Here is a 125,375-nt window from a genome sequence, read left to right as displayed (position 1 = left end):
TCCACCACCACCGACACCACGCCGTCGTGCTTGTCGGATTCAAGAGGAGCTACTACTTCCGCTGCCCGCTGGAACGGGGAGGTGGACGTCGTCTTCATCAACAACCGAACGTGTGACCGAGTACGGAGGTGCTGCCCGTTCGTGGCGCCGGAACCGATCGTGATCAAGATCTTCTACGCGCTTTTGCAAGCGGCAAGTGAACGTCTACCGCAGCAACAAGAGCCTCATCTTGTAGGCTTTGGAATCTCTTCAAGGGTGAGACTCGATACCCCCTCGTTGCTACCGTCTTCTAGATTGCATCTTGGCTTGGATTGCGTGTTCGCGGTAGGAAAATTTTTGTTTTCTATGCTACGTTATCCTACACGTAAACGTTAAATACGAGCCTCGATCGGCTCTCAGGTTATCCTGTGAATCGGCTCAAAGAGCCGATCCACCCATGATTCAGACGAGGTGTCCGAATATATGGTGGTCCTGCTTGATCAAGGTAAAGCTAATGAGATCTACGACGATGTGGGGTTTTCACCGCATAATCGGATCGTCCTACTCCAGGTTGGGCCTCGCGGCCACGCACGGCGATCGTAAGCCGATCCTAAGCAAGGCCTAAAAACCAACACGAGGTTGATCCTCGGAACATCCTGCTTAGGGCCAACGAACGACACCCTACGTGCCGCTGGATCCTCCCCCCCTTTGTAAGGCCTAACTATTGCAGATATTAAACTAATCCTTGCAGAACAAGGAGCAATCGTAACGGATCAGATCTACTAAACTATGATCAAGCGGGGTGCCGCCCCTACGCCTAAGATAGGCGTAAGGGCGGCTAGACATGCAAGGGTTGCACTACGAAAGCATGCAGCATGAAGAACAATGCAAACCCTAACATGTCTAAGATAACTACGTTGCTCGCCATAAAAAAGGCTTCAGTACGAGCAACGCGTGAACAACGTAGGCAGGCTTGTGCTGCCTAGATCGCGAGATGCGATCTAGGCAGCATGATGCTTACCGGTAGAAACCCTCGAGACGAAGGAGTTGGCGATGCGCCGAGATTTGTTTGTGGTTGAACGTTGGTTGTTTATTCCATAAACCCTAGGTACATATTTATAGTCCAGCGGACTCTCTAATGTGGGCGTGCACCAAACCGTGCACGAGTAAGATTCTATCTCTAAACTAAGATGCGATCTAATATGTTACAGATAAACGGGCAATTAAGCCCAACTTGGTATAAAAGGCCGATTCACGTATTCCTTCTATATATATTTCTTCAAACCCATCTTGATCGCGGCCCACCTCTGACTCGGTCAAATTCTGGTGATAACATCACTTCAAGCCTCAGCCTTGGCCGCACCCCTTAGAGGGCCGGCGCCCAACCCCTCTCTCTCCCCAAACCCTAGCGGTCTCTCTCCTCCACCACATCCCGCACGCTTAAGCGAAGCTCCGCCGGATTTCTCCACCACCACCGACACCACGCCGTCGTGCTGTCGGATTCAAGAGGAGCTACTACTTCCGCTGCCCGCTGGAACAGGGAGGTGGACGTCGTCTTCATCAACGACCGAACGTGTGACCGAGTACGGAGGTGCTGCCCGTTCGTGGCGCTGGAAGCGATCGTGATCAAGATCTTCTACGCGCTTTTGCAAGCGGCAAGTGAACGTCTACCGCAGCAACAAGAGCCTCATCTTGTAGGCTTTGGAATCTCTTCAAGGGTGAGACTCGATACCCCCTCGTTGCTACCATCTTCTAGATTGCATCTTGGCTTGGATTGCGTGCTCGCGGTAGGAAAATTTTTGTTTTCTATGCAACGTTATCCTACATCAACCGCCAGGACATGCTGAACAGCACCACACCCTCGCCTAGCTCGCTAGCGCTCTGTAATGCCCGCGCCATGGTCAACCCTCTCCACAGCACACGGCCTCGCTCCGCCGCTATAAAAGGAGCACCTCCCCTCCTGATTCAAGCACACAGCCAGCTTCCCCTCCTCTCACTTGCTCTCCTCGCAGCTCTCCCCCTTCACATTAGCCACCACGCCACCCCAATTTCACCAGAGGCCGCCGGAGACGCTGAAGACCGAGCCCTCGAATTCGTCCACCTTAGGAGCCGCCGCGACCCTCCCTCGACTCGCCTTCGTCGCCTCGGTCGTTTGCCCGCCTCGCTGACCTCGCTGGACGCCGGTAAGGACCTCCCCTGCACCCCCCTGGCCGCCGGTAGGGTTTGGACCTCGCCGGAGCTCGTCGCCGACGAGGACGAATCGCAGCCGTCCGATCCACCTCTAATCGTGCGTGCCACGTTGAGAGATACCGATTCGGGTTTTAAGAGGGACTGACGAGTAGGCCCCACCATGTCAGGCGGCCCACGTGCAACGTGCGCATAGCTGGGCCGGCCCAACCCGTTTAACCCCTCCTGGCCCATTTTCTTTTCCCGCGTTGGCCCAAAAATTCAAATATGAGTATTCCAATTTAATTCAAATTGCTTACTGGTTTCATATTCAAATTTGAATAGAATCAAATCTACTCGGTCAAATTTAATAAATTTTATATATTTGGAAAGCTTAGAAAATTATCTAAACAACTACACTGGTCTCAATCCTAGATTCTTTGTAGAATTAATGTGATAAAAATAGCAAGGCAGAGCCTTTTTGAACTTCAAAAAATTATTAAAAATCAACCAAAAATGCTTTTGAGTTGATTCCAACTCTCAAAAATCACAATTCATATTGTCTATCTGAATATGTAAAAATATGACATAGTTAATTCATATGATCATGGTCTAGATTAAATAATAGCTATATGGCTATTTCTAGTCCATTTCAAATTATCCAAAACTATCTATTAAATCATATGAGACGTATTGCTCTCATTTAAATCTTTGTCTCAAGTAATTCAGCATGAGGTAGGGACCTTAGTCTAATAAATCTCATATCGTATTATTTTGGTGATATTAAATTATAATTATGTTAGTGTTAAATTGTATGAGGTGTGATACATCATTTAAATCATTTTCCCAAATGATGATTATAAAGTGTTGACCTTGGTCAACATGGGTTCATACATTATTATTTGAGGAACTTAAATCTTAACCGGCCTCAATGAGAGGAAATTATTTCTCCAAGGACTAAAGAGAAGCCCTAATCAATATTTGTAATGAGAGGAAATTATTTTTCTTAATAAGAAAACAAAGACAACCAACCTAATAATATTGTTGTGATGCTAGAATAGCTTGTGTGCATCATGGGTGTGTTTAGTCTAGCTCTTAAGAATTGTTTGGTGATTGTATACTTCGTATCCGTTTTTCGACGCTAGTACCGAGGAGTACCAGGAGGAGGAGGTCTACTTCCAGGAAGAAGAAGACCACTTTGATCAGTACACCAGCCAAGGCAAGCTAATATTCTTGCAAAGTGCAAAGCTCTATCAGAGAAAGTCACACTCACCTATTACTTTATGCTTCATGATCCAATCCTAAGTTTTATTCTTACGAGCTTTTCCTTTGATTATTAAAGCTTCCTTTTATAGTAAACTTTGGTCTAAATATAGAGTACTACAAGAGTATCAAATTTAGCCTCGAGCAATCAAAGCTAGTTAGCACCCCTCATGATTAGTTGCTAGTGCTAACAAATAAAAGTGACTACTCTAGATGGGAACATGTGAAATGGGATGACTTATGATATCAACTGTTATGTCTCGCAACAACAATCTTCCTGGGATTGCGACGTATGGCATAATAGGCATCTGAACTTAAAAATCCGGGTGTTGACAACAATCTCTGGCATATCTCCTCCTTCCAGAAATTTCCTAATAACATCACATACGCTCTCTTTCAACAAATCTCAATGCTTGATATTTAACCTAGCCGTGAAACCATCTAGGCCCGGGGACTTATTCGGGTGAATCATAAAAAGAGCTTTCTGAATCTCCCAGTCTGTAAAGAGAACAAATATTTTATCATTCATGTCTTGCATAACTTTCTATGCTACGTTGTTTGTGATTACCAATATTACGAATATGTTTGGTAATTGGTTAAATGGAGTAGATAAACAATCTAAGGTATTCATTCGAGTTGGGATTTCTGCTTTATGTTGGTCTATATGGAGGGTAAGAAATGATATCATCTTTAACAAAAAACAATCTTTTCATTTCTTGCAGGTTATCCATATGATGTCACATTGGGTTCTGCTAGGGGCCCTCCTTTCGTCGGAGGGACAGCGGGATACCATGGCTTCTGGATGCACACGGCTCCAGACGGTCGCTCAGGATATCTTGTGCCAGGCTGGCTGACGACATACTAGGCGGTTACAGTGATGTGTAGTGATACTATGTTTTATCTGTTTCGCTGGTTGATTCTTGTATCAATTTTAGGTGATGCTTGAGTTGTAAGAACAAATGATTGAGATTTTTTAATAAAAGACCGTGTGCATCATCATGATGCAGAAGCCGGGGTTTTATCCCCATTTCGAAGAAAAAAAACTCCATGGAGGTATGATTCTATGATGTGAGAAGACTAGTATAGAAATTAGAAGCTAAGTTTTCTAATTCAGATTGAGTAGAAATATGTGTACTCTTTTTGTAGTGAGACAATTTTATTTGATCTTGTCCTCTGGTATTCCCCAATTTTTTATATTTTGAATAAAACGGCAGGATGATCTTTTTTTTTTAAAGACACCAATTATCCGCCCATATGGTGATCTCACAGCAAGAGAAGCTTGCCAGGCCTAGCCTAGCTAGAAAAAAGACGTGAATAATCCACCAATATGGTTATCCATCCTACTGGTCAAAGTATAATATGCTGATCTTCCTTTGTGATCTAGGAGAGGAATTTTTTAGCTTCTTGGTGGTGTGCAATTTGAGGTGACTGGTTCAGGCGAAATTTACTAAAGGCAGAAGATAGTAAGATACCAAGAAGAGAACCGCTTTAACTTGTGACAAGAACAAAAACACATTATTTTCAATATTCAGAATCCGCAGCATTCCTCTTTCTCGTCGATCGAACCTTCAACCCCGGTCGATTCAGAATCCGCAATCCCCGCGTCGTTGTCGTCATGTACGGGAGCTTTGGCTTCGGCCACCTCCTCTTTCTTCCGCGAGAGACTAAGTATCTGTTCAGCAACGAGACCGAGCTCACTCCCAGAGCTCTTCTTCTTCCCCGCCATGCCAGGCGCGCCGCTCCCCGTGGCCGTGCTCTTGGCCGGAGCGACAGAATCTCCTTCCGCCGCCATCATCACCTGTGCGTTCCTTCTCGCCTGGAGCTCCACCAGCAGCTCGTTCCGCTTCATGTACGCGTCGTCCCTCTCCTGCTTTACCCTGCACGCGAGCACAGCGAGCCTGCAGATTGTCTCGTCAGCGTAGGCAGACAGGGCCAGTGTTTTCTGCAGCTCCAGCCTGGTGCAATAGAGTTTCGCCTGTAAAACGTCGTGATCCTGCAAGACAAAATTAAGGTTTGTTAAGTTTGCGACAACATGCATAGATGATAGATGTAGTAGTTCCAAACTGTACTCCCCGCGACTGTAAACGTGTCTAATTAATAAGTACTGTAGTTTATGTGCATGCATGATGCATGTATTCTTCTTGTCTATGGCGCCGGCCAGTGTGAATGGATCGTGAAAAAGTAGTACGTACTCCGAGTCTCCGATCCTTCCCTTCACTATCGTAAAACCTTTTGCCTTTAATGTAGATTTATTTATTTTGGTGTGTATCTAGACACGTATTGATCCAAGGTCGGATACCGTCCGATCGATGTGTATGTACTATATCTAGTATGGAGTAGTGATACGTCAATCATAAGAACTTGTATGATAAGAGACAAGGTAACATGCCGGAGCAAAACGAATAAGAACATGCAAACCTCATAAAGGCGGAATATTTTTTAGTGGGAGTCGACGTTTCCGTCGACAGCGAGACGTCTTTAGTGACTTTGTCAATTTCAAGATTCGATCCGCTGACTCAGTCTTCTGAAGGTGCTCATGAGGTAGGTTGTGCGTATGTGCGTTCATAGGGGTAAGTGTATGCGCGTGTATGTAAGCGTCTACGTTTATACTATATTTCTCAAAAAAAAAAAAAACGAAGGACATGCACACATGGAGGTATTAGGCACTGACCTCTTCTTCGTCGTCGGAGGGCGGTGCCGGAGAGGCTTTACCTTTCTCCGCCCAGCTCTTCCCCATAATGCGGCAGAAACTTCCTCTCGATCGCTCTTCCGGCCGTCCTCTGTTTCCTCGGACGCTCTATGACACTATGAGAAGCTGTCCGCGCCGGACGAAGAAGACCGGATTTGGGTAGACAACCGAGAAGGAAATGCGTATGTGGAAACCGCGAGTTAAACAAGGAATGCTTATTATCGGCCCTGATTTGTACCTCCTTCCATACTTGCAACGTTAGAGGACGCGACTTGCCTCTGGTCAGTGCTCCTGTCGACGTACGTGCGTGGCGCTACTCATAGTCTAGGTGCATGCCACCTCTCTACACCCAGAAATTAAGGGATGATATGGCAGATTTTTACCACATCGTAATTTTGGAGTTGCATGTAACGACAGAGTGGGAAGCTGGATAAGCTTACATCACAAGGTTAAAAGAGATTACATAGTACTCCCCCTCTGATCCACAATAAATGTCATGTTATTAGATTATTTTTAGATTTTAGACAAATTCAGATTTAAACCACGATAGGTATTATGGATCGGAAGAAGTAGGACAAATGAGGTTAAAGCGAAATAGCAACATTGGCAATACTTGAACATCGTCTCTGTAAGTTCACTATGGATTTACTTGCGTCAGCAACGCACAAAAAACCAACAAAAAGGAGAACTAGAAATGTATTCAGATGGAACTTCGACGGCATTATTTTTACAACTAAAAAATGCTGTCACAGGCTCATAACTTCCAAAGCATCATTCCCGTGCCAAAAGTGCCGCGACAATAGCAAATGAGCTGAAGCTCACTGCTTCTTCCCAATTCCATGAGACATGTTGTAGACTCCACGACCCTGTTAGCAAAACAAGACAGCGTCACTGACTGAACGGGAACACAGGCAGAAAATCACGCAACAGATATAACAGGTGCTGCAAACATACAATCATGATCAAGCTGGAGGCAGCAAGCGCGAGGGGGATGCCGACGGAGGTGATCGCGTCGTAACGCCCTTTCAGGTGAGTGTGCTTACTCAGATTCTGGAAATACTGTTGCTGCTTAAAAAGCCTCTCGCGTGGCAAAAATGGCGCTTCTGTCATCTGCATAAGTGCATTGCAATAGAAGGAAACTAAGTCAACTTGTAGCAAGATGAAAAATAAAACGCACATTTTCAGAGAGACCTCTGAGCAGTGAGCAGGCTAATGGGCGTTCTATTATAGTCACTTTTATCATGGTGCCGATGTTGCAAAGTGTAAACGTAACAGAAATCACCCCATCACTTCTTGATGTCGGTAACCCTTTTCAAATGTCCATAGGTATTTGGCACATATGCAAACACTTGTGTGGATCAAATTCGAGAATTGTACAGCATTGACAATCTGCAGTAATATTTAATCGACGTGGAGGGAGACCTGCGGCGTGCATGTCAGTTAGACTAGAGATGCGTCAATTTTTTGGGACCAGAGTCCAGAGGTAGTAGCTTGTAAGGGTATCACCAGACAGCAAGCATGCCAACATGCATATTACATAAACTGCCATTCCGGATGGAACAAAAACCGAAAAAAAAATCATCTGGATCATGGCTAGAACGTTTAACACTAAAATCGTCAAAAGAAAATAAATGTCTTATGTGTTCAATTAATCAGGAATACATTACAAAGAGGAATTAAATCGAAACAAAATAAAAAAGATTCAACTATCAACATTTATGTGATTCACGCACAGAGACACATTATATCATATAATAACAAAGTTATTCACAATCATAATGTGTTTTGTAAAAAAAATAAACAATCATAGTGTGTTGATCCATTCTAATTTTCCAAAGAGCTCCATGGATAATGCGCAGATGTATGGGAATCGAATCGCAGGCGATCAGATTCTCAACGCTCCTAGCGAGAGCCACACATATAGCGCGAGACAGAGATCCACCGAGATCGTATCCGACTATCCGTGCATACATCGCCTGAGAATCGACCCGGGGTTAACAAGGTACGGATCGGGGGACGGCACAGGCGAGCAGATGATCGAGACAAGCAAAACGGGAGGAGGAGGAGGAGGAGGAGGAGCGCGCACCTTGTCGAGGAGGAGGAGGCGGACGATCCTTTGCAAGTTGCGACGGCTTGGGGAAATGGATCAATGGAGTTTGAGCCAGAGAGGAATGGGGAGAAGAGGACGGTGCCGAACGGGTCCGTTTACATAGATGGATTTTGGGCCCATGCATGACTGCATGAGGACATTGCTTAGCATTTTAGGCCCGTGTGGAAAATGGGAATGGACATTCCCTCTTTTTATATTTGAAAAATGTTACATCTCCTTAACTTTCTCGGACGAAGACAAAAGGAAAATAGACACCTCCATTTTCCATACGTACATCAGTGCATCATTATAATTCACCTTGTTGTATCTAATTAAAGTGCAAATGAAAGAAGATTATATTTCTGTAATTTTCGTGAGGCGATTAGACTAATTAAACAAGTGAGAGAGAAAAGATACATAAGTCTCTCACATTTTCGGCCGATTAATCTCATGATAGCATGAATCGGTGCAAGGTACATGGCAAGCTCTGTTTATGTTCAACCATGTCTATCATCGTGATCAAACCGATTGAGCTTTATCACCGTCCTACTCCAATACTCTATGTGGCGACCACATCAAGTTTTCGCACATGTTTTAAATAGGTGGCCAAATGGATGAGTTGGTGTTGTCTATGCTAACGTTTTCCGATGATGTGGAGGCAGATAACATACATCATCTCAACCAATGCACATGCTCCTAGGTTGTTGTGGTTATCGTGGGATTTGGGAATGGCCAGTCCTCCTCCTCTTTGCCATTTTCACATTCAGTGACTTAACTCGACACACGACTGTGCGGCTTGATAGCATTTCTATTTTCTATCCCACTTACTCTCTACGAAAGACAGTTTTTTCTATCTCATCTCCAGGTCCACAAAACACAATACAGCGTGGTAAAGACCCATGAGGTCAACTGAAAATTGTCGAATAATACCATCAATTTGAGGGCCTCCGGACTCACAAATCTCACCGACCTCAGCCCAGCCAACCAGCAGTGCTGCAGAGGACAACAATAATCCTGACCGACATGTCGATGATTTCTCGCGGCAATCACACCGGTAATTGCATCGCGAGAGCATTAACAAAAGCAGCAACCCCCAACCCTCCGCCCCCAACCCTAACCCTTCCGTACCCCGCCCTCCGCCGCTGCCGCCGCCGGTAGCGCCGCCGGGGGCAGAGTCCCTTGGGGCGTGGCGGCGGCGGGGGCCCTTCCTCGTCGCCGCGTGCAGATCGGCGGCCGGATCCCCACCTCCTCGATGCTTGGCGGAGCAGACGCGCGTGGGATGGGCGACGGCGGCGGCAGCGGCGGCCCTCCTCCCGTCGGCAGTCCCCTGGCGGACCGATCGGCGCGGGTGGGATGGGCGGCGCCGCGGTCTCCCTCTTCTCGTCGGCTTCCCGCAGCACTCCGGCGGGGGTTGGTGGTGGGCGGCGGCCGGACCCTCGGTCTGCGCCATGCCATCCACCCCCGCCTCTCGTTGGTGCGTGGAGGCGATCTCGGGCATCTTCCGCGACACGAGGGCGCCCGGGGCAGCAGCCTTGGGTTTGACGGAGGAGGTGGCCTCTTCTTCGCCGGAGAGGGTCGGCTCGCGGTTGGTGGTGGTGGATTTTTGATCTATCATCGCCGGCCGGCGGTGAGATGGAGGTGCATGGAAGCCGGCGATGGTGTCGCCGGTGGAGGGTTGGGTTGGCCAGCCCGGGATGGTCGCCGACGTGGGGGTCCGGCCTGAATAAAGGCGGCGGTCCTAGGGCCTCTCTTGCGTGAAGAGGAGGACCTACCGGAGGCCTGGACTCGTGATCCGGCCGGAGGGTTGAGTTCCGGAAGGCTCCGCCGGCGAATGTAACAGTGCTTTGCCTGGAGTTTGCTGGATCAGAGGTATTCGGTCGTGCGCACCCATGCGTTTATTCCGACCGTTTGGTTCTGGAGGGAGCGGCGTGAAGCTCTTTTTTCTGTGTTGACATCAAGTGACTATGGATCCATGATGAAAGTCGGAAGAAGAGAATTTCATGAAGGCCGGAGGGGAGGACTAGCTAAGGGAGGTTCAAGTCTCCGCGCTGTTGAGGGGCTTGCTTGGTGTCCGGGCTTCACAGCAGCGGTATGAAAGTGGGGGCGACAACACATGTGAAGCGCGAGTCCTACCTTTCGGGGTGAAAATCCAAGGTCCGGCCTTAGCTGGTTGTGCCCGGCGGTGACCTTGGTGGAGGCATTGTTTTGAGAGTGGGGACTATCTTCGGGGTGAAAACCTAAGATCTTTGATCGGGCGACGACGGTGTTGGAGCAATGTTCCCTTCTTGGAGGCGTCGTTTTTGGAGAGTCTGCAATTCGGGTGTTGTCATGGTGGTGGATGTATTGCTTGTTGTTAGGTCCGTGATACTCGTAGCGGGACTTTTGTTTCTTAGTTTTCTTTTCGTTTTTTTGGCTGTGTGCATCCGTAGTGCCATTAGGGTGGTGCGTTGTTGCAGAGGCTGGATGTAATTGGTATCTCTCGATATTAATATATTCCCTTTATCGAAAAAATTCATAAAACTCAGACTGATACCGCCACCAAGTCTACATATGGCTTGCATCTGCTAAATAATGACCGGTAGAGCTATCAATTGTTCATGGTCAGGTTTGTGTTGTACTCCGTTTCAAGCAGTGATATATACCAGACATGAATGACACTTGACCACTCGCAAAAAAGTTGATGAATTTTTAACATGATGTTGCTAACATAGAAAAAATGCAAGCCAGGTGCATGCCTAGAAAAGGTTCCTTGATCCGTTGTTGTCGCGTTGGCGTGTTATTGACCATTCTACGGTATGTAGATCTCACTTATTTGCTCTTCCTTGCATTTCTTCTGAATCCACAACTTGGTCGAAATATAGCACTTTAATTGATATTTGTTCTGCTAGTTGTGAATTGTGATGGTTCGCTCATGATGCTACTAATCTGCATGGTCAATAAGTATAGTGGGTTCGAACACATCCGCCACAGAAGAATAAAAGAAACCTAATATTCATGACCTTTGCATCACTACGCACATTAGTACTACTATTAATAAAAAAATACAAGCTCGGTAAGCTTCTATAGGCTGACAGAGCAACTGGAGGAGAAGCCCATTGTTGTAGAAAATTTCAATGGTCTAGTCATCATCCTTGCTTGCAATTCTAATTAGAACACTAAGTCCGTATTGCCAATATTAAGTTATGGTTGCCTCAATCTTAAACAAATGGGAGTCTCGTAGCAAGCACTCCTGAGAAACACAAGAAGCAACTAAATTCGGTCTACGAAAGAACCAATTGCATTCATGTACCATGACAAATTAATTTACGCTTTTCTATTCAACTGCCAGTATGAAATCTCGAACACTCTTTCGATGTTAGATGGACTATACAAAGATGCAGTTACTTACTGTTGCTTGAGTTATCATGACTCAAATGTTTTCACAGTTTCTATATTTTTTAGGATATGCTCATGGCAGCTCCACAACTTGCTGCGCGATGTGAATTAAGGAGATGGAAAATCAGTAAATTACTATGCCAAGCAATCAATGATTTGGTCATCATCCTTGCTTGCGGTTCTAATTTCAAATCAAGGACTGTATTTTCATTCAAATACAAAGCTCTGGCTACCTTATTGTTCCAAACGAACCAACTTATAATATGCACAAGAGGGACACTTTGACACCAGAGGGACACTTTGCAACAATTCTTCTGTCTAGCACCGTGATCCGGTCACAGTTTTGGATCGTGCTGAGCCTGTGTGCCACCACCACACTTGTCCTGCCAACTATCACTCGCTCCCGTGCCTCCTACACGACCTTTTCGAACTGGCTGTCGAGTGCACATGTAGCCTCATCCAGTGGAAGATAGTAGGGGTTCTTCAGGATGACAGCTGAACACCTCTCTCACCACACCCTATGTCATATCCATCCCTGGGGTTGCTGATGAAGTCGTGTGCATTGGCAAACCTTGCTGCATTCTCAATTTCTGCATCACTAGCTGTTTCTGTGCCATAGACAATGTTTTCTTTGATTGTGCTTGCAAATAGAGTTGGCTCCTGGCTGACCGGTTATATGTTTGCATGTCCCTGCCATCAATCTTTATCACTCCCCGAAGTGGGTCATCGAACCGCTCTATAAGCCAAACGATGATGGTTGGCTTGCCGGAGCCACTTCGACCAAACAGACAGTTGACTTGCCTGGTTGGATGCTTAATGATATTCCTTTGAATATGAACGACGGAACAGGTTGGGGTGGCTGAACCCCACTAGGCCTAGTCGGACTGGCCGAACCCCGACTGGACTGGTTGGGCTGGCCTGACTCGACTTGAGGCGGTGCAAGCGGTCAATGCGCGCGGGAAGGGCGGCTACTTGCGGGCGCTCCTCTCCGCCGACCTAGTCGGCAGCACGCGGGGTGCTGCACACCCTTGCGTATGAGCGGCCCAATAGGTAATACTGTTTTTGTTTTTGTTTTTTCAACTTGTTTCTTTTATGTATTTTTTTGAAATATTTATTTTTCCAGAAATTTTTTTTGTAGCACTAATATTTTTTTTCAAAAATATGAACATTTTAGAAATGTTGTATATTTTAAAATTTGAACAAAATATGAAAATATCTTAATATTTTTTAATTTGAACAATTTAATTAAAAATTGAACAAAACTTAAATTTGAACAATCTTCAAGTCTAAACATTATTAAAGTATGATTTTTTTCGAATATGAACATTTTCAAAATCACTGATTTTTAAAATTTAAACATTATTGAAGTACTTTCTTAATTTGAACATTTTTAAAATTCATGCATTTTTAAATTTGAACAGTTTTCCAATTTGAAAAAAATTAAAATTTAATATTATTCAAATCTGAAAGTAAAAATAAACAAAAAATAAACGGAAAAGAAAAAGAAAAACTAATAAAGGGAAAAATACCTACCTAGGCAAGGCCCACACCTGCTTGGGGGGTGTGCGATGCCAACCTGGTCGGTATATAAGTTTTGCCGTTGCTTGATGCATTGTTGTGGCCAGATTGGATCTGCTCGATCGTACGGGCAAGATCAATGATCAAGGGTGGTGGTAGGTGGGCTAGGTGGCGATGTGGTCTAGTTGAGTTCGGCCAGACTGACCAAGCTAGTCTGGTTCGTCCAGCTTAACGCGTTCTATCATTGGGTAGAGCCTAAAGAATCTTGCCTTGTCGGGTTGGCCCAACCCAAAAGGTCCCTTTCGGATTCTCTAGCATGATGCCATAATAAATTTAAAAAATGCAAAACATTTATGGAATTAGAGAAAAATTTAAAAATATAGCCATCTTTTTCCAAAATTTCTAAAAAAATTCAGGTGGCGTTGATGAACCACAAACCTCGGTACACCCGATACATTCAGAGTCCACTTTACTTTTTTTTGCGAATAGCACACTGCCATTAAAAGAAACATCGAACAGTATAAAACAATTCAAGAAAAACAAACATTACAACGAGATCCTTGAGAAGCCCTTCATCTTCAAACTCTAGACCGTGTCGGCCTGGTGTTGTCGGTTGCGGACGGGAAGTCGCCGAACTGGTCGAAAAGACCCATATCCGTCCCGGAGACGAATAAGTAGGATGAACTGCCGATGAAGCTCCTTGACGATCCGAAGATCCACACAGCCAGACAAAATCCTCGAAGACCACACCATACCCACAAGCTTCTCGACATCACCATCGAGATGGGGTTGAAGCCGGGGAAATATTATTGCACGAGACACCACCACCACCACCTGAGCGCCACCTCTACAAACAAAAACCCTCAAGACGGGGAACGAAGCCCTCGGTATTGGGAAACGGAGCCCTTCCGCCGACGAGAGCCGCGGTCTGTCGCACCTCTATGGCCCGAAGACCACAGAGGCGGCTAGATCGGAGGCGGCCGCCGATGGGAGGCAGAGAAACCCTAATCACGTGAGGATCCCCTCACGAGCGAAGGGGTACATGGTCTTCTTCACTTAACAACAAAAAAATATCCGAGCCTCTGTGCGCATGATGTTGATCTAACCGACTGTGCTACGATGCCTTCAACCAATGGTTGGATTGGAGTCCATGCTTTTTAGGGCATGTACAAATCGTTATCGCCATTTAATCTAGATATAACAAGAACACATGGTGCATAATAAGGGCCTCTTTGACAAATAAGATTCGTATATGCATTGTGTAGGATTTAGATCCTACGAGAAGTTTTTTCCTACACTAGTTGTTTGTTTCATAGTAACAGATCCTATAGAAACTAATCCTATAGAAATATTGTAGTGATCTTATACAAATAAAATATTAGATCATAGCTGAAAATTTCCTTTGGCATAATAAAAAACAACTCATCTTCCTATAAAGATTAAACTACCCATGATATCTCAATCTTATGCTTTTCATATGTCTATGATTTTTTTATCCTATAAAAAATGAGCCCTAAGTTATATATTTTATAGTCTTTTGTAAAAGATATCCCAAAATATGTCGTGACAAAAATTGGTGTGCATGCCTTATTGATCGATGTTTTTTACCTTGTGTCGTAGCAATGTCGGACATAAAAGTGTCGTACGTGAAGAGCGGTCTAATTTGGATGGGATTTGATTTTGGATCCTGATTTCCGGACACATTGTGGCCGTTCCCGATCTAGGATTATCAAATTTTCAATGGATAGATACGTAGCCAAGAGGGGAAGAAGAAGCTAAAAGATCGGAAGAACGATGGATAGAGGGAAGAGGGCGGTGGACTGGCCGCCGACGGCCGACGAGAGGAAGACGAAGAAGCCATGCTGCGCCTGCGATCCTCCTACCACCGCCACTGTACCAGAGATCTCCTCCCTCCTCTCGTCGCTCTCCGTCGCCAAGCGGCACCGCTCTTCCGCCGCCGACGATGACCACCACGCGCTCAAGCGCCCGCGTCACCATCACCACGATGCCCTAGCCCAATTACTACACGACCGCATGCGAGGTACGCACGCACCAAATCAAATTCTCCACTCGTTTCAACCACTTTTCACATCAATCAGTCAATCCAATCATACCTCTCGACATTGCAGGATTGGAGATCTGTTCCGATGAAACGGGCATGGAAGACACTAGTAATAGCACTACCCTGCCGCCGCGCCGTGATTGGTCGAGCTTCACGCCGGACATGCTCCGGCTGATATGCGGCTGGCTCCCGCTGGCCGACGTCCCCCGGTTCGCCGCTGTGTGCAGGCACTGGAGCTCGTGCGCGTTCCCGGTCTACCCGGCCGACACCGCCCCCGTCCTTCTCAGCACCGTGGTCACCGGCAATGGCTTGTCGGTCCGGTGCTACCATCCCTGCCTGCACAAGATGTTCGTCATCGCCACTCCTCCCCAAACACGTCTGCCTCAAGGCAGCAGGGTCTTCTCGGCTGCCGCCGACGGATGTCTGATGCTCAGGACGACGAGGAAGACCGTCCTGTTCGCTCCTCTGCTGGATGATGGCGGCTCCGTGTTCGAGACTCCGCAAAGGGAGGACGACCAAGGTTTCATGTGCTGCGCGCCACCGCAACACGATGATGATGATGATAGTCACTGCAACAACCACAAGGTTTTCGCCGTCTACCCAGAATTGGACGCCATCAAGATTCAGAGCTGGGATGGGCGAAGCTGGAGGAGCTTTCACAATAGTGCAAATTTCTTTAAAACGTCCTTTAGCTGCAACCCGGTGATGCACAGGGGGAAGCTGTACTGCCTGGGCCAAGAGGGGAATTTAGGGGTGTATGATCCCGGTAAAATCAAATGGAGAGTGCTTCCTAAACCAGCCAGTTTCGGTTCAGAGTTTCAGTACAAGAATTGCTACCTCGTCGAGTCGCAGGGGGAGCTGCTCGCTGCTCTGACGGGCGGCAACAGCGGTATGCCTGCTATTCATGTGCTGAGGCTCAACGAGAAGAAGATGAAGTGGGAGAGGATGGAGTCATTGGGTGGCCGCTCCCTCTTCACCGGAACCACATCGTCGCTGTCGATGGCCAGGCCGCCCCAATCCATGGCAAACAAGGTGTTCCTTCCCAGGTTCTACGGGCGTCCTCAGGTGATACATGCAGAACTCGCAAGCTCTGGCGGTCGTCTCTTCTTCGTGGCCAAGGAGGCAATGCCCAAGAAGGATGAAGATGGCGGCGGTGGTGCCTGGTGCTATGACCTCGATTCAGACTTCCATAGACCATTTGCAGGGGCTTCGTGCAAGAATCTGCTGCAGCATGTGTGGGTTCATCTCGGCCGTGTTGCTTCGCCCAGGAATGATTTAATGGTTATAGGCTGACATTTGTGGACGAATGGTCAATCAAAATTAGTCATGTCATATCTCATGTAGTAGTACCAACGATGAAGATTACATTGTAAATATAGTATACCGTAGTTATTGACTAAGATTTAAATTCTAGCAGTACATAATAATATATCTATAATCGAGTTCTTCTGAAAATTGATCCTACTCTGATGTTGTTGGAGTGGAACTGATCTAAGATGATGACGCTGAAGTGTTGCGGTTGAGGTTGATGTTGAGTGGGACGCCGGGCGTGGGCTCCATGACCTGCACCTGTGGGAGTGCCTCCCGGAGCAGAGCCTTGAACGCCTCGATGGTGCCCTGCGTCGTGAGGACAGCGGTGAGGAGGCCCTTGGCATCGAACTCGCCGTTGCTCATGGGCACGACGTAGCTCGGCCGGAGCTGCTTGGCGAGGTCGACGGCGTCCTCCTGGCCGGAGACGAGGGTGAAGTTTGCCGGGAGGAGCTGCCTGACGACGGGCGTGATGAGCACGTCAGCGCGCAGGCCCCTGTCTCGCAGGAAGGCAGCGTCGTAGACGCAGTGAGGCTCGTAGTAGAGGCTATGCCCAGTTGTGGTGGTGATGATGATGTAGCCGTTCTCGGGGCGCTGCCAGGGCGGGCCGAGCACGGGGCCGGCGGTGGCGAGCACCTCGATGGTGCCACCGCCAACGGTGATGGACTCGCCTGGCTCGATGTAGGTGACGTTTGTGAAGGGGAGCGCGGAGACGATGGGCCGGGCGTTGGGCGTGGTGACGACCGGTAGGTTCGGCGTGGCGGCGGAGATGCGGGTGAGCGTGCGGAGGTGGCAGTGGTCGTCGAGGCTCTGGGTGATGAGGAGTAGGTCCACGCCGGCGAGGTCGAGGCCGTCCTTGTTCTTGAGTGTCTTCTTGGCGGCGTCGAAGAGCCAGGGGATGCCGAAGTCGAGGTTGCCGTCTAGGATGGGGTCGACGAGGATGCGGAAGCCGCCGTCCAGCTCCCACACCCACCCGTTGAACTCCAGGTACGTCAGCTTCACCGTCGTCGTCGCCTCACTTGGGGTGATGGTGGTGGAAGAGGACTCACTTGTGCTGGCGCTGCTTCTAATTCTTGGGGCGCGGTGGCAGATTGCTGCTGGCCGACGAGGTGACCACCATGATGGAGGAGGAGAGCAGTACTGTGGTGGGGAGAAGACGACGGAGGGAGGACAGAGGAGGCCGGCCATGGCTGCAATCCTTGTCGATCCCCTTTCCCTAGAGACTCCATCCAAAGGTAGAGGAGGTAGTAGTTGAGCGGTTTGGTGGGTGGAGCGACAGCCACTTGGCCGCCTCCTGCTCCAAGCCTCCAACTGCTTGAAATAACTTGTCCTGGTCTAGACTTTGGAGTATTTTCTTTTAATTCTTGCTCTTTATTACAGAAAAAAAAAACCATTTTTTTCCTTGTTACTGCCCACAAGTACAGCTGGGCAAATGGTAGTACTAGCACTCGACACACGTAGAGGATTCCCTCCAAAGAAGAAAATATAACACTAAAAATGGATTTCCAAAGCTGGAGATGTCTGCATTTCAGTACTCGCTCCGATCCATATTAATATGAATCGGAGGGAATATTACATCAGAATTGTCCATCCTTTTCTTCTTTCTTAAGATCAAACAAAAGCACCAACAAACTAGCCAGCAGCATCGTATCACATGCCAATGCCATCCCTTTTACTCACTCAGTCTGAATTCAGTATAAGGAAAAAAAAGGAAAGAAAGGAATTTTGTGAGATTAAGCGACGTTCTTCTCGAATTGCATACGAACAAGTTTGCATAGTCTGACTACTGACATCTGACTGAAATGCATACTTAGGTTTGTAGTGAATAATAGTGATATCAATCGGAGAAAAATCAAAAGAAATCATATAAACAGATACTGCAAAGATAAATTCCAGTGTCGCCATGACGATCAGCATCAGAGCACCGTCAACAATCTGGAACATGTGTGTAGCATGTGAAACTAAATTCTGGTGCCTTTGTTATTCATATGGAAAGCTCATGTGTGACGGTTCTTCCTAGTAATTCATGTTGAAATGCCGAGTAATTTTATTTCCTCACATTTTACAGTAGCGACTTTCTCACCGTAGTGAAATATTTCTCTAACCTTCATACAGCTTGCTTTATCTTAGTATTTCATTCAGCTATATTTTCAATCTTAAATTGCTAATACAACATATACCTAATGGCTTCCCCCATGCCGATTCACTGCAGCCATCGTCCATGGTAGTTAAGCTCCGATATGCACGACGACAGCGCTTCCCTGACCATCTTGTTGTTGCCCTCTACGTACAGGACGTCTTCAAACAAACTCTTTGCCTGCTCCAGAAGCCTGATCTTCTCCTTGTTGTTCCGAGAGCGCAACTGGGATCGCTGCTGTAGCGTGCTGCCCCATCGGTAGAGAGCTGCAACGCACACCAACTTAAACATTAGAGCACCATACACAACAAAAGGTAGGAAAATGAAAGATCGTGTTCAATATCGTAAGAAAATTCTGGTGTAAATAAAATAGAGCGGTATCTAACCTTCTGGAGCGTAGGTGTTGCTTTTAGATAACATGGCGTCAAACTTATCGATCGCAGCCAAGTACACCCGATCTGCATCAACTGCCGCTTCCTGCATCAGTTAATTTTTCCAGTAAGTGTAATTAGAATATAAGTTCCAAGTCAAATGCACATATAACAAAAACCATGAATCAAATTAAACACCTAGCAGCATGCTACTCTATCAGAATGTGTTGATGAATGCTTAGCTTTTGAGTTTCTAGGGTGTTCACATCACACTGAGTTAAATTATTGCAAGAAAACTAACATAGATGTTCATAATTTCGTTTTACCAACATCACAGAGAAACTATGCAACAGTTTTATAGGATTAAGCATAAACAGTTTGATGATCTTATGGCATGGATAGGTAGTCTCTAGTCTGCCATAGCTTAGCAGTGTACAGGCAATTCTTTTCACATTTCCCTTGTAAATGATGTAAATATTGTAACCTTTTTGTGAGTTCGAATAAGTTGGCTGTGGGACTGTTGCCTCACAGTTCATGGTAAACGAAAAACTATGAAACAGTGTTTGTGCCATAGCCACAATAGAAAGGTGCTTAATAGATGTTGATGTCCATACCGGTCCGATGTCGGCGAGCAGTTGGCCACGGAAGGTAAGCGCCAGTCCCCAATTGTACAACGCCTTGACATCACCCGAATCAATGGACACAGCCATTCTATAGCTTCTCCCGGCCTCAACAAGGAGGCTCTCACACTCCTCGCAAACATCAACTAGCGCGGACGAAATGTTGTCTCTATTCAGTATTCTTCTATCCAGCTTACCGGACCGCGCGACACGCTCTCTTCCACTGAGATAAGCTCCGCTGTTGGCCAACAGCGTCCTCAGCTCGCGGCTGATCTTGAGCTTGAGCTCTCCATGGAGGAGGTACGTGTTCCCCAGCTGACCCACCGCTGCCAAGCTCGTCGGCCTCAACGCTACAGCTGTGGACAAAAGGCTTGCTGACCTGTACAGCAGCGCGTCCGCGGCTTCTTCGTCATCCCTAGCCATCATGCACTCCCTCGCCTTCCTCAGGATCTCTGCAGCCTCCTTAACGTTGCGGCTGAACTCTTCAGCATCTGAACCCATGGCCCCATGGTCTGAAAGTGTAGTTTCATCAGCACTTACAGTGTTACTCACGGATTCATCAGCTGGTTTCTTCCGTGCTCCACTTGCTCGGCTCTCACCGCCGTTGCGGCGCTCAATCTTCAACCGGTAGGACCTGTCCCGGATCTCGAGCGTCCTCTCGAGCAAAGAGGACTCGGCGGATTCGGTTGCAAACCCATCGCCATCTTCAAATGCAAAGGGGTCGTCGGTCCGCACACCTCTGCCACCGCGCCTGTGCTTGAACACCAGCCTCTCCAATCGCTCGTCTCCCTGCCCACTCTCAGAACTGAACCCTGCATCGTCCGGCCCATCATCGGCATCCTGTCCATCGAACGGCAGCATGTCGAGCGGCCTCGCGGTACCGACGACCGCTGAACCCAACGGCTTGTCTTCACCAATGCCGGCGCGTTTCGTCCCTGCGCGGGCCGACGCCGTGCGTTTATCCCCATCCCCTTGCTGAGCATGAGCTACACCAGCAGCGCCTGGATCAACTTTGGAATCGGTCACGGCAGAAGCAGCAGGGGCGACGACCTTGGGGACGGCGGGTTTCTTCCGCCGCGAGGCGAAGCTGAGGTCCCGCAGGGCGTCCTTGGCCCAGGTCCCGAAGTAGCCGGCGACGTCCCTGGCCACATCGCGCAGCGCGTCGCCCTCCGGCGCGGCGCCGCTGGCGTTGGTACCTCCGGCCTGGCCGTACGCGGCGGCCGCGCACTCCCGGACCGCATCCCGCGCGCGGTCGAGGGATTGGAGGACGAGGCCTTCGTCGGAGGAGGAGGAGGAGAGGAGGCGGTCCTTGAAGGAGAGGAGGCGGGCGTCGAGATCCGCGAGGAGGGCGGCGAGGCGCTGGTGGTGGTGGGAGGAGGGGGCGGGGGCGAGGTGCCTGGCGGTGGCGAAGCCGGCGGCGAAGGTGGCGGCGAGGAGCGGGATGGGCGGGAGGCGGGAGAGGGAGAGGGCGGCGGCGGCGGGGAGGAGGAGGAGGAGGAGGAGCGGGGCGTTGGGGCCGGCGGCGATGCGGAAGAACGCGGGGTCCGGGTCGGCGGCGGGGAGGTCGGCCCAGCCGTTGTAGGACGTGCTGGTGGAATGGATAGGTCGCCGGCGGGAGCGGATGGAGAGGGGGAGATGCGGGTGGCGGAGGCGGAGGCTGGAGGGCCTCGGGAGGAGGAGGAGGAAGAGAGGGCGCGAGGAAGAAGAAGGGAGAGTAGTGATGGAGCAGCACGGCGAGGAGACCGCTGCTGCCATCTTCTTCCTCCCACTCCCCTCCCCGGTTTTTCCGTCTCTCTGTACCAATGATCGGATGATGTACACACACACATGCTTCATATTTATGAAATCCTTTTACACATTCGTGCAATCGTGCGACGAGTTTTCACTGAAAATCATGCAAATTTTAGCAAGATCCGGCAGGCGCTACGATACTCAACATCATGTAACAATTCAGTTCTTCGGAACTCTTCGTTCCCCCTCTCCGGCTCCTTTCATTGAGAAGTCAGCTAGTAACTCCAAAGCATTATAGTATATGTTGGTACATGGTACAGGGATATAAATACAGGTGTAACACCCGTTTGTTACAAACCAAATTGTATACAGCTACAATTGGTAATCTACCTATAATACATAGTTTATCACCCTCCCTCAATCTCATTTCATCCGAGGTTGAGATTGTAGCGGCTTGGAACAATGGCATAGGTAGCGGTTTAGTAAATATATCTGCTAGTTGATCCTTGGAGAAAATGAACCTGATTTGAAGCAACCTCTACGCAAACCATTCACGAATAAAAGTGAAAATCAACTACAGATATGATTTGTATGAGCATGTAAGACTGACTTTGAAGAAAGATATGTTGCTCTAATATTATCACGCCACGAAATAGGTGGATTATCTTCAGAAACTCCAAGTTCACCTAGAAGAGCATGTACCCGAATAAGTTTAGATGTTGCATTGGCAAGTACCTTGGTAACATAAGAGAGATGTTAATCATACCAACGATCACCCCGGGCGGAACGGGGTTGTCTACTTGTCTCTAACCAAGGAGCAAGAGGTGATGATGACTCCGAATTTATAAACCAGCATGAAGACACCAATGTCTGTCACCTGATATGAATTTACTTCTCCGATCAAAGACCTCTCCATGAATTATTAACCAGCAATACTCGAATGTAAAATCAGGTGCGCAAAAATTCAGCATTTAGTGACATAAAAATGCACGGAGCTTCAAATTTACAATACTCCATGCATTTAGTGACATAAAAGTTCAGCTCTAACCGGTATTGCGACAAGAGCATGAAGGTTGCCTCAGTCCAAGCACTACTAGGAAAGTAGCTATAACTAGAAAAACTTTATGTGGTGCATATAAAAGTGCAGGGAAATACAATTGTACACACAAGCATGGGTATGGTAGCTATCTTCACCATCCATTGCTTTGAGATCCGGAGAACATGTTGTGCTATTTTTTCCATTTCATCTTTTTCCTGCATTTTCATAGGTAACAAAAGAGCAGAGCACACTGTAGCGATAAGACATAAAGGCGTAAGATTCCTTTCCCAACAGGGCTACACAGTAACGCTCACGTAGACTCTGAGCTATGTCTGTAGCCTTTTTTCTGCCCTAGCGTGCTTCGTCTTCCTCTCCATCGAGACCCTGCTCCTATTGCTGCTCTCAACCTCGCCTCTTCATCTGCTACTCTTGACCTTCCGCTCACCGTGAGTGGCATCGGTAAGAACCGGAACCAGAGCCAAGCTCTCATGTCTCCTCGGCGGCAGTCGCAACCACCGCCTTGACCTTCTGCGCGGCCTGGGTGGGCTTTCTCCTGCACGCTTCCTAATAGAGTCCTCTTGCTCAACCTCATTCTCCAGACTCCGCCTCGCCTGTCTCGCGTTCCTTGGCGAAACACCCACGAGCGCCACAGCGCGACGCATACGCCTCGGAGGCGTCCCCTCCATCTCCGTGCTCGCGCCAGCGACACGACAGAGTGGATGGGTGGCGGAGTAACTGCATCCCAAAGCAGCCGCGCCGGCGGCACGGCAGAGAGGACGGGTGGAGAAGTAGCTGCACGGCGGAGCACAAGCAGCATAGAAGTAGCTGCACGACGGAGCAAGGTCAGGGGCGGACAGAAAAGCTGGCTCTTTGCCGGTGGCCAGAGGGGAGGATTTCGTTGGAGGAAACTCTGTGCCGGCCCTCTGATTTGGATAGGTACAGAATCTCTACCCAGCAGTAGGGTCCTAGCATGGACCGGTGGCTGCAGGTCACGCCGAGCAAAGAACGGAGAAAAGAAAAAATGACGTTACATATAAAATAGGCGCCGGAACAGAATGGAAAAACAAAAAACCAAACTGTCATAAGTGTTAGAAATAGGATTAGCTTAAGTCTTAAGCTAACTAGGCAGTTACTTTTGTCCAACAGCCGTGTCTCTTCGAAGGGACACAACCTTGTAAACCGCCTTTATTGGTGCCTGTTCGCTGGGTATATATACCCCCCAATCATCAATGAAATCAATAGTTCATCTCTCAATACTTTTACTCTAAACACATTATCACGCACTTTGTCTCTACCGAGAGCACAAGGCCAAGAAGACGATGGAAAAAAAACGGGAAAAAGCAGCACCGCACGAGCGGTCCGGCGAGCGACAGCAAACTCTCCGGCATGACGCGTCGCCCGGCCGCTCCTGACGGAGGCCATCAGCCCCGACGCGACCACGGCCTCTTCGCCGCGGCTCCTCCCTGCAGCGCGAGGAACGGCCAAAACGCCGCGCGGCTGCGGCCCCGGCACGCGCCATGAACGGCGTGGCCCACAGCAGGCACGCGTAGCCGCGTCCTACGACGCGCGGCGCGCGGCGCGCTCGTTCCTACGAGGCGACGCCCCTGACGGTGCTCCTCCGAGCATGTAGCATCGGCCCCCGGCGGAAGCCAGTCCCCGACGCTTTCTCCTCCCAGCCGGTGGCCGCCTACGCGCGACGAAGACGACCTTCAACCACGGCGCGCCATGTAGCCTTCGGCTCGGCCCTCACGGCGCAGCAGCGCCCGCGGACACGGCCCTCGGCCTGGTTCCTCCAAGCACGGAGGGTTCTTCAATCTATGGCCTCGCCGCACGCACTACGCCCTTCAGTCCTCTGGACTCCGGAGCAAGGCGATGCCCTTGTGAAGGAGGCTGAGCGCCTGCGTCGAATAATGGGGAATTTTATTTTTTGCCCCACTTTACTTGGTAACTCTACAATTTGCCCTCATTTACTTTGACCTCTATTTTTTGCCACTCTTTACTTTGGTAACTTGATTATTTGCCCTTTTGATTTATTTTCATTTCTTTGGAAGATTTAAGACAAAACTCAGTGACACAAATGCCCCTGGCTGCATAGAACCAGATTGGTAGCCCTTTTCTCCTCTGTTTAGAACGGGGAAGGGAAGAACCCTAGTTGGCTAATGGTGCAGCTGCCGCCAGCGCCGCCGCTCGCCGCTGCACCTTGGCCGACGTCGCCGCACCTCCTCCGCTAGCCGTTTCCCCCTTGCGCACCTCTGCAGCTTGTCCCGCGGCCACATAAATTCACCCAAACTCGTCATCTGCATCCAAATCGAAAGCGACCATCGACGATTAGAGGAGCAGGAACGGACGTCGAATTAGAATGGGAGAAGTACAGGCGACCAGCCAACTCATCGCTGACGACCGGAGCCGGCACAGGTGGAGAGCGAATCGAGGCGGTCCTTCGCGGGGAGATGTCACCGTACTCCTCATATTCCCGCCGCCAACCGCCTTTTGCACCTCCAGCCGTCGTGGGAATTTGCCGCCGCTGCCACCGAACTGCTCCGCTCGGGGCTCGAAGGGAGCAGCGCGAGCTCAATGACTTGATCCAACAGATACGTGTGTCTTTTGGTCTTTAGCCATGGGCCAGGCCTGTAATGGGGCAAATAATTGATTGTCAAAGTAAAGAATGGCAAAACGTAAATGTCAAAGTAAATGAGGGCAAATAGTAGAGGTACCAAGTAAAGTGGGGCAAAAAATAAAATTCCCCTCGAATAATTGATTCGTACAGAGCACAAAGGAAGCGATAGGGAAACCTTATCTCTTTCGCCAAATTTGCAATTTAGTCTGTCTAGTTTGTTAAATTGCACATATATAACTTACAAATGGACCTGCATACTCGCTGGTTTATGCAGATTAACAATCTGTTTTGTATTGGACTTGCCATCAGGCAAAATACTATCTTTTAGTTCAGCTCTCTGCCTTGCTGCATATTATAAATAAAGAATCACATGGTATATACATATGCCTCTAGCATTTTATAACATACAAAAAAAAGAGGATAACACACAATTTTGGTACACCAAACTTTATTTGTAATTGAAATTATTATTTTCTTACAAGAAAAATCACATTAAAATTTTATGAGATAAAATTGCCAGTAAATATGCGACTATCTAAAGTTCATTGCAAATAGCAAGGTGATGGCATAAACTATATAAATTGCAGATTATTCATTATTGTGATATGAACATATTTGCCTACTCGACGGCATTTTTTTTTCTCCAAATGTGCTTTTCTAAATATATTAATATCAAAGTATAACCAATGTAGTAGGATAAGGCATCTACTATGCTTCCTACTACTAAGAGATGTACTCCATAAATATGGAGAAAATCTATGTGTTAACTTACTATTTGAGATCAACACACACATATGGCATGGAAGCACTAGCTTAACATTCAATTGTTTCTCTAGAGCATACTTGTTGTTTACCAAAGGAAATTTTGCTATCAAAGTAAAATTAAATTTTGGCATCATCACTGCATGCTTCTATTACATTGGTATAAAGAAAATTGTGGAACCTATATCAGTTGTTTTATGTCTATCAAGACAAAGTCCATCATACATAGCAGTGTTTTTGCTCTTGACAAAACTACTATAGGTTATCCATTATAGGGTGATAATTATATTCACCACAAATAACCAATGTCAAAATACATATCTATGTTTTGGCATTAAATTTAAGATCTCCCATCATTTTGGGTAAGAATTCCAAAGAATTGATAGAAGTATCATTTAATATCTCAATATTGAATGTCTACCCGATGGTCATTAAGGAATTACCTCGACCATTAATATGCTCAATCGAAGAATTTTTCATAAAAATTATTTACTATCATAATAAATGAGTTGCATGATCATCTCATGCGGGGCTAGAATCTCCATCAAAGGAATTCACTTAACTCAATTAGATGAGAGAAATTGGATAAATATCTATACCTCTTTAAATCTCCACCAACAAGATATTTGTTGTATAAACACAATGCCAATAGGTTCTCATTCACTTTTGAGGATTTCTAATCCACTGTAGTTATTCATTTCTGTTGTCTATAAAATCAGCTCCAAGTTTATATTTTGTAGTTTCAAATATAAGTCTGATTCAAATACCTCAATGAACTTTACATCCTACTTTGATGGTAATGTAAAAACATTATCGTCTTTATTTCAGGCTATATGATGTCTTCTTATATAGAATCATTAGATACACCCTACGGGTGATATATAGCACTACCTGAAATTCAACTATTACTCATAATACTAAGAATCTCAATGGTATTGCAAAGAATTACGAGAAATCAATGTAAAGTGGAGGTAAAATGACAAGCAGAAACATAGTGGATCTATCAAAGGGATAAGATAACTCTCAAGTTTATCAAAGATGTTATTGTATGAATCATTATACATATGAAATCCCAAATTCCCAAGCCTTTTGGTAGGGTTATTCCACAATTTGATCATCTACGAGTTAAACGGGGTAATTTTGAAGCTCACTTCAAGAAACACCGTACTATAATCTTGTTACGGATTGTACTTATAATCTTCATCATGAAGAAACATAAGCCTAGTCCGGTTGGAGATACACTCCCTTGCAATAATAGTTTTCTTGTGGAATGAAATTCCCAAGACATTTTGGAGACCTTGTTTAGTCTCATACCTATCCCCATCAGCCCATATTTATGCTACCATATGTGGTATGTTTTCCATTAATATCATGTTTCTCATACATGACATTTCATTGTATGAACTAAATTCATACTAAACTTTGTTGTGTACAAACTAATATTTTGGATCTTCATGAATTTAAGATTTGTCATAATCGCCTTGGTCACCCATTATAGGGGTAATGCGGAAAAACAAATTAGTGAAAATTTCATTGTTCACAACTTAAAAGTTGCAAAATTCTCAAATCATCAGATGTTATGAGCACCTAATGTGTCATGAGAATTTTTTTATATATAAGTCTCTCACACTCCGCTAAAATTTCTTGAACTTATTCAAGAAGATACATGTAAACTATTCCACAAATATCTGGGTCATATAATTATTTCATGGTATTCATAGACACTAATGGATGGTCTTATGTGGGTCTCTAATCTCCACAAATCCATGATTTTGCTAAATTAATTGCTCAAATTCTCAAATTAAGAGCAAAATATCATAACATATTGGTTAAACCAATATAACTATCATTTTCACAAGCATTTGTGATTTTACTAAGTACCTCTTGTACATACCCAGAATGATGTATCTAAATTCTTTATCAAAAGAATCTAACTAACTAAAAGACCACTTTGACAGATTTTTAACATGCCAACATCTTGTTGGACACATACGGTATTACACGCCATAGATCTAATCCAGATCACAACAGTTGCTTATAATACTGCTTCCCCTTGCAATAAGTACGTGTAAATCAAACAAGTATTTCCCATCTGCGATAATTCGGTTATATACTGGTATCACCACCCCAACGTACATCAATTTGGGATCTATGTGATAAATAACTGAGGTGTAATTGTTTATCCGTCAAATACCTCAAGACCCTAACAAGGGAGTTATTGATAGCCCGTACGCTGATTGTATCTGCAATAACGACATTTTCGGCATTAGGGGGAGATTAGTACCACAAAGAATGCCGATAAATAAATAATAAATGTCATAGACTTTCAGTCATTATATTCACGTACTTGAAAATCTGAGCGATAAATTCAGTCATAAATTTGCAACACATTGCAAATCTGCCACATACATTTACTCGTGACAAATATGTCATAAAATCATATTATGCATGCAACAATGTGCCAAAAGAGTGAAGGTACCTAATATAATCACTTTCCTCCGAAATGAGAGCAAAAGGGGGAGAAAATTGGCCACATGAGATATAAATTCTCACATGCTTCCGCGGAACAGAGAAAATTATATCCTCAACAAGTAAATGTAGTTCAACCTCAAGTTGAATAACACATAGTGGATGCTCATCATCCAAACCCAACACAAATGTGCACATAATTTTAAGTGTTGGGACATCGAAACACCTTGACTCCATTGTTATGGGAAATCATGAGGAGTTCAAATATTTTAATCACATTTCCACAAATCTTATCGATTCAACAGAATCATACAACAAAGACTACATTTTGTCGACAAATATTTATTCTTAAATTGCTAAAACCTTTAGGGCCCTGAACCAAAGTCCATGGCAGAGTGCCTAATGCACTCATATATTGGTTCAACTAGAAGGATGCAATTGAATAAGAATAGCACTCGCTTAGCAAGAGAGGTATTTAACATCGAAATACCTACTCCTCATAAGCACCTTCCCTCTGGAAGACAAATAATTTTTTTGTTAACAACAAAAAAAATGAGGTGGTGAAAAAGCGAGGCTTGTAGCACAAGGGTTCACGCAGAGACCTGGCATCAATTATATATGATGTAACATACCCTGTTGGTATAAGTGGAATTAAGTTTCGATACTAATATTATTGGCAGTTATAAATAAACTATCCATGTAATTGATGGATGTAGTGATTACTAATCATATGGGTCACTCAATTTGGATATCTATATTAAAATCCTTAAGACTTATAAATCCAAATCCAAAATAAATAGCAACATATGTGTAATAATAGAAAAGTCACTCTATGACTTAAAATAGTCAAACACAAATTGTGTGGTACAATTGACTATAAGAGCTCCTTCTTATAAAGGATTACTCGTACAATAATGTTTGCTTATATGCAGTCAGAAAAAAATCCCTAATTGGATTCTACATGACCTTTGTATATATCGATACTTTTATCAACAAAGTCTATAATATACATGAAAGGTCCTTACAATCTTATCAAGACGGAGATTTGGATTGAACCAAGTATTAACCAAGTTTATAACTTGAGTATATTCCTTCGGAATACATATCTATCAGTCTTTACATGTCCATAAAATTTTGGAGAAATTAAATATGGATAAATAAAATCAAAGATACATATGGTCACAATGTCCCTAACATAGATACAAATTCATTCATACATTGTAGTAGTGATGAAGTGATATTGGACCTCTTGTTCCATATCTCAATACAAACTACATCACGAATGCGAATGTTTTGTTGTCAACTTCTTTTAAGTGCAAACCCCAACTAAAAGGTTGGTGTAAGTAATATCCTCTGATATATTTAAGGCACAACTGTTCTTGATTAATTCTCTTAGGAATATCAAGATTTGACCATCATGTAATCTACGTTGGCTATAATTACCCGATCCCGAAAATGCCATATCATAGACTGAATTCAATGAAAGAGTCTTCTAAAATAAGAATACAAAATAGACTCTAACGGCTTCATATAATAATTGAACACATTCAAGATCATGTGGTTAAGATTCAACAGAATCACCCACCATTATCTATCAGATAATACCACTTGTATTGCACAAATGCATCAGGGTTAAATTAATATCTTTCAAAACTAGGGAGATAAACACTTTGCAAACATATCATGTGAAAATCTAACAGATTTATTCACAGTGTTTTACAGATTCTCGCGCTCATGAATTTAAGTTCATGGATTGGTGTGAGACAACTTTTAGATTTGCAAAGTTCAGGGGGAGTAAAACTCCCAAATTATAACCCGATGATGATCATTAGATCATATATATTGTACTCTTTTTCCCTTAATGAGTTTTCCCTAATGGTTTCTCATAAAAGTTTTTTAATGAGACGATATAAATATAAGTGTCTAGATATGTCACATTGCTTTCTCCTTATTTTTTCCCTATTGGGTTTTAAAGGAGTTTTCGGTGGCACTTCATATTGCACTTTTTGCAATATTTATATGTCGTACCTCCTATTTTCCCCGCTGGGGTTTTTAAAGGAAGTATATAAGGAATATTTATTGTTCTCCAAACTCATTCGTGAGGTTTTTTCCCTTCTCTAAGGTTTTCTCATATGAGTTCTCATGGAGACAACAATCTTTACATGTTGTACTATTTTCTTCTTATTTTTCCCAAAGGGTTCAAAGGAGTTTTAACAACATATCAAATACAACTCTCCTCATATTTTTCCCACAGGGTTTTTGGGGGAGACATTTTAAAGATGATGACTTTCAAGATGATGAATTTTTACAAAGAGCACCATTGTTTACAAGAACATCCTCATATATAAGTAAGAAGACTATGCGAGAAGATCTTGAAGATTACACATGAGATTTTCAAGAAATGGCGTTGTCCAAGGGGAAGTGTTAGAAATAGGATTAGCTTAAGTCTTAAGCTAACTAGGCAGTTACTTTTGTCCAACAGCCGTGTCTCTTCGAAGGGACACAACCTTGTAAACCGCCTTTATTGGTGCCTGTTCGCTGGGTATATATACCCCCCAATCATCAATGAAATCAATAGTTCATCTCTCAATACTTTTACTCTAAACAATAAGTAGTGCGGATCTCGAGTATGACGTGGACGATAACACTCAATAGATAATAGATGAAAGATAAAGGCCTTTCACTCTTTCTCCTTTGCTCATGGCTGAATATAGGCGGCAGCAGCAGCTCAAAGTAGCGAGCGAGGCGACAGTATTTTTTATCTCTTTCTCTGTTTTAGAAAAAAGAGGTCTGAAGTTGTTTTTGCAATACTTCAAAAATACTACCGTTTTAGGGATACTAAAGTATTAATACTGCAGTTTTTAGTTGTAGCCAAACACATCAAAGTATTTGAAACCGTGGTATTTTTAAAAACTGTGGTATGGCACAAATACTTCAAAAACACTTTGGTACCAAACGCAGCCTTAATTATTTACCAGATCCTGTGTAAATAAATATTATCTAAAAATAATGTTGCAAACTGTCAAATCCCGCGGCTAAGACCAGTTTGGCAATCCAAAACTTGGAAATGCTCTTCGAGATATCTAATCACGGCCTCATCCATCCTACTCGCTTGCGGCCGGAGGTCCCGCCGCCGAAATCCCCAACGAGACCCAAACTCTACCTCAACAAATGGCCGCCGCCGCCTTCCCCCTCTGCTCGCCGCTACTCGCCGCCGCCTCTACCCACCAGCCTTTCCCTTTCCCGGCCCCTCCGAATCCACCCAGAACCCACCGGCGGCGCTCCCGCTTCGCCGCCGCGGCCGCCTCCAGGTGGCTGAATCGCAGCAGGAACCCACCGGACAGTGCCGCGGCCAACTCCATATGGGTCAGCCCTACCGCCTCGGCCCGCCCCGGCCAGACGCTCCGCCGCCTCGTCCAGCTCGGGGACCTCGACGCCGCGCTCCGCCTCCTCGGCTCCATGCCCTCCTCGGAGCCGCCGCCCGTCATCGCCTGCAACATCCTCATCAAGAAGCTCTGCGCCGAGCGGCGCCTCGCCGACGCGGAGCGCGTGCTCGACGCGCTCAAGGCGTCTGGCGCGGCGGACGCGGTCTCCCACAACACCCTCGTCGCCGGGTACTGCCGCGAGGGCCGGCTAGCGGACGCGGAGCGCGTGCTCGAGGCGGCCAAGGCCTGCGGCGCCGCCAACGTCGTCACCTACACCGCGCTCATCAACGGGTACTGCCGCTCCGGCAGGCTCGCCGACGCCCTCGACCTCATCGCGTCCATGCCCGTGGCGCCCGATACCTACACCTACAACACCGTGTTGAAGGGCCTCTGTGGCGCTAAGCAGTGGGAGGACGCCGACGAGCTCATGGAGGAGATGATCAGGAACAATTGCCATCCCAATGAAGTCACATTTGCTACCCAGATCCGCTCCTTCTGCCAAAACGGGCTGCTTGACCGCGCCGTCCAGGTTCTCGAGCGAATGCCCAGGTACGGGTGCACGCCTGATGTTGTCATCTATAGCACACTAGTGAACGGGTTTTCGGAGCAAGGGCGCGTGGACGACGCCGTCGAGCTAGTAAAGACCATGCTATGCAGGCCCAACACCGTCTGCTACAATGCGGCAATGAAGGGTCTATGCATTGCTGAACGATGGGAGGATGTCGGGGACCTCATCGTCGAGATGGTTAGGAAAGATTGCCTGCCGAATGAAGCGACATTTAGTATGCTAACCAGCTGCTTGTGCCAAAACGGGCTGGTTGATTGTGCGGTGGAAGTTCTCGAGCAAATGCACAAGTACGGATGCAGACCTGATGCCGTCATTTACAACACGTTGATCTACTGCTATTCAGAGCAAGGCCGCGTGGATGATGCGCTCAAGTTACTGAACAGCATGCCGTGCAATCCTGATACCATTAGCTTTAACTCCGCTTTGAAGGGCTTGTGTAGAGCTGAGCGATGGTACGATGCGGAGGAGCTCATAGCTCAGATGCTTAGGGAGGACTGTCCTCTGATTGAAATGACTTTTAATATAATCATCGATTCGCTTTGCCAGAATGGTCAGGTAAACTACGCAATCGATTTGTTTGAGCTGATGCCAAAGTACGGATGTACACCTGATATTGTCACATACAGTAGCCTTATTAATGGATTTTCTGAACACGGGCTTGTGGAATCTGCCATTGAGTTGTTTCAAAGCATGCCATGTAAACCTGACATCTTTGGCTATAATGCCGTGCTCAAGGGTTTGTGTGGAGCTGCGCGCTGGGAGGATGCTGGGGAGCTTATATCTAACATGGCTACAAAGGATTGCCCCCCAAATGAAGTCACATTCAATATTCTAGTGAATTCCTTGTGCCGGAAAGGGCTTGTTGATCGTGCAATTGAGGTTTTTGAGCAAATGCCAAAGTACGGAAGTACACCAGACATTTTCACATACAATGCCCTTATCAATGGATTTTCGGAACAAGGCCGCCTGGATGATGCCCTCAAGTTATTAAGCACAATGTCATGCAAGCCTGATACCATTTCCTATAACTCTACATTGAAGGGTTTGTGTAAAGCTCAGCGATGGAGGGAAGCAGAGGAGATTGTAGCTGAAATGCTTAGAAACAAGTGTCCTCCAAATGAAGTGACATTCAAGTATGCTAATCAATTATTTATACCAAACAGGATAACTTGAGTGCCACATTATGAATTTATGCTTTGCCATCTACATCGGCCCTGTCAATGGCGCTATTGTATGCAACGATCCGAAGGATGCCCGAGTTATGAATCAGTATGGTTGTACAGTCCTGACACAGCTTACTAAGGGTGCGTCCATAAGAGGATTAGTGTAGAAATGAGCAAGAGGACAATGCCAGAGTTTATGGTTGAGACCAGCTCTGAGTAGGTGAACCAAAAGTGGTGACACTTGGTATTCTGATAGGGGTTGGTTGAGTTTGTAATCAAAATCCCTTAGGAAATGAATGGACAAGATTGTGTAAATGCCCACAGGATGGAGCTTTATATTCAAGGGTTTGTTTAACTCTGAGAGGTGATCAGAAGATGTGCATAATCTTGCACCCGAGATAGCTTGAAGAGATTGTAAAGGTAAAACTATTTTTTGAGCAAATGTTCAAACCACTAAAGGAATTCCACAAAATATTCTGCATGATGTTACTGAGTACTAAGTAGCCAACTTTCTATATTGTTGACCACCAATAGCCATGTTCTTTTTCGAAAATAGGGAGACGCCATATTTTGTATACACATTAATTGTAATATAATATGGTTTGTATACAAGCCAAAAGGGAAGTAGAATCTAGAAATCCGAACAGAACCAAAAAAAAACTGAATGATGGAGGGAAGGAGAGGAGATTGTAGCTGAAATGCTTAGAAACAAGTTCCCTCCAAATGAAGTGACATTCAAGTATGCTAATCAATTATTTGTACCAAACAGGATAACTTAAGTGCACCATGTATTTTCTTGGATTATGAATTTATGCTTTGCCATCTACACTGGTCCTGTCAATCGCGCTTTTGTAAGCAACAGCCTGAAGGATGCACTGAGTGATGAATCAGTTATCAATATGGTTGTGCAGGCCTGACAGAGTCTACTGATACGCTTCATCAAAGGATTAGTGTAGAAATGAGCACGAGCAAAATACAGAGTTTCTGGTTGAGACCAGCGCTGAGAAGGTCAACCAAATCAGCGCATGGACAAGATTGTGTAAATGCCCACAATATGGAGCTTTATATTCAAGGAGTTGTTTAACAGTGAGTGATGATGAGGTGATGTGGATAATCTTGCATCTGAGATAGCTTGAAAGGATTGTAAAGGTAAAACCATTTTTTCTGCAAATGTCAAATGACAAAAGGACTCCACAGATCATTCGGTATGATGTTACTGACTACTAATTAAGTAGCCAATTTTCTATTACCAATAGCCATGTTCTTTGAGGAAAATAGGTAGGAGGGATGCCATATTATGCATACAGATTAATTATAATGAAATATGGGAAAGATGGTCTTTATTATGATGACTCCAAATTGGTGGCAACTTCGACGCCATGTTCAGTCTGTGGGTTTAACTTGCATAGCTGGAGCACAATAGCCGGACCTTCGAGGGGTTGCTTCCTGATCTAGATAGTATCATTGAAATGGACAAGGAGCTGGAACTACAGTGGCGTCTGGCACTTTGGCTAGCGTGAAAATGTTGTTTGAGCCTCCATGAATAGTTGGGTTGAGAGTTGTGTTGTTGGAGTGCTGGTGTGTGTGATCTTGTAGCCACTTAATGGCAGACACTTGTAATTGCTGGACAAATCTCCAAGGTTTTTATTTTATCTTTCCTTCAGTTCGGGTTGGCAACATGTCATCTGAATGGATATCACTATTGGCTAGCAGAATTTGGATGAACTTTCACCTTAGATTTATGTTCCTGCATTCTGGTTCATATGCCTTAATGAGCTTGGACTTTCTCTTCATCAGTCTTCGTTTGTTAGTGCAAGTTGTCTGCTCAAATTTCCACCATGTTCACAGCTCGAGTTATCTTGAAGACCTTACCAAATTCCTATGTGGTTGCCCTTTCTACCAGTGACAGATTGGAGCGGGACACATGCTGCAGTCTTCAGAGCAATATCTAAAATTTATTGATGTGGTGATTGAATTGGATCTTTTCTCGAAATGCTTGATCTCTGATATTTTTATGGCGCAAGGTAATACTTGAAACATCTAAGAAGTCGTTTGGAAGCCAGGCTTTTATTTCGTTTGTAGCATTTTGAAATGAATACATGTATTTATTTTATTTACATTGTAATTGTAGAAATGGACAATTGCTTGGTTGCCACAGGAATTGCAAATGATAACATAATTTAATATTGAATTTGTAAATGGCTTCCATAGAGAAACGCAAATGACAGGTGTCAGTTTGGAATTGTGTTTACCCATGGCGTCATTTTGCTGGATTTTCTAAATAAAATGACGGTCAATTCTGTGACAACCAAACAGCCGACCTATGGAATTCTAAAATGAATCCAGGATTCCAAGTCCAAATGATGAATGCCAAACGACTTCTAACATTTAATGCTGGAGACTGTTGCACTGATTGTTTTTTCAGATCAGTATTGTTGCAAAACAAAAGGGTATAGTGATTGCACTGGAATAGAAAGAAATGAGACAACCGAGATAAAAATTTCTAATGATCTACACACATCCCAACTTTGTATTGTCTCATCACAGTTCTCTGCACACCCTCACAGCACACGAGCTCCAGTGATCCCTATAATTACAAGTTCACAAAAATACATTTCTAAGATTCGAAAAAATCAACAAAAAAGTATGGTAGCGTGAGAGTACATTGCAAAGGCACGCGAAATTTTTGGGAGAAAATACATTTTATTTTGGGCCACACAAAAAAGACAAATTTTTGACAGTTTTCTTTGTTATGTACCTCTATATACAGCTAAGAATTTATCTTTTTTCCGTAGCTCAAAACAGAACGAAATTTCTATTGAAATTTCACACGGGTGTTCAATACATGTATATCTATTCACGGAATAATTTCTGTGTTTTTTTGAAACAAAAAAGTGTAATTTACAAAAAAAAATAAAAAAAATAGGATCACTGGTGCTCGGGAGCACCAAATTCGTGTCCATATTCCTATTTTCTATTATCTCAATATAGTTACCTAAAGATATGTGGACACGATTATGGAAGTATGTGAGGTTCGTTTGAAGTGTACAATTCTTTACTCCACCTATTTTTTTTCTTCCTCAAAATATATGCTTCATATCATTCGAGCCATGTACTGATATCATTTCATAGGTGTGACCTAAGTTCTACCCATTACTGTCATGTATCTTATTAGTTTTCTTCCTCATTTCACCCATAAGAATTCGTACATTTATGTTTTTCTATGACAAAAACCCTTTTTGTCTGGGCAATCACAGTCAAAAACAATTTATTTCAAAAAATTCCAATTAATTGGGAGGATTCATGTACGCAATGAAATAATAATTTTAATATTTTTCTTGCAACAATGTGCGGGGTATCATCTAGTATGCTTAATTTTTGAGTTCTATTTAATTGAGCTACCTTTATGCTACTAAAGTTGTAATTGATATTACTATCATATCAACCCTCTTAACCCAAAAAAATTCAAAAAATCCAAAAAAATTAAAATTTCAGAAAAATGTAAAAAAATGAAATGATTTTATAAATTTTAAAATGTCGAGAAATTCTTCAAAAAAATTAAAAATAATTGTTTTCAAAAATATCAATAAAATCCTTAAAATTCAAAAATTAGAGAGAAATATAAAAAATTCTAAAATTTCAAACTAATCAATTTTTTTAAAATAAATCTAGAAAATACAAAATATTTAAAAACTATTTTTAGAAATTAAAAAATAAAAAATCCTAGAAGTTCAAAATTGGAAAAGATTCTAAACATTCTAAAAAATTAGAAACTATTTTTTGTAGAAAATCTAGAAATTAAAAATCCAAAAAATATGGCTCATATAGCAATATGCGCCACATAAAATGTGTATTTATGTGTATTACAGAATTGTGTATTTTTATGGTGCATATTAACATGCGCCACATAAATGTGTATTTTTGTGGCGCATATTATAATATGTGCCACAGGATGGTCTGGTTTGCATGCGCCACATAAATTAATCTGTGGAGCATGCACTTTTGAGTGTGGATTTTGTACATACAAGCATGGGTATGGATGCAATCTGTACCATCCACGTCATACTCGAGATCCGCGCTACTTATGATAGTTTGGTTTTTTGTTTTCCCATTCTGTTCCGGCGCCCATTTTATCTATCACGTCATTTTTGCTTTTCTCCGTTCTTGGCGTGACCTGCAGCCACCGGTCCATGCTAGGACCCTACTGCTAGATAGAGATTCTGTACCTATCCAAATCAGAGGGCCGGCACAGAGCTTCCTCCAACGAAATCCTTCCTCTGGCCGCCGGCAAAGAGCCAGCTTTTTTGTCCACCCCTGACCTTGCTCCGATGTGCAGCTACTTCTCCACCCGTCCTCTCTGTCGTGCCGCCGGCGCGGCTGCTTTGGGATGCAGTTACTCCACCACCCATCCACTCTGCCGTGCCGTCGGCGCGAGCACGGAGATGGAGGGGACACCTCCGAGGCGTATGCGTCGCGCAGTGGCGCTCGTGGGTGTTTCGCCAAGGAACGCGAGGCAGGCGAGGCGGAGTCTGGAGAATGATGTTGAGCCAGAGGACGCTATTAGGAAGCGTGCATGAGAAAGCCCACCCGGGCCGCGCAGAAGGTCAAGGCGGTGGTTGCGACTGCCGCCGAGGAGACATGAGAGCTTGGCTCTGGTTCCGGCTCTTACCGATGCCACTCACGGTGAGCGGAAGGTCAATGAGTAGCAGATGAAGAGGCAAGGTTGAGAGCAGCAATAGGAGCAGGGTCTCGATGGAGAGGAAGACGAAGCACGCCAGGGCAGAAAAAGGCTACATACATAGCTTAGAGTCTACGTGAGCGTTACTGTGTAGCCATGTTGGGAAAGGAATCTTATGCCTTTATGTCTTACCGCTACAGTGTGCTCTGCTCTTTTGTTACGTATGGAAATGCAGGAAAAAGATGAAATGGAAAAAATAGCACATCATATTCTCCGGATCTCAAAGCAATGGATGGTGAAGATAGCTACCATACCCATGCTTGTGTGTACAATTGTATTTCCCATTATCTATTTTCGTTGGTTTGGTCCGGCGGCCGGCCGGCTAGGGAGTTTGTGTAGAAGAGTTTGATCTCCTTGCATCCGACGTGTGCGGGACTTTGGTGGCGGCGCTCGTTGCCGCAGGCAGGACGGAGAAGTGGGACTTTTCCGTAACATTATCGGTCAAGGTGTCCATATAGGCATACATCGATCAAGGAGGCTGGCAGTCCACAGTATCTCCGTATGAACTGGCCTCTTGTTTTCATAGTTTTGTGCATGAATCCAGTGCAATCAGTGGTAGATCCCAACAACCATGCATGCAATAGCCATGCACGGTATCGATATGTCAACAACTTTTTTACATCCAACATGGTCAAAGGGATGGTAAAATAGCACTTTCTAAAGGCCTTGATGTTTTTGTCAAAACTGAAAAATACTATAGTATCAAGAAACTGCAGTATTTTCCACTATACGCAAAAATACTTCAGTTTTGTAATACTTTAGTTTCAGAAAAACTTTGTTTCCAAAGTAGGACTAAATTGCAAAAATAATGTGGCAAGTGATCAAATATCTCCGTTTTAGCAAATAAAAAATCCGTTTAGAGCGTCTCCAAGAGATGTTGTTGTTCTTTTTCCTATTTTTTCTCTCAAAAAGTTAGATGATGTAAAATAGTACAACATCTTTTCTCTGAAAGTACTCCAAGGAGACAATATATTTTACATCACCATCTAGGTATGGTGATGTATATTCCAGATTTGCAAACATATGGATGAATCTCATATCTAAATGATTTCAAATAAAATCCAAACAATAATAATATAACATTTCACAAATAGTTCGTAATTATTGCACAAATAGTTCGTAATTATTGCACAAATAGTTCGTAATTATTGCACAAATAGTTTATCAACTTGCACAAATCAACTCACAAATATACATAGTTATCACAAACACTCGAAGTTCATCCACAAATTCACATAGTTCATCACATAATTCAACGATGTCCCCCATTTCGGTGTTGCCCCACCATGTCCACCACTCTTCCATGAGATCCAATTTTCATGGGTATCTTCATCATGGATCGCATGGTAGCACTCAATGAAGTAGGCGATGTGGTGTCAGACCCGTCGCACCCGCACCGGATGCCCCACCAACTCCTAGTGTTGCCATCCACAACTCGTAATCAAATGGACCTGGGTTTTTTCAAGGGGGAAACGCTGCCATAATCTCCTACGGTGGACTCCACCCCCTTTAACGAGGTCATCATTAGTAGCATCTTCATCAACACCCTTAGCACCATCTTCATCTATCCTTTGAAATCTCTTGGTAAACATGATGTGTGATACAATCTATCTTTTTCCCATGAAGTATTGTACGTCTATGCCTTTGTTCGAGTAGTGACTTGTTTTTGGTAATTGTGAGATAATTTGTTGATGGTTGCATATACATATTTATTATCTTCTATGATGATCTATTGTACTGATATATGAGTGCACACATATATTGGGGAATGAAATGAAGTTGTGACCGTTGCATGATGATAGGAGGAGGGACGTATGAAGATTGACAGAAACCATGTCTCAAGTTTTTACATTATGTTATATTGATGCATGGTTAATCAACGCGTGTATAACTATGGGGACCTTTAAATTTACAGCGATGGTTGGACTTTTTATTTGTTAATAATTCCTTTGTTTGCTAATACCTATGACGTTAGGATTAATTACTAGTGGTGTATTTATTCATATATATTGCTCCTCTCTAGTAGAAACACTAAAAAGACTATCGACTTAGCTTCACTAATTGTTTTAACCACACAAAATTGCCTGAACAATATTCCCTTGAGTTACTTCACGTTACTCCACTTCACCTCACATATTTTACTTTATTTGCACTAGTTTTACTTCCTATAATTATTTTTAGTACTTTTCAGTTTTCAAGTTCCTAGTACAAACCACTTTACACAAACTCCAATCCATTGCTTTGCACGAAGGGCCATATAAGTGGGTTATATGACTTCAGAGAATAGATAATTTACCTTTAGCTACTCGTGGGTTCGACACTGAAATACTTATTGAATTATCCTGTAGTGATCCCCTACATCTAGTGATTTTATCACGTGTGGAACTGTTTTCGCAAATTGGACGGACACCGAGAAGAAGGAACGGTCCAACTCACCCTCACGGTCGCGATATCGCACCGCTTGGCACTCATCCCTTCTCCTCCCTAATACTGGTGGTTCCTTCTGTCGTTGCTCCCAGCCTCCGACAACCCCTCGGAGCTAGGGTCATCCATGTCCATTGTAGCCTCGGCGCCAGAGCATTGAGCCTCCGCTGAACGTTGTGTCCCCACCTACGTCGTGTCCTAGCAACGATCTGTGAGATACATATGTTCGATGGCTATTGGGTTTAGATGGTTAACAGAGGCAAATCCGGCACAAACCAGTTCTACGGCACGATCCGGTTTGGTCTGACAATTTTGATGGTTCTTTAGGGTCTTAGCACGACGATTTCTTATCCGTCTACTACACAAGCGCTACTACGACAACCTTTATGCATCTCCGGTAATGGAAGGACTAGAATGATGGCGCGCCTTCAGCTTTAGGTGGTTCAAAGGTCCATTTGTAATTTCTTTTGCTTGACAGCCATCGAAGGAAATTTCATCGCAAGAGAAATGTAAACAATTTCAAATCGTAGACTGAGTCGGCATTATTGATCCTTCTCGGATGCTCCGGATCCTTCCTTGGTGTAGTTCGCGAGGTGGAGACAATCAGACAAGCACGAGACGTACCCATCAAACAGACGGAACCGTCACGGCACGGTATTCCTTCCCCACCGTCCCGAGCCGCCATAAATAGCTGCCCCCTCCCCGCTTCCAACCCTCACCACAGCTCCAAGCAACGGACCGAAAAATTCCCCAACCAATCTCGTTCCCGATCGCCTCGACGCTCGGCGAATTCTCCTCCCCCGCCGCATCAAGGTACCGCGCCTCCTTCCCTGCCCAAGCCCCGTCCAGATCTACGTTTTTGATGCGCTTCCCGTCTCATCGTTGTGTAGTCGGAGATGTAGTGTTTTGCCTGTCGGATTTGATCGGGTTCTGCTCGTAGATGTTCGATCTAATGTCGCGGTGGCCGGGATTTGGCGTTCGATCTGTTCGTAGTCGTTAGATCTGTGAAGCTGTACCCGATTCGTAGGGATTTTACATGTAGATCTACTGCTGTTTCCTCGAATTCGTCGAGGGCGTATGTGTTGTGTAGATCTGTTCGTGTAGGTTGGCTTCATGATGCCGTGCTGTCTCGTAGGATGCACGTTCTAGAGGCCAATTCGATAATTCCTGCTTGTTTTGTTGTTATCCCATGAGCCGTCACTTGATATATTGCTCTTGATTGGATCGTTATCATTGTAGCATGGCTTCTTAAACCGGATGAGCTAGGTTTCTAGCTTGCAGGTGTGTAGCTTAGATGATACATGCGTGCTCGTCTTCTTGACATAGCAATATGCCTCCTTAAATCGGGTGAACTAGGTTTCTTAGATGATGATATGCATGCTCGTCAGCTTGACATAGATGATATCATATGTGAATAGAAACCTGTTGTATATGGACTTTTTTTTTATCAAATTTATCCTGCTCTTGTTTGATGATTCTCTATAGCTAGATGATATCTTAAGATTTTCTGTTAGATATACACATAGAAACCTGTTGTATGTGGACTGTCTTTTTAATCAAATTTATCCTGCTCTTATTTGTTGATTCTCTATAGCTTGATGCTTATTTACACATCAATATTTTGATGTTTGATTCTGTTCGTTGGCCTGCTTCTTGAGGCTTACCATTCTATTTGGTTATTATTCTCTGCAGATGCAGATCTTTGTGAAGACCCTCACCGGCAAGACCATCACCCTTGAGGTGGAGTCCTCTGATACCATTGACAACGTCAAGGCTAAAATCCAGGACAAGGAGGGCATCCCTCCGGACCAGCAGCGCCTCATCTTTGCTGGCAAGCAGCTAGAGGACGGCAGGACCCTTGCTGACTACAACATCCAGAAGGAGTCCACCCTTCACCTTGTCCTCCGTCTTCGTGGTGGCATGCAGATCTTCGTCAAGACCCTCACTGGCAAGACCATCACCCTGGAGGTGGAGTCCTCTGACACCATTGACAACGTCAAGGCCAAGATCCAGGACAAGGAGGGCATTCCTCCGGACCAGCAGCGCCTCATCTTTGCTGGCAAGCAGCTGGAGGACGGCAGGACCCTCGCTGACTACAACATCCAGAAGGAGTCCACCCTTCACCTTGTCCTCCGTCTTCGGGGTGGCATGCAGATCTTCGTCAAGACCCTCACTGGCAAGACCATCACCCTGGAGGTGGAGTCCTCTGACACCATTGACAACGTCAAGGCCAAGATCCAGGACAAGGAGGGCATTCCTCCGGACCAGCAGCGCCTCATCTTCGCGGGCAAGCAGCTGGAGGACGGCAGGACCCTTGCCGACTACAACATCCAGAAGGAGTCCACCCTCCACCTAGTCCTCCGCCTTCGGGGTGGCATGCAGATCTTTGTCAAGACCTTGACTGGCAAGACTATCACCCTGGAGGTGGAGTCCTCTGATACCATTGACAACGTGAAGGCCAAGATCCAGGACAAGGAGGGCATTCCCCCGGACCAGCAGCGCCTCATCTTCGCTGGCAAGCAGCTGGAGGATGGCCGTACCCTCGCCGACTACAACATCCAGAAGGAGTCCACCCTCCACCTGGTGCTCCGCCTGCGTGGTGGTATGCAGATCTTTGTCAAGACCCTGACTGGGAAGACCATCACTCTGGAGGTTGAGAGCTCGGATACCATTGACAACGTGAAGGCCAAGATCCAGGACAAGGAGGGGATCCCCCCGGACCAGCAGCGCCTGATCTTTGCTGGTAAGCAGCTGGAGGATGGCCGCACCCTCGCCGACTACAACATCCAGAAGGAGTCCACCCTCCACCTGGTGCTCCGCCTTCGCGGTGGTCAGTAAGTGTCTTGTGTTGTCCGGTGGGCTGTCCTTGTAGCCCTACAAGTGAAGTGTCTGTCCCGTACTCTCGTTTGTGTCAAGTCTATTGTGTCTGGTTTAATGGACCATGAGCTCCCTATGTGTTGGTTTCGTGACAACAGTTTGCTGGTACAGCAGTTCGTGGTAATGAATAAATGAACTTTGGAGTAATCTGCCATGATCAATTTACTGTCGATTTGATTTATTGTTTTACTTTGTGAATGGTCGTTTCTGCCTCTTCTGAAATTCATATTCCCTGTTTCTTTTCAGTATCATGGGAAAATCGTTTTGGAACTGAGCTCTTATTTTGTAAGAAATGTAGTGCTGACAGTGTAATGGGCACCTTTGTCAGAGCTTCACGGCAGAAGAAAAGAATTCGATCCTGATCAAAGTAGCGTTTGGATTAGGCTCCTTGTTTTTGTGTGGCAATGAAAAGAGGAATGTGTGTTAAAACTTCCGTTTAAAATGATGTGGTAGAAAGCAATGTGTGACTGAAGGACATGATGGATTTTGCTATCCATTTTTCATGTTGTAACGAAAATGCTTTTGGTTTGACAAAGTCGGTTCTATTCCTCTAGAACTCAATTTGCGTTGGGTGGTAGAAGCAATGTGCGACTTGAAAGACATGATAGATTGTGGATTTTGATGAAAATGCTCTTGGCTTAACATAGTCTGTTCTATTCCTCCTAAACTATTTGCGCTAGGTTGTTTGCTTTTACAGTATAAGATAGTACACGATGGAGCTGGAGAGGATATAGTTTCTTTTTTATCAAAAGAAAGAATCTAGGGTAGTGAAAACTAATAAATTAGGTCAACTTTGTTAGTCTATCAGGTATGTGCGTCTCAGACCTTCTGATGCACTCCATGGAAAATGGGACAACCTCGAAATATATATTTGTTTTTGTTTCTGTAATGGGAGTTAAATGTTGTTTTTGCTGTCATCTCCCTTTCATCTAAACAAAAAATTGAGGCTGCCTCTGAATATTTTTGCTGTGATAAGATCTATGAGATGTACACATGACAACACAAGGATCATAATACTATTAGTATCTACAAAGTACTTAGCTGTCTACTGCCTGGAATCAACAACATACACAATATCTGCTTACTTATTATTTCTGCACTCACACATTCACTACCAGAGTTAATCTAGCTTCCCTTATTCGCAAAAAAAGAGAGTTAATCTAGCTTCCAATAGTACATGACAACAGAATGATAATACTAGAAATATCTGGAAAGTTCAAGATGCATAACTTAGCTGTCTACGCCTAGAACCAACAACATACAGAACCTCTCCTGCTTACGACTCTTTCATTTCTGCACTCACACATTTACTACCAGAGTTAATCTAGCTTCTATAGTACACCTGCCCGTTTTCCCTCAAAAAAAAAATCTAGCTTCTATAGTACATGACAACAGAATGATAATACTTGCAATATCTGCAAAGTTCAAGATGTATAACCGAGCTGCTACTGCCAAAAACCAACAACATGCACAGGCTTTTCTCCTTACTGATCTCCTATTTCTGTACTAACACATTCACTACCAGAGTTAATCTAGCTTCTATAGTACAACAGATGCGAGAGCAGCGTTTTTGCTCTTGGTGCACATGCTTCTTTTATTTAGAATTTATTTTAAACAAATTTTAATGTCAATTTTTTTTCTTCAAAAAACGTCGAGTGAACATCTTCACAACTTATTTGAAACAATGCCCAACAAGTTGTTTCACGAAAAATCGAATTTTCCATGGTCTATAAAAAGATTAAATTTGATGCTAAAATAAGTATTTCAATTCTTTTTGTCGTATTACATAGAGCACAAAAATTGTCGGCTTTTCGTGAAACTTACGTATGCACATAGAATATGGATATGAACATGTGCGAACGAACTAATTTTTCACATTTTTAAATGTGTTTCTTAGCTTAAAGTAACACTTGCACCCATGATCAGAAGTGAACTTCCTTGCAGATGCATTCATCATTATCATATAATACTCCCTCCATTCCATATTACGCGGCAACACTTATATGGAAGGGGTGAAGTAGTAAGAACTTAATCCCAACACATCCCTTGTCTCGAGGTATTAAATTCTCCAATGTGCAATAAAACTACAACACCCACGAATAGGAAGAGATCAGCAGCTAAACAACAAACATGCACAACTTATTCAGCTTGCAGCATCACACGCACCCTGAACGCAAGAATTCAGTCAGGTGGTCCAAGTTCTCGCTCAATGACCTGCTTTCCCCCATGGCTCGCTACCTTCCACCCTCATCTCTCCACACTGTTGCGGATCTCCATCCCGATGCCCCACTCGGAGCACGAGTACCGGCAGTTCGTTCAGGTGTCCGTTACTTGTGTACAGTTTGCAGGCAATTGTACCCACTTTTTCTGTTTGGTTGAGTGGGTTGCGTAAGTGTTTAATATTTGTGTTTGGTTCTGAGGAATGAAATATGGCTAGGGTGATATGGTCACCTAGCCTGCGCAGAAGAGCTTCACTCAAACACGGGTTGCTCTAGAAGTCTGGAGTCAGGGCTCAGGATACATATATACAAACCAGGAGAGAAGCAGACCAGCAGAACAACAACTGGAGAAAGAGACAAATAGAACAGCGATACACCAGAGAGAAGAAAAAAAGCTACAACTCTCCTCCACCTGAGACACACAAAGGCTATAATAGTATAACACGTACCGCCAAGCACAAAACATGATGGCGGCACCAACCATCAGCCCATCCGCTCTCCACCAGAAGCACACAACAGCCAGGAAATACGCCCGTGGGACCACACAGCAGCCACCTAGAATCGAGCAGATGATCAGATGACCTCAATGCTGCTGAAGGAAGATATCAACTTGTAGAGGATCCCCGAGGTCGCAAGGTGCAGAAACAAAACCAGCTAATTGGGATAAGTCCTGTCAAAACAAGAGACTCCGTTATGCTTCGTTTGTATCCTTACATGTTGTGTCCATTTTTATTTAAGGAGCAAAACTATTTCACTATTGCACTTCTGTGTCTAGGTTGATATCTGATCTCCTCTTTATTTCTAGATTATATCGTGAGTACTTCGCATTCTTGTAGGTTTACCGCTACAAAGAAGGTCATTATGTTTAACAAAATCCAGCACCCGATCTGACACAAATTACTCTAGCTTATGTTATGGTGCCAACATATAATTCAGTTAGCTCTAAAACCAGGCATTGTTGTAATATTTCGATAAATTGATCCAGAGTCAAAAGATTTCGATGAATTGATCCTGAGTGATCTTCAAGTTGAGTGATTTTTAGAACATTTAGGTTTTCAGTATTGATGCACAGTATGTAAATGCTTTGATATGATAGTTAGAACATTCAAGTCGAGTGATTTTTAACATTCAGGTTTTCAAGGAGTTGTAGGCCTTGATTTTGCTTATGCAATGGATTGCTCTTTAGCAATAAGAACTTGTGATTTCAGTTTAGCACAATCACTAATAACCATGCAAAACAGAAAATAAATTCAGAGTTCTTGTTTAGAGAAAAGACATGGCAACTGAAAATAAACATATTCATGGATGGTACAGAAGATTTCAAAGATATCGTGCGTGGCTACTGGCTAGTCAGTAGTCACTATAGTGCGTAACTGCGTTGTTTCTTACAAGATAGAATGATCTATTAGAAACAATGCATTGTTTACATATATCTATTTTGTAAGACAAAACACTAACCTATGTTCTCTGTTCTAAGCTTTAATGTATATGCTTTACTGATATTGCAGTAACATTTTGTGAGTCGGCAGTTGTAGAAACTATTTGTGCAGTGCCATGATCCTGTTTGTTAAAAGAATTTATGTTATAATTCAGATAAGAATGACAGTATTAAGTTGTCTTTCAGAAGAAAAACAAACTAAACATGTTTGAATTTCGAGCTGTTCAAGACAAGACAAACAAACTAAACACCCTTTGAGGGATCTTTTCCAGGGTAAGTAGCTAGCCGGTTATAGTTTAGTCAAGTTTAACTCATTCAAATGAGTATACCAATATGCGAGACAGATGTCATACAAAGCTTAAACAGCATATGAGGGTCCCTTTGCTGTCCCCATATTGAACAAAGTAGCTGTCATTCTGTAAGTGACTTGTTTAAAAAGCCTTGTCTCCTGTAATTGGATTACCATGGGTCTTCTTATTCAGTCCACATCCTCTTATCAAAGATTCAATTTGTACTTCATCCCTCACTTAGTTCGCTTTACATTATATACTTTGTTGATGGGAGTAGTTTTGTTTCGCTGATGGGTGTTGTTTTGCCAGCATAAACATATAAATTTTGAGACAAGGCATGCATTCCTTTGTTTACATCTTTTGATATTATATACGTATATCCCATTTCTTCTTATTATTACTAATACTTCCTCCATCCATAAAAGGATGTCATAGATTTGTCTAAATTTGGATGTATGTTCTTTGGCCTACAAATCTAAGACACTACATAAAAAAGCTTGCTGACATGAAATTATTTGTCATATCGACCACCACGACAATGCAAAGCGCGTCTTACCTTCTAGTGTTAAGCCTAGTGAAGCAGTTAATCTTACGTCGATACCTGAAATGGGGACTCCTCGTAAATAGCATTGCATGCTTGACAGTTATTCGAACAAAAGCATATTACACAGGTAAAGATTCCTCCTTCAAAATTCCCCCCATTTCCATTCTCCATGAGCGGTCTACAAGTGGGTATAGTTCTCTGTAAAACGTTTTAGTTAGACATTTCAACAGCCTCAATTCAAGGACATGATTTAGAAGTTAAATAGTTTCAGCTGAATGCCCAAACGGAAGTATGGAACAACCAACATATAGCTCAATATAATATTCAGTAGTGAGTCCAATGGTACTGAGTTCTAAATTACCTTAGGTCATGACTTACAACCAGTATCGTGTGGTCTTTCTTTAGGGCCTTCAGGAGATTCACAACATCAGCCCGAGCTTTCCAATCTGACAGTGAAGATACAAACTTTGTAACCACCTCTAGGACAAGCATATAGTAATTTAATATACTATTTGGCACAACATAGTAAATCCTATCACGTCTGAGGTGTTGCCATCGATGATATGATGCACAAGCAGAATTACATTGAGTGGCTGCTCTCACTGATGAGCATCTAGATGGGCTCGGAAATGAACCAACACATAGGAAAGAAAATAATCTGCAAGTATTAGTTTATGAGCATTCAAGAACATACCAAGACCAGCAAGAGGCTCATCAAGCAACAATAAATCAGGAGTCTGAACCTAGAAGATTAGAAATAAGGCAAAAGATTATCCATTGTAACTTTTGAAAAAGCAAAACGATCAACTCGTGATAAATTTATGGAAATAATACCAGTTGAATTGCCAAAGCAAGTCGTCGCTTGAACCCACCACTGAGGGACTGTGGATTTTTATCCAATGAAATGGCACTCATACCAACCTAGCATAAAACAAAGTATCTTCAGGAAACAATTGTGTAGTGTCTCGAGCAACAAATTCACTCCACAATGAAAAGAAATGATAATATTATTCAATTAGGTATAAACAAATGTATGAAAGATAATCAATACAGAGTTAATGGCATTTTGGAGTTTTGAAGTGAGTTGCTTCCTCAAAAGACTGTCTGCCTTTTGCCTCGGCCATCCAAAAGTAACTTCTTCAAGTATAGTATCTGATAAGAAGTACCTACAAGTATATATGTATATTACGTTATTTTGCTAAGAAACTTCTCAAGCACTCAACAGATCATAGAAATTCATGTTAATTTCTAAAAAAAAGTGAAAGTAGTAGTTCAATGTTCAAACCTCTCAGGAAACTGAAAAACAATACCGACTCTTTGAGAAGCTAATAATTCTGACGGACCCATCGGATTTCCACCATCATCATACTTCTGAATGCAAATTGAACCAGATGTAGGTTTTGATAGACCGGCCAAAAGCTGAGAAATAAAGCTATCAACTTAGGATGAACGATGCAGAGGAATTTAAAAAATGTCATGCAGTCGTCCAGTGCAAACCTGTAAGAGAGTAGTCTTTCCACTCCCACTCCGTCCAAATATCAAGCCAAAACTGCATGAATTGGTTTCTAATAAATACGAAAGTCATTCTTGAAACACAAGTGTTTCATTACAAAACACATGCCTACCTTTTCTCCTGGAGAGAAAGACTAGTTTGATTCAACAAGTTTTGCTCGGTTCCAGGAGGTCGGTAGCTGACTTTTCTAACCTAAAAGAAATGAAGTTCAATATATGTCAATGTAATGTACGTACTGCAGGGAAGTTAGATAACCAGTAGGATTTCTGACAGCAGCAGTTTGCCAATCGCGGTGTTCAGCATTTTTTGAGTTGCAAAAAACTTGTGATGAATTAATAATCGGCATCAGAACCAGCTATCATTTATGTCCTGTTAATAAGTAGTACTGTATATGTTTGCTCCAATCCAAATTGGCAAGGATTAAAGCAGTAGATCATATACTGTTGTACACAGAATTTTTATAAACAAAATAGCAATTCAGGATACTTCAGTACTGGATCATCCCTAGTGCGGAATGCTACCAACGTCATACCTAGCTTTTGTGCAGTAAGATTTAAAATCCCAATCTAGAAGATCCGTATAAAGCCTTAGTCGGAACAAATGTAACAAAGCCCAGATTTTCAGCAATATGCGTGGCAAGAGTTCAGAAAGGATTCCTCAATTTGGTGATGACTGAGAGTTAAACAAGTGAGCTCACACATCCCAAACAATCTATGAGATCCAAACCTAATGGAACTTTACCTGCAGAAAACAAGTTCCCCGACTTTATCAACACTAGCACTAATACTAAATTGTCATTTCCAGATTGAATTGGTGTTATGTGTCTGTAGATAGACCGATTGTCCAAACAGAACTGGTGAAAACTCCTCATACCGAAAGAGAGGTAAAGAGAGCCAAGTCTGCACCTCCAATTGGGAGTACCCAGCTGAAATCCGTTCTGCTCGACAGCTCCAAGAAAACCTCCTGCACATCATGGAGACCCGCGAAAGGATAAGAGAAGGGAAAAAAATATGGGAGGGAGCACACGAGGTTCAGTTATAAGAATGGCATGCCTGGTCATGCTGACCGGAGAAGACAACACCGAGGGAGGACACGCCGCGACTGCGGCCGCGGCGAGCATAGCTTCGCGGCGGTGTGGAGCTTCCGAGGAAGCAGAGTTTGGATCTGCGAAGGGCGCGAGGGGACTGGAAGTGATAGAGGAGAGCTCCGGCAGGTCGAGGACGAGGAGACGGCGTGGCTACGGCCGTCGGAGAGGCTGAGAAGGGTGGGGAAAACCGGAGGTGGGCGTGGAAGGGCCGTCTTGGGCCCTACTATTATTTGGGCCAAAACTGGTGTAAAGTACTGTCCCGAATAAAAATCAGCCCATCCGAAAATGCAGATTCTTTTTTTTCCCTGAAACTCTGAAACTGATACCGAGGAGATGTCCACCAGGAGATTTTTTTTAATAATACTGTTTTTTCTTTATTTTCAGAAATAATCTATATTTTTTATTTTCCAAGAATAATACACTATTGGGGTAGTGTTCCCCGATTACGATTTATCGGACAAGGCTAGCTCGACTAGTCGAGATTCGGTGGGCCAGTATGTGCAATATAGCAGGCGGAAAACGTATCGGGAAAAGCTAACCCGATTAGTACTTATTGGGGAATCCTTTCCCGACCGCCCCATATTCCATGTACTAATCAGAAAAAAATCCAATTAGTACCTATTGGGGAAGTCTTCCCCGATTACTCCTTTTTTTTAATAATACTGTCTAGCCTGCTCAGCGACGGGCCCATGGAATCTCGACTTCTTGGAAAACTGTTGGCCGATTTCTTCCTCTCGAGAACGCCTCCCCAACGGTGTATTATTTATGAAATTTATCAAAAACGAGTATATTTTTGAAAATAAAGAAAAAATTATTATTAAAAAGAATCGCCTCTCCAACAGCTGACCCCAACATCATGCACTCGGATTTTTTTTTCATGTTTTGACCCGACAAAGAAAAACTACAAGACTGCACCATCTCCTTGCCGATCACTTGGCGATCATGCCACGATCGACCTGCAACGGCGTCTGTCGATTGGGTAGGTGCGAGGCATGACGAGATCATGCTCGATCCCGACCAACCGACGCAGACGCACAACACATATACGAGTATGTTTCTACTTTGATCCCCGAATCCAACAGGCAACAGCTTATCCACACGACATGCCTGCAACACTCCGGCAAAAGAAAAATATTAGAGAAGAGGCTAGGTGCTTAGCTGTGCAGCTCATTTCTCTACTACTTAAAGAAACTGTTAGTCTTTTTAGCTTGCACCAATGAGTCCATAGCTCAGACAGTATCTTAATGCATCATAATGGAGGTTTTGTATGCTTCAGAAACTCAAAAAATATGGTGGTTTTGCAGGCGTCACTGGGCAGATCAGAGACCAATCCACAATAATGACAGGTGGTGGTGGTGGTGGACACCTGGTATTTCTGCAATGATGAAATGGCTTCTTTGGACTAGAATAAATAAACGAACATAGTTCAGAAAAACTATGAGTGAAGAATAGTAGTGATGTTATTTCCCCCGGCCGAGCCAGCAAATGATGGTCTTATCTTCTGCTGTTCTGCAGCATGCAGAACTGGTAAGACAAGCAACCTTTTAGCAAGATGCTGCACTCTGCCGATTGGTTTGAACATTTCATGGCATAAGCACAGAAGCAAAGGAGATAGTATAAGTATTTTTAAGGAAATAAGACATCGTTATCTAAAAAGATAAAAATAAGCTATCAAGATCAAATGTTTGCACAAAGTAATCTTCAAACAACATATCTTGAATTAAGGGAGTGGGACAGATCACCATTCTCCAGCTCAGTAGGTCAGATGTGTCATCTCACTTCGATACGTCACGGCTGAAGATCTGCTATCTTCATTTCAAAAGGATGAAATTACGAATTCACGTACAACTTAAATGTCATAGCTGTAGGCGACATTTCAGCTGGTCCTGAGTTCAACGACGTGTTCTTAACTTCATACCTCAATGCTACCTAATACCAGCAAGCATTAGGACCATGATGCACATGCCTAGACTTAAGCTGACAGACCTGAGCAAACATTGGGCCTGAAGCTTTAAAAAATTTAATGTAACAGTGGACAGTTCAACTTGTATGTAGTAAACAGACAGCCAGCCTTTTTCCAGAGCAAACTATGCAGAACATCATCCTATCAAGGGAAAACCACACTAGAAAAAAAATCAACTTGTTGCGAAGAATGTGATATTGTCAGTTTGAGTTACATTTATTTTTATTTAGAACAATTGAGGGACAAGCAAATGATTAGCAGGCAGACAAAATCCAAGTACAGCTAGAACAGCAACAAGTTGAGAATTGAAAAAGGGGGAAAGAAAAAGAAGAGGTGGTGCAGCCAACTAACTTGTCACCATATTTAAGCGGTTCTCGTGCTACCCTCTCAGAAGATTTAGCTCCTTTCCTTCTCCTTCCTCTAAACAGAACTACTTGTTCTTCATCGTCATCACCATCATCAGGATCTAGATTTCTTTGCTTGATTCCTCTTCAGAGTGAAACTAGTTCTGAAGATTCAGAAACTAAGGTGCTTTACAAAGTTTGGCAACTGAAGCCCTTGCTCTGGAGGTAAGTTGCCCTCTGTTGTTCTCTACCTGTTATTCATTCATGTATCCATGTGATCCTAGGCCTTGAAGAACAATCTTTTGTTCAGCATTGCATGAGATCTAGGAATTTGCTTCAGGCTCCGGAAATGAAAAAGAAAAACAGCCAATCTTATTGTACATTTGCCACTCGTGCAGGAGTTTTTTTTTTGTGAAAGGCCTCAGCAATGGCGGTAAAGATGAAGGGGATCTTTAAAGGTCTGAGGATAATCTCGCAAATGTTTGGTAATAATCCCACCTTTTTTTGTTTTTCCTCCATTTTTCCATGGCATGCCTTGAGTTTTATTTATATATCTAAATAAAATATGTTATGACAACTTGAAATACAATTACATTGACATATTTTTGAGACATAAATACAGTTAAAATATTCTGCCTATGGCTACGAGACATCTCAGAAATTAATGATCTATTGTTCTCATGCAGCTCATAAGGAGCATGAGATGGAAATTGGGTTCCCTACAGATGTAAAGCATGTGGCTCACATAGGTTTGGGCACCAGTGACACATCTCCAAGCTGGGTAGGCATAAAAATAACTTGGATTCCCGTTCAAATTATCTTCATGTAGACCAGATTAATCATGCCTTCATATTATGAGTCTCTTCTGTTATTTTAGTACTGTAACTCATTGGTCATGTGCATTGTTCATTTTAGATGAATGAGTTCAAGTCAATAGAAGATATGTCTGCAGGCTCTCTGAGCACAGCCGGGCAGTCAAGGCAAACTTCTTGGACTTCTACAGGTAATTACATCCTCTCATATAACCTAAGAAGGATAAATTCATATATGCCTAGACATTACCTATAATATATAAGACAACCATTGTTCCAAAATCTGCATGACTAATCATTAATGTGCATAAACGTGAGACTCTTTCTTGTCCCGTTCTTCTAATAATTAGTAGTGGCACACCACGACACAATTTTCCCATTGGTCGCCTGCATGTTTACAAGCTGCTGACCGGTAGTAGTATTTTATTTCTGCAGACTTTGAGCCAGCAAGATCCATGCTGCCCACTGAGATTAATTTCCCAGATAAACAAGATCAAGAGTCCTCCTCCTGCCCGCCAAGAGGCCCAAGGAAAGCAAGGCGGAAGAAGCCTAGAGAATCATCTCCCAACTCTGCAAGATCATCTTCCTCGAGGTCAAGAACCTCGTTTGCGACAGCGTACGACGATTTCAATGAGTCGCACAGAGGGTTCCGGGTCGTGTAAAAAAAATGATGTGTGACCACCTTGCATATACATGTTTCGGTTTAGAGAGGGAGGGAGATTATTTATGATTTGCTTGATTCTTTGTCCATTTTAACGGTGGAGCCATAGTTGGAAATACAACAAAAAAAAAGGAAGTTGGAAGTAAACTCATGATATTTTCTCAATGACATCTCTTGTCACATTATCTTTCAAGCCATATAACTGTAAAAGAGACCGGTCGCCGGTCGGCATGCCTGCCAAAGTAATATCAATGATCATGACATGGGTTGCTAAGACCAGACCCTATGAAATGTTTCTTCCACACCAGGACAAACATACTTTTGACATGATGAAATGTATGGAAGGCTCATCATGCCTTTAGTTAGCATTATGTATTGATAAAAAAGAACTTTAATTATGCTTTCTAAAAATTTGGAGCAGGATAAGAAAGAAGAAGAAGATCTCTCGTCCCCTCAAGGCGACGGACGGGGAAACCCCTAGCCACCACCGGCTGAGCCTCCCACCACCTCTCCATCCCCGTCCCTCCTCCGCCGCCACTAGGGCTTCGGCCGGGCAGCCTGCTCATTGCTGGTGGCAGGGGGTGCTTGTCTCCTTTTGTGCGGGTCTGCGATGTGGGAAGCTACCCCATGGAGGAGGTGGTGCGCATCGCGAATCACGGGTGGCGAGGCTTCCTTGGCGGTGCAGCGCACCTGGGGTTCCAGCGGCACGATGGACGGCTGCTCGGCGGTGATCCCCGTGGCGCTGATCTGGCGGTGGAGGCGCGCCCTCGTTCATGGTCTCAACGCTGCCCTTCGGCTGCCGTCCGGTGATCGTGATGTGGCGCTAAGACTGATCCGGCACGGCGGCATGCTGGTGGCGCGCGCTGCGCGGTGGCTGCCTTGCGGTCAGCCCGATCTCCTCCACCACAACGCTGCTCATTGTCTGGCAGGCATGACGGCCAGGTTCGCCTTGATCTTCTCGCCTTTTCTAGTGGGTCGGGCGGTGATTGCGCGTAGTTAACACGTCCGTTGGGAACCCCAAGAGGAAGGTATGATGCGCACAGCAGCAAGTTTTCCCTCAGTAAGAAACCAAGGTTTATCGAACCAGTAGGAGTCAAGAAGCACGTCGAAGGTTGATGGCGGCGGGATGTAGTGCGGCGCAACACCAGGGATTCCGGCGCCAACGTGGAACCTGCACAACACAACCAAAGTACTTTGCCCCAACGAAACAGTGAGGTTGTCAATCTCACCGGCTTGCTGTAACAAAGGATTAGATGTATAGTGTGGATGATGATTGTTTGCGAAAACAGTAGAACAAGTATTGCAGTAAATTGTATTCAATGTAAAAGAATGGACCGGAGTCCACAGTTCACTAGAGGTGTCTCTCCCATAAGATAAATACCATGTTGGGTGAACAAATTACAGTCGGGCAATTGACAAATAGAGAGGGCATGACCATGTGATACGTCCAATTTGCATCACTATTTTATATCATAATTTGCTGTTATTCATTGATATATTTCATATTGGGACACAATACTTATGTTATTTCATCTATTTTGCATGTTTCATCATTATTGGAGGATCGAACACCGGAGCCGGGATTCCGCTGGAAAAAGCACCGTCGTAACGCAATATTTCGGAAGATCAACCGTGGAAGGAAATTATACCAAAAATCCTATTTTTCAAGATGACGAAGGAAGCCGAAGGAGGAGCCGGGAGGAGCCAGGGTGGGCCCACACCCTAGGGCGGCGCGGCCCAGGCCCCGGCCGCGCCGCCATGTGGTGTGAGGGGCCCACGACCCCTTTCGCCTCCTTTTCTTCGCCAAACCCTTCGTCCCGAAGACCTAAGCCAGAGGGGGTACCTCACGAAGAGTTACAGCCGCCTCTGCGGGGCGGAGAACACCCGAGAGAAAAGAGCTCTCCGGCGGGCAGGAATCCGCCGGGGAAATTCCCTCCGGGAGGGGGAAATCGACGCCATCGTCACCGACATCGAGCTGGACATCATCACCATCACCATCATCATCATCTCCACCATCATCACCGCCGTCATCACCGCTGGACACCGTCACCGCCGTAGCAATTTGGGTTTGATCTTGATTGTTTGATAGGGGAAACTCTCCCGGTATCGATCTATACTTGTTGTTGATGCTATTGAGTGAAACCATTGAACCAAGTTTATGTTCAGATTGTTATTCATCATCATATCACCTCCGATCATGTTCCATATGATGTCTCGTGAGTAGTTCGTTTAGTTCTTGAGGACATGGGTGAAGTCTAAATGTTAGTAGTGAACTATGGTTGAGTAATATTCAATGGTGTGATATTTAAGTTGTGGTGTTATTCTTCTAGTGGTGTCATGTGAACGTCGACTACATGACACTTCACCATTTATGGGCCTAGGGAAATGCATCTTGTATTCGTTTGCTAATTGCGGGGTTGCCGGAGTGACAGAAACCTAAACCCCCGTTGGTATATCGATGCAGGAGGGATCGCAGGATCTCAGAGTTTAAGGCTGTGGTTAGATTTATTCTTAATTACTTTCTTGTAGTTGCGGATGCTTGCAGGGGGTATAATCACAAGTATGTATTTAGTCCTAGGAAGGGCGGTACATTAGCATAGGTTCACCCACACAACACTTATCATAACAATGAAGATTATTTAGCCGTATGTAGCGAAAGCACTAGACTAAAATCCCATGTGTCCTCGAGAACGTTTGGTCATTATAAGTAAACAAACCGGCTTGTCCTTTGTGCTAAAAAGGATTGGGCCACTCGCTGCAATTGTTACTCTCGCACTTTACATACTCGTACTTTATTCAACTGTTACATCAAAACCCCCGAATACTTGTCCGTGAGCATTTACGATGAATCCTTCATCGAAACTGCTTGTCAACACCTTCTGCTCCTCGTTGGGATCGACATTCTTACTTATCGAAGATACTACGATACACCCCCTATACTTGTGGGTCATCAAGACTATTTTCCGGCGCCGTTGCCGGGGAGTGAAGCGCTATTGGTAAGTGGAATTGGTAAGGAAAACCTTTACTGTTGTGCTGATTTTATTTCTGCCCGCTGCCATAAGTCATTATGGAGAGATCTTCTCTTCAATTTCTATTTGGGAAATCTACTACTACTGCAACGGTAGTAGATGAGGCGCCAGGTGAGGAAGTGATACCATATAAAATACCTATGAAAATTATTGAACGTGTTATGGATAACCGCTATGAAGGGGATGGAACCGTCCACCCCGGTGATCATTTACTGTTTTTGCATGAATTATGCGGGTTATTCAAATGTGCAGGTATTGCTATGGATGAAGTGAGGAAGAAATTATTCTCTTTATCGCTGTCCGGTAAGGCGGCGCATTGGTATAAATTACTTGGATAATGGGGATTCTCTTGAATGGAATGATATTGTGCCCCGGTTTTATTCTAAGTTCTATCCTCCAAGTGAAATTCATAAGGATCGGAATCGCATATATAATTTTTGGCCTCATGATGGAGAGAGTATTGCCCAAGCTTGGGGGAGATTGAAGTCTTTAATGCTCAAATGCCCCATTCATGAGCTTCCTGGTAATGTTATTATTGATAATTTCTATGCAAGACTTTCTTTTCAAGACAAGACCTTGCTCGGATACTTCTTGTTCTGGATCATTTACACGCAACAAAGAAGAGTTTAAAAGGGACCTTCTTGATCGAATCCAAGAAAATACTGAAGGTTGGGAGAACGACAAGGATAGAGAATCAGGTATAATTCATGATTATAAATGCATTGAAGCTTTTATGGATACTGATTTATTTCGTAATATGAGTGCTACATATGGTCTTGATTCCCAAGTTGCTGTAAATCTTTATAAAGATTTTGCCTCTCATTATGAATTGCCTAAGAAGAATTTTGATAAGTATCATGAACCATATAAAGATAAAATTGATTCATCTATTAATAAGTGTGTTGTAATTGAAACTGCTGATCGTGTTATTCCTGAAGCTTATATTGAAAAAACTCCTTTCCCTCGCTAAAATGAAAGAGTACTCGTTATAAATAGTGCGGTTCATAAAAGTGAAAAGAAACCTAGAGAACCCGAAGAACAAATAAAAATTGAACCTCGCTGTTGCAATAGTTAAAGATCTTGTGACTCGAAAATGTTGAGGATGGTCATATTATTTTCCGTGAAGATGCTTCTAATATTGTTTCACATCCTAATAAACCCAAACAAGCTAGTGTTCCTATGCTATCTCGTTAAAATTGGTGATCATTGCTATTATGGATTATGTGATATTGGTGCAAGCGTTAGTGCTATTCCGTATGAGCTTTACACGGAGATTATGCACGAAATTGATTCTTGTGAACTTGAAGATATTGATGTGGTTATTCAGCTGGCTAATAGAGAAACTATTTCACCAATTGGTATTGTCCGAGATGTGGAAGTTTTATGCGGTAAGATTAAATATCCTGCTGACTTTTTGGTACTTGGTTCTCGTCGCTAGTGATTATTGTCCTATTATTTTTGGTAGACCTTTTCTAAATACTTGTGGAGCTATTATAGATTGCAAGAAAGAGAAAATTTTGACTAAATTTGCTGGTGAATCTTATGAGTTTAACTTCTCTAAATTTACTAAAACTCCTTATAAAGCTGATTTGCCTAGTAATGATTTTAAAATGGAGCAGTGTGCATCTATTGTTCTTGTTCCTAACAATCCTTTGCAGCAACATTTGGAGGATAGCGAGAGTGAAATTTTTAGGAAAGAAAGAGATGAACTTGAGGAATGCTAATCAACTAGAGCTGCATGACTCTTGGACCTATTGCTATAATTCTGGGTTATTCTCCTCGGCCAATTATTACAAGGTGATGTTTCAGGGAGTGATAGTTCAACCAATTTTTCCAAAACTTTGGAAATGCAAATGTGTACCAAAAATGAAGGTGTTCACATGGTTACTGCTAATGGACCGATTAAATACACGAGATATGATGTTGAGAAGGCATTGGCATCTTCAATCTGGGTCGCATTGTGTTATGTGCAACAATGGTACACTTGAGACCAGAGATCATTTATTTATTGATTGTCCTTTTGCCAAACGTTGTTGGGACTTTTGCAAGATTATTTGGCAGTCTGGTGAGTCTATGAGTGATATTTTCATGAATGCTAGAAGAGAGTTTCAGGGGCCAAATTTCTTGGAAATAACCATATGTGCAGCATGGAATATTTGGAAGGAAAGAAATGGTCTGATTTTTGAAGACAAGAGGCCAACCTTTACGTCTTGGAAAGTGAGATTCCTGGGAGATCTGCAGACCACTTGTTATCGTGTTAAGAAATCAAAAGTTGAGAGCCTGAAAACTTGGATAGCCTCTTTAGTTTAATTCTTCCTTTTCTCCTTTTGAGCTCTTTTCTTTTAGGGTTGATTCTCTCAACCTTATTATTGTAAATATGGTGATGTGAGACTTTGTTGGATTTTCTCTTTTTGTTAATAATAAAAATTACCGTGGGGGACTCCCCTACGGTTTGCGGGTCAAAAAAAAAACTTGAGGAAATTTTTCTTCGCCAACCTATTCTCAAGCATGATTTACCGGTGGAAGATTTGGGTACAACACCGCCACCAAAGGAAGATCCTGTTTTTGATTTAAAGCCTTTACTCGATAATCTTAAATATGCTCATATTGATGATAAGAAAATATATCCTGTTATTATTAGTTCTAAGCTTACAGAGTTTGAAGAAGAAAGGTTATTGGAAATATTGAAGAAGCATCGAGGCGCTATTGGCTATACTCTTGATGATTTGAAAGGGATTTCTCCTTCTATTTGCCAACATGCTATTAATATGGAAGATGATGCAAAGCTCGTTGTTGAACCTCGCCGTCGTCTAATCCCGAAGATGAAGGAAGTGGTAAGGAATGAGGTATTAAGACTTCTTGAAGCTGGTATTATATATCCTATTGCTGATAGTAGATGGGTTAATCCTGTACATTGCGTTCCCAAGAAAGGAGGTATGACTGTTGTGCCTAATGATAATGATGAGCTCATTCCTCAAAGAGTGGTTGTAGGGTATAGAATGTGCATTGATTTTCGAAAAGTTAATAAAGTTACTAAGAAAGATCATTACCCTTTACCATTTATTGATCAAATGCTAGAAAGATTGTCTAAAAATACTCATTTTTGCTTTCTTGATGGTTATTCTGGATTTTCACAAATTGTTGTTAAAGCTAAAGATCAAGAGAAAACCACCTTTACTTGTCCCTATGGAACTTATGCTTATAGACGTATGCCTTTTGGTTTATGTAATGCTCCTGCTACTTTTCAAAGATGCATGTCCGCTATTTTTCATGGTTTTTGTGAAAGTATTGTAGAGGTATTCATGGATGATTTTTCCGTTTATGGGAATTCTTTTGATAGTTGCTTGCGAAACCTTGATAAAGTTTTGCAGAGATGTGAAGAAACTAACCTTGTTCTTAATTGGGAGAAATGACACTTTATGGTTAATGAAGGAATTGTATTGGGACATAAAATTTTTGAGAGAGGTATTGAAGTTGATAGAGCTAAAGTTGAAGCAATTGAGAAGATGCCCTATCCTAGGGATGTTAAAGGTATTCGTAGTGTTCTTGGTCATGCTGGGTTTTATAGGAGGTTTATTAAAGATTTCTCCAAGATTTCAAAGCCTCTTACTAATCTTCTTCAAAAAGATGTACCATTTGTTTTTGATGATGATTGTAAGGAAGCTTTTGAAACTCTTAAGAAAGCCTTAACAAGCTGCTCCTATAGTTGAACCTCCCGATTGGAATTTACCATTTGAAATTATGTGTGATGCTAGTGATTTTGTCGTAGGCGTCTGTTCTTGGACAGCGAGTAGATAAAAAACTGAATGTTATTCATTATGCTAGTAAAACTCTTGATGCTGCTCAAAGAAATTATGCTACAACCGAAAAGGAATTATTAGCTGTAGTCTTTGCTTGTGATAAATTTAGATCTTATATTGTTGATTCAAAAGTTACTATTCATACTCGATCATGCTTGCAATTAGATACCTAATGACAAAGAAAGATGCTAAGCCGAGGCTTATTAGATGGGTACTTCTTTTGCAAGAATTTGATTTACATATTGTAGATAGGAAAGGTGCTGATAATCCCGTTGTCGATAATTTGTCTAGATTGGAAAATATTGCTTATGACCCCGTTCTCGTTAATGATAGTTTTTCAAATGAACAATTGGCTGTGATAAAGGTGAGCTCGCGAGACAGGTCCTTGGTATGCTCGATTATGCTAACTTTATTGTTTCCAAGTACTTGCCTCCAACCTTTTCAGCTCAAGCAAAGGAGGAAATTCTTTTATGATTTGAGGCATTATTTCGGGATGACCCACACTTATATAAAGAAGGAGTGGATGGTATTATGCGAAGATGTGTTCCCGAATATGAACAACAAGAGATATTGAGTAAATGTCATGGCGAGTGCTTATGGAGGACATCACGCCGGAGAAAGAACCGCGCAAAAAGTTCTACAATCAGGTTTTTATTGGCCAACTCTCTTCAAGGATGCGAGAAAGTTTATTTTATCTTGTGATGAATGCCAAAGGGTTGGTAATATCTCCGGACGCAATGAAATGCCTATGAATTATACTCTTGTTATTGAACCGTTTGATTGTTGGGGATTTGACTTCATGGGACCTTTTCCCTCTTCAAAAGGTAACACTCATATACTTGTTGCTCGTTGATTATGTTACTAAATGGGTGGAAGCCATACCTACAAAAAGTGCCGATGGTGAGACCTCTTTAAAAATGCTTTTAGATATTATTTTCCCTAGATTTGGAGTGCCTAGATATATTATGACTGATGGAGGTTCTCATTTTATTCATGGAGGTTTTAGAAAAACTCTTGCTAAGTATGGTATTAATCATAGAATTGCTTCCGCTTATCATCCTCAAACTAGTGGTCAAGTAGAATTATCAAATAGAGAGATTAAATCTATCTTGCGAGAAAACCGTTAATAAATCTAGAAAGAATTGGGCTAGTAAATTGAAGGATGCACTATGGGCTTATAGAACTGCTTATAAAAACCCCATGGGAATGTCACCTTATAAAATGGTTTACGGAAAAGCTTGTCATTTACCTTTAGAGCTAGAACACAAAGCTTATAGGGCTGTTAGAGAATTAAATAAAGATCCTAAACTTGCCGGTGATAAGAGGTTGCTACAATTAAGTTCTCTAGATGAATGGAGAAGTGAAGCTTATGAAAATGCTAAACTCTTTAAACAAAAAGTTAAAAAATGGCATGATAGGAGGATCATCAAAAGAGAGTTTAATATTGGGGATAAAGTCCTATTGTATCGGTCTCGTCTCGGATTCTTTGCGGGGAAATTACTCTCGAAATGGGAAGGACCATATGTTGTCGAGGAGGTGTATCGCTCGGGAGCAATCAAGATTAGCTCTCTCCAAGGCAATGCTACGCAAGTGGTGAATGGACAAAGACTCAAGCATTATATCTCGGGTGATTCTTATAATGTTGATGTTGATATTATTCAAGTGGAAACACCGGAAGCTTTCATCAAAGGACAAATTGACAGTCCGCCGTAACTCGACTTTGAATAGGTAACGATGCTCGGTAATGAAAAGTACGCAATTTACTTTCCGAACAATATTTTCGCTGTTTTTGGAAAATATGAGAAATTACGAGTTCGAAACGGAGTGGAAAGGACGCACGAGGGCGTGGCACCATAGGCCGGCGCGGCCTAGCCGGGCCCGCGCCGACCTAGGGTTTGGCCGCCCGTCGCCCCTTTCCGACTCGGTTCGATCCGGTACTTTCCTTTTGTCGAGAAATTTTTTGCTATATAATCCCCGGACCCCCGGAGGTCCGTATATCGTGTTTTCGACGTGTTTTGTTTCGAGCTGTTTCGCCGGGATCTGTTTTTAGTCTAGAAGCACCATGGTCTCCAAGAACAAGGGCAAGGAGTTTCCGGATGAAGAAGATCGAGATCTTGGGTGGAAAGAGGAAGACAAGGACGTCAAGGAAGAGGATGAAGAAGAGGTGGAGGAAGATTCGCGCGCACACCCGCGTGCTACCATTGCAAGCATCAAGGTGGTGGACAACACTTTTAGTGCAAACAAGAGCGCAAGAATTCGCGACTGGAGGAGCGGTTCCACGTCATTATCTAGCTCCGAAAACATCTCCATCAGTGCACTCATCACCCCTTCCACAATTTAATTTTCAATAATCAAATTGAAGGGACTCCCAAGGCAGCATTGCCTAGCCGGTGGGATATAGATCGCTCTAACACCTGCAGGAGAAAAGGAGCCTCGAGGTCGAAGAGTGGGGAAATAACTCCAAGAGCTGGGACTCGCCATTAGACGGACTCTCTAACCGCGTCGAGCACAATTCGAGAGATGATTCGCAATCTCATATACAGGATTGACGAGCTTCGGGAGCTTATTGAGAAGCTTGTCGGGAATTCATCACCACCATCGCCGAAGGAGTAATTCATCATCGGTATTGGCATCCCCTTGGTTTGTTCCAAACTTGGGGAGTGCCGCGGTATCACATTATCACTACCTTTTACTTTTATTGTCAAGTAGTGTCATATCATGAATAGGGAAGTTATCGTATAAGATGGGTTGCGTTTGGAAGTATCTCTCCTTTAGTTGTCTATGTATCCCTTGGTGTGAGTTATCGATATGGAATATTAATGAGAAGTCTTATCATTTACATATTGCACATCTTATTTTAGTTTGCAATCTCTATGATTCATCTTGTTGTTAGTATTGGTATCACTTTGGGAGCATTGAATAAATCTATTTGGTTTTGGCAAACTTAGCATTGGTCAATAGCAACAACACTTTGAGGTTTAAATAGAAAAGAGAAATACATGTAGATGTTTCATTGTCTTTCTTGTTAGCTCATAGCTCATTATTCGAAGTTAAAATTGTTTGTGCTTACAAGGAAGATGCATGATTGTTTCTATCATATGTATATTTGTTTGTTTCCCTCGACTCTTATGCTTTCTAATTAACCTTGCTAGCCAAAGACCTGTACTTGAGAGGGAATACTTCTCGTGCATCCAAACCTTCAACCAAACCTATGTTATTTGTGTCCACCATACCTACCTATTACATGGTATTTTCTGCCATTCCAAGTAAATACTTCATGTGCTACCTTTAAACAATTCAAAACTTAGTATCTCTTATTTGTGTCAATGTTTCATAACTCATGAGGAAGTATGTGGTGTTTTATCTTTCAATCTTGTTGGGCAATTTCCACCAATGGACTAGTGGCTTCATCCGCTTATCCAATAATTTTGCAAAAAGAGCTGGCAAAATTCCCAGTCCCAAATTAATTAAACTAAATAGACACTCCTCCATGGTATGTGATTGATGGACGGCACCCGAAGGATTCGGTTAGCCATGGCTTGTGTAAGCAAAGGTTGGGGGGAGTGTCATCATCATCATAAAGCTAAAATAAAAAGGCACTCCTTCATGGTATGAGATTGTTGGCGAGCACCCGAGGATTCGGTTAGCCATGGTTTGTGAAAGAAAGGTTGGAAGGAGTGCCACACAAAATGAAAATATTATGGGAGCCGCTCTTAGGAGGTTGTCCGGCAAGGGGTTAGAGTACCCGCTACCGATCGTTGACAACAACAAACACTTCTCAAAATGTTACTTTTATTATCTCTGTATGATTTCAAAGCTGAAAAGAGCTCTAGCACATGATTTAATCCCTGCTTCCTCTGCGAAGGGCCTCGTCTTTTACTTTATGTTGAGTCGGTAAACCTATTTCTCTCCATCTCAAGCAAGCATTTGAGTAGTTGTGATCAAACCATTATATTGTGATTTGCTACATCATGTCTTTTATTCTTCCTTGTTTAGTACAAGTTTTATCTGAATGAATATAGCTTTGCAAGTTATCAATGATTATGAAGAGACCATTATGATTGAGTATGCAAGTTGTGCATTATAAACTTTAACATGAGAGCGCTGCTCAATAAGATAAATATAATCTATTAATTGTTCTCTGACCAAGAACGAAGTTTGCCATCACCAATTATGATTTCTCATGCACCTTTACTTGTGATTACCTTATACTTGTTTCAATATGAGTTATAAGAGGTTGTTTACTATAATGTCCTGTGTGAATGAATATGATGTTTCTTGTCCGTATTTTGGTTATCGACTCTTCACTCCATAAACATGTGGTCATGTCTATTGAGTTCGGTTTCGCTTGGGGACAAGCGAAGTCTAAGCTTGGGGGAGTTGATACGTCCAATTTGCATCACTATTTTATATCATAATTTGCTGTTATTCATTGATATATTTCATATTGGGACACAATACTTATGTTATTTCATCTATTTTGCATGTTTCATCATTATTGGAGGATCGAACACCGGAGCCGGGATTCTCGCTGGAAAAAGCACCGTCGAACGCAATATTTCGGAAGATCAACTCGTGGAAGGAAATTATACCAAAAATCCTATTTTTCAAGATGACGAAGGAAGCCGGAAGGAGGAGCCAGGGAGGAGCCGGGGTGGGCCCACACCCTAGGGCGGCGCGGCCCGTGCCCCGGCCGCGCCGCCATGTGGTGTGAGGGGCCCACGACCCCTTTCGCCTCCTTTTCTTCGCCAAACCCTTCGTCCCGAAGACCTAAGCCGGAGGGGGTACCTCACGAAGAGTTACAGCCACCTCTGCGGGGCGGAGAACACCGAGAGAGAAAGAGCTCTCCGGCGGGCGAGGAATCCGCCGGGAAAATCCCCTCCGGGAGGGGGAAATCGACGCCATCGTCACCGACATCGAGCTGGACATCATCACCATCACCATCATCATCATCTCCACCATCATCACCGCCGTCATCACCGCTGGACACCGTCACCGCCGTAGCAATTTGGGTTTGATCTTGATTGTTTGATAGGGGAAACTCTCCCGGTATCGATCTATACTTGTTGTTGATGCTATTGAGTGAAACCATTGAACCAAGTTTATGTTCAGATTGTTATTCATCATCATATCACCTCTGATCATGTTCCATATGATGTCTCGTGAGTAGTTCGTTTAGTTCTTGAGGACATGGGTGAAGTCTAAATGTTAGTAGTGAACTATGGTTGAGTAATATTCAATGGTGTGATATTTAAGTTGTGGTGTTATTCTTCTAGTGGTGTCATGTGAACGTCGACTACATGACACTTCACCATTTATGGGCCTAGGGGAATGCATCTTGTATTCGTTTGCTAATTGCGGGGTTGCCGGAGTGACAGAAACCTAAACCCCCGTTGGTATATCGATGCAGGAGGGATCGCAGGATCTCAGAGTTTAAGGCTGTGGTTAGATTTATTCTTAATTACTTTCTTGTAGTTGCGGATTCAAGTATGTATTTAGTCCTAGGAAGGGCGGTACATTAGCATAGGTTCACCCACACAACACTTATCATAACAATGAAGATTATTTAGCCGTATGTAGCGAAAGCACTAGACTAAAATCCCATGTGTCCTCGAGAACGTTTGGTCATTATAAGTAAACAAACCGGCTTGTCCTTTGTGCTAAAAAGGATTGGGCCACTCGCTGCAATTGTTACTCTCGCACTTTACATACTCGTACTTTATTCAACTGTTACATCAAAACCCCCTGAATACTTGTCTGTGAGCATTTACAGTGAATCCTTCATCGAAACTGCTTGTCAACACCTTCTGCTCCTCGTTGGGATCGACATTCTTACTTATCGAAGATACTACGATACACCCCCTATACTTGTGGGTCATCACCATGCACATACATGATATGGTGAGTATAGTGAGATTTAATTGGGCATTACGACAAAGTACATAGACCGCTATCCAGCATGCATCTATGCCTAAAAAGTCCACCTTCGAAGTTATCATCCGAACCCCTTCCGATATTAAGTTGCAAACAACGGACAATTGCATTAAGTATGGTGCGTAACGTAATCAATAACTACATCCTCGGACATAGCATCAATGTTTTATCCCTAGTGGCAACAAGCACATCCACAACCTTAGAACTTTCTCGTCACCGTCCTGCATTTAATGGAGGCATGAACCCACTATCGAGCATAAATACTCCCTCTTGGAGTTAAGAGCAAAAACTTGGCCAGAGCCTCTACTAATAACGGAGAGCATGCAAGACAATAAACAACACATAGGTAATAGATTGATAATCAACATAACATAGTATTCTCTATCCATCGGATCCCGACAAACACAACATATAGCATTACAGATAGATGATCTTGATCATGTTAGGCAGCTCACAAGATCCGACAATGAAGCACATAAGGAGAAGACGACCATCTAGCTACTGCTATGGACCCATAGTCCAGGGGTGAACTACTCACTCATCACTCCGGAGGCGACCATGGCGGTGAAGAGTCCTCCGGGAGATGATTCCCCTCTCCGGCAGGGTGCCGGAGGCGATCTCCTGAATCCCCCGAGATGGGATTGGCGGCAGCGGCGTCTCAGTAAGGTTTTTCGTATCGTGGCTCTCGGTACTGGGGGTTTCGCGACGAAGACTATATGTAGGCGGAAGGGCAGGTCAGGGGGCCACACGAGGGCCCCACACAACAGGCCGACGCGGCCAATGCTTGGGCCGCGCCGCCCTAGTGTGGAGCCACCTCGTGGCCCCACTTCGTAAGTCCTCCGATCTTCTGGAAGCTTCGTGGAAAAATAGGCCCATGGGCGTTGATTTCGTCCAATTCCGAGAATATTTCCTTACTAGAATTTCTGAAACCAAAAACAGCAGAAAACGACAGAATCGGCTCTTCGGCATCTCGTTAATAGGTCGGTGCCGGAAAATGCATAAATATGACATAAAGTATGCATAAAACATGTAGATATCATCAATAATGTGGCATGGAACATAAGAAATTATCGATACGTCGAGACGTATCGGCATCCCCAAGCTTAGTTCTCGCTCGTCCCGAGCAGGTAAACGATAACAAAGATAATTTCTGGAGTGACATGCCATCATAACCTTGATCATACTATTGTAAGCATATGTAATGAATGCAGCGATCAAAACAATGGTAATGACATGAGTAAACAAATGAATCACAAAGCAAAGACTTTTCATGAATAGTACTTTCAAGACAAGCATCAATAAGTCTTGCATAAGAGTTAACTCATAAAGCAATAAATCAAAGTAAAGGTATTGAAGCAACATAAAGGAAGATTAAGTTTCAGCGGTTGCTTTCAACTTATAACATGTATATCTCATGGATAGTTGTCAATGCAAAGTAATATAACAAGTGCAATATGCAAGTATGTAGGAATCAATGCACAGTTCACACAAATGTTTGCTTCTTGAGATGGAGAGAAATAGGTGAACTGACTCAACATAAAAGTAAAAGAATGGCCCTTCTCAGAGGGAAACATTGATTGCTATATTTGTGCTAGAGCTTTGGTTTTGAAAACAAGTAACAATTTTGTCAACAGTAGTAATAAAGCATATGTGTTATGTAGATTATATCTTACAAGTTGTAAGCCTCATGCATAGTGTACTAATAGTGCCCGCACCTTGTCCTAATTAGCTTGGATTACCGGGATTATCATCGCAATACACATGTTTTAACCAAGTGTCACAAAGGGGTACCTCTATGCCGCCTCGTACAAAGGTCTAAGGAGAAAGCTCGCATTTGGATTTCTCGCTTTTGATTATTCTCAACTTAGACATCCATACCGGGACAACATAGACAACAGATAATGGACTCCTCTTTAATGCATAAGCATGTAGCAACAATTAATGTTCTCATATGAGATTGAGGATATATGTCCAAAACTGAAACTTCCACCATGATTCATGGCTTTAGTTAGCGGCCCAATGTTCTTCTCTAACATTATGCATGCTCTAACCATTAAATGAGTGGTAAATCTCCCTTACTTCGGACAAGACGGACATGCATAGCAACTCACATGATATTCAACAAAGAGTTGATGGCGTCCCCAGGAACATGGTTATCGCACAACAAACAACTTAATAAGAGATAAAGTGCATAAGTACATATTCAATACCACAATAGTTTTTAAGCTATTTGTCCCATGAGCTATATATTGCAAAGGTAAAGAATGGAAATTTTAAAGGTAGCACTCAAGCAATTTACTTTGGAATGGAGGAGAAATACCATGTAGTAGGTAGGTATGGTGGACACAAATGACATAGTGGTTGGCTCAAGGATTTTGGATGCATGAGAAGTATTCCCTCTCGATACAAGGTTTAGGCTAGCAAAGTTATTTGAAACAAACACAAGGATGAACCGGTGCAGCAAAACTTACATAGAAGACATATTGTAAACATTATAAGACTCTACACCGTCTTCCTTGTTGTTCAAAACTCAATACTAGAAATTATCTAGACTTTAGAGAGACCAATTATGCAAACCGAATTTTAGCAAGCTCTATGTATTTCTTCATTAATAGGTGCAAAGTATATGATGCAAGAGCTTAAACATGAGCACAACAATTGCCAAGTATCAAATTATTCAAGACATTTTAGAATTACTACATGTAGCATTTTCCGATTCCAACCATATAACAATTTAACGAAGAAGATTCAACCTTCGCCATGAATACTATGAGTAAAGCCTAAGGACATATTTGTCCATATGCAACAGCGGAGCGTGTCTCTCTCCCACACAATGAATGCTAGGATCCATTTTATTCAAACAAAAACAAAAACAAACCAACGCTCCAAGCAAAGCACATAAGATGTGATGGAATAAAAATATAGTTTCAGGGGAGGAACCTGATAATGTTGTCGATGAAGAAGGGGATGCCTTGGGCATCCCCAAGCTTAGACGCTTGAGTCTTCTTAAAATATGCAGGGGTGAACCACCGGGGCATCCCCAAGCTTAGAGCTTTCACTCTCCTTGATCATATTGCATCATTTCCCTCTCTTGATCCTTGAAAACTTCCTCCACACCAAACTCAAAACAACTCATTAGAGGGTTAGTGCACAATAAAAATTTACATGTTCAGAGGTGACATAATCATTCTTAACACTTCTGGACATTGCACAAAGCTACTGGACATTAATGGAACAAAGAAATTCATCCAACATAGCAAAAGAGGCAATGCGAAATAAAAGGCAGAATCTGTCAAAACAGAACAGTTCGTAAAGACGAATTTTGAAGTGGCACTAGACTTGCTCAAATGAAAATGCCCAAATTGAATGAAAGTTGCGTACATATCTGAGGATCACTCACGTAAATTGGCATAATTTTATGAGTTATCTACAGAGAATTAGGCCCAGATTCGTGACAGCAAAGAAATCTGTTTCTGCGCAGTAATCCAAATCTAGTATGAACCTTACTATCAACGACTTTACTTGGCACAACAATGCACAAAACTAAGATAAGGAGAGGTTTCTACAGTAGTAACAACTTCCAAGACTCAATTATAAAATAAAAGTACTGTAGTAAAATAAAGACATGGGTTATCTCCCAAGAAGTGCTTTCTTTATAGCCATTAAGATGGGCTCAGCAGTTTTAATGATGCACTCGCAAGAAATAAGAGTTGAAGCGAAAGAGAGCATCAAGAAGCAAATTCAAAACAAATTTAAGCCTAACCCACTTTCTATGGAAAGGAATCTTGTAAATAAACAAATTCATGAAGCATAATGCAACAAGCATAGAAAGATAAAACAAGTGTAACTTCAAAAATTTCAGCATATAGAGAGGTGTTTTAGTAACATGAAAACTTCTACAACCATATTTTCCTCTCTCATAATAACTTTCAGTGGCATCATGAGAAAACTCAACAATATAACTATCACATAAAGCATTCTTATCATGAGTCTCATGCATAAAATAATTACTACTCCCAACATAAGCATAGTCATTTTTATTAATTGTAGTGGGAGCAAATTCAACAAAGTAGCTATTATTATTATTCTCATCATCAAATATAGGAGGCATATTGTAATCATAATTAAATTTACTCTTCATAGTAGGCGGCACTAGAAGACCACTATCATTATAACCATCATAAATAGGAGGCAAAGTATCATCAAAGAAAATTTTCTCCTCAATGCTTGGGGGACTAAAAATATCACACTCATCAAAACCAGCTTCCCCAAGCTTAGAATTTTCCATGGCATTAGCAACAATGGTGTTCAAAGCATTCATAGTAATAACATTCCCATTAGCATGCATATAAAGTTCCATGGGTTTTTTAATTCTCTCTTCAAACACATCATGTCCTAATTCAAGATAAAGTTCATAAAGATCTCTCATATTTTTGTTGTTTTCCATTAAGCCTAACTAGTGAAATCACACAACTTAGTATTCTCAACAGTACCCATTTTAGCAGTAGTAAATAAAGCAAACTAGATAAAATAAATGCAAGTAACTAATTTTTTGTGTGTTTTTGATATGGAGAACAAGACAGTAAATAAAGTAAAACTAGCAACTAATTTTTTTGTGTTTTGATTTAGTTCAGCAAACAAGAAAGTAAATAAAATAAAGCAAGACAAAAACAAAGTAAAGAGATTGGATTGTGGAGACTCCCCTTGCAGCGTGTCTTGATCTCCCCGGCAACGGCGCCAGAAAAAGAGCTTGATTGCGCGTAGTTAACACGTCCGTTGGGAACCCCAAGAGGAAGGTATGATGCGCATAGCAGCAAGTTTTCCCTCAGTAAGAAACCAAGGTTTATCGAACCAGTAGGAGTCAAGAAGCACGTCGAAGGTTGATGGCGGCGGGATGTAGTGCGGCGCAACACCAGGGATTCCGGCGCCAACGTGGAACCTGCACAACACAACCAAAGTATTTTGCCCCAACGAAACAGTGAGGTTGTCAATCTCACCGGCTTGCTGTAACAAAGGATTAGATGTATAGTGTGGATGATGATTGTTTGCGAAAACAAGTAGAACAAGTATTGCGATAAATTGTATTCAATGTAAAAGAATGGACCGGGGTCCACAGTTCACTAGAGGTGTCTCTCCCATAAGATAAATAGCATGTTGGGTGAACAAATTACAGTCGGGCAATTGACAAATAGAGAGGGCATGACCATGCACATACATGATATGGTGAGTATAGTGAGATTTAATTGGGCATTACGAAAAAGTACATAGACCGCTATCCAGCATGCATCTATGCCTAAAAAGTCCACCTTCAGGTTATCATCCGAACCCCTTCCGGTATTAAGTTGCAAACAACAGACAATTGCATTAAGTATGGTGCGTAATGTAATCAATAACTACATCCTCGGACATAGCATCAATATTTTATCCCTAGTGGCAACAGCACATCCACAACCTTAGAACTTTCTCGTCACTGTCCCAGATTTAATGGAGGCATGAACCCACTATCGAGCATAAATACTCCCTCTTGGAGTTAAGAGCAAAAACTTGGCCAGAGCCTCTACTAATAACGGAGAGCATGCAAGATCATAAACAACACATAGGTAATAGATTGATAATCAACATAACATAGTATTCTCTATCCATCGGATCCCGACAAACACAACATATAGCATTACGGATAGATGATCTTGATCATGTTAGGCAGCTCACAAGATCCGACAATGAAGCACATAAGGAGAAGACGACCATCTAGCTACTGCTATGGACCCATAGTCCAGGGGTGAACTACTCACTCATCACTCCGGAGACGACCATGGCGGTGAAGAGTACTCCGGGAGATGATTCCCCTCTCCGGCAGGGTGCCGGAGGCGATCTCCTGAATCCCCCGAGATGGGATTGGCGGCGGCGGCGTCTCAGTAAGGTTTTCCGTATCGTGGCTCTCGGTACTGGGTTTCGCGACGAAGACTATATGTAGGCGGAAGGGCAGGTCAGGGGGCCACACGAGGGTCCCACACAATAGGCCGGCGCGGCCAAGGCTTGGGCCGCGCCGCCCTAGTGTGGCGCCACCTCGTGGCCCCACCTCGTAAGTGCTCCGGTCTTCTGGAAGCTTCGTGGAAAAATAGGCCACTGGGCGTTGATTTCGTCCAATTCCGAGAATATTTCCTTACTAGGATTTCTGAAACCAAAAACAGCAAAAAACAACAACTGGCTCTTCGGCATCTCGTTAATAGGTTAGTGCCGGAAAATGCATAAATATGACATAAAGTATGCATAAAATATGTAGATATCATCAATAATGTGGCATGGAACATAAGAAATTATCGATACGTCGGAGACGTATCAGGCGGCCGAGATGGCCGGTTGCCTGGGGGCTCAGCCTGAATAACGGAACCAGTCCTAGGGTTCCTCTTGGAAAAGACGAAGATCTGCCTAATGCCTAATGTTGTCCTCCTTGATATTGGACGAAGTGTAGTGTTCCGGAAGGTTCCGCCGGGAACTCCCATAGACGCCTAGAGTTTGCTGGATGAAATGGATTTGGTCGCGCGCACCATATTTTTTTTGATCGTTTGGTTCAGGAGGGAGCGGCGCAGAAATCTTCTATTTGTTGCCTTCATGGGACATGTTTTGTTCTATGGTGAAGTCTGATGCGGAGCATGTCATGGAAGTCGAGATTGGAGGACCAGTAATGGTGATTTGAGCTTTTGTGTCGACGTGGAACTTGCTTGGAGCTTCAGGATTCGTAGCAGCGGTATGTAAGGGGGGGCTACAACACAGGTGAAGTTCAAAGTCTTACCATTCAGGGTGAAAATCCAAGGCATGCTCTTAATTGGTTGTGCCCGACAATGGTTGTGTTGAAGGCATTGCTTTGAGAGCGGAGACTATCTTCAGGGTAAAAACCCAAGATCTACAATGGGGTGATGATGACGCTTGTGTATTGTTTTCTTGTTGGAGGCGTTATTTTTGAAGAACTTGGACTTCATCTCTTATCATGGTGGTGGTTGTGCTGCTTCTGCGAGGACCGTAACACTGTAGCGGGACTTTTCCTCATTTTTAGATTTTTTTTGGTTGTGTGCATCCGTGATGCCATTAGGATACTGCGTTGTTGCAGAGTCTAGATGTAATTGGTATTTTCACGATATTAATATATCCCCTTTATAAAAAAAAAGAAGATAAGAGTCACCAAAATGAAACCTTAGAACATGATTCAGATTTATCTTTAGACCTTTGTGATGATGGGAAACATGGCTTCGAGGAGATAGTTCCTCTTCGTCAAACAAAAATAATGAAAGTTTATGAAAAGAAAAGAGAAAATCGCACCTCGAGTTATACTGGTGCCTAGAAGCGTAAGGCTGAACAGGAAAATCTAACTGCCCTTTTATTTAATCATGAATGGTAGTTTTTGGAATAGCGACAGTCTTAAGAATTCTACAAAACATAACTTTGTGCGTGAAAATATCAAAGATCATAAACTGACTTCTTTGCTAATCTAGAGACTGGTAGAGATAATTTTTAGGTCCTTTTCTAAACCACATATGTGGATGCCAGGACTTTTATTGGTATTGTCTACCCCCAGTTGGAAGGTTGGGGGAATTCTTGTCGGTATTAATGCAATTTCCTTAATTGTTCAGTATGTGGTTACCAGAGATATATGTGTTAAATTCTACGTGGCTCTAAATCGAACAATTTTAGATGGGTCTTGGTGGCAGTGTATGGGGTTGCTCAAGATGAGCAATAGTCAGTGTTTTTTCGCCAAATTAGTTAGAATATGTGAGGACGAGCCTCTTTCGATGTTAGTAGGTGGTGATTTTAATATTATAGGGTGAAAAGGAGAAAAAACAATGATAATTTTAATGCTTGATGGCCTATTATTTCCAACGCTATCATTGAGAGTCTTAACTTGAGAGATATAGCTTTTGACGGAGGAGCACCCCTCACCGACAACGACAAAGGAAGGGAGAGCCAATAATTGCGAGTTGGAAAGGACATCTCCCACCTAGAGGCGCTAGTACGGCCTCCTAGCACGAAGCACACACATGCTGCCATCGGCATTTTGGCTCCTGCCGCCACACCTCCTGTAGAGGACCCCACCCACTACCAGCTGCCGACAGTAGCATATTGTAGGCCACGCTAGCAGTGTCCGCCTCCATTGCACAAAGGTTATGTGACGAAAATAAGAGACTAGGGTTGTGCCGCTTGGGCTGCATGGTGCCGACATAGGGAGATACAATAAAGAGAGGCTGAGTGGCTACGTGAAGGGATTGCGTGCCATGTCATCCTATGGTGATGCGGGGGCCTAGGGTCGCTCCAGACTCAACTAGATATGCCTCCTGTGATTATGCACTACTGCTTGTTCTGCTTGAACATGAGAAATGTATATGTTTTTAACATATATAACTCGGACATGTCTGTGGTTGCTGAACTATGTTGCGATGTGCTAGTACTATAATAAAATGTTTAAAATTAGCCAAAAAAACGATAAAAGCGACCAAACAGACACTAAAACAAATAAAAATAGGTGGACCAAACGGCTGTATGATTTTTTTCATTCAAGAACACGCACAAGCTACGCGTGTCTTCATTCATTAAGATAGGAAAGAGGTTTCTGATTACAAGAACGAGCGCAGATCACACGTCGATCTGTCTCTCCACACCCGCGCACACACCTCCTGCCTAAGTTACTCCTCTCATAGGCCCACTGATCGCTCTACGATCCCACAACCTGGCGCGCTTCCATTGCTCGAATTCGGCTGTAATCCGTCTGCAAAGCTCCATGGGAAGAACCGCCACCTTGTCGAAAGTCCTAGCATTCTTTCTAGCCACAATTCCCTGGCCGGTAAGTATCACCAAGGCGTTCACCTCTTTTCTACTAGGAGCCGGGGTGCCTTCCTCTAGCCGCTTCCACCAATTATGTATCACATCATGTGCAAATGGGGAATGATATACTAGCATACACTTTTGCTCCGGTTCTCCTCCCCCGGAAAATTCTGGGCGCGTCAAACACAACAACGGTGGAGATCTTCCTATACATGTTCATAAGAGAGGGCACGATCGTAATTTCAGTGTAGGTCCACCATCCGTACAACCCTATACAAACCCGTATGGTCCGCGTTGTGTTGTACCTCGTTTTGTACGTATCTACGGTCACGTGCATGTGCAGAAATAGAAAGGTCCTAAAGATCTCGCTCACGTGACTTCTTCTTTTTTCTTACGCGACGTATAGATACCCTATCAATACAAACGGGTATACATGGACTGGTCGGCGGACCCAACATAGGAAACAAAACAACTATGACCCTTCAACTTAGTTTAGGGGGGAGCACCGGAGTAGCCCTCGCATACACTTCTGGTAAGCACAACCTCGAAAAGAGAACGTTTACTAGACCGTCCAAATATATTGATGTAGGTCAATCGGGCCAAGCGTGAAAATACACGATGATCGCGAAGACATAGCGAGAATCTTATCATCTGCCTCAGTGAAACCGATGGGCGTGACCATAAGGTGAAGTGGCAGGGAATATATGAATAATCTCAAACATGAAACATCAAGGTCAAGCAGACAAGAATCCTGTTCTGTACAGCACATATCGAAAAGAAGAGGCAAGCAAATCAGAAGGAACTTTTTTTTTTTTTGAAGGATTCTTTTATCGGTATTGTTTTGGGAGGACCATTTGAGCCATCTCGAACTTAGTAGCAGGCTCTAACATGTCTATCGGGGCTTTATTAGCAGGCTGTGACCAGTTTAGGATTGCTTCTAATCTGCTGTTGTTACTCAGGCCGAAACACTAAATTGCTCAGATATCCTCATGCCATTGCTTTTGAATTAGGCTGTTTTCCCTGGGTCAATTTCACCCAAGTTGCAAAAATTAAATAGCACTAGCATGAAAACTTGCAGGGGGTCGGGGTTTTACTCCCCTTTTAGGAAAAGCAAATTAAACATGAAACTTTTTAGTTTCACAACAATTATGAAAACACAATCATGTGTGTTATACAGGGAACATAACTAATCAGACCTCATCAACTTAACCGGACCCTGAAGGCAATGCTATGTTGAGTCCGTGATCGGCATATCATGTGGCGCCACGTGTACTAGACCACAACCCCGTGGAGAACGGCGTTGCCTATGCACGTCGACCCACGGACCGGTGCACACGAGCACAAGCTATGAATATGCCTGTGGCACTTGGCGAGGCTACGTCAGCTCAGCTGCAGAAACACAGCAGAGCAGGGCACAGCAGAGGACGCCATTGCAGCCAGGGCAAGCACAAAGACAGCTCGAAAACTTCGCAGAGAGATAGCTGCCTCACCTAGCTCAAGGTTTCCATCGAAAGCAAAGCACCCCGTGCGCGTCACAACTCGTAGATCGAGACCTACAAATACCCAGCAGTCTCAAGCTCTTCCATATCATCCAGCAGTAGCCCAAGAAGCACTTGTACAATCTTGATCCTCTGACTATCTAGCCAGCGGCTGAGTATTGATCTTGGAGCTTGGCCATGTCGAAGGCAGCTGGTTACAGCCTTGGGTTCGCGTGCTTTGCACTGGTGGCGGCCATGGCCAGCGCCACGCAGTTCCAGGTCGGCGGTAACAACGGCTGGAGCTTGGCCGGCGCCAGCGCACAGTCGTACAACACTTGGGCCATGAAGAACAGGTTCAAGATCGGCGACACTCTAGGTAATAATTCAGATATGAAGAGATCTTCGTCAGGATTTCAGCCATGAGTCCATGACGACCCCGCATTTGGCCATGTCCCATGATCAAACCTCGCTTCTTCTGCTAATGGTGGCTTTTGGCTGTGGTTGTGCAGTGTTCGTGTACCCCAAGGACACGGACTCGGTGCTGGTGGTGCAACCGGCCGACTACAACGCCTGCAACACGTCGTCGTACGACAAGAAGTTCGCGGACGGCAACACCGTGTTCACCCTGGACCGCGCCGGCGCCTTCTTCTTCATCAGCGGCGTCGACGCCAACTGCCGCGCCAACGAGAAGCTCATCGTCATGGTCCTCGCGGGCCGCAATGGCAACTCCAGCGGCGGTGCCCCGCCTTCCTCGCCCGCCGCCGCGCCTCCGGCGTCGAGCACTGCGACCCCGCCGGCGGCAGCGTCTCCTGCGCCGTCTGCTTCCAGCCCGCCGCCCGCGACGGTGTCTCCTCCCGCGCCCGCTCCTAAGGCTCCCAGCCCCACCTCGGCCCCTCCCCCCGCTTCCGCCTCCGCCCCGGCGACACCGCCCAGCTCGGCACCGGCGGCCTCGTCCCCTCCGTCTGCTCCTCCGAGCTCCTCGCCACCGTCGCCCACACCGTCGGCTCCGGCCGGCGTCCCGTTGATGCCGCCACCAGCGACCGCTCCGGCCGGCGCCGATGGAGGATCGACGAACACGACCGGCGCGTCTCCTCCCACCGGCTCCACCAACCAGAACAGCGCCGGGTTCATGGTGACCGGCGCCGCCGCCTCGGCCGCGGCCTGCATCGTCGGCTACGCCATGCTTGCTCTCTGAGCTCTGAAGCGTGAGGGACGAAGGGCGATCCACTTGTGTAATTGAGATGTGTGTGTGTGTCGATTGATCTCTTTGTACGTATTCGTTTTCCATCGGATGAAATAAAGCGGAAATGGGATGATTCTTGAGAAAAGCGATGGAAGCCCGCACGGCGATGCCGTGCCGGCGATTCAGACGGACGGTGCCCCGTGCCCGCACCGCGCGAGGTCGACGGCGAACATGAATTGAACGGCAGGACGGGACGAGCTCCAAACACCAGGCAGCTTCACCTACATGAGTGACCTCAGCATTGACGTCGCCCATGTGGTGACCAATTCTTCCACAAAATTATGAAATAAATTTAAAACATAACTGAAACATGAATATTTTTGTGAAACAAACCGGAGTGACGTCAACAGTGATGTAATTAGTTTAACTATTATTAGTTTTATACTAAACAAATGTCAAAAGGCTCACCAATCTTAAAGCGGGAAGTGGACGGTAGATGTGCCACCGGTAGGTACCGTTGCCGGTAAAATCATTGTGTTCGGGACGAGCTCCTCATGGCTAAAATGGTGCAAGTAGCGGCCTACATGCCCGATGAGCCCTCTACCGTGTGATATCGCCATATCGGGAGGGTACCTTCTGTTTTTGGCCCGTATGTACCTCGGATACCTTCTGTTTTACAAACTTCAAAATATTTTATCTTCTAAACCTTAAGTTGAAATTCCGATCTGTTTTCACGTTTAGGTTTTTCACGAGGAGTCTTCAAAACAAGATTTTATTTCTATTTGTTTTTGCAACTTTTTTATGTATCTAGTCGCTCCTCATCCATGTAAGCCTTGCATGGTGATAATAGAGTATCATCTTTTACGTGATTAGACTGGATCACATACACACGCTTTAAACATGTAGATCATTGCTATGACAAAAAACTTGTAAAAATTATCCGGTAACTACGTATAATGTGATTGGTAACAGTTAAGTAGTAAACTGGTTGGTAGGTACAGTACTATAACCTCACAATTAAGGTTTAATTTATTTTTCATCAAAACATACTCCAGTCTAAATGTGTACCCAGCAGTGAAAATGTGTCATCAATTATATTAACAATTTAAGAGAAAATTTATTTTAACTTTCCGGATTATGGAAATATTCCTTACATGCATGCAGACGTTGGACCCTTCACCCCCTATACGAAAAGATAAGATAAGCTATTTCATAGGCTTCAGAGTTTAGAGAGGAGGAGAGGCAGAGGATGCTGGCCTATCCAAACGGATTTGACATGACCAAGTACAACGAGATGGTCAAGTGTGTCTTGGCTAAACAAGAGAAAGGAGAGCCACTGAGGCCAGATGGCAAGGGTTTAGGGTTTAGAGGCAACTCAAGTCTTTACCTAAAATGGTGTCTGGTTGGTTAATAATATCTTCTGCAAGTCAAGTGGCTGGTGTAGTTAAAATTAAGTATCTTGTGCAGTCCTAAAAGAAAAATAATTTGTTCCAAATCTGGTTTTAAAAATAGGATTTGTCCAAACTCCTTTCCCCCTAAACGGTCAAATCACTTCATATCAAAATATCTCAGAGACTGGATATTTTACCTCAACCTGTCTGTAAAGTTGCATAGAGTAGTATACAGCCTAGTTACCATGTTGTACTCGTAAGTTTTTCTTCAAAAGAAAAGGAACTAACTTTCCTCTCCAATTTCCATTTTAGCATCCAACAGTTTGTTACAAAGCTCAAATATAATTAAAATTTAAAAAGAAGACATAACCTGAAAAGTGAGGGGTAAAGTCCCCATATGTGCAGTTGTATGTGTTTTATGATGAACGTAGTAGGAGATCGAATATAAGGGACAAATTGAGCACTCTCAGGGCCGGCTCAAGGATTTGGAGGGCATCAGGGCAATCTTTATAAATAGGCCCTATTTAGGCTGAAATGGGCCTAAAATTTTTTCCTCTACCTTTTCCTACATGCACTATGCCAGAAATAATGGGCCCCCATTTTGGTTGGGCCCCGGGCCGTCACACTTCTTGTCCCGAGCCAGAGCCGGCCCTGAGCACTCTCTTCCTAGGCGCAGAAGTTCTATATCGACGTCATTTGAAATCATATCTACATTAACCTTTAAGATTTTGAAGAGCTGTGTAAGTGTTGTGTTCTTACAAGACCGGATGTTGATCTACTTTGACAAAGAAATGCGGTGAACGAATATGAATGGCACTAAGGGCCAATTAAAGAAATCAGCTGACACCAAAACAAAACCGCCAATGCTTGAGTGTGGATAAAGATCTGTTGATCTCTAGAACCTAATTAAACACCACGTACTAGCTCCTCTGCGTCTACCATGAGGACAAATAAGAGGATAGACATGTGCTGACTCTACCACGGAAACATTGTTGTCAAGAAGATCCATAATAACATGTGCCTACACACAACATTGATTCAATGTTCCCATGCCTCCTGGTTTCAACTTGGATACCAGAAGTAAGGAAAACTCACGACATCATAGAGCGAAGAGTGTGATTGGTGGCCACAACTAAGGCTAGGCTAAGTCCTCGCATGTATTATTTGATTATCTACGCACACAAAAAAGTGCATTCTCTTTGGTAGCTGGGAATATTGACTTGCATGGACCAACTATTCCATCCAAAAACTCGACCGATGGATGAGAAGAATGAGTGGTTTACTCTAGCTGCTTCAAGACTACCCATCACATGTGTGTGGGTGCGTGTCTCCCTCTTGCCAATATACATACCAAAAGGGAAATGTGTTTTTCTTGGTTTTAAATTGCATCAGCTTGGTATATGCGATTAAACCCACGTCCTTTTAACTCCGGTATCGTGATATCTTACCCAGATTCATATCAAATTGGGATACAAAGCGGGATCCCGCCAGATCCCACTTCTAGTTCGTTTAGAGTATTTTTGGTTCAAAATTTGAGAGTAAGTTTTAAACCATACATCTTCAAATGAAATAGAAATGAGATTTTGGCCTGACACCTCGATATCAATTCATGCAAAAGTTGAAGTTGATATATCTCATAAGGAACTCTCTGGCATCACAAATTCTTTTATAAAGAGTGATTTTAGAATTAAAGAGTATACAATGTTTTGTTTAATTTGAGTTGATCATACTTTACAATCAATCACGTGAACCAAGGTGCAAAAAGCTACAAACTGATTCAATCCTACATACGCCACTGATACCAGGGCCACCAGCCTATCACGTATTCACGTTCCTTGGATCCTAACGAAAACGAGCTAAGCCACAGCCACGCCGCCGATATACCGACTTTACCGGTAAAGCATCGATTCCAAACTCCAAAGGCACACGCTGACACACTCGCACGTAGGCGGCAATGGGGTGGCACGGCACAGGGCGCAGATCGCGAAAAAGGACACCACCGGCTGAAGCTGGGAAGGAATGGGGCAAAAGTCACCGGCATCGGCATGCATGTGCAGGCGCTCCCGCCTCTACATACGTAGCTTGAGGCGACCGCCAAAAGCAAGGCACCCCACAGCTTGTAAAGCCTCACGTACGCCGCATGCATATGTGCCTACAAATACGTACCTCCTGGCCGCCTCCAGAGATCCACCCACATACGAGCATCGAGAATACATTTGTAGCTACTTATCCATGTCGAGCCATAGATCTTGTGCCCTGGTTCTCGCCTGCGCCGCTCTCATGGCGGCGGTGGCCGGCGCCACGCAGTACAGCGTCGGCGGCGACAATGGCTGGGCCGTGCCCGGCGCCGGTGCTGAATCCTACAATACCTGGGCGGAGAAGACCGGCTTCCAGATCGGCGACCAGCTCCGTAAGTTCGCATGCTCTACCTTCCCTGCAGCTCCAAGCTAGCTTCCATTTCGACCGTGTCGTAAAATTTCGTGATGTGATTTTGACGTGCTGTTTGTGCGCGTGCAGTGTTCGTGTACCCCAAGGACAAGGACTCGGTGCTGCTGGTGCAGCCGGCCGACTACAACGCCTGCAACACCACCTCCTACGACAAGCAGTTCGACGACGGCAGCACCGTCTTCGACCTCGACCGCGCGGGCGCATTCTTCTTCATCAGCGGCGTCGACGCCAACTGCCGCGCCAACGAGAAGCTCATCGTCATGGTCTCCGCAGCCGCCGCCGCTGCAAAGGGCGCTCCAGCGCCGAGCCAGGGCTCGCCTACAACGACTACTCCACCGCCATCTCCTCCCTCAAGCAGTGACGCCGGCGGTGCCGCGCAGTCTCCGCCTTCTTCCCCCAAAACTCCAGCCACGCCAAACGCTCCGGCTGGCGCCAGTAACTCCACGGCGGCCAAGGGCACGCCTCCTGGAGCAGCCAACGGCGCCGGTCTCACGGTGGCAGGCCTCGCCGGCTCGTTCGCGGCATGGGTTGGATACGCCATGCTTGCTTTCTAGTGCTGAATTGCAAAAGTGATCCAGCACCGCCCGGTCATTTACGTTTTAAAGGGCGAAATGAGCTTTGCACTGTAAAGGCAATGTGTCTTTTTTCTCCTAGAATTCTTTTCCGTTTGGATCAATGACAAATGCAATATGGACTGTTTCAAAATGAAATACTAGTAAACACACGATATTAACATTCCAGGCATTGAGAGAACAAACAATCGTGCACAGAAGAAAATCAAACAGCCTAATAGTACGAAATAAGGGAGGCCTACAGCTCGGCCATTTCCAGTTCAAAGAAAATAGCGGCCTCGGATCTTAGAAAAGGGACAATCCTATAATATCTTCACATAAATATGCACCGGACATTTTCTCAAGCAAAACATAGCTCCCAATTAAACTGACAGTCAAGAATTCTGAACTACAGTTAACGCTAACCCTGGTAAGGACAGCACCAGAATATGAAACCAATATGAAATACAGTTAACACTAACCCTGGTAAGGACAACACCAGAATGAAACAACAATATACTGCTATCTGTTTCATAACAAAATAAGCAACATGAGTAGATATCTGTTCTTCTGTTGCATATATGTAGCAGGACGTCTGAATTTACCAGTGCGTCCCATTTTCATGCCAGATGGAGCAAGTGCCCTGAGAGCGGATTGAGCACCGGTCCAGGAGTCTTGGTCTTGTTTCCTCAAGTGGCACACAGCTTAATGTGCAAGGTAGTGATTCCAAACTCGTGGAAGTACAAGTGGGAAATGTATCAGAATCCTGGAAATAGACACCCAAACAGGCGAAGCAACTTTTTTTTTTTTTTTTTTTGAGATATACCTTGCAACATCTTGCAAAGCGAACATAGCTGCATATGGTGATGCCTCGTCACAATCAGCCTTGAACTTCATTCCACTTGCATGAATTAGGGAACAATCAGTTCTATTTTCAAATCATCAAATGCGGACAAATCACTATATGGAATGGAAGTACAGACTAATATACCATTAATGCAGACAAGGGTCTCCCTCCCAGACAAGTCAGTAACATGCTGCAGACAGACCCTAAGACCGGTAAGAGCATCCCCACTCGTTGGCGCTCCCCATGCCCAAATCCGCCAAAATTTTCGTCCGGATTGGATCAATTTTTGGCATGGGGAGCAGTATATTTTCAGTCGTGTGCTCCCCAAGCAGCGTTTCTCGGGAAAAAAGAGGATGGCCCGGGGAGTCCGGACGAAAGAGGAGACACGTGGGCGTGGGCGGTTGGTTTTGCTCCATCCGGAGTCCCCGAGCGCTCCCCGGGGGGCCGGGGATGGCGTGGGATCGCCGGATGAATTTAGACCCAAATCCGGACGAAATCGAGGAACCGGGAGCGCGACTGGGCCGGATTTCGCCGTCCGGATGTAAAAAACGGCTCGTGGGGGGTTCTCAGGGAGACGAGTGAAGATGCTCTAAGAAACTGAACAGCTCATGAGAGCACCGACCACACCGACTATAACAAAAACAGTACGTACGATTAATGTGTCATTGAATTATGCGAAGATATGAGCAACTCCGAATACATGCTCCCCTTCACGGGTAGCAGGTCCAAGAGTAACATTCTCGTTGCAACATAATAGCTTAAACACGGCATTTCAATCGTACAAGCATGCAACCATTTCTGACGCTTCAGAGATAGGTTCTTGCCAGAAATCAACTTTTAGCACTTAAGAACTTGATGCTACATATGGAAAAACGAAAGGAAGCATCTATGTGAGGGTTTGCATTATGTACAGACCATGGAAAAAAATAGCGCGCTATTTCGGCGCTAATAGCACGCTATAGCGTTTTTAGACAGTACACGCTACATCATTTCGGCGCTATAGCGTGCTATAGCGCGCTATTAGCACGCTATAGCACGCTAATAGCATATTTTTCGGCCGACGCTATTTTGTTATAGCGCGCTATTTTTTTCCTTGGTACAGACAGACTACATGTCGAAGTAGGCTAGTAGTTTGCTGCAGCTGATGATCTTAGTTTAGCACCACAACATATGCAAGAGAAGCAGCGTCAATCAGTTGCTGAGTTGCGTCCCGTGTGAGCTGCTATCGATTTGTTATACTCCCCTTGGATCCTCTTCAGCCTCACGACCACATCACTCATTGTCATCCTTTGTTCAGGCGAGTCACTCGAGCAGAGCAAACCCAACTCCAACAACGGCACAAGAAAGCCTTCCAGGCTAAAGTTTGAAGGCACTTGCAGTAGCTGATCATCCACAACATGGACAAGCTCTGCAGGAAATGCCTCAACAACCCACCGCCTCAGGCTTAGATCTCCTACAAAAATTGAATCTGTGGGTCTCTTTCTAGTGAAGACTTCCAAGAGCATGATTCCGAAGCTAAACACATCGCTCTTCCGTGATGCTTTTCCACCAGCTCCATACTCTGCTCAAGATAAGGTAGAAACATTATAGCATGACTGCTGAACCTTAAATAATTAATGGTTCGACAATAATTCGATAGAGCAAGCAAGAGCACAAATAGTAGCTAGTAGTTGCAGTACCTGGTGCCATGTACCCAACAGTACCAGGCATGCTTTCAGAGATTGTGGAGCTGCTCTCACCTAGCAGCATCCTTGCAATGCCAAAGTCTGCCACATGAGCTGTCATGTCCTCATCGAACAACACGTTGCTAGGCTTCAAATCACAGTGCAGGATAATCTTGTAGTGCTCATGGTGCAGATACTCCATTGCTAGTGATACATCGAGCATGACACGTAGTCTCTCAAGGAATCCCAATTGTGTGGTACCTTGAGAGCAGTGTAGGAGCCTCTCTAAGCTGCCATTGGGCATGTACTGAAGCACCAGCGCCCTGAAGTCCAAGTTAGAGCAGGTATTCAGTATCCTAATTAGGTTCCGGTGCCGCGCCATGCGTAGTGCACCACACTCTCTATCAAAGCTTCTAATGGCCAGTTCCAGTTGCATGTCTAGAACTTTTACAGCAACAATCAAACCGCTGCTTAGTTGGCCCTTGAAAACTTCTCCAAAGCTCCCTGATCCCAGTAGGTTACTCTCACTAAAATTATCGGTAGCACGAACAAGCTCATGATAGGAGACCAACTGATGGCCGATAATGTCAACCATGTCAGAAGGAACTGTCATCCCATGCTGCTTTATTACTTTCTTCCTGGTAAATGCATACATGCTGAAGGCTACAACTACCACGATAATAACAGGGAGCAGAAATTTCAGCATATGAACACTGGTTCTATGAGTGTAACTTGGACATGGTGCAAATCCAAAATGTGAAGCACCACAAAAGCCTGAGTTCCCAATCAAGGATTGCTGGCTGATGTTTGAGAAAACACCTCCATCAGGTATCTGACCTTGTAGCTTATTGAAAGACAGGTTCAAGTTGGTCAGGGCGGTGAAATTGACTAGGTACTTTGGGATTGTACCGGAGAGAATGTTATGGGATAAGTCCAAAGTTTGCAAGCTAGTTAGCTTGGCAAAGGATTCTGGAAGTGAACCATAGAATGAATTGTGTGATAGGTTCAAGTAGGAAATCATTTGGAGTTGTCCAATCGAATCTGGGATGCTACCAACTAAGAAGTTGCTAGATATATCTATGTTGTTAATTTGTTTCAAATAGGAAATATAAATTGGTAGTGTGCCCTTCAAGAAGTTTCGAGACAGGTCTAGCTGGACAAGGCTATCGAGATGAAATAAACTTGGCGGTATTGTTGATGATAGTTGGTTATCAGACAATATCACGTATTCTAACTTAATGAGGTTTCCAAGGCCCTCTGGTATGGAATCAGAGAATTTGTTGCGTTGGAGGTATAGGGTTTCTAGTTTCTTGAGCATTGCAATTTGTGATGGAATAGGGCCAGAAAAGTTATTTTCTTCTAGGGAAAGCAATTGAAGACTCTCCATCATCATGATGGATTCTGGAATTGCACCATGCAGTTGGTTTCCTCCAAGATCTAGCCAATTGAGGACAGTTAAATTGGAAATTGTAGCGGGAAGTTCTCCAACTAAGTTGTTGTCAAATGCTTCGAAAGTTTGTAGCTTACTAGATAGATTACCCACAAAGGCAGGGAGGACCCCGGTGAAATTATTCGATGCTATTCCAAGAAACTGGAGCTCTTTACAGGTGGAAAATAATATGGACAAGAAGCTGAGATCGCCCTGGAGGTGATTTTGTGCAACATTAAAATGCACCAAAGAGTGCTCAATGTTACCCATTGTTGCTGGTACTGATCCAGTGAGCATGTTGTCATCGAGCAGCAGATATTCGAATTCTGAGAGGTTACCTAGAGAATGAGGAATGGGTGGCCAACCGCCGCGCGGACGGAGCGCCGGCCAGGGGCGGCGAACGCTCTGGAGCTGCGGGTCAGGGCGACCGCGCAGGGCAGGGACAGCGTCCTCAGTACAAGAACAAGGCCAAGAAACCTCAGGGTGAGGGAGGCCAGCAGCTGGCAAAAGGGAAAGCCAAGCAAAACCCTCCGCCACGGACAGGGGCTCCGGCGGCGGGGGAATGCTTCAAATGCGGCCGGGAAGGCCATTACCAGTCCGATTGCACTTTCGAGCCCTTATGCGTCGTGTGCAGCGGTGAAGGCCACTCTTCGGCCAACTGCCCTTCGAGGGGGAAGGGGCTGCGGCTCCAAACCATGGGCCACGCCATTACCGGGGGAGGCTTCTTCAATATCGACGTCGAGCCGCTGCGCACTGGGCTGGGGAATGGGGACGTCTTTGCTGCCATCATCAAGTTCAACTCGACGCCACTGACCGAGTCACAGCTCTCTGACGAATTGAAGCACCTTGTCGACGAGCTTTGGGACTGGCAAGTGCAGCGGCTCTCCGACACCGAGTTCTCGGTGGTCTTCCCCACTAGGCAGACCATGCGTCTGAGCACCGGGAGCGGGAAGCTCCACCTCCCCCTCAGCAAAACTGACACCGAGATCCGTGAGGCCTTCCTTGCGCCTAAGCCTAGCCTGGTTCTCCCCTCCACCTGGGTGCGTTTGACGGGAGTCCCAGAGGACCTCATGACCAGGGACCGTCTCATGGCGGGGTTCACCATGATTGGGAGGCCGATCGATGTGGACGAGCTCTCCATCCAGAAGCGTGATCGGGAGCCTATCCGTATGCGTTTCCACTGTCGCTTCCCGGACCGCATCAAAGGCTCCATCCAGGTTTTCGTGAACGGGGAAGGCTACATGGTTGGAGTTCAAGCGGAAGCTCCTCCTCGTGGTACTCAGGGTGGTGGCTCAGGGGGGCCTCCACCGCCACCCAACAATGGCCTGGACGACGACGACTCAGATGACATCCCGTCGGACAGCGAATGGAACAAGCATCGCCGCAGCCAGGACAAGCACAAGGATGCGGCCAAGGACAAGGGCGGGGCGTCTGGGCCCTCTAGCTCCAACCCCCCGACTGCGGCGCTGGGCATGTTGGGGCTGCCTGCTCCCCCCGCCCCGACCCTTGTTGATTCCGGGCTGGATCAATATGGCTCAAACATGGACGTTGCCGCAGAAATCCTCCCCTCCCTCTCCCTCCAGGAGCCGGCCAGGGGCAAGCTGCTCGTGCACCTCGTGCCGGCGAGCACGTTGGAAGGGTCCAACCCTCTCGGCGATGACTCCATGGACTCTGCTGACTTCGACTCACAGATCACCGACCCGGTGCCATCGTGGGTTGACGACAGCCAGCAGGCGGAGGGCCCGCCTGCCAAGCTGGCCAGGTTTTCGCCGGCTGTTGGCCCGGCTGCCCCGGACGACGTGGAAGTGGTTGACGCCTCTGAAGACGAAGAGCTGCCGCGCCCCGTGGATGTTGCGGTCCCCAAGAACCTTCTGCAGGAGGTGACCGAGGCTACCCCTCTGGCGCAAGCCCGCCGCTCCAAGGCCGTCTACTCCAAGCGGGCGACCTCGGCGTCGGCGGTGAGGAAGAGCGCGCGGTCCCAGGGAGCGGCGGCAGGCACCTCGGCCCTCCTTCGCGCGCAGCGGCTCACAGCGGAGAAGAACCTGGAGGGCAAGGCCGGCAACTACACCGTCAAGGACAAAGGTAACGATTTCGCGATCCTAGACCTCCTCCCCGATGAACACTTATCCTCGGTTGTTCGCGATAGCTGCTTGCTTTTCTCTCCCAAGTTGAGCTGCCCGGGTGAAGCCCTGTCCATCATTAGGGCTAAAGAAAAGGTCCAAGCGGCGCTGGCTGAGGCCTCGCGTCGTCTTGAATTGGAAGCCAAGACCGCCGCTGCCGCTAATTCTGCAGCTGCTGTTGGTGCTTCGGCGGAGGCTCCTCGGGTGGAGCTTGCCGCGGGCGAGGAGGCCCCTAGGGTGGAGCCTGCCTCGAGGGAGGCCGCGCCTCCCGCTTTGCCGGATCCGCACGGGGCAGGGGCCTCGGAATCTGCTGCTGGGTCGGTGGCACCTCCGCGTTCCCGTCCAAAGCGTTCGTGTGCTAAGGCCCCTGCTCTGGCTGTCTCGAAGAGACAGTACAAGAAGCGTGCCCCCAAATGAGAGCCCTTATCTATAACATTCGGGGGTTTGGGGCACAAGGGCGTCGCACCCAGCTCCGCGACTATATGCAACGCGATAGAATCGACATTTTAGGTCTTCAAGAGACGGTCCGACAGGATTTCACGGACTCGGAACTCCGGAGCCTAGAATGCGGCGGCCAATTCTGCTGGAACTGGTTGCCGGCCACAGGTCAATCCGGGGGGATGCTCCTGGGGTTCCGCGACGACTGCTTCGAGGTAGGGACCTGGAGGAAAGGGAGGTTCTTCATTAGCGCCGACCTCTTCCATCGCAGCCGGAGGGTAAAGTGGACCTGTATTCTTGTCTACGGCCCGGCTGATCACTCCAGAACTAGGGAGTTCTTGGAGGAGCTTTCTTCTGAGGTGATGGGCTGTAGGTTCCCTCTCGTGGTGGGGGGGGGGGGGGGATTTCAATCTCATTCGGGGGCCATTGGATAAGAGCAATGACAATATTAACTGGCCAAGGGTGCGCCAATTCAATGATGCCATTGCTTCCCTTTCCCTTAGAGAGCTCAACAGGACCGGGTCCAGGTTCACCTGGACCAACAAGCAACTTTCGCCCATCCGCTCGGTCCTGGATAGGGTATTCGTCTCCACGTCTTGGGAGACACTCTTCCCTCTGTGCTCTCTCACGGCGGTCACCCGGGTGGGATCTGACCACAACCCACTCCTCCTCGACGACGGCGAACAGGGGATTCGCCGGCCGGCGAGATTCTTCTTCCAATCCTGGTGGCTGAGGGTAGCCGGCTTCGAGCAGATGGTCAAGGACAAGCTGATCTTCTGTATCCAGGAGCGGGGGCCTCACCGTTGCAGCATTGACCTTTGGCAGTGCATTGCGAGATGCCTCCGTCAACACCTCCGCGGGTGGGGGGCCAATTTGGGCAAGCAAAAGAGGGAGGCGAGGGATAACCTCCTCTCTCAGCTTGGCGAGCTTGATTCTCTTGCTGACTCCTCTGGTCTTGATGAGGAGGGTTGGGCGCTCCGCTACTTCCTAGAGGATCAGCTTGTGCAGCTCGATGGCGTGGAGGAAGACTACTGGAGGCAGCGCAGCAGACTCCAATGGACCCTCAAAGGGGATTCATGCACGGCCTTCTTCCACGCCTTCGCCAATGGGAGGCGAAGGAAGTGTCTCATTCCCCGCTTGGTGACGGATGACGGGGAGATCTCGGACCAAGCTGAGATGATGGGGCACGTCTATCATTTCTATCAGGGCCTTATGGGCGCTGAGGGGGAGGAAAGGGCTTTCTCCCTAGCTCAGGACCTCTGGCCCCCTGCCCAGAGGATCTCTGACGAGGAGAACAGGAGTTTGGAGCTCACCTTTACTCCAGATGAGCTAGATGAGGTGCTTGAGGGAATGAAACCTGACTCGGCCCCGGGCCCTGATGGGTTTCCGGTCCTCTTCTTCAAGAAATTCTGGGACATCCTTAAAGGTCCTATCCTCCAGATCCTTAACGACTTTGCCCTAGGGAGGGTCGACATCGCGCGCCTTAACTTTGGAGTCATCTCTCTTATTCCGAAAGTGCAGGGCGCGGACAACATCAAGCAGTTCAGACCTATTGCTCTCATCAACGTTATTTTTAAATTCATTGCTAAAGCTTACGCTACCCGCCTAGCCCCTCTTGCGCATAGGACTATTGACCGCAGCCAATCGGCCTTCATCAAAGGGAGGTGCCTGCACGAGGGCGTGCTTGCCCTCCACGAGATCGCCCATGAGTTGAGGGTTAAGAAACTCAAAGGGCTCCTTCTCAAGCTTGACTTCGAAAAAGCCTTCGATCGAGTTAGCTGGGAATTCCTTCGCGAAGTTCTGCTGAGGAAGGGTTTCTCCCCCATGATCGCTCATCGTTTAATGCAGCTGGTCTCGGGTGGCCAAACTGCGGTCAACGTGAACGGTGTCATTGGGGACAACTTCAGGAATGCTCGCGGCGTGAGGCAAGGGGACCCTCTCTCCCCGATCCTGTTCGACTTCATGGTGGATTCCCTGGCGGCCATTATCGCCAGGGCCACCGACGCTGGGCACCTCAAGGGTGTGGTGCCCCACCTGATCCCGGGAGGGATCACCCACCTACAATACGCGGACGACACCTTGATTCTGATTGAGCCATCCGACTCTGGGTTGGCCAACCTTAAGCTCCTACTTCTCTGCTTCGAGAATATGTCTGGGCTTAAGATCAACTTCGCTAAGAGCGAGGTCGTCGTGACAGGGGTCACCGACCGGGAACGTCAGAGAGTGGCTGACGCTCTCAACTGCAAGTTGGGGAACTTGCCGTTACACTACCTGGGCCTACCTGTCAGCGATCGCCCCCTCTCAGTTGCGGACTGGAACTTCCTCACCGAGAAGGTTGGCCACAGGGTGGAGCCTTGGCAGGGTTTGTTCCTGGCATCAGCCGGCAGACTGGAGCTCACCAACTCCTGTCTCTCCAGCCTCCCGCTGTTCGCTATGGGTCTTTATTTGCTGCATGATACGACTCATGCGGTAATGGACAAACACCGCTCCCGCTTCTTTTGGGAAGGAGTGGGCCCCAAACGGAAGTACCATATGGTTGATTGGGCCACGGTGTGCAAACCAAGGGAGTTTGGAGGACTAGGGATCCTCAACACCAAGTTCATGAACATCGCCTTGATGTTGAAATGGATTTGGAAGATCTATCAGAACGAGGAAGGCCTATGGGCAGACCTTCTTAGGGCCAAGTATCTGGGGGACCACGACCTGTTCTCCCCAGCGGTTCCCACCAAAGGATCACAATTCTGGAACGCCATCCAGAAGATCAAATGGTACTTCAAGTTGGGTGCGAAGCACCAGGTTCGTAGTGGCCAGAGGACCTACTTCTGGCTGGACTGGTGGACGGGCACGGGGCCCCTTCGCTTTACCTTTCCTAGGTTGTTCGCCTGCTGCGACAACCACTTTGCGACCGTGCAAGGGGTTAGGGCCAACGGTGGCTGGACGATTCGTTTCCGTCGCACCTTTGGCCTTGCTGAGAGGGTGGAATGGGATAACCTCTGCAGAATCTTCGACCTATTGCCGACCTTGGAGGGTGCGGACGTGGTTCGATGGGCGCTTGAGCCATCTGGAGAGTACTCCACCTGCTCGATGTACTCCAAGCTGTCCCGGGGTGGGACGATCACTTACTTCAAAGACATTTGGCGCACAAGGGTTCCGCCAAAAATTCGGGTCTTCCTCTGGCAACTCATCCGGGGGAGGCTCCCCTCGGGGGACCAATTAGTTAAGCGGCATGGGCCATCGAATGGGCGATGTGCCCTTTGTGGCGAATGGGAAACTTGCGATCATATTTTCTTTACTTGCCACATCGCCAAATTCATGTGGGCAGGGAATCAGGGATCTCCTCTCCTGCACTTGGAACCCGGCAGGGGCTGCGGACTTTGTAGCCATTGCCAACGGCTTGTCGGGTAGACTCCGTAGGATAGCTTGGTTTACTTTCGCTGCGCAGTGTTGGGCGCTCCGGAACATACGTAACAAGCTAGCCATCGAGGGCTCCCTCATCTCCAACCCGTCTTCAAAATGTCTATCTACATGTAGAGTTGGAGGGTTCTGGTCAGACCGAGGGACCGACCGTTGTTGGACGCGGCGCTGGACGAGGTTAGGAGGCTACATGCGCGGATCCGGGCAGGAGGACACTGACGACGTCGATGACTACATGCTGCCGCTTCTACCCGCTCTATGCGCTTCTGTTCTCCTTGTATCTATGAGTTTATCTTGGGTACCAGACTTGTAGTATCTGTATTGAGGTATCAGCACTTTGGAGGTACCAGCATGTGAGGTGTGTGTTGTATCGCTACTCTGTGGTTGCCGAGATGGCTTTATATATAAAGCCGGGCCAAGGGCCTTCTGTTTAAAATGAGGAATGGGTCCTGTTAGTTGATTGCTTGAGATATGTAGAATCGAGAGTTGGCGTAGCTGTCCAAACTCTGCTGGGATGGCTCCAGTTAGCTTGCAGAATGATAGCTCTAAGAGATATAGCCAAGTGAGGTTGCTAAGAGCAACCGGAATTGGGCCAATAAGATTATTCCCTCCTAAGGAAATGTAGTGAAGCTGAGTCAACTTACCCAACCATGCTGGCACGACACCTTGAAACGAATTACCACCCAGGGATAGAACTTCAAGGTACTCACAAGATGCAAGTCCCAAAGGAATCTGACCGGTGAAACTGTTCTCCCCGATGCTAAGTTTTCGTAACTGTGGGAGGTTAAAACTGTCGTTACCTGGCAAAGAACCAGTTAAGTTGTGGTTGTGGAGGAGTCCAAGACCATACAGTTCAGACATGTTGAAGATGGCTGGAGGCACTAGGCCAGTGAGATGGTTGAATTCCAGGTTAAGAAATTCAAGCATTCGCAACGAGGCAATGGAACATGGTATCTGTCCTACCAGGTTGTTGTTGCCGATGTTCACAACAGCTAACATAGGGGTGTTATTGAATAGATTGATGGGTATCGTACCAGTCAGGTAATTCATGTAGAGATTTATGTCATGAAGATTATGCAGGTTCTGCAGCTCTACGCCTCTACTGGAACTGGACCAGAGAGATGGTTAAACCTTAGGAAGAGAACCTGGAGCTTTGTGAGGTTTCCTAGGGTTGGGGGGATCCCACCTGACAGGCTATTTTGGCCAAGATCAAGATATTCGAGGCGACGTAACCTTCCCAAATCATGTGGGATTGACCCCGTTAGATTGGAATTAGTGAGGTTGAGGACTGAGAGGAAAGATAGATTACCGAGTTGAGGAGTGAGGAATCCATGGAGGGGCATGTTCGGCAGCTGCACAGCCGTGACACGCTGCCTGCGCCGGCTGCACGAGATGCCAAGCCAGTGGCAGAAGGATGTGCTAGTGGTCCAGTTGCCAGCAAGGATGCCCAGAGGATCAGAGAGCTGGCCTTTGAAGGCCAGCAACGCAGCGAGATCAGAGTCGCTACCATAGTTGTTGGCCGGATTCAGAGAGGAAGCAAGTACGGAGGACAAGGTGATCAAGAACAAAATGGGTATGCATGGAAATACAACTGCCATATCGGGGACAGAGATGCACTGGTGAGAATGGAGCAGCCTTCTTATCATTCGTAATGCAAGGATTTGTGTCAACAACAGCTTTTGGTAGGCCTCAATTGTCATCTAGTTCTTTGCACATCAAAGACCTTAGTGCTGGTTAATTAATCGTTTGTGCATCAGTGGACAGTCCAATATTGCAGCTGTGGAACAACATGAAAAAATGCTCTATGTTTGATAATGACAGCAACGTTAACAACACGAGCTTGGATACTAGTAATTAAGTTGGAAAGCCAAGCCATAACAAAATATCAATTTTCAACAGATTGTTACATGCACTAGATGATGTGCGAATTAAATTCGGAGTGGTGAAAAATACATACCCGTCTACAGGTATATTGTAGAAATGATTAAGCTGCGGCAGTCCTACATTAACTTTGAGGCGATAGTGGAGTGTAGTGACTTGGAGTGACAGGCCCTACCACTAATCCACCATAGCTTCTTTGGGCTTGAATTTCTAAAAGTGTTTGTCAGTCTTTGACTAGAACTTCACTACACCTACGTGCAGGGACAACACTGAGGTCATACTTTGCATGAATAATTGGGAAAATCTTCATTCCGTCGTCCAGTCAATGGTCGCACCACCGAAGGTTGCCGTCCGGAGGGAATAATGGAGAAGGGCTGTCGCCATCCATGTGGAGGAAGGAGAAAACAGGAACTGATGGCGGACGATGGTGGCGGCTACGTAGCTCCCTTCTTGGAGGCATCATCTTGGAGAGCTTGCACTCAGCAGCTAGCGTGTGTTTCTACTATGGTTGGGACGGAGGATGTCAAGGAAATGGCCCTGAGTGGATGATGTTTGTGCGTCAAGGCGGCGGCCTTGGAAACCATGGTGGGTAGAAGTTTCATGGGGCGGATCAATTTCTTGCATGGATTGGGTGACAATCTTTTGTTGCTAGTGTGGCTAGATTGTCGGCTCCGTCAGAGTTTAAACTTTATGTTAGGGCAGCGGCCCCGGATGTTAGTGGCTTAGTGCGGTGGTCCTGGATGTTGGTGCGGCGGCAGTAGCGAAGGCAGCAAAAAAATTAGGTATGGCTAGCCCAAGCAGTGACGTACACAACAACATTAAAATTGAAAGTTTTGTGAGTGCCAACATATATATAGGGTGAAGCTAGACAAAATTTAGGTGTGGCAGAGGCCAAACCTTGCCAGATTGCTGCCTCCGCCACTGTGCGGCGGCCTTGGTCTACGAGCGCTTTGCCCAGTGCAGCTTGGGTTGCGGGTGGTTGAGTCATGCGGCATCGTGGCTCGAGTCCAGTGGTGGTACGTTTGGATAGCGGTTCGGAAGGTGGTCGGTCTACTGGACGTGGCGAAGCAGCTAAATGTCGGCGCGGCGGCCCCGAAAATTTTGAAATGTTGAGGGTGTCGTCCCCGTGTCGTGCGGACGACGGGTTGCCCTTGATGCTGGTCATTGGTGTCGCTTTGGAACAACTCCGTAGAGGGTTGACTTCTTCATCTACGTTGGAGCTTCTTGTGTTGCTCTTCCCATAGCTTCACTGCGCCTTCTCTTCGGAGGTGGTGAGAGGTCCCATGTTTTTGGGCGGAGTGGTATTTTGAGCTTGGCCATGATTGTTCTCAGGTCTAGAGTGGGCTTGGCCATGTGGTGAGTACTAGATGGACCCAGCGCGCTCTGCCGCGCATCCTCTGGTACCAGTATTTCATTTTGTGGCATTATGGTTCTTTTGCCGGGACATACATGGTTTCATTTCTGGCTCGCTAGGTTTTCACCTTTGGGTGCAGTATGAAGGATTTTTTCCCCAGATATCTAATATAGTTTCCTTGGAGTTCCATCATGTACTATTTACTTAAGAACAAAACCATCACAAATTTGGTTTAGTAGGCAAACACAAATTTGGTTTAGTAGGCGAACAAGTACAAAGCTGCGACCACCCTGAAGCACAACATATCGGATTCCACTGCCGGAGGCTGTATTGTGCTACAATAAGTGCACGACCTTTTTTACAATTTAATTCAAATTCCTTCGATATTTTTTAATGGTACCAACTGTTCTTTTTATTTTTATTTTGAGGGAATGGTACCAACTGTTCTCGGGTGAGGTTTCCGGTTACCCGTCGATTTTCGATCAAGAGATGACGAAGGGGAACACAAGGTCGGCAATAATGATGTGTGAAGAAAGGTTGCAAAGACGATAACACGGAGGTGCAAGGAACAATTACACAGTATCAAGCAAGGGAAACTGGCAGAGGTGACAACACCAAAGGAGGAGATGTGATAATGCTAAAGGAGAAGATGCGACACATGGAAGGAGGTGGCGCGCTCCCGAGTAGAAGAGATAGGTGAAGCCTAAAACAAACAGATTGGTGGGCAAAGATATCACGTCACAATGCACGACTGCCTCAACTGGCTAACACAACCGACCCAACTGGGCAACCATCCTCAAGACACATGGAGCCTAGCATTCCTAGGGAGCTTAGAGATCTGAGAGGATATGTATATAAAAAACCTAATGATAGGACCTCCCACACCTTGTTCGCGAAATAAAATGGCACATTTAGAGAGAGAAACAATTACAATATGTTGATGTTAGAATAGCAAACACATAATATAACAGTACACATGAAAACAACTTTCCATCAACATTGCAATCAACACTCTTGTAAGCATGACTTCAATTATAACAGATCATACAAAACTATACTTCCAGTAAGGTGGGGTCACTGAACTACATGAATTAGGAGCCAGATCCTCTAACGTTAAGGAAACCCATGAATCAAAATTCAACAACAACATTAATGAAATAACATGTTCGCTGATGCACTATGAAAAGGCACATGCATGATTTAAGTTTCCGTTTTTCATGGTTGCATTCAGTTTGCTCGTGGAGTGAATCATATATACCTAAGATACCTTCAAATTTCTTCAGAGGGCTAAAAGAAAGATGTAACCTCGTATGATATAGACCAGGCTGAGCATATAACTTAAGTCATTGAAATGACGCACGACGTAATGGCAAAAGGAGTGACTAACAACTGTGTATTAATATAGATATGCATGTAAAAGCTACTCAATTCAGAGTCATGGTTCGACTTGCAAAGTCATCTGTATGCACGTCTTACCGACTTCCCAACCATATTTCTGAAACCCGTGGTTCTTCTTTATTAGAACCTTGCCTGCGAAGTTATAAACACATGGAATTCAAAGATTGGTGGTCTAAACCTGAGATCTATAATTTGTACAAAAAATGGTAACCAAAGATTAAGATATAAATTCTATTAGAAACTCAAGACATATATATGCAAATATCAACTTTTTTTTAAAGACCACTTAGGAAGTGAGCTCTAGAAAGCACAAGACGTTAGGGTTTCCATTTTTTTCTTTAATCTGCTTCTAAGCGCCTTACACTACGGGAAAACAAGACGTTGCCGTGCGGCACTTTGCACGGCAAAGGCCGCTATATGCACGGCAAAGGTTTTGCCGTGTGTGCACGCACGGCAAAGGCTGCCCGGCAAAGAGAGCGCCGGAAAAGCCAACGTTGCCGTGCGCGTCGCCGATCTGCACGGCAAAGACCTTTGCCATGCGTCCTAGTCTCTGCCGTGCGTGCGATTCTTTGCCGTGAGGCAGAGCTTTGCTGTGCGTCCTCACCTTTGCCGTGCGCGGTAACGTTGCCGTGCGGCGCCTCCTTTGCCGTGCGTGGCAACATTGCCGTGCGCGAACTCTGTGCCGTGAAGCTGGCTTTGCCGTGCGGCAGCAGGCCAGCCCGCACGGCAAAGGCCTTGCCAGCAGACCCTCCAGGAGCTCCCAGGAGCACAGGCTTGCGCCACGTGGCCCCTTTGCCGTGCGTGTGCACACGGCAAAGTGACCAAAAGTCCTTTGCCGTGTGCACACACACGGCAAAGGGGCCTGATTTTTTCATTTTTTTGCTGTTTTTCATTTATCCCTGCAGTTCAAATATTGCATTTCACAAATATAGCATATATATCAACATATGATCACCAAACACATCAACAATACCACAAATACGTTGAGCACACATAGTTCATGCATACAATCCGTTACATAGAGTCCATAGTCCATCCACACAAGTTACATAGAGTCCATAGTGCAATGTCCAATATTACAATCCATTACAAGCATACAATCCGACAAAGTGCACGAAGACCATGCCATCAACCTTGTCCTCCTCCGCTTCCGCCGGCCTCATCGTCATTTCCTTGTGACATATAATCTATAAGGTTGATGGAATGAACATTTGCATTTGCATATTGAACACTTGAACAAGTACAAGTAGCGGGTTGGACACAAGAGGACTCACCGCGGTTCATGCTCCGGATGATGTTCAAGTTGTTCACGGTGAGAGGTGTCCCCGGGCTCTGAGTGGGCGGTGGCGGCATCCACGGCGTGGAGTAAGGTGGAGGAGCAGGAATACTCCCCGGTGGAGAAGACAAAGCCGTCTGGCTCATCAGCCAGCTCATCTGTGCCTGCTGCTGCTGCATCATCTGCTGCTGTTGTTGCATCTGCAGCATCATCTCGTGTCCTGCTGCCGTCGATACTCCAGAATCTGCCGCTCCATGTTCCGTGCGTGCTCCTGGGCCGCCTGCTCCTTTTCTGCCATCTCCGCCTACGATGTGTTGCTGCGATGTCATTAACATTTCAATGGAAAGCATGTAAAGGAAAGGTAGAGGCCGGAGGAAGAACATACCCGTAACCGCTCGACAGCTAGATCTGAAGCCCGTGGCCGGGCTCTACCTCGGGCTGGCCGCTCTTACGACCACGACGGATCTGGCAGAGAGAGGGAACCGTCGCTGGGTCGACAACCCCGTCACCAAACCATAGGCGGCCATGCTTCAAGACTTCTCCCGCAAGCACCGCAACCTCAGGGTCAAAGTCCTCGGCCTCTGGGTTGGCGTCCTCGCCGTACTTCTGCTTGAACTTGGAGACATACGACGTGCACTGGGTCTCGGATTGCGGGTTAACCCACACGGACCCCGTCTCAGGATGCGGCGTCTTCCTTTGCTTCATCTTCTTCAGCACGGCAAAGACGTTAGGCTTCGCTCCTCTCCACACTTCCTGCAAAAGAGAAAATGTAATAAAGTGAAGTGGCACACCCTTGCAGAGTTAGCAAATATATAACATGAATTCAAATAATGAAGGAACCATTAATTTGCTCACCTCGTTCTGCAGGTGAAGAGAGATGGGGAGGCTGCCTTGGATATGCGATCCACCTCGCATCTCTGCCAGCTTCTTCTTGCCCTCCTCGTGCTTCTTGAGGTACTGGGGGCATGTCCACCACATGACCATCGCAAGGAAGCACCTGTCGTCTGCGCCGACGTACTCGAGGAGGGTTCTACATGCACAAGATAAACCCATTATGGTAAAATAAACTACATGACGATAAAGAAATCAATAACACACAAATGCAAATACTCGCATGTACTGCCACGGCTGCATGAGCGTGTCGCGAGCGTCCTCCTTAGTCATGTGGACGAAGCGGTCGGCGTGCCGGCCGCGGACGCACCGAACACGTGCCTCGTAGTGCATGCCGGTCACCCTCTTCCTTGCAAGCTGGTGAAGGACATCATCGCACGCATTTTCCTTGCCCTCGGCCTTCTTGAAGTATTTCGCAACCATGCACGTAGGTAAAACAAGGGGCATTAGTGCAATTATTGTCAACCAAGGAGAGTGTATGAATGGTAAGAAGTCAAAAGTCACGTACCCAAAATTTGCCAACAACGCAGTCCGCCAAGGTGCCGCGGCCAAGAGCATCTTCCGCGAGGCTGTAGTGCCACCACCTCCAAGCTACGTCGCAGCCACCACTAGGGAGATTGACTATCCCGGGGAAATACCTTCTAAGTAGGCCCCCAAGGATGTTCGAGTACCCACGTGGCGGCTTCTGCGACGGGTCTTCATACGTGAACGAGCTGCACCATGAAACGACAACATCAATATGTATGTGATAATAATTTTGATAATGACAAAATTGCAATAACGAAATGCCAAAAATTAACATGTACCTCCTTCCATAGGGCACTAGAACAACATGGCTGTAGCGCCAGTGCTTCAGCGCGGGGAGCTGTGTTATCCCACGCCGATATGGCCTCCTATCACGTGGCCTCAGCCTCTCCAAAGCTAGAACGTACTCGTAATCCGGCGGCGCATTCCAAACTAGGTTTGGATCAGGATCGAACGGTAAGTTCCCCAACCCCTCATCCTCCGAGAGGTCCTCCTCGTCCCCCTCCTCCTCCAGGTCCTCCCCACCCCCCTCCTCCTCCTGGTCCTCCCCAACACCCTCCTCCTCCTCCTGGTCCTCCCCACCCCCGTGGTGCTCCTGGTCCTCCACCTCATCATCATCATCGGCTACGGGAGGGGGGCTAGGACTAGGAGTGAGTACCCGCGTCGCATTCTTCCTACGCGGTCGCACGTGCACTGCGGGAGCGACGGGAGGGGCTAGGAGGGGGGTAGTAGCTCGGCCCCGCCTCGAAGTCCCTACCAAGTCCTTGAGCTTCTTTGTAAGACCGCCACCCTTTGTTTGGCGGCATGCTTCAATCACCTGCAAACACAAATGAAGAGAGTGGTTTATTAGTACGCAATATTGTAAAGAGATAAATATTAGTGAAAGCAACAGAAATATAAGTAGATGAACATTAATGAAGCAACAATAATGCAAATAGATGAACATTAATTAGTGGAAGCAACAAATAGCTAGCATAGAGTTCTCTCAAACATAGCACGGAGTTCTTACAAATAACCTAGCTAGACAATCACGGTTACACGGAGTTATTACAAATAGGCTAGCCTCACAATTACTACTACATAGATCAGTAGCCTGTGTCGCCATCCGTGATTGGACCGCGTGTCTCCTCATCGTCATCAGGCTCGGCGAACCAATAATCATCAATGAAACCTGGAGGTGGTCCATCTGCATCGAGGTCAATCCCTGCTTTGAACGCCTCGAGCAAACTCAGGTCTTCCGGGGTACTGTTATCACCAGAATTTGACCACGTCAGAGGTGGGCCGCGATCAAGATGGATTCAAAGAATATATGTATAGAAGAAATACGTGAATCGGCCTTACATGCAAAGTTTGGGCTAGTTTGCCCTTGTATCTGTAACATATTAGATTACGTGTCGGTTAGGAGTTAGAGTTTTACCCGTGCACGGTTTAGTGCACGCCCACATTAGAAAGTCTCGCTGGACTATAAATATGTATCTAGGGTTTATGGAATAAACAACAACCAACGTTCAACACAAACAAATCTCGGCGCATCGCCAACTCCTTCGTCTCGAGGGTTTCTCCGGTAAGCATCATGCTGCCTAGATCGCATCTTGCGATCTAGGCAAGCACAAGCCTGCCTACGTTGTTCATGCGTTGCTCGTGCTCGAAGCCTTTTTGATGGAGAGCAACGTAGTTATCTTAGATGTGTTAGGGTTAGCATTGTTCTTCGAGTTACATGCTTTCGTTATGCAACCCTTGCACATCTAGCCGCCCTTACACCTATCTTAGGTGTAGGGGCGGCACCCCGCTTGATCATAGTTTAGTAGATCTGATCCGTTACGGTTGCTCCTTGTTCATCAAGGATTAGTTTAACATCCGCAATAGTTAGGCCCTACAAAGGGTTGGAGGATCCAGCGGCGTGTAGGGTGACGTTTGCTAGCCCTAGAAAGGATGTTCCGGGGATCAACCTCGTGTTGGTTTTTAGGCCCTATCTAGGATCGGCTTACGGTCACCGTGCGCGAGCGCGAGGCCCAATCGTGAGTGGGATGATCCGATTATGCGGTGAAAACCCTAAATCGTCGTAGATCTCATTAGCTTTATCTTGATCAAGCAGGACCACCATATATTCGGACACCTCGTTCGAATCATGGGTGGATCGGCTCTTTGAGCCGATTCACAGGATAACCTGAGAGCCGATCGAGGCTCGTATTTAATGTTTACGTGTATGCCTTGCAGGAAACCAAGCGAGGCATCATCCACACCTTCCTGACCAGGTATAGGTCAGGTGGCACGCCCTTGCGATAGCATCGGACGTGCGACCAGGAGGCTTTGCGGGCCGTCGCTCTGAGGGACTGGGGCCAGCCGCAGCCCTAGTTGTTCCCGGCTCTCACCGTGTTGCCCGTCTCTCGCCCGCCGGGGGGTTTCGACGTCAACACATTCTCGGCACGCCCGGTGGGACAACCTACGACATCCACAACATCGCCATCTACATCCGAGATGGCGGAAGGCACTCCGGTCAAGTACGAGGATCTCGCCCGATGAGCTCAAGAAGAAACATGACGAGATCAAGGCAACCCTCGAAGCCGAACTCATCGGCTCTTTCCACCGAACCCGCTCCCATGGCGTCGGTGGAAGGGTTTCACACCCGAAGGCGCACTCGATGGAGTGGACCTCTCCACCCCGTCGAAGAACGCACCAGGTCGCTGCGTCGGGAGATCAACTACATGGTGGCTCGGCCGCCGCACCGCCACTACGAGAGCTCGGTGAACACTCGCGGAGCGTGTCGCTCCGCGCGTGGTCCAGGAAATCATGAGCCACCGGTATTCTCCGTCGGGACCGGCTGCGGGGACTTTCAAAGGAGAGATGCCACTCCAGCCCCAGGCCGTTCGCATGGGCAGCACCGGAACTGCCGAACTCATCGGCATACGTCGTCTACAAGATTGGTGGTGATCCTAGTGACTACCAATTCCTACCTGAGGCACCCAAAGAGATCCCGCACGGATACGCGTGCGCACACGTACCAGACTGCAACACCTGGGCACTCTCGAACCAGGCTGCAACATCAGGGGCCTCTGGAACGGCAGGAGGAACGTCGGGAGCCGATCCCGAGAAGCAATCGTGGCTAGCTAAGTACGCCACTCCGACAAACCTCCAGAGCCCAGCTCCTGCAGTTGGCTTAGAACCGGAAAAGCAAGCATGGCTGGTTAAGTATGCCACCCCGGCGAATCTTCAGGGTTCGACACCTTCAGCCATCACAGCGGATCAGATTTGTGCAATCTTGAAAGATCAGTTCGGCATGATGCCGAAAAGGAAGACGTTCGGCTATACCAAGCCGTACCCCAACGACTACGAACTGATCCCGCTACCACCCAAATATCGGCTCCCGGACTTCACAAAGTTTAGTGGATCGGATGGTTCCAGCTCCATCGAGCATGTGAGCCGATATTTGGCACAGCTGGGCACGATCTCAGCATCAGACGAGTTGCGTGTGAGGTTCTTCGCACGATCCCTCACAGGACGGGCTTTCGGGTGGTACACATCGCTGCCACCGAACTCCATCCGGACTTGGAAGCGGCTTGGAAGAGCAGTTCCATGAGCAAGTATCACTCGGAGGCTTCCGATGCTCGGTATTGCCGATCTAGCACAAGTACGACGAAGCGCGGGGAGACGAGTGTCGAATACGTCCAGCGCTTCAGGACCATTAGGAACCGATGCTTTTCGGCTCATGTAAGTGAAAAAGAAGCGATCGAGTTGGTGGTGGTGGGTCTCTCATCATCGATTAAGGACGTGGCCTCCCAAGCAGACTACCCTTCATTGGCGCACATGGTGCAGAAGCTGTCAGCATATGAGCAGCGCCACCCGGACGTTTACCAGGACAAGTTCAAGCGTGCGGTGACCCTGGTTGAGGCAGACGAGGATGAAGGTGCTGCGGGAGATCGAGAGGTAGCAGTGGCTAAATGGACTCGAGCGACAGGCCCCGTGACCTGCAAATGGGTGAAGCCACAAGGCCCTCCAAAAGGGTTCGACTTCGACGTGACCAAGACTGAGCAGATTTTTGATCTCTTACTCACGGAGAAGCATATAAAGGTACCCGAAGGCCACAAGATCCCCACGGTGCAAGAGCTGAACGGAAAGCCATACTGCAAGTGGCATAACACGTTCACCCACACCACCAACGACTGCAGGGTGTGGCGGCAGCAGATCCAAATGGCGATAGAAAACGGACGGTTAATTTTCAACCAGTACGCCATGAAGGTCGACACACACCCCTTCCCCGCCGTAAACATGGTGGAGTATACTTACCATGGAGGGTGCCAGCCGGATTTCTCGTACAATATCAACATGGTAGGACCGGGACACCACTCTGGTAAGGACGGAGATGAGGGCAGCTGCTCTCATAGCAAAGATACAGAGGAAGCCGCTCCACGCGATCGGCTCCGCCAAGACGGCAAGCGCTACGTCACAGAGGGAGAGGTGAAAAACATAAGGTATCAACGACCTCTCTCTGATCACCTCCTCAACAAGTATGTGAGTCAGTATGACCAACGCCGGCGATTCAACGACGATGATGAAGAAGATCGTCTGGCTAGGGACGACAGGAGACGTCGTCGGCATGATCGTGATGAGGAGGAGCACGAGCGCCGTGCCAAGGAAAAGTTCGGGGAGCAAGTCGACGAGGATAGGCACTGGGACTGTCCCTTCTTCAGACACTGCTGGGATTCAGGAATGAGCCGATTGCCCACAATCGGCAACTGCCCGTAATGCAACCAAGAAGAAGGAGACAGCCAACGTGTCCGTGTTCAAGCGCCTAGGGCCTCTCCCGCCACAAAGCAAACGAGCTGAGTCCCCTCGGTTGAAAGATCTCGAAGATTCAGAAGACGAGGGAGAAGAAGAAGACAGGTACCACCGGCCAAGGTGGCGCCCTGATGGACTCAGCCGTTCCCAGAAACGCAGGGTTCAGCGATTGCGCGGCCTGGAGGAAGCAGAGAGGTTATACTTGCATACATTAAGAAAGGCAAGGCCTGATCTGGCTGCGAAGGTTCAGCGAACCCTGGATGAAGAGGGTCGTCCACGGAAAATGGAGTGGCGCCCCAAGCAAAGGAAAGCCGATGATGAAACATCGGCTGGCACAAACATGGTGCTCGTTCTTCCGACGAAGCTTAGTGCTCCACGATTACACGATGCACTCAAGGTGGACGACAGCAAGCGCACCAACATGATAAAGTCAGAGATTGGGCTGGTTGTGTCTACCGGCCTGAACGAGTAGCAAGAGCACGTCAATGAGCAAACGTGGCGAGGCTGATCCTTGTGATCGGCCCCAGAAAAAAAAATTTAATGAAGGGACATTACAAAACCTTCACCGAGCAAGCAGCGTGGAGGCCGATTCCAGCAATCGGCCAAAATTATCCTCACCATCCATTCTGCCTGGGTTCAACATGTAATCCAACAGAGCTGATACCATCAATTCTCTTGACAGAATCGGCTCGGGGGGGCACCCAGGTGGATAAAACACGAGGATTTGCAGTAGAAGTGTCTCATCCTTTGGTGATGAGTATTAAAGCATGGGGGCCGATGCATAAATCGGCCGTAAAAAATTCAAAATTTCGAAAAATTTTAAGCACAGCCGATGCAGCAGACATCGACTTAAGGATATGAAAGCTGATGCATGGCCATCGACTCAAGAGGTATAATCGTCAGAGGATCAATGGAGCAGGAAGTGGACCACGAAGAGAGACTCTGATGGAAGAACTCCTTAATGGAGTGGGTCAATGGTTCAATGGCTCGGATCCTCTCTTCAAAAAACAATGCCAAGAGCAGCAGGGATGTGCAGATCAGGCTAAGGGTGGTTTGCCTCAGACAAAGAAGTGGACTGAAGAGGCTCGGGGGGCAGCTCGCCCTGAAGGTTCTCTGCTCTGGTGAGCCGAATCGGCTGGCTACATCATGATTTGGGGCTAATGGCGGCACATTTAGCTGATTCGCCTTGATTAAGGCTCGGGGGGCAGCTCGCCCTAAAGGTCCTTGCTCTGGGGAGCCGATTTGGTTGAAATCGGCTAGCCCTGCATCGCGACTGGTCTGAAGAGTGGTGTTTTTTACGGAGTTATCAGTTTGAGCATCCAAGACAGTGCCAGGGCTCTCTTAAAGACGCCTGCTCAAGATCAAATCGCCAGCCTGCTAAGATCGGCTGTGCCATCGTCATCGGCAGAAATGGCTAGCTTGGATAGATGACTGAATTGGCCTGCCTCGCAGATTATCGTAAGAAACTGATGCGTTGCCATCAGTCATTAAGCGTGGATTAGGCCAACAGTCGACAAGGTCAGATGAGGAAAAATTGGCTAAATCGGCATGAAAGAAATCGGCGAAATCAAGTTAAAAGGAAATTTTTCATTAATATTGGGATGCCTTACAATGAAAAGCCGATTGCTCAGAAGAAGAACAAAAGAAGAGCCGATTGCTCAAGGGGCTACTGGTCCTACATAACTACTCCTCGCTAGCGTCGTCATCGTCGGCGTCGCCATCGGCGCTACTGCCGGAGAAGTCCTCGCCGCTGCTGTCCCAACCATCGGCTGGGGCTTCCTCCTCCTCCTCGTCATCATCATCATCCTCGCTATCCGCCCAGCTGCGGAAGCGCTTCATTGGAGGATACCCAACGGAGGGGGAGGAATCATCTTCCTCCTCCTCATCTTCCCCTTCCTCGTCGTCATCATCGTCTTCACTGTCCGCCCACATGCGGGGGCGCTTCTTCGGCGGAAGCCTAGCGGAGGGGGAGGCCTTGGTCTTCTCCGCTTCTCCTTCTTTCTTCTCCTTGTCAGAGGAGATGGGGTTCGCCCCGGAGCGGGGATCGTCCTCTTCCTTGTTCTTCGACGACGATTGGAGAGAGAGGCCTGAAGCGGAGGAGGAGGAGGAAGACATGGCTGCAGGGGAAGAGGGTTTTTCGGCGTTGCTGGACAGAGCAGAGCGAGGGGATGGAATGGTGAACCGGTCGGCACGGATAAATAAAGAGAGTGTAGAGGAGATTTAATGCCATGACGGTTCTCGAGGACGTGATGCCGAAATTGTCAATTCGTACAGAGAAGCCCAGGAGGCGAGGCGTAATGATGGAAGGTTCTGCGGCAGTTTTGCTCTGCCACAACATGACCCGACGAAAGAAGAGCACAATGATTTTGGAAATGTCATTTCCAAAACCAGGGGGGCATGTGTTATCACCAGAATTTGACCACGTCAGAGGTGGGCCGCGATCAAGATGGATTCAAAGAATATATGTATAGAAGAAATACGTGAATCGGCCTTACATGCAAAGTTTGGGCTAGTTTGCCCTTATATCTGTAACATATTAGATTACGTGTCGGTTAGGAGTTAGAGTTTTACCCGTGCACGGTTTAGTGCACGCCCACATTAGAAAGTCCAGCTGGACTATAAATATGTATCTAGGGTTTATGGAATAAACAACAACCAACGTTCAACACAAACAAATCTCGGCGCATCGCCAACTCCTTCGTCTCGAGGGTTTCTCCGGTAAGCATCATGCTGCCTAGATCGCATCTTGCGATCTAGGCAGCACAAGCCTGCCTACGTTGTTCATGCGTTGCTCGTGCTGAAGCCTTTTTGATGGCGAGCAACGTAGTTATCTTAGATGTGTTAGGGTTAGCATTGTTCTTCGAGTTACATGCTTTCGTTATGCAACCCTTGCACATCTAGCCGCCCTTACACCTATCTTAGGTGTAGGGGCGGCACCCGCTTGATCATAGTTTAGTAGATCTGATCCGTTACGGTTGCTCCTTGTTCATCAAGGATTAGTTTAACATCCGCAATAGTTAGGCCCTACAAAGGGTTGGAGGATCCAGCGGCGTGTAGGGTGACGTTTGCTAGCCCTAGAAAGGATGTTCCGGGGATCAACCTCGTGTTGGTTTTTAGGCCCTATCTAGGATCGGTTTACGGTCACCGTGCGCGAGCGCGAGGCCCAATCGTGAGTGGGATGATCCGATTATGCGGTGAAAACCCTAAATCGTCGTAGATCTCATTAGCTTTATCTTGATCAAGCAGGACCACCATATATTCGGACACCTCGTTCGAATCATGGGTGGATCGGCTCTTTGAGCCGATTCACGGGATAACTCGAGAGCCGATCGAGGCTCGTATTTAATGTTTACGTGTATGCCATGCAGGAAACCAAGCGAGGCATCATCCACACCTTCCCGACCAGGTATAGGTCGGGTGGCACGCCCTTGCGATAGCATCGGACGTGCGACCGGGAGGCTTTGCGGGCCGTCGCTCCGAGGGACCGGGGCCAGCCGCAGCCCTAGTTGTTCCCGGCTCTACCTGTGTTGCCCGTCTCGCCCGCCGGGGGTTTCGACGTCAACGGGTACAAACATCCTCGGCTTCATCTTCTGCATTGTCTCCATCCATGCCCGCGTCTTCTTGTTCATCGTCTACGACCATGTCATCGATAGTCGGCAAGCCGATTGTGAAATGGCCGGGAGCCCTTCTTCCTGATAAAACTCGACACTCCTTGCTGAGGGGTCTACGCGGCGGTAATCGTCCTTGTTTGGCGGGGGCGGCCTATTGCGTGAAGGCACCGTCATCACAACATCCCATCTGGATAGACGTTTTGTCGGGTTTTTGCACGCGTACGGGAGATAGAATACTTGAAAGGCCTGGGTAGCCAAGATGTACACATCCTCTCCCTTATAAACGGAGTTCCTTTCAACTTCGACCAACCCAATTTCAGGATCCCGTCTCACCCGCTGTTTTGGGGGGAGGAGGGGGAGAACGACCGCCGGATTACCGGAACCCCACCAAATCTTGCATGTGGACCTATGATATGTGTCAAAGTGTGGTGCAAGGTCTAATGGTGCAAAAGTAGCTCCCCGGTGTGACCTTCCTCACCGTTGGGCGATAACACTTAGGAGATTTTCCGAACCGTGGGTTGCTCCGAAACCCTGATATATGTGTGGGATGAATGGAGAGTAATTTTGTATTGCACATTGTCTAATAAATAGTCATCAAAAAGAAAAACTAATTAACAAATAAATATAAGTATTAGATAAAATAAAATAGGAAGAAAAACAAAAAAAATTATATTGGCGCACGGCAAAGAAGGGAACGCACGGCAAAGGTGCCTTTGCCGTGCAACTAACCTGTCCGCACGGCAAAGGGGCGAGCCACGGCAATGCCCAGGGCCTTTGCCGTGCATTATTTCTTTGCCGTGCGGCATGTAGGGACTTTGCCGTCTTCCTTTCTTTGCCTTGCGCTTTCTTTGTACTTTGCCGTGATGAGATTCTTTGCCGTGCGCCGCTTCTGTCTTTGCCGTGCTTGCCTTCATTGCCGTGCGCTGATCTCAGATTTTGCCGTGCGGAGTTTCGTTGCCGTGCGTGCTGCTTGCTGCGCACGGCAATGATTTCTTTGCCGTGCGGCGGCTCACGGCATTGATAGGCTGCAAGGCAGCGCCTGATTTTCCCGTAGTGTTAGTCTATCGTGATTTATATTTTTTCAGACATACACACATTTCCTTTTCAAACCGAACTGACTTACCATATATCGGGAAAAATATGCGTCGCCGTGCAGCATTTCTTTGCTGTGTGTCCCCGCACGGCAAAGAAATCTTTGCCGTGCGCACAGATAAAAACGCACGGCAAAGACCTTGGTCACGGGAAAGATAGACACAAGCGCACGGCAAAGATACGATTCACGGCAAAGATGGAAGAGGCCGCACGACAAAGAAAGGTGCACGGCAATGGTCCAACACACCGCACGGCAAAGACTTGGTGCACGGCAAAGGCGTTGGGCATTGCCGTGCCTCATCCTTTGCCGTGCGCGCAGCTGGGTTGCACGGCAAACCAGCCTTTGCCTAGTGTTTTTGAAAAACGCACGGCAAAGAAGCCTTTGCCTAGTGTAAGCGCACGGTAAAGATGTAGAAACTGGATTTTTTCTCATCTCAAAAGGCATGGCATGGTATAGTTATCAACAAATGAACACATAGCTCAGTGGCAAGGTTGCACGCTTTCCCTACTCTGTGTCCTAGGTTCGATTCCCAGACAAGCCAGTTTGGGGCCTTTTTTTTAGATAAAACATGTTAGGCACACGGCAAAGAAGCGACCTTTGCCGTGCGGCGTCACACGGCAAAGCCTTTGCCGTGCAACGTTGGCGAGTCACACGGCAAAGAAGCCTTTGCCGTCGATAACATTGCCGTGCGATCTTTGCCGTGCGGGGTCGCACGGCAAAGCCTTTGCCGTGCAAATAGAGCTCTTTGCCGTGCAAATAGTTGCACGGCAAAGCCTGTTTTTCCCGTAGTGATGGTAATTTAAGGGGTGACTTGACCTGTTAGTTGACGGTATACTAAAAGAAGGAAATAACATGAGTTTTGACATTGAAAAAAGAGACCACGAAAACCATCAATCTAAAGCATTACTCTCGTCTAGAGTTACCAAAGCTATTAGCACAGGAAATATAATTTAATTTTATCCATAGAACTAAGTAAAGCACGCAATGAGTTGATAATAGTATGAGTTGTTTAGCGTAGTTCTAACTTAAGCCAAAAAGGATCAGGCCTATAATCTATAAATCAAGATTTCAGACACCGGTTTGCTCTCATGCATTTTATCATATCTATTCATAGTTTTGGAGACCCTAACCTCCAGACATACGTCATCTCAATCCTGTACAGTACATATAGTAGAGTACTGCAAACCTAAGCTGAACACATCTGCAATAATCTAATTTTGCAACTTTCGGCTATAGTACAATTCAATAATAAGTTTTTGTAGACATTTTTTTACTGAATCACCTCATGAAGTGTTGTTATTACCTACAATACTATTTTTTGGTGGTGATCAAACTACAAATGAAGTGTTGCTATCACTAAGGCTGAAGGTTGAAAAGTATGCAGTACACATATGAGACATTAATAACGAAGTAAAACCCAAAGAAGGCAGAAAAATAAGTGAAATTTGTTGATACAAAGTGTCAATAACTATACTTTATCTTTGGCGAAAGAGGTAGGTAGGGTGCATGAAATCTCAGATTGTTTTGCCGTTTAGAACCTTTTCCAATTCCCAAAACAAACATTAAAACTTGGACCATGGTTCAGGTAAAACTGTACTTAATTAATAACATATTCTTACGACTGTATACATATTATATTTTTCCATTGCTTAGGAAATCATGGCACGAAAAGGACAGAGGAATGTCTTGTTCTTGGAAATTGATGGATGCAACTATTGGATGGCAGACTCTTATGGAATTAAAAAGCATTTGGTGCAATACAAAAGAAACATTAATAAAAAATGCTTGAGGGACGATCCATGATATAAAAAAAAGTTAATCTAATCCCTGGGACCAGTTAGGCAATGTCAGAGGAATTATTTCATCACTTGGATGGACGACTAAGCAGTGTACATCATTTAAGTATATATCCTCTATTCGCAACCTTACTATCCTACCAAAAGATGCAATGGTAACTATATCTGCATCCGGTAAAACAGTATCGAGGACAAATTCTAGGAGAAAAGCAATAACAAAGACTCACAGAAGTTTAATAAATCTACGACCTAACAATTTTCTGCCCATCAAGTGGACCACTTATTCCCATTTCAGAAAGCAATTCGAAGGACAAACAACCATATGGCTCGAGAGTCATCTAATTACTCCATTTAGAGTGTAAGCCACCTCTTTGTTAATGGAACAATGGAAATCTACAATGACCAAAAATAAGAATATATATTTCATTTCTTCAGTAACTTATGATAAAACTTTCAAAGTCTATTTTTTTTTCAGGTATCGAAGGATTCAAGTAAGAGCATATTCTGTAGTAACAAAAGCTCGATCTTCCATCGGATTATATGGGGACTCGAAAAAAACCTTAAGGTTTAGAACATAATTAATTGTACTCCAGTGGTACTTATGCGGGTATTTTAGATAATCAGGACATGAAATTGTTTTAAGCTTAACGGGAAGAAAGATGACAAAAAAAATCGCACTTCGTTGCAGATTCACCTTTTGAGAACCATGCGCCATGGCGTCTCCTGCCAGTTATTCACGCCGCCACATTGTTCGACTGATTCGCGGCACACATACTCAAGAAAGTCATCCCATCTCCCTGCAGAACCAGAAATGGCGGAAGGACTCCTACAAATCAAACGCTGCAACCATGAATGATAAATGAGCCAGACCCAGAAGGAAACATGTGAGCAGAGAAGAAAAAAGAATCGGTTAAGAGAGGACTGGTTATTTTCTCTGAATTCAACTGCAACTTATTTTCTAGAATATGCAATGTGTTAAAATTGTACAATGAAGGTGAACCAGGAGTAAAACAATTGGTGATGAAAATTATATATTTAGCAAAAGAAAAAATTATAGCCAACAATGCACTGAACTGATTGAAGTCAGACTACTTTGGTCAGAGAAATTCAGAACTGGCACTTGCGATGTTAGGGGATCTGAACCTAGGAACATTCAGCTATCTGACTAGTACTACATGCACTCTTTCTACATAAATTAGCTCCTTTCTGCAGGAATGGATTAACCGCTTGCTCTGCTCATACTTACTGACCAATTAGGTATCCATAAATTATCTACAGACTCTGTCTTGGATTTTAATTATTCTGAAGACTCACCGTTGGCACCACAAGCATGGACCGCGCATGTCCTCATTCCTCAATATGCTCCTCAGGGACGCTCTCATCTGGGCTCCCCCAAGGGTCGTGCATGGACAGGGTGTCTGTCGTTGCCTAATCGACGGTACCTCGGAGGAGGGATCCTCACGAGGGGGAGAAGAAGTAGGGGCCATAGGGCGGAGTGTACACGGGACGGTGGTACGCGATTTACCCAGCTTCGGAACACCTGCACGACGACAGAGCCTACTACTGCTTGTCTGGAATTATCTGGGCGCTTTCGCGTTGTTACAATGAGTTGTGGTTGTGCCTCTACGGCTCCCAGGATCCGGCTTATAAAGGCGCACGGATCTAGGGTTTACATGGAGAGTCCCAGCCGGATTACAGGTTTGCCTAACTACGGTACTGTGCCTTGCCGTGTACGTCAAGGATCCGCCTCCCTCTATATGTCATCCCGGATCCGGGTTCCTACTGGGCCTCCATGGATCCGGGTTCCTTCAAAGGTCGGTCGGATCCGGCTCCCTTCTCCTGGGCCGGACTTCATCCTTCAGGATCAACAACAACTGGGCCGCCCGGTGGGCCACATGCCACATCACCGTCTATGGGCCACCCGGGCTTGCCGAATCTAGGCACTGTCGATGGTACACCCATGAAGTATACCCACAACAGTAGCCCCCAGAGTTCTCCGAGTTTCACCTCCTGTTTCCGCCTTGCCAGCGCCTTATGGTCTCCGGCAATGTTGGTAACGCGGAGAAACTTGAAGAACTCCAACTTCACATTTTCTTCTTTCCCAACCTTTAGTCGGAAAATCTTCTCATCCTGCGGGACTTCATCCATCGACAGTTCAAAACATGTCTCCGGGTTACTCCCCTGCTTGCGAACGAGAACTGCTTATCTTCGCGCTGTTTACCCGGAATCTCAAAAGACTCAAAAGGTTCCGCCAATTCTGGCGCCATTTCGCGCGATTTGAGCGGTAACTTATCCTTAGCCATTTTTACCGTTTAGGGTTTTGACACGTGTCACGCATCCAACGATGCGATGCTTGCGTTCCGACCACAGGATGCGGAGCACGAATCTCCTCCCCTCGGTCTATAAATACCCACCGTCAACCCCTAAACCCTCATTCACCCCCTTTCTACCTCTCTGCGAAGCGCCGCCCTCGAGCTCCCCTTCCGCCGTGCCGGAGTCTGCCGGAAAACCCGCTGGAGTTTCGCCGGAGCTGTTGCACCACCGCACAGTTCATCGTGTTCTTAACTTTACGAGCCACCGCGCAAAATCCTCGTCGCCGGCAACTCCGACCACCGCGGAGTCCATCACGGTGAGTTCTCGAGCTTCGTCTTTCGCCGTAGTTGGAAGAGATGATACTTAGGAAGACGATGTGGATCCGACTAATGTTACGTTTTCCGCCACTGCTTGTTCTTCAGATGTCTTATGCGACTCCGCCTCCAACTTCCGAGCCAATCATGGCAACCCCTCTCGCCTCCGCGCCCCCTCCTTTCGTTCCAGTCCAACCGGATTCCACCAAGGACTCCGGTAAGGACGCAGAAGGAACTTCTGCAAACCCGGAGAAAGCCTCCGAGGCGGAACAAGCGGCGCAGAAGGAAGAAAACGCAGCCAAAAAATCCAAGGCTCGTCAGCGAGATTCCGAAGCCAAAGGGAAATGGTGGCCCTGCACCACCACTGAAATGGAGCTGCAGAACCTCGAGGCGGAAGGTTTCCTACGTCCCGGAAGCTGGCGAACAGTTCTGGGTTCCCTAGCTCCAGCCCCTCAGGATGGCGAGATGGTGGTGACCAAGGCGCTAGTGGAACGAGGCTTCTCCTTTCCGCCATCAGATTTCTTCTCGGAAATCATGAAGGAATATGGGCTTCAGCCCCACAACATATCAAACAGCGTCCTGGCGACCAGCAACCACGTCACTCTCTGCGAGGGCCATCTCCGGGTAACTCCCGAACTCCCCCTATTCCAATACTATTTCTCCGTAAAGAAGGAGAAGATCCGCTAGACCTCCGAGTTGGCAACTTGCGGGTCCATCACCTTCATGCTCCGCCCCGGCCACGTCTACCCCCATACCGACCGTCACGAATCCGCGCGATACTGGTCCGGAGGCTTCTTCTATTTGAAGGACGTCACCGACCCGACGGGCGAAAGGAAGCTGCCGCCGTTCAAGAACAGCCCTGCCAACGAAACTCCGGCATGGACGCAGTGCCCCCACCTCTCCGAGTCGCCACCGCTGACCCGTGCCGTTAGGCGGATCTGCAAGCTCACGGAGGAGGGCCTAACGGGGAAGGACCTCCCCCTATCTTGGTTCACCAAGCGAATCCAGCCACTTCAGCATCGGGACCGCTTGATGTTCCACTACACAGGGCGCGACGATCCGATGCGCGCCACGAAAGATAATCTCTCCGCCGACACCATCGACAAGAGGATCCGGCTCCTCATCAAGATTCCGCGTGAACTCCATGTTCACGTGTGTAACAAAGACATCCACACCAACGGTTTCGGGACCGCAGCACGTTATCTTGACTTGACCATTGTTTCCTTTGTACTCAAAATTTTGTCTAAGTGTTGGTTCTGTATCTTAGCTCGAGGCCCTCGAGGAAGGTGAACTCGGAACTCTCCTCCGGGTCCCATCTACGGGTAACACCGATCCGGAGGCCGCGTCGGAGGCGGAAGCTCCCGAAGGTCCACGCCCCTCCAAGAGGAAGAGGGCTGCTCCCTCCAGCCCTGCAGCCAAACGCGCCCGCGAAGTTCTTAGCACTGCGGCTACTCGGAAGGCAGAGGCGGAGAAGAAGCGCCTCAAACTCATCGACACCAGCAACAAAGCCCAACCCGACATCCATCAGTTCTTTAAGCCTTCCGGGTAAGTGCTCGATTTCCGAATTCCAAAATCTTCTGTTATCACGAGCAAATACTTACTTAACTATTATGCTTTTTTCTTTTACAGAAGTTCCGGAAGCCAGCCCCCCAAGGACCCAAGAGCCCCCAAGAAGAAGGTCAAGCCATCTCCGACTTCCATCCCAGTTACGCCGGAGGTCGAGGTTCCGCCAAAGGCCTCCTCTGCCACCAAGCCGGATCCCAAGGACGTCATCAACATCGATGACCTTCCTGAAGACCCAACTGGACATGGTGACTCCGGGAAGGGCGCATCCTCATCTGCACCTCCGCCTGAGAAGCCCACTGCTACCTCCACCGAACCTACGCCAGAGCAATATGAGCAGAAGGTGCAACTGATTCATGCCACCAGCATGCTCCAAACTGACCCTCAACCTACTTCATCTCTGCAAAAGCTTAACCTCGCACAGCGCCACGCGAAAGTCTCCGACATGATGGAGAAGGTGTGGGGGCCTGCAGATACAGAAATGAAGGAGCTCTCCGACCTTGAGAGCGATCTCAAGGTCTTCTTTGCTAAGCATAAGGAGGTGCACCAGGTAACACTAGCCCCCAAGCATTGGGTTAGACATTTTTTTCCGTGTAACATGTGTTAGCCGATGCTTTCTTCAATATGTACCTTAGGCGGAAATTTACAATTTTATTCCTCCAAGACTTTGAACTCCTCGTCAGCCCCCAGAATTTTGAATATCCGACTAACTCTTGTCTGCTTCTCAGAACACGCGGAAGCTGCACGAAGATCTGCGCACCCACGTGCTGGAGCAAATAACGGAGATTGAGGGGCTGCGCCAGAACGCGGAAAATAGCCAGAAGGCTATTAAGCGCTTGGAGACCCGCCTTCAGGGTATGAACTCCGAGTTGAATTTGTATCTTGCGATGATTTTTCATGATGCATAACATGTTGTCACTTTTCCGCCTACAGAAGAAACCGCCAAGAACTCCGCCTTCGATGAGCTGTCCGCCAAGGTCAAAGTGCTCGAGGCGGAGAACGAATCCCTCAAGACCTTTATCAAGGATTCCTCCGAGAAGGAAAATTTGGCGAGGAAGGAGCTCTCCGAGAAGCACGCCCGCGACATGGCGGAACTGACGAACAAACTGAAGAAGAGCCAACAAAGGGTAACTTCCTTAGTGGCCAAAAACAATGTTCAAGAAGCGGAGGCGGAGGCTATCGACAAGATGATCTTCCGTAAGCATCGTTTTATGTTGTAATTCCGACTTCATCATGTATTGCTTTATCCGCGAGGGAACTGATCCTTAATCTCTCCAGCAAGCCTTGGCTTCGAGTGGACCAAGGAGTCAGCCCTAAAGAGGACGGAGGCATATGATGAAGCGCGGAGCTCCATTGACGAGCTGTTAGCAGCGTGTCGCGGAATCGCCAAGACCCTGTCCTTGAAGAGGGTCAAGACCACAGTGATTGACACTATGTCAAAACTGATGAAGCAAGTGCCAGAATTCATCAAGGACTAGCAAGAATCTTCCGCTCGCGGAGTCGCCTCCCTTGTCCTAGCCACCTGCAAGGCACACTTCCCTTCTCTTAACTTCGCGGATATTGCGCGCAACACTCCCAAGGGTGCCGATATGCGCTCTATTCTGGCGGAGACCAAAGGGTATGATCGAGTGTTTGTCAGGCGAGTTAACCACTCGTTCTGGTACCACAAGTATGATATGCCCAAGGGTTTCTCCGACGCGGAAGATGAGGAGGAAGGCGAGGCGGAGTACTACGCGGAGGGCTCTGGATCGAGCGTTGAGCTATCCGAGGATGGCTCTGACGAAGATTCCGACGTGGGCTCCGGTGATGGCGATGGCGATGGCTCCGCCTATGTGGAATCTGAGGAAGAGCAATCCTCCGCGTAGAATTCCTGTGAAACAGTGAAACAATGTTGCATCATTTTGGCCCCGGAGTGGGTTTGTAATATAACTTATATTCTTAAGTAGCTAGGGACGAAACAGCTATGCATGTGCGGAAACAACTTATCCTGCAATCCTTTAATATTATCTGCATGTTTCGTTTAACTGGAAAGCAAGTGCTGATTTCTATGTTTTCCGGCTTACTCGTTTGACCTTCCGCGATCCGGAAGACCTTTAGCCGGAAACGCTCGCCAGCGGCGACGAAGCCCAATGGCAATCCGTCAATAACCGCGGAAACAAGCCCCCAGCCAAGGTGCCGGAAATCGCTACTAGGAATCCACAAATTCGCAACAGAAAAAATTTCCATCAGAAAACTTAAGCTTACGTCCTAAAGGACGATTTTTGAAAAATCACAACTTTCATGCACACCTAGGCGGAAATATCCAGCTCTGCGGTTTTAGTCGGAAAACATACACGATCTAAAAATGAACAAGTAAAGGAGGTAAAAGACTCAAAGAGTGAACCAAAAGCTTTATTTCATTGATCATGTATAACTATTACAAAGTATGTAACTCGGAAAATTGTGCTAAGTGTGGAAAGGACGTAGCTGTGCAATGTTCCAAGGGCGATCTGTTTGGTCGTAGATGTCATCTGGATCCTCTCGCTTGCGTTTCCGGTACCAGTTAGCAGGTCTATCCTTTAACTCCCGGAAATCGACAAGGTAGTACGATCCATTGTGAAGTACTTTGCTAACGACAAAGGGTCCTTCCCACGGAGATTGCAACTTATGATCTTTCACCTGGCGAAGGCGGAGGACCAGATTTCCGGCCATGAACGAGCGATTCCGAACTCGACGACTATGGTAGCGTCGGAGCTTCTGCTGGTAAATGGTGGAACGTTGGTCTGCTAAGTTCCGAGCTTCTTCGATCAGGTCCACAGATAGCTGTCTAGCCTCGTTATCAGTTTCTTCATTGTAGGCGGAAACTCGCGGTGAACCGTGGATGATGTCGGAGGGGAGCACAGCTTCGGATCCGTATACCAGGAAGAAGGGAGTGAATCCTGTTGACCTGTTAGGGGTAGTTCGTAAACTGCACAGGACAGAGTCCAGCTCATCAGCCCAAGCTCCGGCTGCTCGTCGCAGCGGTTCTTCAGGGCGTGGTTTAATTCCTGATAATATGAGACCATTGGGTCTTTCGACCTGTCCATTGGACTGCGGATGAGCCACAGAAGCAAGTTCTAGCCTTATTCCAACTTCCTCACAGTAATCCTTTAATTCTCCCTGTGCGAAGTTTGTGCCATTGTCTGTGATTATGATGTGTGGCATGCCGAATCTCATCACGAGGCTGCAGACGAATTTTAGTGCCGTAGCACCGTCGGCTTTTCTCACTGGCTTTGCCTCGATCCACTTACTAAACTTGTCAACAGCGACCAGGAGGTACTCAAAACCGCCAGGAGATGATTTTATTAGTTTACCAACCATATCGAGCCCCCAGACCGCAAATGGCCAGGTGATGGGGATGGTCTTCAGCTCTTGGGCTGGAGCGTTTGGTTGAGTAGCGTAATACTGGCAACCTCGGCAGGTTTTTACCAATTTATCAGCATCTTCTTTAGCTGTGAGCCAGTAAAATCCAAGCCGAAAAGCTTTTGCAACGAGTGACCTGGGAGCGGCGTGATGCCCGCAATCCCCATCATGGATCTCTCTGAGTATCTCAATACCGTCTTGATTAGAGACGCATTTGAGAAATACCCCTGTTGCACTTCGTTTGTAGAGCTGTCCGTTAACTATTGCGTAGGATCGTGCTCGTCTGATGATCTGTCGTGCGAGGACCTCGTCCTCAAGCAACTTCTGATCAATGAGGTAGTCCAGGAAAGGCTGCGTCCAGGCCGGAGTGATAGCCATCACTTCCCTAGCCGGAGATACTGCCACATCTGGGTTTTCCGGGTTAGCGCCCTTCACCGAGGGTATCCGTAGATGCTCCAGGAAGATACCAGGCGGAATTGGTTTCCTGCCGGATCCGAGCTTGGATAGCATGTCTGCCGTTGCGTTATCGTCTCTCCTGACGTACTTGACTTCGTATCCGAGGAAGCACTTGGCGATCTCGTCAACTTCATCTCTGTAAGCCGCCATGACGGAGTTTCTGGCGTTCCAGGTTCCGGCTACCTGCTGTGCCACCAAGTCGGAATCGCCGCAGCAAATGATGTGCTTGATCCCTATCTCCTTAGCGATGCGCAGTCCATGTAGTAAAGCCTCGTATTCTGCCATATTATTTGTAGCTTCGAAGTGGATCTGCAGAACGTACTGCAGTTCTTCTCCGGTAGGGTACTTCAGAGTGACTCCGGCTCCTGAGCCTTGATGCTGCTTGGATCCATCGAAGTGCATAACCCATGTCTCTGGTTCCGGCTCCAGATTTATATCCGGACCTTTTGTCCAATCTGCAACAAAATCCGCCAAGACTTGGGATTTGACCGCTGTCCTGGCTTTGTAGTTGATGTCAAAGGCAGATAGTTCAATGCCCCATTTTGTTGTGCGCCCTGTTGCGTCAGCGTTATTGAGAATCGTTGACAGCGGCGCTTTGCTCACGACTGTTACTGGATGCTCCTGGAGTCGTGTCTCAGCTTCCTGCTACCCAGAAATACTCCGTAGGCTAGCTTTTGAAAGTGAGGGTATCTTTGTTTGGATTCCGTCAGCACTTCACTGATGTAGTAGACTGGTCTTTGGACTCCATACTCGTGTCCTTCTTCCTGTCGCTCCACCATTATGACGAGGCTGATGACTCTGTTGGTAGCTGCCAGGTAAAGGAGCATAGGCTCTGACTCTCCTGGTGCTGCTAGGATGGGTGGGGAGGTGAGTATTTCTTCAACCCTTGAAGCGCTGCATCTGCTGCCTCGTCCCAGACAAATTTGTATGTCTTCTTCAATAGCTTGTACAGGGGTAGTGCCTTCTCGCCAAGACGGCTAACAAACCTGCTGATTGCTACAACACAACCAGTTAGTCGCTGCACATCTTTGAGACAAGTTGGTCTTTTGATGCACAAGATTGCCTTGATTTTCTCCGGGTTAACTTCGATGCCCCTATTAGAGACGATGAAGGAGTTTTCCGGCTGGAACGCCAAAGACGCACTTCAGCGGATTTAACATCATCTTGTACCGTCGGAGATTCTCAAAGGTTTCTGCAAGGTCGCTGATCAAGTCGGATCCTTTCCGGGTCATGACCGCGATGTCGTCGACGTAGGCGTGTACGTTCCGGCCAATTTGGTCCTTCAAGCACCGCTGCATCGTATGTTGGTAGGTGGCACCTGCATTTTTCAAGCCAAAGGGCATAGTAACATAGCAGTAAGTGCTAAATGGGGTGATGAACGAGGTCGCCTTTTGGTCAGACTTCTTCATCCGGATCTGATGATACCCGGAATATGCGTCAAGAAAACATAGAAGTTCCACCCCTGCCGTCGAATCAATGACTTGGTCAATGCGCGGCAGGGGAAACGGATCCTTCGGACAATGCTTGTTCAAGCCGGAGTAATCGATGCACATTCTTAGTATTTCAGAATTCTTCTTGGGTACAAGGACGGGATTTGCGACCCAATCAGTATGGATAACTTCTATTACAAAACCTGCCTCTAGTAACTTTGCTAATTCCATTCCTATGGCGCGGCGCTTCTTATCTCCAAAGCGTCGCATAGCTTGCTTCACCGGTTTAGCCCCGGGTTTATGTTGAGGTAGTGCTCGGCGAGTTCCCTAGGTACTCCGGACATGTCAGAAGGTTGCCATGCGAAGATATCCATGTTAGCACGGAGGAACTCGACGAGCGCGTCTTCCTATTTGGGGTCCATGTTGGCTCCGACCGAGACCTGCTTGGTAGCGTCCCCTTCCTCGAAGTTGACTTTCTTGGTCTCTATCGCGGCCTTGAAGGAGTTTTTCTGTTCGGAGATCTGCTTCTTGGTGGTCTGCATCTCAGTCGGATCCACCGCGGCTCTGTAGCCTTGCAGCTCCTCTCCAGATATCACAGACTCTGCGAAGGCGGCTTCGCCTAACTCGCATTCATGAGCCTTCTTGTAGTCTCCGGATACGGTAATCATACCTTTTGGACCCGGAATCTTGAGCTTGTTGTAGATGTAGCACGCTCTTGCATGGAACTTGTGGTAGGTGGGCCTGCCGAAGATGACGTGGTAGGAGCTCTTGAAGGGCACGACCTCAAACGTGATCATCTCTTCGCGAAAATTGTTAATATCGCCGAAGGCCACGGGAAGTCTAATGCTGCCAAGGGAATTTGCCTTTTTACCCGGAACAACCCCATGAAATTCAGTGGTGCTATGCTTAAGCTGCTCCTTGGTAAGGTTCATCCGCTCCAGAGTCTCCAGGTACATGATGTTCAAGCTGGCGCCGCCATCCATGAGGCACTTGGAGAAGTCATACCCGTCAATGCGGGGACCTACAACCAAAGCGTAGCATTCTTTTGGCACAATAGTAGGGTGATCCTGCCTATCAAATGTGCACGGGACTTCCGACCACCTGACATACTGCGGCACAGCCGGAACTGTGGCGTTCAGGATCCGGAGAGCTGACTTGCTTGCGCGGACTGTTGGGGTTCCGAGGAAGGTGTGGTACGCGCCCACACGCTTTTTGCCAAAGGGGTTGGATTTAGGCTGCGGATCCGTCCTTGAGGTCCGGCGAGCGTCATCCTCATCCATTGCCTCGGAGCCTGTCTTCCTCTTTGTCCTTGTTCTTGCCCTTGCCTCCTTTGCCGCGTGGGCGGTGCTTCCGGGCTCGCTTGTATCCTGCTTCCGGGTCAGCTTTGAGATCATTGACCCATTTGCAGTTACGGTTTGTATGAGTGGACTTCCCTGTAGCCGGATCCAGGTGGGCCAGGCAAGGCATGTCTCTGTATTCCTCGTATGATTGGGGGGCGCGGGTTCCGGTAGCGGTGACCTCGTCGCCACGCTGCTGGCCCTAACCGGCTCCGGCTCCGCGGCCGCGGTCTCTTCCGCCTCCTTGACCTCCACGCTGAAAATCCATGGCGACCATATCGGATCTGCCACTCTTCTGGTCATCAGGTGGGCTTTTCCGCTTAGTGCCGCTGGTGTTACCGTTGTCTCGGTTCTTCTTTTGCTGATGCAGGGGAATTGCTGTGGCTGCGAGATCTCCACCTGCGTCGTCATCGGCGGCGGTATGATCGCTGGCGATGGTGATCATGTCATCCAACGTCAATTTATTTGCATTGACCAAGCAGGTTAGCTTGTGCCGCAGCAGTCCTCCTCGCTGCAAGCCCCCAATGAAGGTGTGCATTACTGTGCGGTTATCGACGTTCTCGCACTCATTTCTGCATGCCAACCATCGGGTGAGGAAACTCCTTGATGTTTCACCCTTCTTCTGGATACATGCATGTAGGTCGCTTGTCGTGGCAGGTCTCTTGTAGGTGCCCCTGAAGTGTTTCTCGAAGGCGTTCTTCAGGTCAAACTAGCAAAAGATGGAGTTCTTCTCGAGGTCACTGAGCCAGATCCGGGCTGGACCTACAAGGTACAACTGAAGCATGCGGCAAGCAATATTAGGGGTTCCTCCGGCAAAGGTTATTGCATTATAGTAATCCTCAATCCAGGTGTCCGGCCTTTCCGTGCCATCATAATTCTTCAGGTTTCCGGGTAGCTTGAGGTTCATCCTTGGCTTTGGTTCCTCTCGAATCATCCTGCCGAAGCACTTTGGGCCAATGTAATCAGTTTTGTACTCATTGAGGCGTTCCCGCGCGTCACGCGAGCCGTGGCGAGGGGATTTTGAGCGAGAGCGGGATCTCCGGCCGCCGCCTCCGCCTCCACCTCCGCCTCCACCGCTAGGTGGTGGTGAGGGAGACCTGCGAGGGGGCCGGTATGACCCCTTGCTTCCGCCGTCCGAGTCTCCCCGTCCTTCGCGGTGCTGACTCCGGCTTCGATGGCTGCCTTCACCATGGTTCTGGTTGCCTTCGTCGTTCCGGCTTCTGCGAGGCTCCGGGTCAAGCTCCTCGTTCCGACTCCTCCTAGGCTCGGGTTCTCGATCGTTGTTCCGGCTTCGGCGGGGTTCCGGCGTACGCTCCCTGTTTCTCGGAGGCGGCATGTTGTCGCGGATGTTGATTCCACCAGGACCATGAGGCCTGGTGTTTCCGACTGGACAATGGCGGCGAGGAGGTGGAGGACGCGGGTATCCGTTGGGTGGAGGTGAGGGATTCCGGTACTTGTTTCTACCAGTGTACATCGCATCCTTTCCCTTTCTTGGATCTGACGGAGGTGTCTTTGATGGTATAGGGATTGGATTTGGGTGTTCTCTGGTTTTTCTTCTGCGTTCCGAGGATCCGGTTCGTGATTCGTCATCGCGATGGCGATTGTCGTAGGCGTCCTTCTGCGCAGTAGAGACGCAATGCTCCGGGTTGGATTTCAGCCTGCACGAAGTGTCTGCCTTGCTCTGCTGCTTCATTGCTGAGGCAACGAGCGTACTGACGTATTCGATGTCAATCTCCTCGGTCTTTTTCTTCAAGATCTCCGTAGCCTTCTTCATGTTATCCTTTGGAGTTGCGAGCGGCTGATGCTCAGTGGGGGTCGCGAAGGTGATCTTGCGGGGAGGTATAGCATCCCGCCTGATTTTATCGGCCTCCTGCTGAAGCTCGGTGACCTTGTCTTTCCAGTGCTGCTGCAGCTCCTTGACTTTTACCAATTGTTCGTCAACCTCAAGCTCTCGCTGGTGGAAGTTTTCCACGATGTGCGTGGCTTCTTTCCTCTCGTCCAGCATTGCCGCTGCGGTTCTGGCGAACTTCTGGGCTGTTTCCAGCATCTCCAGTCTTTTGGCTTCTAGAGCCTCTGCATTTGCTGCGTCTTCGGGGGTGATTGGTTTGTTTAGGATATCTGAACGTGCGATTGCATCCATGCCTGCTTGCTCAACCAGTTCTTCTAGGGACAAGATTTCCCTGCGCGGACGTTCTCGCGAGAGCGGAGATCCTGCACGGGACGGCTGTGGATCGGAGTAGGTGTTGTCATCCTCTGATTCCCGTTGATCCAGCGCCGCCAAGGTTGCGAGAACCTGTTTAGGCTGGGCGGATTCAACTTCGGGCTGATCACCGTATCCGTATTCCTTTACCTTGCGATCGAACTCTTGGTAGACCTTTCCTAAATACTTGTGGAGCTGTTATAGATTGCAAGAAGGAAAAAATTATGACTAAATTTGCTGGTGAATCTTATGAGTTTAATTTCTCTAAATTTGCCAAAACTCCTTATAAAGCTGATTTGCCTAATAATGATTTTAGAGTTGAACGAGTGTGCGTCTATTGCTCTTGCTCCTAATAATCCTTTGCAGCAACATTTGGAGAATAGTGAGAGTGAAGTCTTTAGGGAATAAAGAAATGAGCTTGATGAAATTTTCCTTCGTCAACCTATTCTTAAACATGACTTGCCGGTTGAAGATTTAGGTACAGTACCACCACCAAAGGAAGATCCTGTTTTTGATTTAAAACCGTTGCCTGATAATCTTAAGTATGCTCATATTGATGATAAGAAAATATATCCTGTTATTATTAGTTCTAAGCTTTCAGATCTTTAGGAAGAAAGGTTATTGGAAATATTGAAGAAACACCGAGGAGCTATTGGCTACACTCTTGATGACTTGAAGGGGATTTCTCCCTCTATTTGCCAACATGCTATCAATATGGAAGATGATGCAAATCCTGTTGTTGAACATCAGCGCCGTCTAATTCCGAAGATGAAGGATGTGGTAAGGAATGATGTATTAAAACTTCTTGAAGCTGGTATTATATATCCTATTGCTGATAGTAGATGGGTTAGTTCTGTGCATTGTGTTCCTAAGAAAGGAGGAATGACTGTTGTGCCTAATGATAATGATGAGCTCATCCCTCAAAGAGTAGTTGTAGGGTATAGAATGTGCATTGATTATCGAAAAGTTAATAAAGTTA

At 46.1% G+C, this 125,375-nt stretch overlaps 10 protein-coding genes and 1 pseudogene across 11 annotated transcripts; 6 read left to right on the top strand and 5 right to left on the bottom strand.

Annotated features, from left to right (window-relative positions):
* Positions 1 to 6,915: 6,915 nt before the first annotated feature.
* Positions 6,916 to 7,213, bottom strand: LOC124686452. The gene is made up of 2 exons (XM_047220396.1): positions 7,052 to 7,213; positions 6,916 to 6,963 (listed from the first exon to the last, which is right to left on the bottom strand). Exons 1-2 carry the CDS (start codon positions 7,211 to 7,213, stop codon positions 6,916 to 6,918), a joined length of 210 nt encoding a protein of 69 aa, XP_047076352.1.
* Positions 7,214 to 14,873: 7,660 nt separating this feature from the next.
* Positions 14,874 to 16,459, top strand: LOC124689734 (F-box protein At3g56470-like). Its single transcript, XM_047223215.1, has 2 exons — positions 14,874 to 15,120; positions 15,209 to 16,459. Exons 1-2 carry the CDS (start codon positions 14,874 to 14,876, stop codon positions 16,432 to 16,434), a joined length of 1,473 nt encoding a protein of 490 aa, XP_047079171.1. The 3' UTR covers positions 16,435 to 16,459.
* LOC124686451 lies at positions 16,451 to 17,700 on the bottom strand. Its single transcript, XM_047220395.1, has one exon. The coding sequence runs from the start codon at positions 17,635 to 17,637 to the stop codon at positions 16,633 to 16,635; it is 1,005 nt and encodes a 334-aa protein (XP_047076351.1). The 5' UTR covers positions 17,638 to 17,700; the 3' UTR covers positions 16,451 to 16,632.
* A 744-nt stretch (positions 17,701 to 18,444) lies between these two features.
* LOC124689732 lies at positions 18,445 to 21,332 on the bottom strand. Its single transcript, XM_047223214.1, has 3 exons — positions 19,572 to 21,332; positions 18,973 to 19,063; positions 18,445 to 18,852 (listed from the first exon to the last, which is right to left on the bottom strand). Exons 1-3 carry the CDS (start codon positions 21,330 to 21,332, stop codon positions 18,653 to 18,655), a joined length of 2,052 nt encoding a protein of 683 aa, XP_047079170.1. The 3' UTR covers positions 18,445 to 18,652.
* A 10,034-nt stretch (positions 21,333 to 31,366) lies between these two features.
* On the top strand, positions 31,367 to 33,387 carry LOC124689731 (pentatricopeptide repeat-containing protein At1g09900-like). The gene has a single exon (XM_047223213.1). It carries the CDS (start codon positions 31,367 to 31,369, stop codon positions 33,359 to 33,361), a length of 1,995 nt encoding a protein of 664 aa, XP_047079169.1. The 3' UTR covers positions 33,362 to 33,387.
* A 7,845-nt stretch (positions 33,388 to 41,232) lies between these two features.
* Positions 41,233 to 43,537, top strand: LOC124691744 (polyubiquitin). Its single transcript, XM_047225017.1, has 2 exons — positions 41,233 to 41,326; positions 42,206 to 43,537. Exon 2 carries the CDS (start codon positions 42,206 to 42,208, stop codon positions 43,349 to 43,351), a length of 1,146 nt encoding a protein of 381 aa, XP_047080973.1. The 5' UTR covers positions 41,233 to 41,326; the 3' UTR covers positions 43,352 to 43,537.
* A 2,355-nt stretch (positions 43,538 to 45,892) lies between these two features.
* On the bottom strand, positions 45,893 to 50,668 carry LOC124691745 (ABC transporter I family member 11, chloroplastic-like). 2 transcript variants are annotated; one of them, XM_047225019.1, is made up of 11 exons: positions 50,447 to 50,668; positions 50,300 to 50,357; positions 49,507 to 49,586; positions 49,379 to 49,430; positions 49,167 to 49,300; positions 48,933 to 49,047; positions 48,716 to 48,802; positions 48,576 to 48,624; positions 48,243 to 48,327; positions 47,894 to 48,079; positions 45,893 to 46,279 (listed from the first exon to the last, which is right to left on the bottom strand). In XM_047225019.1, exons 1-10 carry the CDS (start codon positions 50,512 to 50,514, stop codon positions 48,001 to 48,003), a joined length of 807 nt encoding a protein of 268 aa, XP_047080975.1. In that variant the 5' UTR covers positions 50,515 to 50,668; the 3' UTR covers positions 45,893 to 46,279; positions 47,894 to 48,000. The 2 variants fall into 2 exon arrangements, with proteins under 2 accessions (XP_047080975.1, XP_047080974.1); XM_047225018.1 differs by having other exon boundaries at positions 47,939 to 48,079; positions 50,447 to 50,667.
* A 2,547-nt stretch (positions 50,669 to 53,215) lies between these two features.
* Positions 53,216 to 54,262, top strand: LOC124686450 (CRIB domain-containing protein RIC10-like). Its single transcript, XM_047220394.1, has 4 exons — positions 53,216 to 53,273; positions 53,475 to 53,569; positions 53,704 to 53,791; positions 54,036 to 54,262. Exons 1-4 carry the CDS (start codon positions 53,216 to 53,218, stop codon positions 54,260 to 54,262), a joined length of 468 nt encoding a protein of 155 aa, XP_047076350.1.
* A 23,214-nt stretch (positions 54,263 to 77,476) lies between these two features.
* On the top strand, positions 77,477 to 78,618 carry LOC124686449 (early nodulin-like protein 2). The gene is made up of 2 exons (XM_047220393.1): positions 77,477 to 77,692; positions 77,826 to 78,618. The coding sequence occupies exons 1-2, from the start codon at positions 77,515 to 77,517 to the stop codon at positions 78,509 to 78,511; spliced, it is 864 nt and encodes a 287-aa protein (XP_047076349.1). The 5' UTR covers positions 77,477 to 77,514; the 3' UTR covers positions 78,512 to 78,618.
* A 3,504-nt stretch (positions 78,619 to 82,122) lies between these two features.
* Positions 82,123 to 82,892, top strand: LOC124686448 (early nodulin-like protein 2). The gene is made up of 2 exons (XM_047220392.1): positions 82,123 to 82,300; positions 82,408 to 82,892. The coding sequence occupies exons 1-2, from the start codon at positions 82,123 to 82,125 to the stop codon at positions 82,890 to 82,892; spliced, it is 663 nt and encodes a 220-aa protein (XP_047076348.1).
* A 1,666-nt stretch (positions 82,893 to 84,558) lies between these two features.
* Positions 84,559 to 94,469, bottom strand: LOC124686446 (annotated as a pseudogene).
* Between the last annotated feature and the right edge of the window lie 30,906 nt (positions 94,470 to 125,375).

This window comes from Lolium rigidum, chromosome 2 (genome assembly GCF_022539505.1).
Source record: "Lolium rigidum isolate FL_2022 chromosome 2, APGP_CSIRO_Lrig_0.1, whole genome shotgun sequence".
NCBI lineage: Eukaryota > Viridiplantae > Streptophyta > Magnoliopsida > Poales > Poaceae > Lolium > Lolium rigidum.
This window is presented reverse-complemented; position numbering and strand designations above follow the sequence as displayed.

Excerpts from the sequence above, each read along its gene's own strand:
- LOC124686452 (XM_047220396.1), bottom strand. The coding sequence starts at position 7,213 with ATGCAGATGACAGAAGCGCCATTTTTGCCACGCGAGAGGCTTTTTAAG. Across the intron at positions 6,964-7,051 it reads CCTCCAGCTTGATCATGATT|GGTCGTGGAGTCTACAACAT; the intron begins GTATGTTTGCAG and ends TTTTGCTAACAG.
- LOC124689734 (XM_047223215.1), top strand. The coding sequence starts at position 14,874 with ATGGATAGAGGGAAGAGGGCGGTGGACTGGCCGCCGACGGCCGACGAG. Across the intron at positions 15,121-15,208 it reads ACTACACGACCGCATGCGAG|GATTGGAGATCTGTTCCGAT; the intron begins GTACGCACGCAC and ends TCGACATTGCAG.
- LOC124686451 (XM_047220395.1), bottom strand. The coding sequence starts at position 17,637 with ATGGCCGGCCTCCTCTGTCCTCCCTCCGTCGTCTTCTCCCCACCACAG.
- LOC124689732 (XM_047223214.1), bottom strand. The coding sequence starts at position 21,332 with ATGGCAGCAGCGGTCTCCTCGCCGTGCTGCTCCATCACTACTCTCCCT. Across the intron at positions 19,064-19,571 it reads TGCTCGCCGACATCGGACCG|GAAGCGGCAGTTGATGCAGA; the intron begins GTATGGACATCA and ends TAACTGATGCAG. Across the intron at positions 18,853-18,972 it reads CAACACCTACGCTCCAGAAG|CTCTCTACCGATGGGGCAGC; the intron begins GTTAGATACCGC and ends TGTGCGTTGCAG.
- LOC124689731 (XM_047223213.1), top strand. The coding sequence starts at position 31,367 with ATGGCCGCCGCCGCCTTCCCCCTCTGCTCGCCGCTACTCGCCGCCGCC.
- LOC124691744 (XM_047225017.1), top strand. The coding sequence starts at position 42,206 with ATGCAGATCTTTGTGAAGACCCTCACCGGCAAGACCATCACCCTTGAG.
- LOC124691745 (XM_047225019.1), bottom strand. The coding sequence starts at position 50,514 with ATGCTCGCCGCGGCCGCAGTCGCGGCGTGTCCTCCCTCGGTGTTGTCT. Across the intron at positions 49,048-49,166 it reads GTTTTTCAGTTTCCTGAGAG|GTACTTCTTATCAGATACTA; the intron begins GTTTGAACATTG and ends ATATACTTGTAG. Across the intron at positions 48,803-48,932 it reads TCCAAAATGCCATTAACTCT|GTTGGTATGAGTGCCATTTC; the intron begins GTATTGATTATC and ends GTTTTATGCTAG.
- LOC124686450 (XM_047220394.1), top strand. The coding sequence starts at position 53,216 with ATGGCGGTAAAGATGAAGGGGATCTTTAAAGGTCTGAGGATAATCTCG. Across the intron at positions 53,274-53,474 it reads GATAATCTCGCAAATGTTTG|CTCATAAGGAGCATGAGATG; the intron begins GTAATAATCCCA and ends GTTCTCATGCAG. Across the intron at positions 53,792-54,035 it reads AACTTCTTGGACTTCTACAG|ACTTTGAGCCAGCAAGATCC; the intron begins GTAATTACATCC and ends TTATTTCTGCAG.
- LOC124686449 (XM_047220393.1), top strand. The coding sequence starts at position 77,515 with ATGTCGAAGGCAGCTGGTTACAGCCTTGGGTTCGCGTGCTTTGCACTG. Across the intron at positions 77,693-77,825 it reads CAAGATCGGCGACACTCTAG|TGTTCGTGTACCCCAAGGAC; the intron begins GTAATAATTCAG and ends GTGGTTGTGCAG.
- LOC124686448 (XM_047220392.1), top strand. The coding sequence starts at position 82,123 with ATGTCGAGCCATAGATCTTGTGCCCTGGTTCTCGCCTGCGCCGCTCTC. Across the intron at positions 82,301-82,407 it reads CCAGATCGGCGACCAGCTCC|TGTTCGTGTACCCCAAGGAC; the intron begins GTAAGTTCGCAT and ends GTGCGCGTGCAG.